At 37.9% G+C, this 144,179-nt stretch overlaps 1 protein-coding gene across 3 annotated transcripts; it reads left to right on the forward strand.

The window, feature by feature from the left end:
* The first annotated feature begins 40,544 nt into the window (after positions 1–40,544).
* Positions 40,545–106,588, forward strand: TXNRD1 (thioredoxin reductase 1). 3 transcript variants are annotated; one of them, XM_051961290.1, is made up of 14 exons: positions 40,545–40,658; positions 66,851–66,973; positions 70,222–70,294; positions 74,830–74,949; positions 82,285–82,427; positions 82,574–82,689; positions 85,220–85,445; positions 88,844–88,936; positions 89,598–89,674; positions 90,468–90,624; positions 93,059–93,166; positions 94,456–94,551; positions 99,636–99,770; positions 104,558–106,588. In XM_051961290.1, exons 1-14 carry the CDS (start codon positions 40,632–40,634, stop codon positions 104,618–104,620), a joined length of 1,557 nt encoding a protein of 518 aa, XP_051817250.1. In that variant the 5' UTR covers positions 40,545–40,631; the 3' UTR covers positions 104,621–106,588. The 3 variants fall into 3 exon arrangements, with proteins under 3 accessions (XP_051817250.1, XP_051817251.1, XP_051817252.1); XM_051961291.1 differs by lacking the exon at positions 40,545–40,658 and adding an exon at positions 42,414–42,595; XM_051961292.1 differs by lacking the exon at positions 40,545–40,658 and adding an exon at positions 43,107–43,323.
* Positions 106,589–144,179: the final 37,591 nt, after the last annotated feature.

Below are 144,179 nucleotides of genomic sequence, written 5' to 3' on the forward strand. Positions count from 1 at the left end.
GTTATTTCCTGGTAGGCTAAATCATAAGTTGAAAATTTAATTGTCCTGTGAGTTAACAAAAACACTAAAAAATAATGCTAATTTTAAAAAAATTAAGTATTTTACTGGAAATTTAACATGTTGAGTCAGTACCAACAACCAAACTCATCGGATAATGATTTGCATTCAAGTTAATTTTAACCCAAAAGTTTAACCCATTTCTCATCTCTCCCTCTGAACCTCAATTGTGGTTCTTAGTTCTTTATTCTTTCATCTCATTCCCTTTTGCTCCTGTGATCATAGTTATTGAATCCCTCATTCTTCTGAATCAGCTTTAAAAAATTTGAATTTTTTCATGATATTTGCATACTTTACCCATGCCCATTTTAAAGGCATTTTAAAATTCTATTACATGAGTATACCACAATGGATTTAATTACATTTTCCTGTTGTATGTGTGTATATATATATTTTTTACCCCCAAAATATGATGCTAATTTAAAAAAGAAATCTTGAGTGTGACTACATTTTCCATTTACCTGTGGGTAGCATCAACTTTGACTCTCAACATTTCACCTAACAACAATTTTCATAGTTCTTTCAGAGACCACTTAAAATCTTAACTCCTCAAGGGGTCTATGGATAGATTTCAAGGCGTCCATGCCTTTGGATGGGAAAACAACATCTTTATTTTTATTTGCCTATAGCTGAGATTTAGCATTTTCCTCCATTAGTTACGAAAATGATTCTGAAAATTATATTAAAGTGATTGTTGGGGAGAGGGTCGTAGACCCCTTTCAAAAGTGAAGATCCTCCAAGTTGTCGATTTACTTTGAACTCCTGACCTCTTGTCTTTCGGACACTTTTAATCTTAGCTATTCCTTTTCATTTTTGAGCTGTTCTGTTGAGGTAAGGCATTCACATGACTGGCCTATAAATAGAAGAAGCAATGACAGGTCTGAGTGCAGTCTAAGTGCTAGACATTTTTTTAATAATCCCATTTGGAATGACCCACGCTACTTAGGAACTGCAAAATGTCAGGTCCCAACTAGTGGCATTTAAATTTTTTATAGGGATGTTTGGGGACCACACCCACTAGGATCAACATTCACCATTTTGGTTTTTTTGGGTGACGTTGGAGTTTCAGTCTCTGAATTAATTGAATTTGAATTTTTTATCCATGTCTCTTTCAGGCAGAGGATCTGGAAACCCTCTGATATCTGCAAAGTGTAGACAAGTGAACTCCTATAATTATTGGATGCTGGTTGAGTGATGGTTTCTCTTGCCATGTGACTTTGGCTTGGATGTGATCATAGCTACTGGCCAGGCAGCTCCATTTAGTGCTGAATGTCCTAGAAAGAAAATGCCAAACTGAATGAACCCATTTCTGGGAGTCACAGATTGGAGAGAGAACTTTTGGCAACTGTTTGCCTGGGTGGAGTGGGTGAACCTGTCATTTAAATTTCTATTGCCTAGCACATATTTATCCTATATCAGATTACTTGCTGTTTTAGAGAGGGAGAAAGTAAGAGAGAGAAGGAGAAAAAATTGGAACACAAAGTTTTATGAAAACGAATGTTGAAAGCTATCTTTATATATATTTGGAAAAATAAAGCACCATTGAGAAAAAATAAATAAATTTCTATCTCTTCAATAAATGTGTTACAATATAAATTCCTTGAGGGTAGAGACTGCCTTTTTCTTTTTTATCCAAGTCTACAATAATAAATATTTTAATATATTTGGCATAACATAAAATATAATTTGTAATAGTCATAATAATTATTATTTCATCACATTTGGAGTATAAGGACCTATATTCAAATGCTATTTCAGTCAGTTACTACTTATATGACTGGGGAAAGGTCAACTTAAAACTCTCTGGGTCTCAGTTTCTTCATCTATAACATGGAGATAATACACTTACCTCACAGGGCTTCTGTGAGGCTAAAAGGAAATAATATATGCAAAGCACTTTGTAAACATTTAAAGGTGGCCCAACAGATAAAGTGTCAGGCCTAAAGTTAGGAAGATTTGTTAAAATACAGCCTCAGGTGCTTACTAGTTTCTCTATACCAATGAAATAGCAATCCTGGCACTATCCCTATTAATATTATAGTGAATTAGTTTTACAAATCATAATATCATCAGGTTTGGAAGTCTTCAAGACTTTGTTTATCTCCTGAAGATTTCCCCCCTTCCCCCTAGGAACTTACCTTTGCATAAAGATTACTGGGTCTTGGAGCAGCTAGGTAGAAATGGGACAGCTGGGTGGTGCAGTTGAAGTCAGGAGCACCTCAGATACTTAACACATGCTAGCTGTGTGTCCCTGGGCAAATCACTTAACTCCAATTCCTCAGGGGGGAAAAAAGATTACTGGGTCTCTCAGGAAATTTCTGCAATCTCTATGGGCATCCTACCCATTTTGGCCATGTGGGTGGGTTCACTACTTTGCTTTCAGAAATCTGTCTGGTGAAAAGGAAATAGCAACAGCATCTCAAAAATTTCCTTCCCTCTGTGGTTGGTTGATCATGAAACCTTAGGGTTAGTCAGTGACTTTATAGATTTCTGAGATTGAGGAATATTTCTAATCTGGAACCCATACCCCAGGTTCTAGGTCAGTTGTTAGAATAAACAGAATTTGTATTGTTAGAATAAATAAACAGAATTTGTGTTGTCAGACTAAACACAAATAAAACATGGTAGCTGAAATCACCCTTTATTATTAAGAATTCTAAAGAATGCTTTGTAAAAACCTCAGTCAGGATTCCCTTCCTGTTGTCTCATTCCATTATCCCTGTTCCAACCACTGACCTTCATATCTCAAGAGCCTTGACCTCCTTGGTTCCCTCTGCCATTAGTTAGCTATTTCAACAATTCTTTCACATTTATCTTGAATTCTTAAGAGCACTTACTAGTCATGAGGACATAGGATTTAGAACCGCCCCTTTACAGATGAAGAAGCTGATACCTAAAGAGATTATGACTTGTTCAAGTTCACTCATGTAGTAATGGCGAAACTGGGTTTGGAACCTAACCTTTCTTGACTCCAAAGACAGAATTCTTTCTTTTGCACTCAAGCTTTATTCCAGTTGATAGAAAACCCAATTGTTTCCTCATTCCACTTTTGGCAGCACTTATTAGCAAGGTTTTTGTTTTTTTCAAGCCTGAGTCTGCCTCTGTGTATCTTCCAACCAGCTGATTGTTTTGGCCTCTTGGGCCAAACAAAAGGAAGGATGATTTCCTTCATCCCAGACTTCCCAGACTAGCATTCATGAGTGCTGTTAACCTGTTTCAAGTCCAGATTAATTTAGAGAATGCTCATGATCCCAACCCACTGGTTCCGCAACTGAGCAAAGTTCAGAGGGGCCATTCATGTCTATATTAGAAGGCCAGATAATCCCCAAGGACATACTGAGGATGTTTTAGACCTCTGGGCATATGGGGTACTCCATTATTTACCTTTGATTTTATTTACCTGACTCAATCTCATTTCAACATCTGCTTCTCTGTTTCCTGGTTCCCCAGGAAGTGTCAGCTGGGAAATATTCAAGATAGATCCTACTTCCCTAGTTACACCCTGATAATGATTTTTCTAGGGTGCCAATTGGGGATTTTTCTGCAGATACCTAATAGGGACTGATCTAACTTCTCCCTGATGAGATAAAGACCATTTGCATGGTTCTGTAAACAATGTAGAGAGAGAGATGTAATCTATCATTGAGTAATAGTTTTAATATGTAAGTCTATTGAATGCTTATGGAATGGATAAACAGAAAAGTATATTTTTTTGTTGATTTTTTAAAAAAAATGCTCTCATTGCTTAACACTTATTCATAAAATAAGAAAAATAGTTAAACCAAAGCAGCTAAATATGTAACTCTAGTGTAGATAATACTCTACATCCCTGGTTCCCCACTTTTCCCCTACACTGAGAGAATGGATGTTTGATTCCAGATTTCTGGAACCAGTTTCTTCATAGTTGGGTTCTTGCTATTTCATTTTTATATAAAACAGTTTATTTCATTTGAACAAGTATCTATTAAGTACCTATTGTGTGCTAGGGACTGGGCTAGGTGCTGGGGATAGGCTAAAGATTAACAATCTGACCTATACTTCACTGTCTGGTGAAAAGGAAATAGCAACAGCATTGTTCCATGAACTCCCAATTGAGGAAAATCCCTTTACCAATACATGTTGACATCTTCTGTATAACTGAGTATTAGAGAATTGTCTAGGATACCGAATAGAAAATCTTTCCTCAAGTCATATGTAGTCAGGAACTTAGGCTCCAATTGTGGAGCAGGGTTGGACCAGGAATAGATACCTGTAGGTAGATAAGTAAATATTAACAGAAGAAAGATAAAGAGTTTTGATGAAAGGGGAAAGCATTATTGTTTGTTGTTCAGCCTTGATTCCTTAAGAGGAAGGGTGACCATCACAATGGAAAGGTATTGACTTGGATTTAAGTGGAGCCAGCTGAGAAAATCATCAGCTTCACTTTCTCCTCCAGAGCCATTAAAGTCCAAAGGCAAGACATAAGTCAAAATGGCTGGTGATAGGAGCCATTAAGAATCAGGTAGAAGAACTGAATCTTGCAGGCAGAGTACAAATTAGGCAAAGGAGTATAAGAGCACTTGAGCCTAGACCATAGACCTAGAAATCTCTTTGTGTTCCAAATTTTACTCCCTCCCTTCCTTATATTTCCCCTCCCCAAGACCACAAGCAATCTGATATAGGTTAAATATGTGTAATTCTTTAAATACATTTCCATATTTGTCACATTGTGCAAAAAAAAAAAAAATCATACCAAAAGGGAAAAAAACCATGAGAAAAAAAAGCAAATAAGCAAATGACAACCAAAAAAAGGCAGCTAGGTGGTGCAGTGGATAGAGCACCAACCCTGAAATCAGAAAGACTTGAGTTCAAATCTTATCTCAGACACTTAACACTTCCTAGCTGTGTGACCCTGGGCAAATCACTTAATCCCAATTGCCTCAGCAAAAAAAAAAAAAAAAAAAATGGTGAAAATACTATGCTTCAATCCACAGTCTCCATAATTCTCTCTTTGGATGTCAATGACATTTTCCATCCCAATTGCTTTGGATCCCCTCATTGCTGAAAAGAGCCAAGTCTATCACAGCTGACCATCACCTAATCTAGTTGTTGTGTATAATGTTCTCTTGGTTCTATTCATTTCATTCAGCATCAATTCGTGTAAGTCTTTTTTCAAATCAGCCTGAATTTTGAGCTTTTGTTGAAGTATCAACTCCTTTGAGTGTTAATTTAAAGCAGGTGCTATAAACTTGAAGCAAATCCCAAATAATTAAGGACCATGGCCTAGTGTATGGGATGCTGGTCAGGAAGTGCTGGGTCAAATTCCACCTTTGACACTGATTAACTATGGGAGCCTGGGTAGGTAATTTCATCTAATCAGAGAACCTTCAATTTTTCCATCTGTAAAAAAGGTGATACTAATAGTATCACTATTATAGTATACTAATAGTAATAGTTCTTACCTCCTGAGATCAAAAGATACTCTTTATATAAAGTACCTTGTCAACTTTAAAGCATTGTCTGAACTTTTGTTATTACTATTATTACTAGAGAATCTCAACCCACTTGAATATATCTTTCTGCCATGAGGAGCAGACTGGAAACAGGGGCCATAATCGCTTCCCAAGCCTGAAGGCTTCCAAGGAAGTACATGAATCAGCTTCCTTGCTATTAATCTCTTTCTCCTTGGAATGACATTCTGATTAGTTGAGAGTTCTAATTAGTTGGGTACTGGTCAGCTGGAATATTGTCCTAGGTTGGTGTGTCCTGGACTATAAAATTGTGAGCCTCTTGAGTTAGAGGCTATATCTTGGGGATTATTCCTTGTTGATTATAACAGTCTTTTCTGATTTGAGGTTATTCTGGTGTGACTTTGCTGACCTTTGAGAAGATAAAAGGAGTGTGTGTGTGTGTGTGTGTGTGTGTGTGTGTGTGTGTGTGTGTGTATTGCTTATTGGAACTTTCAAAAGCTGTTCTGCAAGATTCTAGAGATTCTCCAGTTCAGGTCAAGGAAGATCAAGGCAATCACAAAAGGGAAAATAGGATTTCCAGTCACATGAGATTGAAAAGCTTTTCCATGAACACAATCCGTATGAAATCTATAGAATATGGATATGGGAGAGAGGTTTGCATTCACTTTATTCAGACTCTGAAGAAGTGCTCACTAAATCATGAGTTTTGAGCTGGAAGGGAGCTAAAAGGTCCCCCAGTCCAGTCCCTTCATTTTACAAATAAGGAAACTGAGGCTCGGAGAAATTAATCGACATTTCCACAGTCAGACAGGCACTAAAGAATAGAATTAGTATTTGAATCCAAGCCCTTGCAAATCCTAGAGCTGACATCAGGGATTTTACCTTCTACCAACCAGAGATTATAGTATCACAGAACATCATGGCAATCTGATGAAATCTATGGACTCCTTCACAAAAGTGTGATTTTTAAAATACGTAGCACAAAATACATGAGATTAGAGGAAATGAATTTACTAGAAGTAGAGTTATTCAGTGTTTTATTTTTTCCCCAGTTACATGTTAAACAATTTTTAACATTCTTTTTAAAATTTTGATTTCCAGATTCTCTCCCTTCCTCCCTCCCCATCCTCATCCCTCTCATCGAGAAGGCACACGCAAAGTAGAGTTATAAATATATTTTTGAACGTTTATGGTGGATAGAGCATCAATCTGGCCTCAGATACTTAATACTCATTAGCTGTGTGTCTTAAGTCACTTAACCCCAATTGCCTCACTAAACAAACAACAAAAAAAGAAAGTTTATGAATCCTAGGTTGAAAATCCTTTTTGTAACAAATACTATTTACTGAAATGCAGAACAAAAAAAATAAAAATAACTGTAAATCTTTTTATGATTGAGGTGTATGTGTGTGTTTTTTGTACATAATAATATCTATACTCTTTTGTGATTTTATTGGTATAGGCACTTTCCAGTAAAGAATTTCCCTTTGCCAATTCAGATCAGCACCTGTTTGGTTTTGCAACTTATTATTTTAAAGTATTGACTGGAAATATCCAAGATCAAATAATTTGCCTAAAGTCACTCAGGCAATATGGATTAGCAAGAGAATTTGAACCCAGGACTTCCTGAGTTTGAGTGCAGCTCTTTATTTTGCAAAATAGACTCTTGTAAAGACTATAATTGCTGTGTAGAGTATATGCTATATGTAGTATGTAATATAATATTTTATAGTTTGAAAAAAAAACTTTATGTAAGCAATCTCATTTGAAACTCACATTAACTCAACTACTAAACAGGTAATATACCCATTTTATAGATGAGGCATTGAGATTCAAAGAGGTCAAGTGTCTAGACATAGTCATATGACTAGGATCAAAGGTGTCCACTCCAAAAGTCAACTGGATTACCTTGAGAAATGATGGGTTTCCCCTTCTTGGAGATTTTTCAAGAAGAAGAGGGATGACCATTTGTTGAATATGTTAGCCTTTCATATTACACAGGCCAGAGGGCTGCTTGGGTCCCTTCCCACTTGCAAATTTTTCTATTCTAACTCTGAGAATTCACCTCTGCCTGACTCTCAGGCCTGTTCCTGTCTAAGAATGAAGAAGAATAAAGGACATGGGTGTGTCGTGTAATATTAAAGCCAGTTTGTGAAGGGTGGGGGCTATTAGGCCCTTCTGAGCAGTCACTTACACCTCATGACAGCTGCCCGGCTCAACAGATCAACATCTTTGCAATTTTGAGGTCTTTTGATGAGTCTGCTGACCAGAGGAGGTCTCAGAGATGAAGTGACTTCCTTGTGCCTCATCACCCTTATTCTCTGCTGCTGACTATATCTCATTGTCCCTCGTGTCAACTGTTTACTTGAATGGATCTTTATTCTCTCATAAGTGCTTTTTCCATTACCTCTTTCCCCCTTTTCTTATCCTGTGCAATTCCTTAACATGTGCTTCTAGAAATCTTCCAAAGGGGATCTTCCCAACTCACTGTCTAGCTAGCTCTTCTCTTTGCCACTGTGGTTATCAGTGTGACACTTGGGTCATTCATCAGCTGCCTCCTGTATGACTAGCCTACTTCCTTTTTAAAGCATTGATATTCCTGATAATGTCATTTCTTGCATGCAAATCAGCTTTAGAAATATGTTGTAGTCTGTTTACACCCACCATGCCTCTCTTCATTGCTCTTGGGGCTTTCAATGGCCCTGCCCTTCAATTGCTTATTCTTTTATTTTAGTCTCATCCTAGAGTGTGGAAACAATTTCTAGTAGTTTTCTGATGGCCATATCCAGTTGGGTGACATTTAGACAACCAGTAAATTGGCATAGTGTTTGAAAGTTCTCAAAAGGATAACTAAAACAGTTTAATTCTTGGGAAATTTCTCCTCTCCTCTCCTCCTGTACTGTCCTATTCTGTCCTGGTCCTGTCTTTTTCTTCAGGTGGCTGAATAGGAACAAAGCAGGTACTTAATGTACATTGGTAGGGGAGGTTTTTTCAAAAATGATGAAGACCACCAGTCTGGTCTCTCCCAAAGTTCTATATAGCACCTACATCAATCCTTTTTTTTTTTTTTATAAAAAATTTTAATTAAAGTTTTTTTAATTTTTCAAAACATATGCATGGATAATTCTTCAACATTAACCCTTACAAAATCTTGTGTTCCAATTTTTTCCCCTTCTTCCATCCCCTCCCCTAGATGGCAAGTAGTCCAATAGATGTTAAACATGGTAGAAATATATGTTAAATCTAATATATATATGTATACATATTTATATAATTATCTTGCTGCACAAGAAAAATCAAATCAAACCAGAAGAAAAAATGAGAAAGAAAATAAAATGCAAACAAACAACAACAAAAAGAGTAAAAATGTTATGTTGTGATACATCATCCATCTTTAGTAAGTTTATCCATCTTTTGTTTGAAGACCTCCAGTTAGTAGGGACCCATTGCCTTCCAAAGCATCTCATTCTATTTAGGGGCAGATCTGCTAGTCACGAAACTTATTCCTTACATTTGGGGTATGTTGGAGCCAGCTTAAACCAGCTTGCAAGCCCTTTGTTACATTTCCATTGTGAACATTTCCACCTTGCAAAATCAGCAAACCCTACCTATCAGGACTTTGTTGTTGCACCAATTTTTAAATTCCAGAAAGTGATGGAGAAAAGGGTCACAAATGTGTCTATGTACAGTTTTTCCCTTCTGGAGAACTAATTGTTAACCATTTGCCAGCACATCTCTGCTTATATCCTACACTATATAGACAGGAGGGAAGTTAGTGTGATATACTGGAAAGAACACTGACTTTGAATTCAAAGGATTAGGATTCAAATCATATCTCTGCTTTTTATCGCCTATGTGACCTTTGAAACATCTCCATCTCTCAGGGCTTCAGTTTTCTCATCTGTATAATGAGATGATTGGACTAGACCAGGGTTCTTAACCATTTTTATGTCTTCTTTGGCAGTCCTGTCTCAGAATCATGTTCTTAAATAAATAATATAAAATGTAAAAGATTATTGAGGAAACCAATTATATATCAGAATATTTTTTAAAAAATAAGTTCATGGATCGCAGATTAAGATGACGCCCAAGATGGTACCCTGATTGAACTTTGAAGAAAGCTGGCATTCTGAGACATACAACCAACCCTTTCCTGCTGTCCCAATCTGAGCCTTGGCTGCTAAGTTATGGCACACCATTTTCAAGGTTATAAAGTGAATCACCAGCGATGAGTAGCATCCAGTCAGTTTTTAGAGCTAAATATAAAACGAAGATAATCCATCTTTATAGATCTTCCATGCTATCCTATTTATGTCTCCTTCCCTTTCTAATAAACCCCTTTGGGGCTAAAATGACAGGGTTTTTTTTTTTTTTTATTCCCAGGGAAACCTAATATTAGCACCCTACTCATCCTGTATTTTCCTTTCACATAATTACCTTCTTTGCTTCCTTTTCTCTCAGTAAAGGCTCATCACCACAATGGCACTCAGGCAGAAAACAAGAACACAGCAGTGATTACCAGCAACACGAGGGATTCCTCAGAGCCCCTTCCTAATACTGTCAACACAAAGCTGAAGAGTGAGGTTCAGGCCTTCATCAAAGCCATCATCTTCCCCAGGGCTTTGGATCCTTTCTCAGCCAAGGTAAAGTTAAATCTTCCAGGGGGGTAGGAATGATGGGGGTGGGGATGCTCCTTGGATTGGATTGGGTTTGAGGATGGGTTTCAAAGCCAAGTTTCCATCTTGGGCAAAATCACTTCAAGGGTCTCAGTTTCTTTATCAGTAAAATGCACAGATTGAACTATTTAACAGCCGAGTTCCCTTCCCTCTCCAGATCTAGAAATCCATGATACTAGGTCTGTTTTCTCAAGGATAAATAATTGGATTTCTCTGTAGGCTGGGGTGTATGTGAGTGTGATTTGTTTATGTTCATTAATCCAGTGAATGACCATCTGCAGAAACAGAATATTGCTTGAGTAACCTTGGAATTTGCTGATATTGGGGGGGGGGGGAAGAGAGGGGAATGGTCATTATCTTAGAAGATCAATTGATTTTTTTTCTTTTGCCTTTCCATATAGAAAGAGCCCCTTCAGGGAAGCAGCTGTTTGACCAAACTAATTAGGAAACTGATTGCTTTATCTTAGAGAAGAGACTGTACTTCCTTTTGGGTCCTAAACCCTAACCTCAAGTCCCAGCTATAGAAAATGTGGGCTGTGGGGAGGAGGGTATTTATAACTGATTAGCTCCATAGAATGAAATATCCTAGCTAGTTCTGCGGAACAAAATTAGAGAATCTATCTCAGCGATCAGGGTATAGGAAAACCACTTAGAAAAACCATTTGTTATCACTGTACTTCTGTTTGGCCTTAACCCAATCCCCCAAAAAGAAGTCAAGTAAGAGAAAACAACATATTAGCTTTGTCTATTGGAGGTTCTGTACATTACATTTTACCTGTAATCCATCACCTCTGTATTGAAAGGAGAGAGATTTATTTTGCCTCTGGAATTAAGATCTGATAGTCTTGTATTCTCAGGTACAAATAGTGAGATTTCTCTGTAGGCTGAGGAATGGGTGGTGTGAATGGGAGTGAATGGGAGCTGGAAGGAAATTTTAGAAACAATTTAGTCCAATAGCTTGTACTGATGAGGAAACTAAGGCCTGAATAAGAACCATCTCCATTGCTCTAAAAACCAATATGTAGACCATTATCTTGACTATTGGGACCATTATACCAAAGAGGACCCTACTAAGTTACCATCAAGGAAGTCATCTAGAATAAAAGATGGATTGGGTTTTTTGGTTGTTATTGTTCTTTCTGTGGAAGGGACCCTTCAGAAAACAACTTCACAGTAAGAAAATGGCCTACCTAGTGAGGAGCTTGGCAATCCCAAGATCACACAGGACCCAGTGAGCTTTACTATAAAATGAAGGAGTTATGTGATTCACAGAGACTGGAGTACAAGCACTGGGCAAAAGCCATTGCCTCTGGTGAAATGGAAGTCACTGGGGAGCAGGTAGCTCTAGCAGAGTGATAGCCATTTCAAGATAGCAAAAAAAGAAAGCTCTGATAGTGTAGCTCATTCTTGCTATGATGTATCAACAAGTAACAGTGTAGCTTGTTCTTGTTGTGAGGTATCAACAAGTTATAGTGTAGCTTGTTCTTTCTGTGAGGTATCAACAAGTAATAGTGTAGCTCCTTGTTCTTGCTATGAGGTATCAACAAAAAATAGTGTAGCTTGTTCTTGCTGTGAGGTATCAACAAGTAAGAGTGTAGCTCCTTCTTGCTGTGAAGTGTCAACAGTAATAGTGTAGCTCCTTGTTCTTGCTATGAGGTATCAACAAGTAAGGGTACAGCCATAAGAATGGCTCTTATCTTGGTAAATGGGCACTTCAGCTTCTTAGAGCGCACCCATTTCTCATATTCTCACCTTGGGAACATGAAAAAGCCTGAGGGTTAAGCATTACCCTCGAGAGGAAGTTCAAAGTCTTGGGTTCTTGGGTAGTGTCTGTCCCTCCAACATTGCTGTTCACTTCTTTTCAGTTGTTTTGAAATCTAATCTCTCCTCTCTATTTTTCCTTCATTTTAATCTTATCGACTCATTTAATAATTATAATTTTATCTAATTTAGCCTGTGAGAAAAGCAGAGTGGAATGACTTTGTTTCTCCTGTTTATACTGGTGTTAATTAATGGAGGTTTTCTTTTTGGAATGAGTAATATGACTTGCATCAGTTCAAGTTGGGAAATACTCAGGAATAAGTGAACTTTTATTCTAATTTTTATCCATTCTCACACCACAATCCCTCACAGAGGGATTGATTATATAATCCCTCTAAAGGGATGGGGTCAATTTTTTGGCATAGTACCCCTTCTTCCTTTTGAAATATAATTAGATCTGGTAACAGATTTTGTCATCCAGTGCTTAGCTGGACAAACTATTGTCAATGTTATGATTTTTTCTATCAAAACAACTTTTGGATCATAGGATATAGCTATGTGACCCAGGGCAAGTTATTAAGCTCTGCTTACCTCAGTTTCCTAATCTGTAAAATGGTCATAAGAATAGCCCCTACCTCCCAGAGTTGTTGTGATAAATGAGATCTTATTTGTCAAATGCTTATGCTACATAAATATGGCTGATATTATTATTGTCATCATCATCATCACTAAGTTGAGCTGGTGAGCTCCTTAGAGGTATTGAATTCAGCTCCCCGGTTTTACAGATAAAGTACTGTGGCCCAGAGATTAAGTAACTTAGCCAAGTTTTGGCAGAGTTTGTAACTGAACCTGAGTCTTTTGTCCCCAAATCTGGTACTCTTTCTAAAGTACCATAATATCACAAAATTTCAGATTGTTTGAAATTTAGGCTCAGGAAATCCTAATATCTTGTTGGAACAAACAAAATTTTATTCTTGTTGATTTATCAAAGTTCAATTATATAAAACTGTCGCGAGCAAACACAGTTGATCTTATCTAATGACATTGAGCATGTATTAAAAGAAAGCAATTTAAAGTCACATAGCATGATGGTGTAGTGGTGACCTGGGTGTTTTCCAAGTTTTGAGAGACACTCATATACAATTTCTGGAATTGTAAATTGGGTCAAGTCAAATCAGTAAGCATTTATTAAGCATCTTCTATATTATAGACGTTGTGCTGAATGTTTAGGAGACAGTGAAAAGCAAAATCACTCCCTGCTCTCAAGGAGCTTCTCATCTAAACAGAGATAAACATACAAACATCTTACAGTCAAAGTATCATTCTGGATAATGATTTGGAATGATTGTGGAAAAACTATTTGTGCGGGGCAGCACCACCCCTGAAGTCAGGAGAACCTGAGTTCAAATTTGATCTCGGACACTTAACACTTCCTAGCTGTGTGACCCTGGGCAAGTCACAACCCCAATTGTTAAAACCAAAACCAAAAAAAAAAAAAAAAAAAAACCCAACAGCAACAACCCAAAAAACAAATCTATCTGTGCTCTGACCTAACAATCTCTTTTATATACCAAGGAGGTCAGCTTCAGAGAAAGGGCCCACACATACCAGACTATTCATTGTAGCACCAGATTGTTTTTAGAGTTTTTTATTTGTTTGTTTGCAATAATAAAATACCCATGAATTAACAGAGAGCTACACAAACCATTACAGGAACAGAATGGAATCTTATTAAATCATAAGAAATGAAATAAAAGAATTTGAGAGAGCCAGGAGGAGGATAGTGGAGGAGGCTAACTACATTCAAAGGCTGCTGAACTTGGGTGGATCATGGATCAGTAGTTAGAGGGCTCCTTAATGGAGCCATATTCCTTCCACTGGAGGAAATCAGAGCTTGGCACCGAGAACAAAAAGAATAATTCAAAGTCATAGTCTTCAAGGAATTTTTATTTTTCTGAGATTGTCACAGACCGTTTGAAGCACATGCTTGTATATTTGGCCGACAGGAAAGCCAGCATCTCTAATATCTCAGATAGAGATCTTTGATCTCATAATGAAAATAAATGTCAAATCAGTCTACCTTAAAATACTTCTAAAGATTGGAATATCTCAGTTCTGGAAACTAAGAAAACTGATTTATCTCATTCCTAAATTTAATCACTACCTTTTGAGATTTTAATAAGCAACTTAAGATGCTTTTATGAAATGAGATAAGAGATAAAGAACTTAGAGATAATTATTATTACTCTGCAATTTCTTACTCAACAACCTCAGAATCAGTTAGAGTGGAGGAGACTTTAGGAAATATCTTATCCAATTATTTCATTTTGCCAATGAAGAAATTAAGGTCCGAAGAAGTTCCAGCAGTTGGAAGAGCTGGAATCCAAACCTTTTCCAATGCATTGTTGTTTATTCGATCTTTTTTACTTTTTTTTTTTCTCAGTATAGCAATAAAACTCCCTATTATTTCATAAGGATTCATTCCTTCTGTTTATTTGGAAATGAATATATTCCATTTATCTTATCTTTTTGAGGGCTCATTCTTTCTGTTCACTTAGAACAGTATATATTTTACTCATTTATATATAATATATGTAATATGTATACTATATATATAATATTATATATTCAACTAATTAATTGAAAGTCAATCATAGTTAAGTCTCCAAGAATCGTGGGTAGGGAATATAGATGTAAGTTTGATGTTCTAACTATTGGTGCCATCCCAAAGAAGAATGGCATTCCCCTGTATTGGGGGCAAAGTAGCTGGATAACCACTTGTGGGTTATGTGACCAAGGGGATTTTTATTCAGTTATGGCTTTGACTACATGGCTTCCAAGGTCCTTTCTAACTCTGGAATCTTAAGGGGTCATCCCCTTTACTCATCTTACTTTGGCATTTAACTTTTGGCTACTCTGAGTCATAAATTTTTTAAGGTATAGGAATGTGGATCCAAACTTCCATGAAGTCTGATGATAGACTTGTGTAAAAAGGTTGAAGATATATTCAACTAATTAATTGAAAGGCAATGATGGTTAAGTCTCCAAGAATAGTGGGAAGGGAATATAGATGTAAGTTTGATGTTCTAACCATTGGTGCCATCCCAAAGAAAAATGGCGTTCCCCTGTATTGGGGGCAAAATAACTGGATAACCACTTGTGGGTTATGTGACCAAGGGGATTTTTGTTCAGTTATGGCTTTGACTACATGGCTTCCGAGGTCCTTTCCAACTCTGGAATCTTAAGGATCATCCCCTTTACTCATCTTGCCTTGGCATTTAACTTTTGGCTACTCCGAGTCATAAATTTTTTAAGGTATAGGAATGGGGATCCAAACTTCCATGAAGTCTGATGATAGACTTATGTAAAAAGGTTGAAGATATGAAAAGCATCTGAATTCATCTTTTTATAGTCATTGAGCATAAGACTTTGTCTATAATAGATTAATCAGTCAACCAACAATTATTTGTTAAAGGCTTACTTTGTGCCAAGCCCAAGGAATATAAAGACAAAAACAGAACATCCTTGACCCTTAACATTGTTTGCCTTCCATAGGAAGAAATAACAATTGTGACTGAATAGATATATGTAGGTACCATAGCATATCATCTCTAGAGAGCAATCCTTGTAGTTAGGAAGCCCTGAGTTCCAGTTCTAGTCTTTCAGACAAAAAAATTACCAAAGTGACAACCTCTACTGGAGGAGGGAGTGTTCATATCTGGAAGTTCCTCCATACCAGTGAAATCACAGATTCAGTATCTATCCCAATCTCTATAGTCTAGAATGAAAGCTGTAATAAAAAAAAAGCTTTAAACTTTTTAAATAGTTGAGTCATACTCTATGAATAACTGGTGAGAATTAATGGGCTGGAGAATCTTAATTCGCTTGCCTCTAAGAGACAACGAATTCCATGCTTTACTGTCTGTCTGATTATTTGCTGGAATTGAATTTATATTTGGGCATATGATTTACCAAACTAATGCTGAATAGGCTGGTAATAGTTTCTTGCACTCCATAGATTGGGAGTTTCTTTCCAGGTCTCATAATGTTTGTAAATACTAATTACATCAACCATGGTTAGAAAGGTGCCAGTAAACATGATGCCCATTTTACAGAAGGGGCATACTGAGTCACTTAAGTTTGCCATAGATTATAGGAAGCCACCCAAGTGAGTCATTAGGATAGAAGAGGGGAAGGGGAAAGGAATTCTAGAAATCTTGTATTACTTAGAAAAGATTCTGACTATCTAGAGAATCTTGGGGATCAAATAAAGATGAATGAGAAAACTTTCAAGTGAGAAGTTAGGGAAGAGCATTTACTGAAGGTAAAGCTGCAGGACCAAGGGAGGAAGAAGGACTTTGACATCATCAATGGGAGTATCTGTTGAGAATTCTTAGTAGGTGGATTTTTAAAAAAATTTGCTGTGAGTAACTACTTGGCTTGCTCTAAATCTTCCTTATTTTCTCTTTGAACCTGACCAAACAGAAACAATTGTAATACACAAATGAGAACTGGTGACGCAAATAGTCTGCACTGGTTCTGCTTGGCACAAGGCCAAGGCACTCCCTCAGAAGTTAAATACTAATTTTTGCTGGTATCTTCTGCTTTTCAGCCTTTGTTTTAATCTGAAGGGGTTTGGATTTTGAAAATTCAATTTCTTCTGTCACTCCTACATTTAGAGTCTGGGGACTTTAGTGACTAAATCATTGTGGGACTGAATCCTTCCTCCCAAGTGGTCTCCTTACTTTAGGTGAGTCTTGAAATAGCTTTGGTGGTGTATTTAAGAGACGTATGGATAAATAAAGCATTTATTAAATTCTTACTGTGTGCTTGATACTATACTTACAAATAAAAAGTAAGCAAGATAATCCCTGCTTTCAAGGAGTTTCATTTTTGTGTGCATATGTGCATACACATACATATATGTGCATATATACATATACATATATGTGTATATATAAGCAAGATAGTCCCTGCTTTTGAGGAGTTTCATATGTGTGTGTGTGTTTGTATATGTATGTGTATATGTGCATATACATCATATTGTACATATGCATATACACACATGTGTATATATGTATATATATAATGTATATTTGTCTTTTAGTTATCAGCTTTTTTCTTCTTCTTCACCTCCTTAAAAAAAAGAAAACCCTTGTAACAAATACACATTTTAAAGCAAAACATCATCATATTGCCCATGTTCAAAAATGTTTGTCTCATTCTGCATATTTGATCCATCCTTTCTCCCTCATAAGTCAAATTTTCATCAATGGTCTACCTGAATCATTGGTCCTTTGGAATCATGGTTGATCTGATATTCCAGTGGCTGAAAGTTCAGAAAAGGATGAAGTGTATGTGAGAGGGTGGCACTGGGGGCAGTGTGGAAGATGTATGGATACCTGAAGCCCTGGGAGTTTTCAGGAATGGAGTCGAACTTTTTTTGGGGGGATGAGGTAGGGACTGGTTGCTAAAAAGGAAATGAAAGTTTCAGTTTTTCTTGGTATATGTAAAGGAGAAAGGTTAAAGGGGCTTTTTATCTAAAACCCAACTATTTTGAGAGTGGTTTTCTGGGGTTATACACAAAGAGAGTGGTTGGTGGGCCTGTAGTGAGCAACATGTTAATATAGACTTCAGCTTTTCGGTTATGGGGCAGACAACCACATGAGCCAATCATGGGTAAGTATTTTTTAAGTATCTACTGAGTTGACATCAATTATTTCTTTTATACATGATGTAAACAAGAATAACTCACATTTACATAGTACTTTAAGGTTTGAATAACACTTTAATGGAGAAAATAAAATACATATATGTACAAAAACCACTTTATGTCCATTGGGCAGTCATGTTATTGACTTGGGTAGTATTATTTGTCAGCTAATTTAGTTCAGTTTGTATATTAAACACCTACCATTTGCAAAGGACAGTGCTGAACAATGGAGGAAAAATTACATGCTCCCTGCTCTCAAGCTGCTGACTCTTAACTAGAAAGAGATACATCATGGTACAGTGGCAAGAGCACTGACTCTGGGGTCAGAGGGCTTAAGTTCAAATCCTACTAATTCTCTGGGCTTGAGTTTATTCAGTTGTAAAATGAGTGGGTTGAACTTGAGTTCTAAGCTTCTTACTAACTCTGGAATTATGATTCACAGACATAGGCCCAGGGTTCTCCATTCCAGAGTATTGAAAAGATACAAACAGGTAGTTTATAGGAAATACTGCTCAGCACTGTCTTAAACATCCCAGAGAATACAAAAGAAATATGAGACACTGTCTATACCTTGAGAATTCTAGTTGAATGCTAGGACAGCTGTCCCTGCCTGGTTTTATTTGCCATGAAAACTCCAATGTTGGGACAAAGGCTTTTTTTTTTTTTTTTTTTTTTTTTTGGTGAATCTTAGCTAACTTGAAACAAAAATTTTGTGCTATGACCCATTTGAATAAGATAGGTAAGTTCTAGAGAACAAAGGGAATGAGACAGAAAAGTTTAATATTGTATTTAGTGAGGCTTATCCTTTCATAGATTCTTTCTTCTAACTTCTGGGGATGGTTTCTCCTTAGGAAACTAGTGTTGATTCCAGCCTTAATGGAAAGAACAGGCTCCTCAGGACTTTCAAGGAATTGCCTAGTGATTTATTTGCTATGAATTCAGATGAAAGGATTTCTTCTCTTTACTTTTCATACTGCCTGAAAATTCCAACTTGATATCAGCATATCCTTGTCTGCTCTTTCCTTGCAAAGCCTCCTTGGAGTATATTCAGGACCTGATTATAAATAAAGTTCACAATTAAAGAACATGTACAGAGTTAACCTCAGCCCTTTCTCTGTTTTTTTTCCCCCTGAAGCAATTGGGGTTAAGTGACTTGCCCAGGCTCACACAGCTAGGAAGTGTTAAGTGTCTGAGACCAGATTTGAACTGGTAGTTAGTGGAGTTTATTATTTATATTATTAATATAATTGTACTACTATAAGAGTCCTGACTTCAGGGCTGGTGCTGTGTCTACTGAGCCACTAGCTACTCCTAGACCTTTCTCTTGAACCTGGCAAAGGTTATTGTAGTCAGTGTATTACATAGCATGGTGAGAATATTTGTTATGATAAATAGCGAATGTTATAACATTTAATTTATTTAATTAATTTGTCATAACAATTTTGGGGGGAGGGAGTAGGATGTTGGACTTGAGGTTTAATCTGTACCAGCAGTTTGAGGGAAAAGAAATTCTTCTCATTAATATAAATTAGTGACTGGTGTATTAATTATAGTCTTAAAGGGTTGTCTGTGGTCTTGGGATTTACCCATATTAATATAGTGTATATCTGACATATACTCTTTTTGACTCCTAGATCAGCCTCTTATCCACTACTCCATCCTGCTTATCAATAACAATAGTAATAATGATACCAATTTTAATCAGTTACTTCATACAAAGACAAAAGTAAGAGTTCTTGCCCTCAAGGGCCTTCCATTTTACTGGAGGAGACACCACCATATTATACAAGACAGTTTTGAGGGGGAGGAAGAACGCATTATCAGTTGAAGGAATCAAGAAAATCTTCTATAGAAAATAGGATGTGAGGCGAGTTTTAAGTATTTTATTTGTGATTTCCTTTCATCCTCAGTGACAAGGTGACAGCTAGCAAATGACAAAGCTGGAATTCCAAATTAGATTTTCTCCGATTCAAACCTGGTGCTCATTCTATGATATCATACTAGTTCCCAATTACTGGATGAGGCAGCAGCCCCATGAAAAGGATAGAAGGAAGAAGGACATTGCTGGGGGGCTAGTAATGTTGATTTCTTTTTCCTCCTCTGCCTTGAGGCACCTCCTTGGAAGCTTTATGTGACTCACTTAATGCTTCCTCTTGGACATACCATAGTATGCTTGGAATTGCTATTCTCATGAGGTGACTCTCCAGGTAGGCGTCCTTCAGAGAGGGGAGTAGCTGTTGTAATCAGGAGTTATGCAATGCATTACTATACTGATGACATCTTCAGCCATCCTTCTGGATAAGCTGTCTGGATAATGATGGAGAAAGCTTTGCCTTTTTGCCTTCTCTGTAGATGTTGCCCACTTTAGCCTGTGCTGATATCTGCTACTCCTTTGGGTTAATTCAGTAAGAAACATCTATTATGTGGCAAATACATAGTTTTATATGATATTCACTGTCAGGTGTACTGGGGAAACAGAGACTGACATGTAATAGCTTCTTCCCTTAAGGAGTTTATGGTCTTTTGGCAAAGAAACATAGTTAAGACAAAATGGATACAATTTTTTGGATTATACAGGTTAAGCTAGGTAGCATTTGAGTGGAAACTGGACTTTGGTAGGATTTGAGTGGAAATTGTATTTCAAAAGTTAGAGATTCTATAAAGTGAAATCAGACAGTTACTAACCATTAATTAAGCACCTACTATGTGCCAGGCCCTAGGGTAAGCATTGAGGATACCAAAAAAAGCAAAGTATAGCCCCTCTTGTCAAGGAACTCACAAATTCATGGTGACATATGTATGAATAAGCTATAGATGGGATAAATGCAAAATCATCAAGATTGGGAAAGCATGGAATTAAGAGGTATAAAGGTATTGGACAAGGAAGGGGGGTTGGGATTCACATCTCAGGTGCTGCAGTGATATAAGGTGTAAGAAGAATGGAAAGCTGGGGTGGAGAAGATTATGAAGATGGAGAGGAAGTACATTCCAGTCATGGGGAATAACAGGTGCTGTTGTTATAAACTGGATGCTTGAAAACCAAGTTAGCTGAAATACAAAGTGTGTGGGAAAACAAAGTCCTGTAAGCCTTTTAAAGGTAAATTTGAGGCAGATAACTTAAAATGCCAAACTGAGATTTTGTGTGAAGAGTTCTAGGGATTTGAGGGAACCTCAAAACTTCTTCAATGGTGGAATAAAAGAAAAGGTCATACTTGTATTTTAGGAATACCAATATGGCAGCCATGTAGATTGAGTTTGGGGAGAGGAAAGACTTGTATTTTAGTTACACCAATATTCCTAGAGCAGTCGTGTAGATTGGGTATGGGAAGACTAAATAGGAGACTTTAATAGGCCAGAGAGAAATGATGATTCCTTCAATTAGTGAAGCTACTATGTAATTAATTGATGGCAACTCTTGAAACAAAGTAAACAGGGGATGGCCCCAAGGCCTTTTCAGTCTGCTTTCATTGCTTTTGAAAAGAGAGTCACCCAGGTTTTAAATCTGTTAACTTCAATTAGGTTGTGAGTGTGAAATACTGCAGAGGATGGCAGACTTTTGAGATGTGTGTTTAATTTTCCTGAACTCTTTCCCCCTCTCTTTAGAGGGGTGGTGAAGTGGCCCAGTGGATAGAGCACTAGTCAGGAGTTTAAATCTGCCCTCAGATACTTACCAGCTATATGAACCCGGGCAATTTACTTAACTCTCACATAATTCCTTTGTCTCAGTTTCCTCATCTGTAAAATGAGTTGGAGAAGGAAATGGAGAACCACTATAGTATTTTTGCCAGGAAAACTCAAAAAAGGATCTTGAAAAGTCAGATGAACAACCATAAGCAAGATAATTTGTGTGTTCCAGATTGGGAATATGTTTGTAAATCAGAGGCTTAGATGCCAGAGGGTCTACAGCACTGAGAAAAGGGATTTGCGTAGGGTCCCATGGCCAGGATGTGTCAGAAGTGAGACTTTGACCTTGAGACTGGTCCCCTATTTAATTCTATTCTGGCTCTCATGATGCATGTTGTCAATTATAAATGTGTATTGGGACTAGGTCCCTATCTACTTCTACCTAGCATATAAACACACACACACACACACACGTGCCCATGCATGTCAGGTTTGCCCAAATAAAACAAGAGTGCACCTGAGCAAAACACACATTTCTAAATCCAAATGGAGTAAATTTTTGATTTCCATTTTGTATACGGTAGTTTGTATCCCATTAATATTAGCAGCAATCAGATATCTGGCAAGATTTGGTGGGAAGTAAGTGCTTCCAAGGGCACTGGGTAAAAAGAAGATCCAGAAGTATTGGAGTCCAGCTCCTTTAGTGATGAAGGATATGACATATGGGGACCAGGCAGAGAAGTCCTGGTTATAGACTCTTCAAAGTTTAATGATCAGAGACACAAATATATATACCTCAGATGCTCATAGGTTTGATACAAAGTACACTCTTAAAATTCCTATAGCCTCACAAAATTCTGCTATGATGTAAATGATTAAACTCTTAAGCCCCGGATCTTGGTTACTTAGACAGAGACAGAAATCATTGAGATATACATCAGAGTAAAGTTTATTATACCATTATCTCATGTATCTTTCTCCCAAATACCTTTGGTCTCCTTTTGGGCATTCTTTCCTGTCCTAAATTCAAAGGTTTAACTTTTAATCCAAAGAATATGTAAGACTCAAAACCTGGAATGGAGTCTTACCTCCTGGCCCTCTACAATTCTTCCCTTTTTAAATTAAAAATGATGTCTATGGACTTCGGTTCTCATAGTTAAGAATGATTGCAGAACATACTTGACAGCACAAGGGGCTAAGGCAATCAGTAACAAAATAAAACATATGAGAAGAACAAAATGCAAAAGCATAGAGGTCAGATTATGTACAGGATTTATCTTTTTTAACCACTCAAATATTTGGTTAGCTACACTATCAGGATCAATTCCATGGACATTGCTTCTTGCCATGTTTTTTGCTAAAAAGTTAGCTTAATCGAGATTCTAAATTGTTCACATGATTCCCTAACTATATTAATGATTGTTCCACTAAGTTTAATTCTTGTTTTAACTCTTAATCTATATTGGTTTGTTTTAAAAAGCTTATGATATACTTTTTTTTGATTTATCTGCGAATAGAGCAGACTGAACAGTTTTTGTAAGAGCTGTAGCTGAAACAGCAAGTGTTGTAATAGTTGATATATCTGCTAGAATTCTATCTGTGAGTAATCCCACAAATCTCTTCTACTACTACTATTTTCTAATTTTCTTTGTTGTTGTCTCAAACCTGTTCACCTGCTGATTTATACCAATTGTGATTAATCTTATTAGATTCTATGTGATGGATATTTCATAATAACAACCATAAGTATGGAATTTGACAAACATTTGAATAGAATTAAGACATTGGAATAAAAAACAATTGTAATATTTTAAAGGATCTATATATCCTTCTAACACATTCATGATCTGGATTCTAATGCCATTCCTTAAAACAGTATCTACAGTTAGGAATATCTGTGGTTATTTTAAAATGCATTGTACAGTATATCTCTGAGGGGTTTGAAAAACATCATGGAATCCCATATCTGAAATGTGAAAATGTGTGCCTTTCTAAGTCCCAAATACATTGTAATAGGAGACTCATCCAAAGGCTGGATAATTTGGGGTCCATTCACCAATCAGTTCCAATTCCCCCCTTTAAACAAATGGGGCTCAAAGTCCTCTGGATGCCAAGGGGTGATCTCATCTTCTGAAACTGTTTCCTGCTGAGAATGGGCATAGATTTGAGTCACTTGTAGGAGCCCATCTTTTCATGGAGGGGGTGGCAAGTTGGAGCTGATTGAAGTGTCCAAAGGTTGATTTAATTCCATGAAGCTGGCCAATGCATCTGTAACTGACCAAAATCTAGAAATAAAACAATTCTAACAAATATGGGTTAAGATGATCTGAGATAAAAAAAGACAAGGGTCTTTTTAGCTAAGCAAAAAAGTTTTCGTATTGCTGGGTCATCTTAAGTTTTGGGCTTTTTTCGAGCCTCTCCTCTCAAATCCATTTTTCCAGGAGATTTAAGGCACAATCTACAGTCCAGATAGATGGAATACACATACAAAGAGGCTATCTTTTGTTAGTTAGTTATGGAAATATCCGTTGATGTTTAGTCACTAATTGTAAAATTAGTAGCTAAAAATATTATCAATTGGACCTTAGTACCTATTCAATAGAACTTGCCAATCATTAAAGCTCCTTGAATCCATATCACCACCATCGGAGGGCAAATAGAAAAGCCCTTCTGAGCCTGGTTAGCAAATATACCCATGTTGTCCAAGTAACAAGAATTTATTGCTCCTCCCACTGCTTGCAACTGATCCCAGTTTACTTGGTAAGATTTCTTTTAGAATTTGGATTAAGATATCTTTGTAAAATTTGAAATAATTTTGTCAATTCATGTGTTTTCAATTTCAAATACAGTTTTATTCAATTAATATCTCTCACTAATTCCTGATAATAATTCAGAGTAACCAAATTATCCCTTCCAGTTTCCCTTCTAAAATTAGCCTAAAATCAGTGATAGCTTGCATCCAAAATAACTCCTTTCCTGTGCTCCCCAAACCCTTCACCACCCCAATTTTTTATTTTTATATATATATTTTAAAATTTTTATTTTTGTGCTTTTCCTATTTTAATAAGATATTAATAATACTGTGCTATTTTCCTCCCCCTATGTATTTAAGAAAAATCACCATGATGAGAAGTGGTACAGCAAAGAATACATATTTTCTTTAAAATTGAAAATAACCTTAAATCTTGGCAATGCTTGTAAACTGCATCCCCTAAAATAAGACCTAACATATCAGAAGTGGACTCGAGTGGTTCTCTACTGGGAAGAAAATATATTTCATGTTAAATTTTTCTGATTTTTAAGCAGTCCTTGAAAGCTGGAAGTATTTTGATTTTCCCACAGTTAATGCCCCCTTAAATTAGAATTAGCATTCTTTAAAGGGTAGATTGTTTCAATGAAGTTTTAAATTGCTTCCCTTTACTGATAAAAAACTGACTAGGGTCTTTTAAATTGGATTATTTAGATCAGGAACTAGAAAGACTATTTGTATTTCAAAATTTCTTTTAGCTTTCTCTTTCTCTTTCTTTTAGCTCTTTTAAAGTGTTTCCTGAACTAGTTCCTTAGGTATAAGAATTTGACTTTTCTTCGGGTCTGTGAGAGAGATTGGAATAGGAAGCCTGGGGGATGGGGAAAGGTGCTACTTCTTCCCCTCTTCCAGCAGATTTCACAGTCTCTGCCCTCCTATCTTCCTCCAAGGTACTAATAAAAGAATTTACTTTAAGGATTTAAGAGAACTGTCTCTGAGGGTTGGAGAAATACACCAAAATAGAGAATACAAAAATTGCAAAATTTCTCAGTCCTTTTCCTTTTAATTAATTAATACTTTCAGCTACTAGTATCAGTCCCTACTATCTGATTGATTTTGCCTTATTCCAAATTCATTGTATACTGTATTGTATACATCTGGACAATAACCAATCTTATAAATTTTATCTTATTATATATATTCTTATTTGATATCTGATATCTGATATCTTTCCCCTGTGACAGCCTGGTGATAAACTATTTCTAATGCCAAATTATTTCCAGTGATAAAGCACCTGTTGATCACCTTTTTTCCCACTTTATCCTCACTTTTTGTTATTTAATTCCCCACTTACCTGAATTGTACACACGTGTCTAAGTGGGCATTCTTCCACGGAAGCTCTGTCCATGTTCCTTCGCTAGTTCAGCTGCCACTGTTGGAGTCCAGCTTCTGTAGTGATGAAGGATGTGACATACCGGGGCCAGGCGGAGAAGTCCTGGTTATAGACTCTTCGAAGTTTATTGATCAGAGACACAAATTTATATATACCCCAAATGCTCATAGGTTTGATACAAAGTACACTCTTTTAAAATTCCTATAGCCTAACAAAATTTTGCTATAATATAAATGATTAAACCCCTTAGGCCCTGGATCTTGGTTACTTAGTCAGAGATGGAAATAGTTGAGATACACATCAGAGTAAAGTTTATTATACCATTATCTCAGATATCTTTCTCCCAAATACCTTTAGTCTCCTTGTGGACATTCTTTCCTGTCCTAAATTTAAAGGTTTAGCTTTTAAACCCAAAGAGCAGTGTTTGCATTTTGCTTCAGTCATTAGATTTTTAATTCATTATATTTACAAGCAGTCTATTCTATTTCAATAAGGGAGTTTTGGTGAGCCAAGTTACTGTAAGACTCAAAAACTGGAATGGAGTCTTACCACCTGACCCTCTACACAGACGGGAACTAATCATCTCTAAAGACAACTGAGGAACCTCTTCTTACCTTGAGGGAGCTAGGTGTCCAGGTAGACAGAGTTTTGACTGACTTAAAAAAACCCAAATGTGAATTTTCCTTTGAAAGCTATGTATCCCTGGGCTATTTAACTTTTATCATCCTCAATTTCTTCATCTTTAAAATGGGGATGATACAACAACTTCCTCACAGAGTTATTGGAAGGTTCAGATGGAAGACTACAGATTTCAAAGTACTATATAGTTATTTGCTATTATTGTGATAGTGGTGGTTTTAATCATTCACTTACTTAGGCTAGACATCATAGAGTCCTTTGCTTTTTCCTCTCCCTACCTCTATAGCAGTGTTTCTCAAAGTGTGGTTCAGAGAATCCAGGGGGTCTCTGAAACACTTTCAGAGGGTCTACAATTTCAAAATTAGTTTTTATTTACAATATCATAAATATTATATGTATACATATATAAACATTATATTTATAGTTTTAAATAACCCATATACACATATAATATAAACACATAAACATATTTATAAATTGATATAAACAATCAAAATAATATATAGCTATTACATTAATATAAATATATAAGCATTATATTTATAAATAGATTTAAACAATACATAATATATTATAAATACACATTATATTAATATTTATTAATCAATCAAATTTAATTATTATCAATATGAAACCATTTATTTAAATATTAATAATTATACAATAAATCAATATTAAATTAATCATAATTTATTATATAGATATTTATATTTATAGATAGAAATAACACATATAAACACATATAACTATTACATAAATATTATATTTATATAAATACACAAATATTTATAAATAGAAACAAGCCATATAAACCTATAATATAAATACATGCACATTATATTAATATAAATATGTATATTTATAAATAGAAACAACCCATATAAATACATAATATAAAGATGAGAATATCATAAATATATAAACATGTGTTATAATAGAAAGATATAAATATCATAAACCTATACATATGTAAGTATACTAAATATAATATAAATATACAAATCAATTTATGAATAAACAACCCATATAAACATAGTGCTATAACTATTATATTTAATATTTTAATACTATTAATAACATTGAATAGTCTAAATAACTATTATATGTGTAAGTATATTAAATATACTATAAATGTTATATTTACATAAATATAGACACCTATTTATAAATATAAATGAAAAACTCACACAAACATAATATAAATATTATAAATGTAAACATTATATTACAAATATGTAAACATTATATTAATATAAACATTTATAAATAGATATAAACATAATATAAATATTATATAAATATGTAAACATATTTATATAAATATGTATTATATATGTTATATCTATAAATAAATATTTATATTTACATAAATATCTAAACATTATGCTTATAGATATAAATTACCCACTTAAACATATGAATATTATATTATGAATATGAAAATATATTTATATTTAAAATATATAAGTCACATAAATAAAGGCTCTTTGGACAGCTCAATAATTTTTAATAGTAAAAAGATACAGAGAATAAAAGTTTGAGAAGCACGGCTTTGGATAACTGAGGCAAGGAATCCTGCTGATTCTTCCCATCTGGGATCTGACCTTCTCTTTTCCCCCCTCCCCAATCTTCCTCAGGGCCCATCTTAGCCAAGGATCTTAGCACTGCTGCATGAACTACTTAATGAGGTCTCTGGCTTCATATCCTTCCCTGTAATTCAGACTGCTGATCTCAAACATTTTCTTATCCCCCTATTTTCCACTCAGAAAAATTCAGAGGTTCCCATGGCTGTGAGGGAGAGCTACAGACTCCATGAGTTGGTGTTCAAGGCTGATGGGCCCATTTGCTGTCCAAGGCGCTTACTATTCCCCTGTTTTGTAGTCCTGTTTTGGCCAGGCCAATTTATTCAAGCTTAATGTACCCCCACATCTCCAGACTTTTGCTCCTAAGCCTGCATTGTGGACAATGGCTCCCCCTACCAATTACCTACAAATTAATTCAGTAGATGTGCCCTGTATGGAAGGCACTGCAAAAAAATACTGGAAATACAGGGAGGGAAAAGTTAAATATTTGAACTTCTACCTTTAAAGGATTTCCCTTGGGGTGGGGCAGGTATGAGATGTTATTGTTCATTCACTTCAATTGTGTCCAACTCTTCCTGACCCTTTGTGGGATTTTCTTGGTTCATCATTTCCTTTTCCAGCTCATTTGACCAATGAAAAAACCGAGGCAGACGGGGTTAAGTGTCTTGCCCAGGGTCATAAAGCTAGTGTCTGAGGCTATTCCTGACTCCAGGCCCATTGCTCTATCCACTGTACCCCAAACATAATAAATAATAGGGAGTGATGGGAGCAAAGAAAAAATACAGAAAATCTGGTTTCAGATCTTGAGCCTGCTATTTACTTCCTTTGTGATTTGGGGCAAATCCCCGGGCCTCAGTTTCTCATCTGTAAATTGTGGGTGTTGGATGAGGTCTCCTCCGAACACCTTCTAGCCTGAAATCTGCTTATGTTGTCTGGAGCAATCACTTAACCTTAAGCCTGTATAACCTGGAACAGATTTAACATCACTTTTGTGAATCTCAGTTTCCTCTTCTGTAAAATGAAGGGGTTAGGCTATATGGTCAGATGTTTGGACTGAGATCCCTTCCAGCTATAACCCAATGGTCCACTGAGTGATCTATCAGAATTCTCTAGAAGTGTGTGTGTGTGTGTGTGTGTGTGTGTGTGTGTAAATTATATATACAGAGAGAGGAGAAATAGAGACAGAGAAAGAGATAGACACAGATAGAGAGACAGAGACAGAGAGAAAAAGTCAGAGACAAAGAACACAGAATGAGAAGGAGAGAAAGTGAGAGAGGGACAAAGAGAGAGAAACAGAAATACACAGAGAAACAGAGAAACAGGGAGAGAGGCAGAGAGAGAGGAATAAGAGAGACAGACAGACAGACACACATGTAGCTAGAGACAGACAGAGAAACGAGGGGAAGAAGGGGAGTAGTTGCTCAAAAGTAGAAGGATGAGGGAAGTCCCAGGGAGGAGGTCTGCTTTATGGATGGTACAGGGGAGAGACTCTTGGCAGAGACGACTGCAGTTGAACAAGGTAAGGAATGATGAGGAACCTGAGTTGGGGGAGTAATTGGGAGGAGGTAGAGAAAAAGGGACAGAACTTTGCAATGTTTGTGGTGAAATGAGAGGGAAAAGACAAAGAAAATGTTGATGCTTTGAATTGAATAATGGGAAGGATGGGGAAGTCTTCTCTTTGCTAATTATTTCCTATTTATCTAAGGGATGTCTTTTTTGGCAAAGGCAGATGGAAAAGATTCATGGGAATATGTACAAGAAGTAAAAATAAAATATTAAAAAAATTTTTTTTCCCTCCTTAATAGTCTTTTTTCCAATTACATGTAAAAACGGTTTGTGACATTAGTGTTCCAAATTTTTCTCCCTCCCTCCCTTTTCCCTTCTCAAAGACAGCAAACAATGAGATATATGTTATACATATATAATCACGTTAAACATATTTCTTTTCTTTTCTTTCTTCTTCTTTTTTTTTTTTTTTGCAAGCAATTGGACTTAGTGACTTGCCCAGGCTCATACAGCTAAGAAGTGTTAAAGTCTGCATTTGAACTCAGGTCCTCCTGACTCCAGGGCCAATGTTCTATCCACTGTGCCATCTAGCTGCCCCAGGTTAAACATTTCTGCATAAAATATATTATTTTAAAATGTAATAACCAAATTGGGAAGAGAGGTAGGTTTAAGGGGAATGACGATTTCAGTTTTGGACATGTCCAGTTTGCTGTACCAGGAGTGGGTCATTTACGATTGAGGATAGAGAATGGGAGACAGATAGAATGAGGCCTGTTATATAGTGGATGGAGTAAAGGTTGACTTGGTATCCAACATCCTTGAGGTCCAAACTGGTTTTATACACTTGTGTGACCCAATGTTTTACACATTCCTGGCACCAAGTAGGGGCTTAATAAATGTTTATTGATTCAATTCACTTAACCTCCTCCTCCACATCCTCCAATACATGGAATGTGTAGGAAGTGCTTTGTAAATCTCAGAACCTGACTTAGAAAATATTTGGATTACTGTGCCCCAATCTAATTGATTTCTTTTGGTAATCCGAATTAATATATATATATATGTGTGTGTGTATATATATATATATATATATATGTGTGTGTGTGTGTGTGTGTGTGTGTGTGTATATATATATATATATATATATATATATATATACATTTAATCTTTATGCATTTTAGAATAAGATTCTTAGAAGGGGTCTCTATTCATCAGACTGACTATTCAATGGATTCATGATGTACAGAAAGGTTAAGGCTGTCTGAATATCTTAGGGTCTTCTAAAGTGATGAGCATTTTATTAGTAACAAAAACATTAACATAGAGCACTCTTGCAAGAACTTTAATCTTTGGGATCTGAAAGAATTCACCACCATTAATTAATCCCCTCTAAACTGCTCTGGGGCTGATAAAGGGAGGTGTTGGACGCTTGAGAGGTGCTTGGCAGCCAACTGAGTTCCCGCTATGCTTTTGGACTGTGAGAGCCAACATGTCTTCCATTTATTCCAAGGCAATTAAGAGAATTAAAACAAATGGAGACACGAAGGGGCAAAATTCTGCCAAAAGCAAAGTCGTCCACTCTTTGAAATATGCATTTATAGTTTATCTCTCCTCCTACTCCTTTTGGATTCCATATGTTTTAGGAAAAGACAGAGTTGGAGTTAATAATGGGCAATTAAAGAAAGTCAGTTCAATTCACAAATGTTTATTAAGCCCATATTTTGGGCAAAGAGTGTCCTTGGCACTGGGGAATAAATCCCCATTAATATGTTAAAGTTTGTCAAGTTGTATTATCTCATATGAGACTTGGAATGGTTTTAGAAGGTTGAATATCACATCCCCATTTTACAGATGAGGAAAATGAGGCAGAGGAAGACCAAGTGACTTTTCTATAGTCCAACAGTGATTAAGTGTAAGAGATAAATTTTAGTATGTCTCAGCTATAAACTGCTAGTTTATTGATTTATTAAATTTATTTTAAATATTTAAAAAATTAAATTAAATTAAATTAATTAAACCTAGAGGCCAAATAGGTGTTACAGTAGTTACACTGTACAGTATTAGAGCTCTAGACCTGGAATTACAAGACCTGAGTGATTTCAAAACACTAAGGATAGCTAAATGGTGCAGTGAATGGTACACTGGTCTTGAGTTCAAATGTGGCCTTAGACACTTAATAAGCATTAGCTATGAGAAGCTGGGCAAGTCACTTAATGTAAAGGGGCTGAAAATCTGAGTTGATGCACTGAGATCAGACAACAAAGCACTTAAGGCTAATTACCGATGGGCAATACTCTATTAGCATATGCTTGGAAAATGGCCTTCCCACTTTTCTGTGCTGGTTCAGTCTTTTGGTGTACACAGAGAATTGTGGGAAGGATTAAGGGATGGAGTAAGATAAGCCAGAGTCACTTTGGCAGTAGAAGAGGAAAAAGGAAGGTCGTGCAGATCCTGTGTCCATTCAATTCACTTCTATCCCTAAAGAGCAAAAATAAAGATCAAGGACTTTTGCTTATCCTGACAACGGCTGATTCTAAGGTATCCAGAGTACTAACTCGGTCTTCACAACTTAACAAACAAACGAATTAAAAAAAAAATTATTGATTGTGTCAACGTGGGTCTGTCTCAGTTTCCTCATCTGTGAAATGGGGATAAAAATATACATCCACGTGTTGTTATAAAAATCTAATGAGATAACATATGTACAATACTTGGTTATTTATTTATTTTTTTGAGAGGGAATCAAGAGTTACTGACTTGTTTAAGATCATATACTTCAAAGTCTGAAGTTACATTGAACTCATCTCTTCCTGAGTTCAGACCAGATATTCTATCCACTGTGTCATCTCTCGGCCCACAGCACTTTGCCAGTCTTAAAGTGTTATATAAATACTAGCTATTATTATTATTATTAAATACCAATTATGTGGCTAATATTAATACTACTACAGTAATAGCAACAATAATCGCTTTGGCAATAAGAGTTGAGAAAGAGATTAAGGGAATAAGAATAGGCAATGAGGAAACCAAATTATCACTCTTTGCTGATGATATGATGGTATACTTAGAGAACCCCAGAGACTCTACTAAAAAGTTATTAGAAACAATCCACACCTTCAGCAAAGTTGCAGGATACAAAATAAACCCACATAAGTCATCAGCATTCTTATATATCACTAACAAAACCCAACAGTTAGAGTTACAAAAAGAAATTCCATTTAAAGTAACTACTAATTGTATAAAATATTTAGGAATCTATCTGCCAAGGGAAAATCAGAAACTTTATGTGCAAAACTACAAAACACTTTCCACACAAATTAAGTCTGATCTAGCCAACTGGAAAAATATTAAATGCTCTTGGATTGGGCGAGCAAATATAATAAAGATGACAATACTACCTAAATTAATCTATTTATTTAGCGCTATACCAATCAGACTCCCAAAAAACTACTTTGATGACCCAGAAAAAATAATAACAAAGTTCATATGGAAAAACAAAAGGTCAAGAATTTCAAGGGAATTAATGAAAAAAAAAAATCAAATGAAGGTGGCCTAGCTGTACCAGATCTAAAATTATATTATAAAGCAGCAGTTACTAAAACCATCTGGTATTGGCTAAGAAATAGACTAGTTGATCAATGGAATAGGTTAGGTTCAAAGGACAAAACAGCCAATAACTTTAATAATCTAGTGTTTGACAAACCCAAAGACCCCAGTTTTTGGGATAAGAACACAGTATTTGACAAGAATTGTTGGGAAAATTGGAAATTAGTATGGCAGAAACTAGGCATTGCCCCATACTTAACACCATACACCAACATAAGGTCAAAATGGGTTCATGACCTAGGCATAAAGAATGAGATTATAAATAAATTGGAAGAGCATAGGATAGTTTATCTCTCAGACCTGTGGAAGAGGGAGGAATTTATGACCAAAGAAGAACTAGAGATCACTATTGACCACAAAATAGAAAATTTTGATTATATCAAATTGAAAAGTTTTTTTTTTTCATTTCATTTCATTTATTTATTTATTTTATAACTTTTTATTGATAGAACCCACGCCAGGATAATTTTTTACAGCATTATCCCTTGCAAAAAGTTTTTGTACAAACAAAACAAATGCAGACAAGATTAGAAGGGAAACAAACTGGGAAAACATTTTTACAGTCAAAATAAAGGCCTCATTTCCAAAATATATAGAGTATTGACTCTAATTTATAAGAAATCAAGCCATTCTCCAATTGATAAATGGTCAAAGGATATGAACAGACAATCCTCAGACAAAGAAATTAAAACTATTTATAGCCATTTAAAAATATGCTCCAAATCATTATAAATCAGAAAAATGCAAATTAAGACAACTCTGAGATACCACTACACACCTGTCAGATTGGCTAGAATCACAGGGAAAGATAATGCGGAATGTTGGAGGGGATGTGGGAAAACAGGGACACTGATCCATTGTTGGTGGAATTGTAACACATCCAGCCATTCTGGAGAGCCATTTGGAACTATGCTCAAAAAGTTATCAAACTGTGCATCCCCTTTGATCCAGCAGTGTTTCTACTGGGCTTATACCCCAAAGAGATACTAAAGAAGGGAAAGGGACCTGTATGTGCCAAAATGTTTGGGGCAGCCCTGTTTGTAGTGGCTAGAAGCTGGAAAATGAATGGATGCCCATCCATTGGAGAATGATTGAGTAAATTGTGGTATATGAACGTTATGGAATATTATTGTTCTGTAAGGAATGACCAGCAGGATGAATACAGAGAGGACTGGCGAGACTTACATGAACTGATGCTAAGTGAAATGAGTAGAACCAGGAGATCATTATATACCTCAACAATGATACTGTTTGAGGATGTATTCTGATGGAAGTGGATCTCTTCGATAAAGAGAGCTAATTCAGTTTCAATGGATCAAGGATGGACAGAAGCAGCTACACCCAAAGAAAGAATACTGGGAAATGAATATAAGCTGCTTGCATTTTTGTTTTTCTTCCCGGGTTATTTCTACCTTCTGAATTCAATTCTCCCTGTGCAACAAGAAAACTGTTTAATTCTGCACACATATATTGTATCTAGGATATACTGTAACCTGCTCAACATGTAAAGGACTGCTTGCCATCTGGGGGAGGGGGTGGAGGGAAGGAGGGGAAAAATCGGAACAGAAGTGAGTGCAAGGGATAATGCTGTAAAAAATTACCCTGGCATGCGTTCTATCAATAAAAAGTTAAAATAAATAAATAAAAAAATAGCAACAATAATCAACTACAGCATTATAAACAGAAAGATCAAAGAGACTTTTACATTATGTAGTTATAGTGATTGATTTTGTCCCAGAAGAAAAGTTGAGAAAATATATTTTGCATCCTTTCTAGAGGTGGGGACTGTAGGAGTGGAACATGACACACAATGTCAGATGTGGCTGATGAGTTGATTAGTTTTACTGAACTCTCTTTTTCTTTTTATTCTATTATAGGGGATGACTTGGATAGGCTGTGTGTATGTTGTGTGTGTGTATGTGTGTGTGCGTGAGTGTATAAGGGTTCTGAATTGCAGGAGAGATATTGTCAGAAATGAAAGTGATGTAAAAACAAAAGACATTGATAACATTTTTAAAAAATACTGATTGTGTATAGAATGCTGGATGTTCAGATAAATATGGTTATAGATGAATCAACCATGATACTTGTTCTCACGGGATTTGCAGTCAAGTAGGGAGATCAGTCACATGCACACAACTAAAATACAGATTATTACATGATAGTAGCATAGAGGGTTCTTAACTTGGGGATCATTTACTTGTTTTTAAAAATATTTGGTAACTATTTCAACATAATTAGCTTCCCATGGAATCCTTTATATTTTATTTCCAACATCTCAACACATAATTCTAGGAAGGGCCACATTTTTGCTATCCAGTTGTTACAGTGATATTTAAGTCTTCATGACTCCATTTGAGCTTTTCTCAGCAAAGATGCTAGAGTCGTTTGCTATTTCCTTCAGAAAATTTTACAGATGAGGAAACTGAGACAAATAGGGTTAAATGACTTGCTCAGAGTCACATAGCTAGGAAGTGTCTGAAATCAGATTTGAATCCAAATCCTTCTAATTCTATACCATTTAGCTGCCTCATAGACATCAACTTCCTTCTTAAGAATTAAATGCCATCTTGTCTTTAAGAACTTCTGTAAATCTTAAAGCATCATCTATCAGCTGTTGTTAACTCCTTTAGGATTATTTCATTTTCACCTTTGAATCTAGGAGTTACCCAGTATATAGTTTAAGAAAAGCTTGTTGATTTATTAATGGCTTATTCAAATTCATAGAGTAGTTTCTGTGGTAGGATTTGAATCCAAAACTTCTGATGCCTCATCCCATGATCTCTCCTCACTACATCATTCCACATAGTCCTTTCTAAATCGATTTTCGAATCTTTCTCTTTTGCCTCGGAGGATTATGGGAGTTGGGAAGGTGAGGATGTTATCATGGTGGTCAAATGACCTCTAGAGTCAGGTATCTTGGAGCCCCAGGCTCACCCTGAATGATTTCCCCGTGATCAGGTTAAATCAGATCGAGTCAGTAAGCATTTATTAAGCAACTTCTACATGCCAGGCACTGTGCTATGGGCTAGATATACAAAGAAAGGCAGACAAACAGCAATCTTTGCTTTCAAGATCTTATAGTCTAATGGAAGGGACGATATTTCAACAATTCTGTAAAAACAAGATTTATGTGGGGTAAATTGGAGAAATAACTTCCAACCATTCTGGAAACAAATTAGTTGTGTGTGTGTGTGTGTGTGTGTGTGTGTGTGTGTGTGTGTGTGTGCATGTACGCGTGTGCACACACATATATGCACAGGATAATTGAAGATAATTAACAGAGAGAAGGGGAAAGGTTCTAGAAGGCAGGAGTTGACACTTGAAGGAAAACAGGGAAACTGGGAGGTGGAGATGAAGAAGTCAAAGGTAGTGTTAGCCTGTGAAATCTCTCGGTTATCCACAGTGGTTGACAGCCTCAAGGCTGTCACAGAAGATGACCAGTTAGGTGGCACAGTGGATGGAGCACCAGCCATGAAATCAGGAGGATTTGAGTTTAAATTTGATCCCAGACACTCATAGGCTGTGTGACCCTAGACAAGTCACTTAATGCCAGCTCTCAGTCCTCTCCCTTTCCCCATCAAAATACGCAGAAGAAAAAAGAATTTCAGGAGGGGATATAAGGAGAACGATCTTGTTGCTTTCTAGTTGAATTCAGATTTACAAACCAGTTACATCTTCCCTTTTAAGGTTATTTGAAGGTTTTATGGTAGAAGAGACCTTGGAATATTTGAAAGGAAGGGGAATAGTAGAAATGGAAAAATGAAAAGACAATATGTTTTGATGTGATAATAGTATAGTGTAATATAACATAATACAACAAATATAATGCATATGTATATAATACTATTACATTATATGTATACTATACATTATATTATATAGGGTATATACCATATATAATACATATACTATGCATTATATATAATATAGCATAACAATGTAATGTAATATATAATATACTATAATTGACAATGTAATATAATGTAGTTTAAAATAATAAATAGCATATAAGATGATATAATTTAATTTAATTTAAAATATTTGACACATATAACATTTGGAAGTTTTCCAAGCTCTAGAAGATCCTAGACAGGAACATAACTTTCTGGGAATTTGGAAGGGAGGCCATAGAGATCCTAGGTGAAAGGATTAGCTTCCCAAGCTTCTTGTAGATAGATCCAGAATGGGCAACATTTGAAAGGCCACCCAAGTCTATATCCCTCACACAGATGTACATGTCCCTTACACACAAGGTCCAGAGAAGTGAATTGGATTGTCCAGAGCCTTCCAGCTGTCCAGTAGCAGAAGTTTTATTTGGGAAAAAAATTCTCTGAAGGGAAGTTGATTAAAAGCTGTGATCAAGATATGAGGGATAACTAGTACAAAGCCACCAAGGTAGGAGATATATATAATTTGTGAGAAATAGTAAGCATTTGGGGAAGGATTTATATCCAAGACTTTCTGATTCCCAGTGCTCTATCCACCATTCCTGGATACTGTTTCTTAAGGTTTGCAAAATGCTGTATTAATATTTTCTTTTAATGCATTGGGCAGATTTGGTTTTTTTTTTTCCTTTCTTTTTAAAAAATTTTATTGTTTTTTTTTCTGGTTGTACATGTACATTAATTTTTAAAAATACACATTTCTTTATGAATCATGTTGGGAGAGAAAAATCAGAACAAAAGGGAAAAACCATGAGAGAAAAGAAAAACAGAAGAAAAAAAAAGTTAACATAATATGTTGATTTACATTCAGTCTCCATAGTTCTCTTTCTGAATGTGGATGGTGTTTTCTATCCAAAGTTTATTGTGATTTCCTTGGATCATTGAACTGTTGAAAAGAACTAAGTGTTTTATAGTTAATCATCACATGATCCTACTGTTACTATGTACAATGTATTCCTGGTTCTGCCTGTTTCACTCAGCATCAGTTCATGTACATATTTCTAGGCCTTTCTAAAAATCAGCTTGTTCATCATTTTTTATAGAACAATAATATTCCATTTCTTTCATATGTTATGATTTATTCAGCCATTCCCCACTTGATGGGCATCTATTCCTTTTCTAATTCTTTGCCCATTGGGCAGATTTGTGATCTAATTCGCATGCTATTCTCTTCATCAATGTAGATTCTTTTCTAACTGTAGCTCTTGTTTACCCCCTCCCATCCATCATTTTGGAGGATCAACCTAGAATCCTACATGCATCTTAGAATTTTTCTAGAATTCTTTTGGTATTGTTACAAAAGAAATATCTTCTCTCTATGTTCATGTGATGGGCAATTGCTTCACAAACATATTTATCACAGTGTAGAGGTAAAAATCTGGGTTTTATTATTATTTTTGGTCCTCAGAGAAAACCCAAACCATCATTAGTAACCTAACAAAGTTTCTTACAGGAAAAAAAAAATTATCAGCGACAGAGACATAATTGTTACATATTACAATCCTGTACATTTTCACTTAGGATAATCCTATAGCACCTTCAGTATCATAAAAATTGAACAAAACTCAGTTAAGTGGTCATGATCTCATGCATCCCTTAAGGAAACAAACCTCATCAAACAAACTCTAAAGGTAAACTAAGTCAGATTACAGATTAAGCTGCATTTGAGGATTCATAGTAGGCTGATGAAGTAGAATTTACACTTTGCCAAATATTTAGAAATAGCTGAGATTCTTCTGGTAGCTTCAGAAGCTCTTGAGTAAGTTTTTTTTTTTTTTTTTTTTTTTACATGCTATGAGATAGATTTCTATATTGTTTATCTCAGTGAGTTCCTTGAGAACAGGGGACTGTCTTATTCTTTCTGTTAGCATAAAGTAAAAACTTCATGGTGGTTTTAAAAAAAAATTCTTTCTCTGATCCTCCATTGCATATAATATACCTTAAAATGTTATATATAATTGTGAACAATTACTATTCTTGAGTCCTATATGGCAGTATTCGATAGTTTTATTTCTAAAGGTGGATGGGATTGCAGAGGCCATTTTAGGCCAATCCCTTCCTCTCCTCCCATTTTATAGAAGAGGAAACTGAGGCACACACAGGTTAAAGTGATTTGCTCCAGATCACACAGCTAGTAAGAACTAAAAGTAACATTTGAACCCAAACCCTTAGTTTCCAGAGCTCTTTTTTATTGGGTCATTGCTCTATCACTTGCCATTTTAAATTCTGAGATCCAGAATTCTTCCCTCTTCTACACAGGCTATCCATCTCTTTCTCATTGATGCTGTTAGGGTTCAGGAGACCCCATAACATTGGGACCACAGACCGGTATTGAGAGGTGTCTCAAAAGCTTGAACCCATTTCCAAATCAAGGGGCAAAGTTTATTGTAATTGTAACGCCAATTGAAGCCGGCTAAGTTCCAAAAGGATTTACAAAGAACCAGTAACAAGAAGACAAATTTATAGGAAAAAAACAGAGATCTACTGCTTCATGTCTCTGATAAGTTAATTTTATTATGCCCCCAATATTGAATTTTATGGTTTAGACATGGAGATGGAAAAGGACCCCACCATTTGTTTCAGAAATCCTGTTATCACAGACCATTGGTATCTGGCAGCCAGCTGTATCTGTGCAACAATAACACTGTCAAAGCCCGGTGGCTTTAGGGCTACTGGCACATTTCTCCTAGAAACTCTATCCCATCAATGTCATTCATGCTATTTCTCAAACATAAGTAAACCTTTTAAAAATATATTTTTAATTTATTTTGTTAAATATTTCCCAGTTACATTCCAAAACATTTTAACATTCATTTTACAAATGTTTTTTTTTTTTTTCTTCTTCTGGATACACATGTATATTCTTTTAAAAAAATTATCATTAATTTTTAAAACTTCTGAGTTCCAAATTCTCTCCTTCCTGCTTTTCTACGACCCTTCAAGAAGGCAAACAATACACTCTCTGATTATATATGTGAAATCAAAGGATCATAAGATAGTGAACAGTTATTTCTGAAACTTCCTGGAGTTTACCCAGAGCCCCTCCATAGTCCTTTGGAACACTTAGTAATTTTTTTTTCTTTTATTCTGAGGTTTTAGATCCTTGTCCCTTGTGATAGGTATTTAACCTTGCTAGACAAATTTAAATGACTCCTGCTCCTTTATCCTCGGGGTTACAATCTACTTGTCAAGTCCAGGCTGGGCACCTCCGGGGAATAGTAAGCTCCCCTGCCCTCTGGCTCATGTTCCTGGTTTTTATTTCTTTTTCTTTCTCTGTCTCAGTCTGTCTTTTTCTCTCTCCTCTTTCCCTTCCCCCCCCCAAAAAAAATGATCTTGGGATGGATTCCCACCCTCCTCCTGCAGTCAGAATTAGGAATCAAGGGATCTCAGAAGTAGCAATTAAGTGTTAGGGTAGGAGGAGAAAGGAAAGTTGGAAGTTGGGAAGAGGTAGGCAGTTTATATTCCTCTTTCCAGCTCTTCCTCCATTCCCCACTCCTTCCCTTCAGGGAGAACCCCTAAATTACCTAAAAAGACAGGTTAGAAGTAGGGGAATTACCTGGGAACCTGCCTAAGGGCATGATCTAGCTCTGATTTTGAAAACCCCTGATTGGTGCCTTTTTCCAGGTTCTAGGTCCAGTTCTTTCCTCTCTCCTATTCTGGGGATGAGGACGTTGGGTGGGTGGGAGGCAGGTGCCACGGGGGGCACCGCGGGGTGCCGATTTCTCCACTTTGCAGCCACCTAACGAGATTCCAGTTTGCTAAGCTAAGCAGCCTGCTTTGTATATGAGAAAGCTAAATTTTTTGCTTTGTCATTCTGACTCTGGCTCCCTGCCCACCTTTCGTAGAGAAAAGGAGGGAGTGGCTTCTGGTGGCTTAAAGTAACACGGGGAAACTGTTGTCAGACAGAGCTAGGGAGAGAGGAAGCCCAACATGAAGAGACGGGCCGATCCCCACGACGTGAGTGAGACCCCAGCCCCCCCCACCTCTTTTTCTCTCCCTCTCCCCCCTCCCCGCTCGCTCCAAGCCTCGTTCTGGCTCCGGATCTGCCCTTCTCTCCTTCCAACTCAGCCGGCACTTGCAGGGGCTGCTTCAGACTGGTTCGAGCCTTTGCTGGGTTACCCGGGAGGGGAGGGGACCCGGGCTGGCCAGTCCAGGAAGGGTTGGGATGCGGTTAATGCAGGGAGGTTGCTGGTCGCTGTTCGGGCCCATCTCTATGGGGATTAGGAATCAAGGGATCTTAGAAGCAGCAATCAAGTGTTAGGGTGGGGAGGAGAAAGGAAAGTTGGGAGTTGGGAAGAGGTAGGAGGGAAGGATGCGCCATATGGCACCGGGCTGGAGGATGTTGGATGGAACAATCTGACTGTGGCCGCGTCCTTCTCTGGGGAGAGTTTCTGAGGTGGGAGTCTGCCCCTTTCCCCCCGGCTGTAAAACCCGGGCTGGAAACCGACGGCGTAGTGGACTGAGGGCTGATCTTGGAATCCTGGGTTTTGAAAATTGGCGCTGTGTGACTCCGGGCTTCGTGTTTGGAAAGCGGGGAGAATGTCATCATCTCCTTCCTGGGATCATTGTGGGAGTGGGGGGTGGTGGTGAGATCGAGCGTTAAGGGGTTTTTGAACTTTATATAAAATCATCTCATATTGTTAAGCCTACTAAAGACAGATCCTAGTCTTCACTGACTAGCTTAAGAGTTTGGCAACCTTGATATTAAGGTTTTCCTTGGAGTGATTTGTCATTTGCTTTGAATCACAGTGGTGGAGTTTACCCATCTGTGAAATAGGCTTATTAGTTGCTGCTCGAAGTGGCAGTGTGGTGAGAGGATTTGAACAGATAACTTTGGGCTTCTCTCTATTTATGAAAGAGTTGTTTTGTATTTTCATTCTCATCTGAAAGGAGGCAGAATGGTAAAGGATAAAGAGTACTGAGTCTGGAACTGGAGGTTATGGGTTCTAATCCTAGTTCTGTCCCTTGCCCACTGCCCTCAGCCTCAGTTTCCACATCTGTAAAAGGAGGGGGATTGGATTAGATGACCTTCCAGCTCTAAATTCCGGACCTTCCATTTCTGGGCACTTAGGACAATTGCTTACCGATCAGCCTCAGCTTTCTCATCTGTAGAATGGGGTTCATGCTGCTTGTAAGGAAAGTGTTTAATCACTGTATAAATACTATTAATAATACTAATAAGTTCTTGAGATGGAAGTGCCCTGAAGTTATAAGATATTCTTTACCCTACTTAGGGTTTGACCTTTCAAAAGAACATCACCCATTCATATAATCAGATTTCTTTTTTTGCTATAAAATCCAAAGGATGACCCCTAGGCTATTTCAGGAAAACTATCATAGAGGATCTTCAAGTTTTTTTATTCTAGACTTTCTTGAATTGTGTTTGCTGGATGGGATGGAACCTAGAAAGGAAAGTTCATTTCTTCCCTTATTAAAACTTTGGATGGTTTCAGTCCATGGTCAAAACTTTGGCCTCTCTGTTGCCTTTTGACACTTAACTTAATGTTTAACTGGGTCCATTCTCATACTGAGAAATCCTGGTCTGCTTTTGAAGGTTTTATTAGGGGGAAGAGTTAGCCAACTTTTGGCACAAAGGTTGAAATTTTTGCTTACTTGAAGCCTGAGTCACCGGTACTCTATAGCTCAGGGCAACGTTGTGTTTTAAATCCTAGGGTTAAATTACAGAAGGTCACTCTCTGGGGAAGTCCCTCCCCCTGATGACTGGCATTCCCGGGCTCTTGTTCTTAAAGGAAGGAGCCACGGACTTTGGGCTCTCTAACTTTGTGTGCTAGACTAGCACACCAGATCCCTACGGAGCTGGGTTTAATCTCATCCAGAAACGGCCCTCCGGGCTAGCTGACCTGGAACCCCTAGCAGGCTATGAGCAACTAAAGGTAGAGTATCGGGGACGGTTCTTGGGCAACCTAAACCCAGCAACCCGGCCTTGCCCGCTTTGTCAATTGTGCCTGGATCAGACTTGAATTAATTTCATTCTGGAACCGAAGCAGGTGCCCTTGATGCTTGGAGCCAGAAATAGGTGCCTTAAAATTCTGTTGATTGGGTTGCTGGGCTTCCTTCTTTTGAAATGGTGTTGTAAGAAGTTTTTCATTTAAAAAAAAAAAAAAAGCTTTACTTCTCCCCCCCTTTCCCCCCCAATTGCCTTCCTGCTAAATACTGTAATCATTTTGCTACTTAAATATGTTAACTTCCAGTTTAATTCAGCCAATGTTACTTTGGATCAAGGATTATGGGGATAGGGGTAATAGAAAGAAAGTAATAAAAACAATCGGGAAACATGAATTCATTTACACAATCATATCCTCAGTGGTCTGTAACCAATCTGTTAAAAACTAAGGATAACAATCCTTAGTTTTCTTTCTTTCTTTTTTTTTTTAATTGTTAAAAATATTTGCCTCAAGGCCCTGGGTTGGATGGGGGAGGGATTAGCCGCACTGAACCGGGTGTTGGGGGAAAAGTGCAAAGCTCTTTGAAGAAATCAGTTTCCCATCAGGCCCCTCGGTAGCCCGGAGCCTGTCGGGAGGGAGATGGTGGTAGCCGAAAAGGAAGAAATAACTACGTGGGGTTTTAGCAGATAACAATCCCTCTGCTAACAGAAAGAGAGGTGAGTCAGGCCTGGGAAAGAGATGCTTGTATGGGGATGCTGGTGCACCTGGTGAGGGAAGGGGAGGAAGAAGAGGAAATCTGGGAGGAAGATTAGCCTAAAGTCTTTTCCCGCCTCATCTGGCCAGGACTCGGCACCCCTCCCCCATTTCTGCATTTAAAGAATTAAACTCTGCACCCAGATCGAGGATCGTGGGGACTGAGTGTGGATCACAACATAGTATTTTCACTTTTGTTGTTTGCTCGCATTTTGCTCTCATTTTGTTCCTTTTTGAGCTGATTGTTCTCGTGCAGCGTGATAATTGTGGAAGTATGTATGGAAACATTGCACATGTTTTACCTGTATTGGATTACTTGCTGCCTAAGGGAGGGGTTGGGGAGAAGGAAGGGAGGGGAAAAAAAAGGAACACAAGGTTTTGTAAGGGTAAATGTTGAAAACTATCTATGCTTATGTTTTGAAAATAAAAAGCTTTAAAATTAAAAAAAAAGAATTAAACTCATTCTTTTTGGATCCCTTGCAGCGTCCAGTTTTTAGGGAGTTTTTAACCCAGCCTTTTCTAAGGTTTAGATTTCCCCAGGATATGACTGCTCATTTCCTACTGCTCAGAGGTGGGGTGGGGAAAGGGGAGACAGATTTGATCCCAGTATTTAAGTCTTCTCACTCGGGGCTCCTGATCTTTGACTAAATCTTGAAGGTTCTAACCTGGACTTCTCCCAGGCAGAGCCGCTTTTAAGAGAAACCAGTTTTGTAAGGGAAGAAGCAACCCTATATTCCTAGTAGGTAGCTTTAACTACTAAAATTTCACGTGGCCAGACTGGCCCCTCTTCCGGTGGGGCTGATCTCTTTGTTTAAGTGTGTGAACACTCAGGTTAAACCTCTCAGCTGCCAGGTACAGGCATTTTGCAGCTTAAGACCTCTCTGGGTTTAGAAAAAAAGGGGAGGGGGAACTAAAAGAGACTCATACTTTTTTTTTTTTTTTTAAAGAGACACAGCAAAGAAATGTGACTTGAATTAAGACACGGGGGTAGGTGAGTGAGGAAAGAGTTAAGGCATCTGGAAAAATCCTGGTTTCAGAGATAGGGGGCCATGTTCAGAATACCCCTTCAATAAATTACTATCTATGACTTAATACAAGCTATTCAAGTTTTCTGGGTCTCAGCTCAACTGCCTATAAAATCAGAAAAGTGAGAAGATTGGACCCAATCAGAAGTGTTTCGGTTTTTTTAACCTTTTGTTGTTTATTGGCATGGACCCCTTCTCAGAAAAATGATTTTTAAAAAAATACATAAAATAAATGCATAGAATTACAAATGAAAACTAATCATTGTCTATCTGAGTGTCTAGGTCTCTTCCCATTTGTCTGTCCTCTCCTCTCTCTGTCTCTCTGTCTGTCTCTGCCTGCTCATACACTTCAGGTTAATAATACCTAAGCTAAATGAGCTAATAAGCTAAAATAAGCTAAAAAGGTTTTATTAATCCCCAAAATCACAAGTATAACATGGGATTAAAAGGAAGGAAGCATGATATAATAGAGGATTTGGATTCAAATTCCTCTTGGAGCCTCATCTGTAAAATGAAGGTCTTGAACATAATGGTCTCTGAGGTCCCTTCGTGCTTTGTCTATGAGCATATGACCCTTTTTATAAGTTATTTCCTTTTGTCTTAAGTGTATGAACATGAGCCCCTTTATAAGTTATTTCCTTCTAAATATATGAGCTCCTTTTTAGTTACTTCCTTCTATCTAAATCTATGAGCCTGCTGTCACACAGCTAGGAAGTGTTAAGTGTCTGAGAACAGATTTGAACTCGGGTCCTCCTGACTTCAGGGCTGGTGCTCTATCCCACTGAGCCACCTAGTTGTCCCAGTATGAGAGCCCCTTTCTAAGTTACTTCCCTCTATCTAGATCTATAAGCATATGAGCCCCTCTCACTTACTTCCTTTTATCTAAGTCTGTGAGCATATGAGCCCCTTTCTGTTATTTCCTTCTAATTCTATGAGCATATGAGCCCTTTTCTGTTACTTCCTTCTATCTAGGTTCTAGATACCTAGGTCCTATGAGCATATGAGCCATTTTATAAGCTACTTCCTTTTTTAACAAGTTATTTCTGTCTAAGTTTATGAGCATATGACCTCCTTTACAAGTTATTTCCTTTGTGCCTCAGTTACCTCATTTGTAAAATGAGAGTTGGACCAGATGATCTCTGAGGTCCCTTCATGGTTTTGTCTATGAACTGATGAGCTGAGTTTACATTCCAGGAGAATATAATTGCCCGAGGGCAGGGTCTGCTTACTGTACTTGTATAATATTATGTATTTAGCATTCAGTAAGTGAGACCTCTCTTTGTGTCCCTGTTGCTCAGTATAGTACCTGGTGCATTGTAAGGGCATCATAAATGCTTGTTGCCTTCCTGTATAATGGCTCCTTATTGGTTGAAATTGTTGGACATCATGATCTTTCTTCCCTGAACCTCACAGAATACCCCCTCTACCTATTTAAAATGTGTATTCTCTTTTAACACTGTTACTTGTGTAACTGTTGTGAAAGACAAGAAGTATGTAGTACAGTGGAAATAGCTGGTTTGGCGCATGAATTCCACCTGTGTCACTCTGTGTGTGACCCTGGGCAGTTTTTTAACTTATATGGGTCCTTTTCCTAAATGAAGAATGAATAACAATGAACTTTACTTTCCTGATCTTGTAAAATAAGAAGCTCTAAAAGAACTAGCTGATTTCTCTGCGTCCTTCCAGCTTTAACTAAACCCTTTGTCTTTTTAACCCTTTTTATTTCAACCGTAGGAGCTTGTATCACAAACACTGGATATTTCCTTCCCTTTTGAGGCTACATCAGATAGTGGATAGTGCCCAGAAGGCTTGTGACTTGTGGATCTCACTTTTTTCTCCTGTGAAATTTTCAGTGCTCTGATTAATAGAATAATAATCCCCAGCTCGATCATAAATGTTTGTGTATGAAGTCAATACATGCTTTTGATCTGCCTAGAATTCCACTCATCTGTTTGATTCAGAGCATCAATGAGAAGTCACACTGACTTAAGAGCGTGGGAACCAGGGTTATTTGTGCCATTTAAACCACCTGGGATCTCAGATCATAGAATTAAAATCTGGAAGAAGGACTTGGACCTAGGTCACCTGCTCCAGTGCCCACCTTGGGCAGATCTGGAAGGCTGAGACACAAATGAAGTGATGGGGTCCTAAACCACACCAGCAATAAATTACTATCAAGGCAGCGTAGCAGGAATGTAGCCCACAGTCCTATGCCTGCAATTCAGTGATATTTTTAGGATGACTTGTGCTAGGCACAGTGCTAGGCACATAGGAAGCCTGACTCTCCCACTAATTCATTAAACCTCAGTGAAAAGGTTCTCCCATCCCAACTAGGTATAGTTTTTGCTTCTGTTTTCTTCAGATAAAAAGAATAAATTAGAGTTGCTAATTTTAAAATCAAAAGTGAATCCCTCCCCCTCCAAAAAAAAAAAAAAATCAAAGGAGAAGTAAGATTGAGATTAAGAGAATTGGTTTTGTTGTCCTTAGGGGCTTTTTCATCAACCCACTCATTTAACAGATGAGTAAACTCAGGACTAGAGAGTTAAAAGGACTTGCCTACAGTGAAATAGAATATTCTAGAGCTGGAAGGAATCTTTTGTTCATTCGTGACTCCATTTGGCATTTTCTTGGCAGGTAAGCTGTAGTCATTTGCCATTTCTTTCCCCTGTCCAATTTACAGATGAGGCAAACAAGGTTAAGTGACTTGTCTAGAGTCGCACTGTGTCTGAAGTTAGAATTAAATTCAGGTCTTCCTGGTCCCATGCCTTTGGACCCACTGGGCCAATTTGGCTTTACAGAGGAGTTGTGAGTGGATCCTTAAAGGCTTCTAGCTCTTCAGGATACTTTTTGGCCATACTTAGAAAATGAGTGGTGGCTTAGAAAGTTTTTTTGAGGAAAAGTGGGCTTTAAGAAGTAGGATAGGAAAAAGGATAGCCACTGAACACCACTGTGATTTCCTTGGTAGAAGGAACTCTTTTTTTTTTAAACGACTATAAATTGGTGATACCTTTTGTATAATTTAATTCTATGAGTTGCCAGGGGGCAGCTTACAAGTGAAGTGACTTGCTCAGGGTTTCATGGGCAGCAGGTATCAAAGGCAAGACTATAGAACACAAGACTTCTTGGTTCTGAAAGCATATCACAGTGCCTTTCTTAAGAGATTATGTGATATAAAGTAGACTATCAAGTAGATTGGCTGGAGTATAATGGAAAGACTTAAGGTCTCAAGGGGGAGAATTGTCAGACCACAAGTTTTAAAGCTGGAAGGAGTTTTATTTTATTCAATTTACTCATACATTGATTTATTCATTCATTCATTTATTTGGAAGATGATTTAGAGATGACTCAGGCCAACTATTTCATTTTATAGGTGAGGAAACTGGATCTAATTTGCAAAACAGCTATTTGAATACAGCTTCTCAAAGGAGGGGTTTGGATTCCATAGTCCTGGGATTCCAAATTGTTGTTTGTTTGATTCCTTCTCCCCCCCCCCCCCTTTTTTTTTTTTTTTTTTTTTAACTGTGTGATTAGTGTTGAAATTGAAAGGGACCTTCTTTGCCTGGACAGGATTCATCTCAACAAATCACCTAGAACCTGTGTTGGATAGTTCTCATAATGGATAGGTCATTCCCAGGCCACCTTTCTTGATTTTGGACAGCTCCAGTGGGTAGGAAATATTTTTAAAAATTTTTTTCTTCTTCTTTTTTGTGTGTGCAAAGCAATTAGGGTTAAGTAACTTGCCCAGAGTAACACAGCTAATCTTAAGTGTCTGAGGCTAGATTTGAACTCGGGTCCTCCTAACTTCAGGTGGTGCTCTATGCACTGCACCGTCCAGCTAGCAGAAATATTTCTTAATGTGAGATTGCAATTTGCCCCAGGACAACTAGATGGTGCAGTGTTTTCATCAGCAGGAATCGGGAAGCCTCATCTTTGTGAGTTCAAATCTGACCTAGCTGTGTGACCCTGGACAAGATACTTAACTGGTTTGCCTCAGTTGCCTCATCTATCAAATGAATTAGAGAAGGATACTGGCAAACCACTCAAGTATCTGCCAAGAAAACCCCAGATGGGATCACAGAAACAGATGAACAACAAGAGAAATGTTCCATGCATGGGGCTAAGTGTATGAGGAAATAAAAAAAGGCAGGATCAGGCTTATCTTTACATGTTGATCCAAAGACTTTCCTGCCCTGTTGAGGAAAATTTTCTCCTTGTTCACCCCAATTCACTCCCCTGCCAATTATTGGGCCTTTCATCTCTGCTGGGCACTTGGATATAGAAACCCATCGAGACAAGTCCCTTTCTATCTCTTTGTGTGATGATGTTTCCACATTGAATTAAGACACTGTGGCAAAAGCCAGAAAAGATTTAAAAAAGAGACAGGTGTGAACCACTCACTCCACCTGCATGTTCTCTTCTAGCTCCTGAGCATCCTCCAACTTAATTAGCATGTTCCCAAATCTGGGATTCTCCAGGCTTTAGTTTGAGCTTCACCTCCTTCTGTTCCCTGTATTATATTGTATTTATCCATCTACATTACACCCCACCTTCCTCAAATGCTTATTGGATGATTGATTCTTTTTTTTCCCTTTTATTTCCTCTCCCCTCTCCTCCTCTCCCTCCCTCCCCCCGCTCCCCCCCAACCGCATTGTGGTGCACTATGTGCACATAATGCCCTGGGTCATCCAATCTAATCTCTTCACTTTACGGAGGAGACAACTGAGACTCTTTTAGATAGAAGGAAGGACTTTGCCAAGGTCTCACAGCCGGTACTTGGCAGAGGAAGGGATTGAACTCGGGTTCGCTCTTTGCCAATCCTGCCCTCCTCATTGAATTCCTCAGCCTCCCTCATTACTGTGCAATAGTTGAGGGCACCAGATTACAAAATAGCTTCCTGTTCTTATTTTAAAATGAATTTTTGATCTTTTCATCTCATATTGGAAGAAAGCCCTTTTGTTGCTTTTTTTTCCCCCCTCTTTGTCAATTAAGACAAGATGCCTGTTGATCTTGAGGTAAAAAATGTGGCAGTAGGCGTTTATGGATGGGGCGATGGAGCCCGAGAGAGATTACAAGATTCTCAGGAATGGCAATCCATACTTGAAATGATCAAAGTCACGTGGTCCATTAGTAAACCTGACACTGAATTAATCTGGCTTCTCTGTGGATTCCAAGTGGCAGGTTAATAAAAAGGGAGGGGGAGGGCAGCTCCATTTCCTGCTTTTTATTGAGTCCTGACTCATAGGGTCCTTTAGATACCTTCTGTCTACTGGGGGTAGATGAAGTCCCATGGTGCAGTGGAAGGATCTCTGAATTTGGAGTCTGGAGTGTGGTACAGCAAAAAACACCTCCCAAACTCGCAAAGTCATAGAACCCGAGTTCAGATCATGACACCAAGTTCTGAACCTGGAGTCAGGAAGACCCAAGTTTGAATGCTGCCTCAGAAACTTAACTAGCTTCTGACCTTTAGCAAGTCTGTTCTCTTAGCATCACTTTTCCCATCTCTAAAACGGGGTGATGTTTGTAAAGATCAAATGAGAAACTCTATGGAAAATATTTTCCAAACCTGGGTTGTGAGAATTTCCAGAGTCCTTAATTAGCTGTTGCCAAATAAACCAGCTTAGGAGACAAACAGAGAGGTGAGCAAAGTACAGTTTATTCATTTAAGAGGGTGAAACAACACATCAATGGTGATGGGCATATAGGCTTTAACTGGGGAGATCTGTCTCTCCCCCCTCTCTTTCTCCTTCCTCCCTCGCCCCCATCTCTGTTTTTCGCTGCCTCTCTGTCTCTATCTTTCTCTGTCTCTCTCTGTCTCTCTGTTTCTCTATCTCTGTTGCCTCTCTTTTTTCTCTCTCTGTTTCCATCATCTGTTTCTCTGTCTCCTCTTTTTTCTCTCTCTGTCTCTGTTTCTCTGTCTCTGCCTCTCTATTCCCCTTTCCCCCATCAGAGTAGATGGTTTTGACTCCAGAAACACCATGGCTCCTAAACGGTTGACCTCTGCAGACATTTCTACTCTCTCCCTTTTTAGCTTCCTTAGAGAGGAAGCTCCTTGAGGACAGGGATTAACTTCCTTTTTTTTTTCTTTGTATCCCTAGCGTTTGCTACCTGTGATGTTGTAGTTAAGGGTCCTTTTGAGGGCAGCTAAGTGGCACCCAAGTGGATAGAATACCCAGGCCTGGCATCAGGAGGATTCCTTTTTGTGAGTTCAAATCTGGCCTCAGACACCTACTAACTGTAACTCTGAGCAAGTCACTTAACTCTGTTTGCCTCAGTTTCCTCATCTATAAAATGAGCTGGAGAAGAAAACCATTCTAGTATCTTTGCCAAGAAAACCCCGAAGGCATCATGAAGAGTCAGATATAACTGAAAAAAAAAAAAAAGAATGAACAATAACCAAAAAAGGACCTTTCAAACTTTAAATAGGTGATTGGGGTTTGTGAATGTCATTTCTTCCCTGCTTAGTATCTGTGTATCCTTAGGCCCATTCTGAGTCTGGTTCGTTATCTATTTGTGCTAGATGACTTACTTCTAGGATTCCTTGAGACTCTGAAGCTAGAATCCTGTGATCTTCTGTGTTTGCCACTTAGTGCTTACTTGGCACAGTGTTTTGTCATCCAGTAGGTGCTTAATAAATGTTTATTGATTGATTTTTTTCCCCACCATTTGCTTACCACTATACTTTGGATGAAATGACGAACAATCCCTATCCTAAACCTTCTGCAGGGGGAGGCTACAGCACAGATAAGCAAACTATAGGAGTTCTGAAACCTGGGGAGGGGATAATGGAGAAGACTTTGGGGAGAAGGTGGTCCCTGAAGTGAGTCTCAGAGAAGGCTAAGGATTGGAAGCAGTGCTGAGGACAGTGAAACTATAGGCTTAAGTTTGAGGAGAAACTCTCACCTCCTCTGGGATAGTAAGGGGAAGATCAAAGCAATGTCCCCAGCTGGGTGAAGGCAGTTTGTATATGCCTTTAATATTACTTCCATTGCACTTTTAGGTTTCCCAAATGCTTTCCTCATAAGTTATAAAGTACTGTCATTGTTAATTTCCATTTTATTGATAAGGGAACTGAATCCAGGAAAGGTTTCACAACTTGAGAGCTCCCTGCTTCTATCTGAAGTGGGATTTATATCTTCATCTTTTGATCCCAAGTCCAACACTCCTTCTATGTATCGGGATGTTGGAAGGTCCTGCCAGCTAGATAGAACTAGCCTCTTAATTGTTGTTGTTGTTGTTTTTTAAGGGAACAAGGAGCAGGGTGTGGGTATTTACCCCATCTTATCATCTCAAGTGTACTTGATTTCAAGGGATTTTTCCCTCTTTTTTTTTTCCATTAATAGAATTTTATTTTTCCAAATACATGCAAAGATAGTTTTCAACCTCTTCAAAACCTTGAGTTCCAAATTTTTCTCCCTCCTTCCTTCCCCAAGAACAATCCAATATAAGTTAAACATGTGCACTCCTTCTAAACATTCCCATATTCATGCTGCACAAGAAAAATCATCAAAAAAGAAAAAAAGAGAAAGAATAAAAAACAAATAAACAATAACAACAAAAAAGATGAAAATGCTATGCTTTGATCCACATTCAGTCTCCATAGTGCTCTTTCCATCGCTAGTCTGTTATTCCTTCTTTTTAAGGTTGTCTCCAAATGATTCTCACTAGTTAGGGCTACTGTGGACAAGAACAAAAATGTGGACTGCCTAAGGCAGAATTTAGGTTTAGAATCAGGATGGGTCCTGGCTAGTTCAATAGCTTTGGGTTAAATGAGGAGGCACCTGGTTTCCTGAGAACCCCCTGTAAAATGAGATTGCTAATAAGTAGGTAGCCAGGATTAATTGATTTCCTAGGGAGCTTGGAGATCTTCAGGTGAAATACTCTATTTGGAGCAAATTAGTATTATTCCTGGCCTCCATTCTCAAGGAAAATATATGCCATGGAAAATATTATATACAGGAATGTTGGCTTATCTTTCTCAAGTTTTTCTGATATGGAGTGCCATTTTGGAAATTTGAAGAATTCAGATCTTAGTAGCTGTGGGGGTTGATCAAGTCATTTCACCTCTGTCTGCCTTAGTTTCTTCATCTGTAAAATGGGGTTAATAGCACCTGCCTCCCAGAGTTGTTCTAACTGTCAAATTAGATAATAATTATAAAGCGCTTAACACAAAGGCTGGAATGTATGAAGCGTTATTTAGAGGTGGACTAATTATCATGATTACTTCTTACACATATGAAATACTACATAGATGTTAACTAATTATTATTACTTGTCTTATCAGTCAACTAGTAAGTACTTATATGCCAGGTACTGTACTAAAGTCATAATACAGACATATACAAACAAGACAGTCCTTGATCATCTAATGATGGAAAGCCCCATATGTAAAGGAGTTGAAAATTGGATATGTGGGTATGAAGTGATTACTTGCTTAGTCAACAAGCTTTTATCTATAAGCATTTATCAAGTGCTTACTTGTGTGCTAGGGGATACAAAGATGACACAAAACTATTCTTACTCAAAATAAGTTGGCTGAGGATGCATTGAGATTGATATAGAATACAAATCTGGCCTCAGACACTTAACACTTCCTGGCAGTGTGACCCTGGGCAAGTCACTTAACCCCAGTTGTCTCAGCAAAAAATAAAAAAAAGAATAGTTAGGAGTAGAAAAATTGGGAACATCATATTAAGCCTGGTAACTGGTACTAGTAACCTTGTGACCAAATCATTTAACCTCTTTGTGCCTCCAGGTATCTTTCTTTTGAAAAGTAGACTTATTAGAGAATGGCTAATCTGTTCCAATGGATGGAGATTCCACACTGGGACTTTATATCTAGACTAAAAATCTCAGATCTTCTCTCTCCCACCCTTCTATTGTTTTCTCCAATAGAGAAAACACCAGCTATGGAGGCCTTTTTCATACATTTTCATACACATTCAGTCAATTGAAGATCATTTATTAAGTACCTAGGCTGTGGATCAGGCACGTAATTACTGTTCTAGCAAGTATCCCCTCCCTCTATCTCGTACTTAATGGAGATGTAATCATAATTCTTATCTAAACATTTAAAAGGTGGAGTAGTCCAAACCCTATCACTTGTAGAGGCATGGGGAACCAGGGGAGGAAGCAGAGCATTGGACTCCATGACCTCCGAGATCCCTCCCAACTCAAATTATTTATGAATCATTAACCCTATTTTATAATTCATGTGACCTTTTGAAAGATAGTCCTAGAATGGAATAGAACTGGATGACGCATACATTTTCCCAAAGGTTTTTTCTTCTTTTTGGTTAATGTTCTTTCCCTTTCGAAATAAACGTAACTTGTGTATATGTTTCACTACCATAGAGTATAAGCTTCTTGAGGGTGGGGATTGTCTGCTTTTTTTTCCTTCTAGCACTGATTGTTCTTTCTTTGATCTTATGTTATAATGAGAGCAGGGACTGCCTCATTTATCTTGGATTTCCCCAACATTCAACAGTATTTGCACATAGTAGGCACTCCGTATGCTCTTGGAATTGCTCATGTTGTCCCCTCTCATGACATGTCAAGCCATCTCAAGATGGTTATCTTGAGGTTAGGGATTATTTTATTTTTCATCCTTATCTTCCCAGCACTTGGAAGTACTTCATCCTTGTCTTCCTGGCACTTGTCTGTTGAGCTTATGAACTGATGATAGAACCTTCCCATTTGGAGTTCAGTATTATCTTTGTACCATAGCTAGCCTAAAAATTAAAAAATTAAAATTGAGAATTTCTTGGTCTTTTGCCTAAGATCAGTTATAGCCGTGTAACATCATTTAAGAAAAATTTTAACCAGTGAAATTGAATTTTTCTTTGGAGAATTCTTTTTAGAATTAAATAGCTCCCTCTTTTAGGTTAATGGGAGCTAACCTGTAACTTAGCACAGGAGAGCGAGGCTGCTGGGAATCGGAGGAACAATAACTTCCATTTAAAGAGTTGTTTACAATTTCAAAGTTAGTTTCTTGTTATCTCATTTTGTTCTTTAGAACAAGGGTATTATTAGGTAGGGTGAATATTACTTTGCTGCCTCTGTGGGTGTGGGAACAGGAATGCCCCATAGAATACTTTTGTTACATAGCTCAACTATTTCTTTGGTTAAAAAAGGTTTCCTTGGGCTAGCCTGGGACTAGAGACCATTTGTTACATTATTTCTATGGGAAAATACAACCTGACCATAACCTCCTTAAGGGTTACCTTTTATCCTCCCTTTAAGTGGTTTACCATTGATTTGAAATTGCAGTTCATGTTTTTTGGAAGATAATCACTTTTTCTGGATAGAACCTAAAAGGGAATGAAACATTCTGTATCAACATTACTGAGAATAGATGGAGGAGAACATTTTAAGGCAACAAAATGAACCTTGGTTTTCCTTGCGATTTAGAAACCGACATGATCATTAAAGCTTCTAAAACAAATTCTGCAATGTTTTAAACTTGCCCCTCTTGCTATAGTCCTTTGCCTGGAGATTGTTATAGTAAAGTGCTGAGTTTGGAGGCAGGAAGTCCTGGGTTCAAATTCTGCTCCTACCAGTTAATGGTTCAAGATCATGGGGTCATAATGTCATGCCCCCAGGCAGCTACCAATGTCCTTCATGGACTGGATTACTTGACCAAACTTTCATGTTTCTATTCTATATTATGCTTGGCCCATATGGAGCAGCTTAGACTTCCATAGTATCTAGTCATTGCTTCAAGTTTTGAGTCACTCAAATTTCTAAGAGCCTACAATAAAAATCATAATAGTAATGATGACGCGTTTAGTACTTTTAAGATTTACAGAGAAATTTATGCACGTGAGTCCCTCTAAGCCTTGTGATCACACACTATTAAAAAAATGGTTCTGTGTCTCACGCCCATTTTACAGATGAAGAATAAATATGAAATTCAGAAAGGTGATGACAATTAATAACGATAGGACACTAGGTTTAAAGTTGTAAGGCACTTTAGAGCCGTTTACTGAGGCTCCCAGACTTAGAATTTGGAAAGGATCTCAGAGGCTATCTCATCTATACTTCTGCTCTCCCCCGTTTTTACAATTGAGGAAACTGAGCCCAGGGAGGCCAAATGTTTTAAGATTAGAGTTGGAAAGAACCTTGGAAGACAATCTGGTCTAATCCTCCCTCTTCTATTTTATAGATGACAAAATTGAGGCTCAAGGAGATGAATGGATTCATTCAAGACCATTCTGGTAGTCAGTTGCAGAAACTACATTTTGCATCTAGGTCTTTTGACAACAAATTCAGCCCTCTTTTTGGTGGTATTAAGTTATTCTCTTGAATTCATCGACAAATGTCGATGTCTTCTGGTTAAATTTGTCATAGAGTCAAAAATTAGTTGAGCTTTAAGGGACCTTAGATTTCCGAGTTCATTGGTTCACACAGGGTGGTCACAGGATCCTCAAGAACCTGAAATGGGATCTATTTTCACAATAATGCTAAGGCCTTATTTCCAATGTGGTGAATCTCAATAGATACCCACATAAACAAAGGCTTTTTGGGGGCATTCTCGATTTTTTAAAAGAGTGTAAAGAGGTTCTGAGATTTTAAAAGCTTATTTAATCTAGTATTTTCCCTTTAGGAGAATAGATTGAGAGTGTATATATATATATAAATGTCAACCAACCATTGCTCTTGTTTTCTGATTCAACCCATTTTTTTTAAGAGATGAGAAAATTGAGACTTAGACCTGTTTAAGGTCACAGAGCTAGTTTGTGGCCATTGGGACTTGAACTCAAGTTCTTCTGATGTCTGATGCTGCTATTTCCACTCTGCTTCTGCAGATTTTCTTATTGCTACTGCATTTTGAGATTCATAATTGTCCTAGGGGTGTTTCCTTCTGTCCAAGATCATTCACCCTCTGGCTCTGGCTCAGATGCAGACACCTCTCCTGGGCTGACTGAGAACTGTTCCACCACAATGTTGTATCACAATATTGGTGTGGTCTTAAATAAGATCACAAGGTAAACCATTGCTGGGCTGGTACTTTGGATGGAAGCCATGGGAAGACTAGAACATGCTAGTACTTGTAATTGTCTAGCATGTGGTTGAATTACCTGCTTTGTTTGGGGAAATACCGCCAAGAGTGTGGGTCATTAAGAGAGCAAGAATCTTCAAGATTTTCTTTCTTTTTTTTTTTTTAATTGTTTTAGATATTTCTAAAGAAATTTTCACTTCTATATATTTTCATCTCCGCTCCAGAGAACCATTCTTGGAGGAGAGAGGCTGATGACTGTGTGGCTCTTGAATTCCCTCACTTATATCCAACACCCCTGTGGTATCTTTGGGTTTCTTTTAAAAACGAAGGATGGACAACAACAACAAAGAATGAAGGGGTAGCTAGGTGGCGCAGTGGATAGAGCGGCAGTCCTGAAGTCAGGAGGACCTGAGTTCAAATTTCACCTCAGACACTTAACACCTCTAGCTGTGTGACCCTGGGCAAGTCACTTAAATCTAATTGCCTTAGCCAAAAAACAGAGAGAGAGAGAGAGAAGAAAGAGAGGGTTGAGATGACCTACACATTTATTTGATGACCAATTCCATAGTGTTTTAGGATCCATAGTTATCTTTTGGACTAAGTAGTTGCATCAATCAACATTTATTAAGGTCCTATACTATGTTCAAGGCACTGGAGATGCACTAACAAAGAATAAAACAATCCTTACTTGCAAAGAACTTTTTGTTCTAATGGGGAGGTGACAAGTTTAGATGTAAAAACATTCTTAGTCAGTGAACGTATTATTATTATTATCATTTTATTTTGATAATTTATTCAATATTGACCTTTGAAAAACTCTGTGTTCCAATTTTCCCTTCCTTTCTCCCCACCCCCTTCCCTAAATAGTATGTAGTCCAATATAGTGAACATATGAAAAAATATATATATATTAAGTTTTTATATTTCAATATAATTGTGCAGCTTGTTGGTGCAGTGTATAGTGAGTCAAGCCTGGAGCCAGGAAGACCCAAGTTCAAATGTGGCCCCAGACATTTCCTAGCCGTATGTTCCTGGTCAAGTTACTTAACCCTATTTGCCTCAATTTCCTCATCTGTAAAATGAGCTGGAGAAGAAAATGGCAAACTGAGACACTTACTAGCTGTATGATCCTAGGCATGTCACTTAATCCTGTTTACATCAGTTTCCTCCTCTTCAAAATAAACCGGAGAAGGAAATGGCCAATCACTTTAGTATCTCTGCCAAGAAATGGGGTCATCATGATTGAAACGACTCCACAACACTAAAAATCAATCTGTCAACAAACATATATTGACCAGATACCCAGGCTAAGCTATGTACTGTTTTAGTTGCTAAAGATACAAAAACTCCCTGCCCTCAGGGAGCGTATATTCTTTTGAAGGTTTAAAAAAAAATTAGTAATCAGATAAAAAAGAGAATCGAGAATTTTGTCCTTTCCTATTCAATCCAGAGCTTAGTACAAATGCCTGGCACAAATGTTGATTGATTTTTAATTCTGAATTTCTATAATACACATTTCTACATTTCCAATATAATTTCTACAATAAATAGAGAAAATCATTTAATAAGTCTTTCTTAAATGTCAAGCGCTGATCCCGGAAAAGGAAGGAGGAATAGATACAAGAGGTAGCTGAAATTCTGTAAATACCACAGCTCTTGGTGACTTCTCCTTTGGACGTCATTCTTTGTAGAGGTCTCAGACACCATTCTAGGTGACACATCCAGGAAGTTGGGAAATGAATACTCACCTGTGGGGAAATGACCTAGTTTATAAACATGCAGCAGAGGGTGACTTTTAAGAATGGATGGACTGCTGTTAAGGCAGTTATGATTCCTAGGCATTGTTCTAGTGGCCCGGCTACATACACTCCAGCCATGTCATTTATTTGGATTTCTCTTTGTGTGAAATCTCTTCTTCCACTTCTTATTTATTTGGTAAATAACCTGGCTGCCTTTGAATTACACGCCCTATTTTCTGAGGCTTCCTGATACCCAGGAGCTGTCAGCCTGCTATTTAGAGTTTATGTAAACAGTTGGTTATCTATCTTCTCCCACACCTGGTGAACCTGTTATTTTCTCCAGAGTCCCTGGGTCTTCTTCCTCCTAGTCCAGCTTGGAAATCGGACAGGATTGAGGCTGGATACCCCAGGGAATAATGTAGAAAGGAGCAGAGATCTGTCCCTTTGTTGCAGGTTTCCTATTTCCAAATAGTTCTTCCTGTCCAATGATTGCTTACTAAAGATGAATGACTAGTTATAAGTGGAAGTGATTGACTAATTGGGCCATACTGATGCAGTTTCTCTGTGATGACAGGGTGAGTGTGTGTGTCTGAGAGCCTCCACCCTTTGAAAAGACTAGATATCTACTTCCTAGGGGTGATTATCAGTCAATGACTGGTCGTATAGTCAAGGATGGGAACTTTTTTCTTTTCAAAACACTTATTTTGTTTGTATGTGAATGACATTATTACTATTATTATTAGCTCCCATGATAATAGTGTTGAGTTTTGAGTCAGGGTATCTCTGTCAAAATCCAGGTATTGCTATTTGCTATGTTTGTGACTCTTTGGCAAGTCAACTTCTTATTGGGCCTCAGTTTCCTTATTAGTACAGCTGGGGGGATTGGACTTAGATGACTTCAAGAGATCTATTTGTCATCGCTTAAATTTTTGATCCTGTGATTTAGATTAGGTTCCTTCTGGGTACAGAGCATACAATTTTGTTAATTGTATGTTAATGTTAATGTTCTTTCCTGGGCCTGTATCTTCCTTCCCTCATTTCTGCCCCTCAGAACGACCGTTCTCTTAAGATCCCTTGCTATCTCTGCGTATTTTGTATATATTTAGTCATAGGCTGCTGCAGGGAGGGGAGGGGTGCACAAAGTGCTAGTTTGGAGTCGTTTCCTCTTTATAAAGTGAACCGGAGAAAGAAATGGCCAACTACTCCAGTATCTGCTTCCTGAGTTCAAATCTGGCCTTAGATACTTCCTAGCTGTGTGACCTTGGGCAAGTCATGTCACCCTGTCTGCCTCAGTTTCCTTATGTGGAAAATGAACTGGAGAAGGAAATGGCAAACCACTCCAGTATCCTGCTTAGAAAACCCCAAATGAGGATCAAGGAGAGTTAGACACGACTAAAAATGAACAACAGCAACAACATTCCTAGTTATTTTCATCTTTGCCTTTTCCATTCAAATCTATACCTCTAGAAGTTAGGGTTACAGATTTTTGCCTTTTTTTCTATCTCCAACACTTACTTGACTCCGTGCCTGGTATAGAGAAAGTGTTCAATAAATGCTTGTTGACTGACTCATTTGGTATGCTATTAGAACATTTCAAGGAATGGTCATTGGATAACTCTAGAGTTACAAGGGACTTCAGAGGCCCACTAGTTCATTGTTCACTCATTTTGGTCATATCGACTCTTCGGGACCCCATTTGGGATTTTTTTGTCAAAGATAATGGAGTGGTTTACCTTTTCCTCCTTACCCAGGATCACACAGTTAGGAAGTGTCTGAGGGCAGATTTGTACCTAGGAAGGAAGAGCAATCTTCTTGATTCTACTGTGCCCCCTCGATGCCCTCAGGAAGTTTACTTTCTAATAGAAACAATGAAATCCCAAAGAAGAAGTCAGTTTATTGAATCATAGATTTAGAGCTAAAAGAAATGTAGAAGTTATGTGGTTCAGTGTCACTACATGTACAGATTAAAAATATCACTTCCTAATGTCACAGGGCAATAATAGGAGCAATAGGATTCTGCCTCTTCTGACTTTAGATTCAAGTTTCTTTTCATTCTACTAGCAACCTATTCCTGTCCTCTTATAAACTTCCTACACTTTGGGACTAGGTAGTTGTCCATCATGGTATCCTTGGTCCTTTATTTATTTTTTTCTTAATATGTTCCTTGAATTCATTTGAACTTGCCATCTGGAAGTGGGTCAGAGGGGTAGAAGTCCACTTTGTGGCCAGCACTTTGCGTGGTACCTTACACACAGTAGGTGTTCGATATTAGTTGGATTGGATGGAAGTTGAAATTTGACAGTGGGCTAAAGGAGGAAGTGATGGTGTAATTTTTTTGGAAGAGAATTAAACATTTGGAAGTTTTCAAACCAGACCAAGACTTGAGGAAGTCATTGCCTGTTATGAGTAAATTCTCTTTTAGGGCAAAGGTAGAACCAGATTAGACTAAGTTGGTGAAGAGGAAATGCAAGAAATTTGCATATTGGAGTTTTGCTGGGAACCAGAAGACGTAATGTAGCTGGAAAGGGGAAGTTGGTTGTTTGGGTGTGTGTAGGGCATTGGGGTGGTTAAATGGGGAACTTGGACCCACTTAAAGGAAGATGGGTTTAAGTTTCAGATGCGTCCCATTAAGGCACCCATCTGGATTCTTGAGATATGGACTTAGGCACATGTTAATGTTATCAATGTTCCATTTTTATTTTTGCTAAATATTTTTTTGGGGATGATAGTAGGGAAATATGGGGGAACAGCTGTTGGAGGAAGAATGAAAATGATTTTTTTTTATTTTAATAGTATTTGAAAGTGAATCTTGAAAAGAGTGACAGTGAGTCCTTAGCAAAAATCCACAGGAAGCAGAAAAGGAAAGAAGTTCAGAAGGGGCCACAGACAACAGCAGAGAAATATTGGAGTTCTTGCCTTCAATAAGAAATATACAAAATTCCAAGCTCTATTGTCTCACAATCAATCTCTCTGTGGGGAAATGTCCTATTTATTGATGTTTGTCAAGTTTGGATTAAAAAAAAAAAGGAAAATTTTAAGAAATGAAGCTAGAGAAGGAGAGAACAATAATGTTTTGATGCAGTGTCTACTTTTTAAAAAATAACTTTTTCTTGTCAGTATTTATTTGAACTTCTTTAATCTATCCAACCATTCAAATCATGGAACAGGAATCACAAAGATAATGTCGACAAGATTCTAAGCTAAAATAGAAACTTCAAATCGCAAAGAAAGTACAAACTTTGTTTAACCAGCTTTTTTTTTTTTTTTAATTTAAACAGTGATCCTTCCTTTTTTATCCTGCTGAACACGCCCAAGAGATGATTATTTTTTAGCCAGATTCAGGTGATGGAAGGTGTGCTCCCACTTGGTAGAAGGGAATATGACTTGGAAATAGAATATGACTGAGTGGTAACAGATGAGCTGTCTCTGGGCTGGGGCAGTGATTTACATAGGTCTGATGTGGGTCAATTTGCATGGATAGAGAAGAATTTTGATTTGTCAAGCCTCCATGAGTCTCTCTCCGAGGAAGGTGATGTATCAGCTCTTGGTTATTGAGCATGAAACATGGTCATCAATCAGTATAGCAAATATTTCTTTCGTGCCAGCTAGAATAGCTTCCCAATGTTTATTTGCTTTAGTAGATTGCCACCCTTGTGTATCCCTTGTAGACAGGACTTCCTGAGTCACTAGTGATGTCAAACTCATATAGATCTAACCCAGAGCTTCTTGAACCTTTTCTACCCATGACCCCTTTTTGCCCAAGAAATTTAACACATGAATAGGTATATAAAATGGGTTATAGAAATCAACATTTACTGATAATAAACCATAATTTCACAACTCCCACATTTAGTGATAAGACCCCATATGGGGTCTTGAACCCTAGTTTAAGATGGGTGCCATTAAGGCACTCCTCAGGATTCCTGAGATATTGATTTAGGCACATATTAATGTTATCAATGTTCCTTTTTTATTTATTTTGCTAAATATTTCTCAATTAAATTTTAATCTGTTTCAGCAACACTTGACGCTTTGGACAGACACTCCCTCCCTCTCCCTATGGGCCCTGTTTTCCTCATTGATGAAATGAAAGGGGTGGGTAGGAGGAATAGCAGCTCTTGACCTGGAGTCTTTGAACATAAGAATAATTTCTGATAACTTACCTTAATATAATCGATTTCCTTTGTAGTCTTATAGATCTTGTTTTTATTTTGCATGTGTATTAAACATTTAAAAATGCGATTTTGAGAGGAGTATGTAGGCTTCCCTGAACTGCCGGAGGGGAGTTTTCCAAGATCTCCTAGTCCCTGTATTATATTTCCAGGCAAGCACAGGAATCTTCCTACCTTCTGCCATCGGCACTGGTCATGTTCTTAGAAGTGTTGTACTTGGGTCCTAGTACCACTTAGTAAAGCTCTGAGTTTTGTTGTTTTTTAAACTGGTTCTTTGGTTGGGCGCCTTTAGTTCATCCCTTCAGAAAACATTTTATTAAGCACCTACTATGTGCCAGGCTCTGTGCTGAGGAACCAAAGAAAAATATTCTGCCTGATCTGTCTTTCTCGTTACTCAGATCCTATGGTTTTCTACATCCCTTTTTATTTTCCTCAAGCCTCTTCCCAAGGAAGAAGCTTTGAGTTCTCCATTCCTTGTTGTAAATTGGCTGCTGTTTGGCAGCCTTGAGAACCCATGTTAAATCCTGACTTTGTGGGGCTTCCTAGTTAGAAGTAGTCAGCATGACAAGGCATTTTCCTAAGAAGTGTTTTATTGCCATCCTGAGGGGAGGTTTCACACTATGGGGTGGTGGTTTTTAGTTTTTCCCCCTGATAACAGCCTTCCACAATTGCTTTGTCAGAATGACTGGGCTTCTGTCCATAAATGACTTTATGATCATACTTAAAATCTTTCCTTGTTCAGGAATGGGAAGGAGGGAGGAGGGTGTACAACATCCTGAACAGAGCTTTGTTGGTGTGTCTGTGTTGGCCAGACACAGGCTGTCTTTTAGTTTTCCTGAGCTGTGCATCTGAAAACTACTATTTCCCCTTCGCGCCCATGGGGATAATTAAAAAAAAAAGATCAGACACGTTGACTTGCTGTGCTAAATTCAGATTCCTATTGGCCATCACAGTGAGTGATAAGTGATGAGAAGTTCCTTGAGCTAGGGTTAGCAGACCACCTAGTCCAAACCTCTTATACAAACGAGTAAACTGAGCTTCAGGAAGATCATTGGGTCATTAAAAAGGCCTTAGAGGGCAGATCAGTGTTAGCCTTTTATTTTACAGATACTGAAACTGAGACCCAGAGAGGATGTGATTTGCCCATATCACAAAGGGACTGTTTGCCCGAGGTGGGATCTGACTCCAAAGTGCAGAGCTTTTTCCACTGTACCCCACTTTTTTCCATGTTTCCAGTCTTCGATATTGAATTTCTTTTCCTCCCACAGTGCCTTGTGTTGAAGGTGGAGTCATAATGCCCTTTGGATATTGGTTCTGCTTACCCACCTTTGATTTGAGGCGCTCCAGGGTTTCCTGTGTCTGGTATCACTGGGTCCCTGGTGCTGTCACGTTGTCCCCCGAACAACCCCCACCGATGCCCTCCAACTGGGAACAGAGGCGCTGCTTCAGTGCGGTCCCTCCTCCCCGAACTGCTCCCTTGCTGCTGTCCACACCCCAACCCCCTCCTGCTGTTCCCAACTCCTGCCTCCCACCCCCTCCAGCTGGTAGCAGGAATACTATTCAGTCTGAGCCGGTAAGTGGAGGGGCTGACTCTTCCAGGTTCTTAAACCTCCTGTATTTCTTGTCCATCTTCCCTCTGGTGCCCTTTCTCTTTCCATAGGTCTATGGACTTAGTACTACAAAGGATCTTACAGATCATCCTATTCAACTTCCTATTTTTTACACAGGAAGAAACTTGAATTCCTCAGAGCCATAATTTGAACCTTCTGACTTCAGTCCCCATTGTTCTTGTTGCTTTTTACAGTAAGATCATCCAGTTTTTCGTGATGCTACAACATTTTCCTTTACAAGGAGGAGACGCAGATGAAAAATTTTACATGACCCAATGTTACCCAGCATTCTTCTAGAAAGGGCAGGCTCTTAAATTAGATTACTTCCCCAAAGTCGTTTTCACCAGCGAGGGTGAAATGGGGCCAAATGCGGATAAGAATAATGGAGTGATTTCTTTTTAGCTCCCCATTTAATTAAAACGGTAATTCCTTAGGACTGGAGACCTTAATAGGCAAAAAATATGGATTTGCCCATCCTCAATCTAATACAAAGGACTTAATGGGCACAGAAGCAAAAGAAACCCACTTTGCAAATTACCTTTGTCAAAATAGATTGCAGCAGCTTCTGTCTAGAATATTAACCTATGGGAAAGGTGAAATGGAAATGTTTTGTGTCGATTTTTCAGCCTTTTTTTTTTGTTTGTTTGTTTCACCATAAAAGACTTATAGTGAATCCTAAAAATAGCCTCTGAAAATGTGACAATCATAATACTGTCTTTATTCTGGCCCAGCCCTTCCATTTGGTATTGCCTCTGCCCATCCTTGGCTGTTCTCTGCGATATGGTTCTTTTGACAACCTATCAAAGTAAAAGGGCTCTCTGAAGAAAGCATTTTTTTTTTTTTTTTTTTTTTTTTTTTTTGCTGGCTACTGTGATATTTCCAGATACCCAGCTTAAACATTTTTTAAATGCAAATAAATGTTTAATAGAATTTTTTTTTAACATCAATGTCAGTTTCCAGTAATTGCCCCATTCCCCACATTAGTGTCTTCTGATGTAACAAAGATGTTCATTTATATGGTTAGGCTATGTCTCACTGTGTATGTCTCATTCCATCTCTGTGTTCCACCACCTCTGTATTGAGAGGAAGAAGATGTGTTTCAGGAAAATATCTTGGAGGTAATTCAATATAACTTTCCTAATTTTACAGGTGAGAAAACTGAGTCCTAGAGAGGTTATTTGAATAACTCAGTAGCATGCACGTAGTAAGTTCAAGTTTAAAGTCTATGATTCAAAGCCGAGTCCTGTTTTTGTAATCCTTTCAGACCAACTTTACTTTTTAAACCATCAGCACCTGATTGATTAGACAGCTGACATTTTAGTGTTTTAAGGTCTACCTAATGCTTTTATAGTATGTCACTTAAATCTTTGCTCTTGTCTTTATATTACGAATGAGGCAATCTGGGCTCAGATTATTGCTCATTGACTTACCCATGCTCACATGGTCTGGAGGGGTCAGCAGACATTTAAAAGTCTTTCATTACTCTGCCAAACCTTTCGTTATTTCTCTCACCTTTTTGGACCTTTGGGTTCAGGGGCCGTTGGTCTGGGGAGTGCTTGGTATAAATAAAGTCCATCCACCAATGCTGATTGGCCTGAAAAAAAAAAAAAACACACACACCCAAATGTATTGGCTCATATTTTACATCTTTTTTGTTATTATATATCCCTTTCCTCTGCCCTGCCTAGAGAGTCATACTTTTGTAACACTGAAGTACTGGAAAATGTTTAACAACAGGCTTTCTGGGGAGGAAATGCACACTTGATTCTTTTTTAGGTTTAATTTTCTTTAATACTTCCTTTCATAATTCATAATTCTAAAAAGCAATGAAAATGATGAATTAAGCCCTAATTTATAACATTTGTAAATTTCTTTTTTTTGTTGTTTTTTAAAAGTTAATGCTTTTTATTAAACTATATACATGGATAATTTTTGATATTCACCCCTACAAAACCCTGTGTTCTAATTTTTTTCTTTTTCTTCCATTCATTCCCTCCCCCAATTGAAAGTGATCCAATATATGTTAAACATGTGCAATTCTTCTAAACATATTTATTTCCACAATTATACTGCTACACAAGAAAAATTAGATCAAAAAGGAAAAAAAAATGAGAGAAAACCATGCAAGCAAATAACAATACAAAGAGTGAAAATACTATATTGTGGTCCACATTCAGTTCCCATAGTCCTCTTTCTGGGTGGGCATCTGTCAATTTCAAGGAGATAAATGAAAATTTCAACAATTGGCTTTCCTCTCATTAGTTGACTTGCAAACAGGTTGGAGTTGGCCCTTCCCTGTAAGACAGAATTTTAAAAAACGAGACAGAAAAACCATTTAAACTATCTATCCACCAAGTCTGACAGTGTATGACTTATTGCACATTCATAGACCTCCACAGAACACAGGGAAGTACATTTTCTCCTCTAGTTTTTGGGAATGGGCTTGGTGATGGGAATTATACAGTGGAATGGTGTTTCTATTGTCTTCTGGTCTTTTCTCTTTCTTTGCTGTATATTCCCAAATCTCCTTATTTTATATTCTACAAATTCATCTCAACTATCGTTTTGGACAACTGTTGTGAAGATTATAATCTTAGAAAACCGTCTGGGGCACAGAGTCACACAGCCGGTATGGATTGGGGGCAGGATTTTGAACTCGGGTCTTTATGAAACCAAGCCCACCTCTCTGTCCACTGTACAATATTGCCTTTCCACTGAAGGTCAGTGAAATACTAGGGAGACATAAGAGAACTCTTCTCCTAAATCCAGAAACATCTGTTTATGATCTTTATGCAAGTTTATACTTGTGGTCTGGTATTGGGAGCCAAGAAGAAAATGCAGTAATTTGGGTCATTTGTGATGTTTTCTTCCAAATGGTGGGTTTTCTGTAGTGCCTGGTGAGGGCTGCTTTGGACTGAACCATTTTTGCCTTTTGTTTTCCTTCAGGCCAGTAAGGAAGATATATCTCAAACTCTCTTAAAAATGAATGGGTCAAATGAGACCCCCGAATCCTATGATTATGACCTAATTATCATCGGAGGAGGTTCTGGAGGCCTGGCTGCTGCCAAGGTATGTGCCTTTGGAGTGGAATGGGTCATTTGTTGGTGAAGGGATTTTGGGAGGAATCTTAGAGTTCCAGGAAATTAGAAAAACCCAACCCAAAATTCATCCAATATTATAGGATCAAAACTTTTGAGTTCAAAGGGACCTTGAAAGTCTTCTTGTTTATTCACCTCCTGAGGAAACTGAGGCAGGTTCTGTCTATTACACCAGGTAGATTTCGACTAGTAGGCAATCAAAAATGTAAAATTGCTGGGGACTAGGAAGAGAGAAATATCCATCTATGTATCAATTTGAAAGCAATATTTCCAATTTAGGGGCAATGTGGCTGGCCCTACTCTCTTACTATCAGGTAGGTAGGAGGGGTGGGCACTAGCAATTGGGAGAATGAGACCATCTGTAGTTATAGTCATTCAGTAAACATTCATTAATTGCCTCCCGTGTGTTGTACCTTGAAGGAAATCAGCACTAGAAAGAGGTGGAAGTGATGAAGGGATGGCTTTTGTTTGTCTTAGGTGAGAGAGGAAAGCTCCATGGTCTCAAGGCTACACACTGTCCTTTAAATCATTCATTAGAAAGATATTTTTCATCCCAGTTCGTCCCATTTGAGCAGCCGGAGGCTCAGGGCAATTTACATCCACCAGCTGTGATCCAATGAGTCTCCCATGAGGTGATGGAAAAGGAAATGAGATAATTCAGGGGAGTTTAGAATTGGAGCTCCGTAGGGCTCGGCTCTGAGAGACAGGAGCTGAATGTACTACTGATGCTTCATCTAAGGACCCAAGTGAAGGTGAGTTTCTGCTTTTGAGGAGGGCTTGAGGATCACAGTCTCAGACCATCTGCTGTAACATCTGCCAAAGGCAAATTAAATGATGATCAAGGAGGGATGATCAAAACGAAGCTAAGAAAGGCAAAAAAAAAAAAAATTGTCTTTTGCTTTAAAGTTAAGATTTAGGTGCTTATTGCCCTGCTAACACTAGAATTTGAATTTAGATCAGGGATTAAATTGGATTAATATTTATTATAAAAAAAATAAATATTATTCCTGCTCTCTGCCAGGAACTGTGCTGCATGCTGGGTATACAGAGGCAAAAATGAATGAAAAAGTATTTTAGGTACCTACCATTCCTCTTGGATACAGAGTAGATAATTGTTTCCCCTATAACTTTATATTTTTAAGCAGCTGACTCAATCATTGAGAAGGTAAGAAGAGATTTGCCCAGGAGTCACATTCAGAGTTTAGATTACTTTCAGCATGGAGATAACATGTTCCACAGAAGAATTAAAAAAATCAAGAAACATCAAATTCTTCCCCCCCTTTTTAATATTTCATTTTTTCCCAATTACATGTAAAGATAGTTTTCAGTATTCATTTTTGTAATATTTTGAGTTCCAAATTTTTCTCCCTCTTTCCCTTCTCTGCTTTCTCCCCAAAACAGTCATCTTATCTAGGTTGTACATGTACAATCATGTTAAACATATTTCCGTATTAGTCTTGTAACATCAACGTCTTTTTATTTTTTATTTTTATTTTTTTAAATTTAATTTTATTTAATAATAACTTTGTATTGACAGAATCCATGCCAGGATAATTTTTACACAACATTATCCCTTGCAATCACTTATGTTTCGTTTTTTCCCCTCCCTCCCTCCTCCCCCCCCCCCCCCCCCAAGATGGCAAGCAGTCCTATATATGTTAAATATATCAACGTCTTTTTAAAAAAAATTAATTTACTTATTTAGTATTTTCCCTCAATTACATTTACAATGATTTTTAAAAATTTGTTTTTGAAGCTTTTTGAGTCCCAGTTCTCTCCCTTATCCTTAGTCCCCATTACAAAACCACAAGTTATTCAAAACATTTCCATAAAAGTCATTTTGTGAATGAAAACATAGATCCTAAAGGAAAAAAAAAACCCTCTCAAGAAAAATAAAAAAGAGAGCGAGAGTATGCTTCAATGCTTTTTTCGTATTTAGACACAATCAGTTCTTTCTCTTGAGTGTGGATAGAATTTTCCATCATAAGCCCTTCAGAGTAATTGTGGATCATTGTACTGCTGAGAACACAAGCTCATTTGCAGCTGATCATCCCCAAACATTGCTATTACTTTATGTACAGTCCATTTCACTTTGCTTGAGTTCATGGTGGACTTTCCAGGTATTTTCTGAAAGCATCTTGCTCGTCACTTACCATAAAAAATAATATTCTTGGGGCAGTTAGGAGGAACAGAGGATAAAGCACCAGCCCTGAAAGTCAGGAGCACCTGAGTTCAAATGTGATCTCAGACACTCTAACACTTCCTGACTGTGTGACCCTGGGCAAGTCACTTAAGCTCAATTGCCTCAGTCAAAAAATAAAAATAATAATACTCCATTATAACCATATCACAATTTATTCAGCCATTCCTCAATTGATGGGCATCCCCTCAATTGTCAATTTTTTTTATCTTGAGAAGAGAGCTGTTATAAATATTTTTGTGCATATAGATCATTTTCCTTTTTAAAAAAACTACTACTGGGATTCATCCCTTGTATCGTATTCATGTTATATTGTAACATCAAGTTCTTGAGGTTTATTGGAAAGGACCTTGCTTTTGGAGACAGCCTCCAGGTTCAAATCCAGAGGCAGGATGTTACTGTTAGAATGTTACCGATATCAGTTAGTGGTGTGATCTTGAGCAAGCCATCCCCTTCCTGTGCCTGAGAAAATCGGACTCTGTGACTTTGGAGATCCCTTTCCTTTTCCCTGATGATGCTTTGAGTGGAGACACTGCAGACAAGACAGACCACCTTTACAGCAAGGATAGAAGAATCTCTCCCATTCAGCCTTAACTAAATGCGGCAAAGACTTTTTTTTGGAATATGGTCAATTCAATTTCTGATCTCTTTATAAAGAACACAGAGAGACAAGGGCTCCTGGAAATTATATATCTTGTTGTTCACTTAAATTTCTTAGGAAAGGTCTGACCTTTTCCCGTTATTGCTTAATTATTTAATGGAGAGCCCAGGATGTCTGACTTAGGCACTAATTTTCCGGGGTGAAACTTCATTGCCCATTTAAGACTGCCCCCGAGTATCTCTGTCTTCTCATTTTCATTGCAGTTATGGTAATGACCTTGGCATATGAAGTTTTGCTGGGATTAATAACTGGCCATGCTTCAGTCATTATTGCTTAATGAAAAACAACATGGCCCTTTAACTACCAGACGTTTTCCAGGCTCATTTTTGATATTAATTTTATTAAATTTGTTCCCCAGGAGGCGGCCCAATATGGCAAGAAGATCATGGTGCTGGATTTTGTTACTCCAACTCCTCTTGGAAATAGATGGGGTAAGTGGTTCTGAAAGTCTCAGATGCAGATCAATGGGAATTGAAGCTTCTTTTTCTTTTTTTTTTTTTTTGGTAGCTATGAAGTCATTTGCTTATGAAACCCATTAATGAAATTAGCCAGATTCTGGTGACTTTAGCAATTGGGCCAAGTGGAATCAAGTTGGAGTTTTTCATTGGCATTCAGCTCATTAAGTGCTGCCAACTTGGGTTTTGCCGGCTTGGAATATCAAGTAATGAATGTGTCGCAGTGTGACCGCAGGTCAGGCCGTTGGGGCAACTTGGTTTGCCCGAGAGCTGAGTGAGATCTCCGTGGTCTTGCTTCAAGTCTCTCTCCCCTATTTCACAGTTATAAAAGCAGAAACCTGAATTAGCATCCTTACTTCATATGGTTCCATAAAAGCGATGTCTTCATTGCCAAGGTCACAACAGCTCATTGACTGCTGGAGTTCTCAGCAAAGAGACTATTTACTGTCTCTTGGCATTTGAAGAAAAGGTTTTATTCACGCATTGGTTTTTGCCTTGTAGTCAGCTCTGGCTATAATTAAAAGAGTTTCTTTCTCTTTTTAGCTCTTTATGAATACTACACATATGCTTGCTTATGTAGTTGTTCACATATATAATATATATTATATATAATAATAGTTATATTATGTATTATATGTAACAACATATCACATTATTATATTTTTATATATATATATATATATTTTTTTTTTTTTTTTTGCTGAGGGAATGGGGTTAAGTGACTTACCCAGAGTCACACAGCTAGGAAGTATTAAGTGTCTTGAGGTCAGATTTGAACTCGGGTCTTCCTGACTTCGGGGCTGGTGCTCTATCCACTGCGCCATCCAGCTGCCTCCTCACATATGTCATGTATATGTAAAGATATAAATGTGTTATATGTAAAATTATATATTTTTTTCAGATACACATATACACAGATATCAACTTCCTATTTGCATGTAAATAAGAGTTCTGAATATTTTATGCATTGTGTGGGTTATTTTGAACATTTCTTTTTTGGAAAAAATGTTTTTATATTCTTTTAAAAAAAATTTTGAGTTCCAAATTCTCTTTCTTTCTCAACCTCTTCCCTACCCACTGAGAAGACAAACAACATAATATCAACTTTACATGTGTAATCATGCAGAACATATTTCCATATTGGTCATGTCACCAAAAAAGCAAGAAAAATATAGAAAGTGAGAAAATTATACTTCAGTTTTTGCATTCAGAGTTCATCACTTCTCTCTCTGGGAGGGCGAATAAAACATTTTTCATTTTCATTATGAGCCCTTTGGGAAAGGTTTTCTTTAACAAAGAAAAACTGTTAAATAATACCAACATCATTTGCCACTGTAGATGACATTGTGCTCTCTGCCTTTCTATCAGTAGGAAGGTAACGCTTGAGCATCTCTTCTCCAAAGACAAGATAAATCATTATAATAATTTAACATTCAGTCTAACATCCTTTTGACCTCACTCTGATCCTTCCTGTTAAGAAAGCTTATGCAGAGCGATAATTAAGGGTCCTTTTCATCAGAGTAACCAGCAAAGTAGCAAATAATGGTGTTCTGTACAGCTTAACCCCAGATTTGCAGTCAGAGGAACTAGATTCAAATCCCTATTCTTCCAGTTACTACCCATGTGATCTGGGACTCGTCTGTCTGTGCTTTAATTTCCTTATTTATTAAATGATAGGTTAAATTCAATGACTTCTGAGACTGGTTTTAACTCTTTTGCTATAATCCAAGGTTCAAAATTTGTTTAAAAATCCTAAATAAATAGGACATCTAAGTCTGTGGTATCCATCTCTCATACTAAATTAACCTGGAGGTTCCGGGACAACTTCATGAGGAAGTTGGGGAATAAGGACATTTGTCCCTTAATCTCTCAGTCTGTTCCATTTTCCTAATCTGCTAAATGGGAATAATAATTCCCAGGGGTGAGGATCAAATGGACTACTTATAAAGCCTTATGTCAACCTTAAAGCACCATTTAAGTATCACTTATCATTATTTAAATATTTTAATAAATCATTAATTAATTAATTATTAGAGAAATTAGAGAAAATAATGTAAATGAATACTGAAAGCCATCCACAATTAAAGCATGGAGAGAAACATCCCACATCCCCTCCAACGTTTATCATTCTTTTTTCTGTCATCTGCGTCAATCTGAGAGGGATGATGTTTCATTACAAATTTTAGGTGTATAAAGTTCAACAAATTTTAAGTACATAAAGTTTAAGTTATAATAGTTTCCTAACCTATGTATCTTATGCATTTGAAAGCATGATTCTGAGAAGGGTTCTTGTCTTCTCCCCTCTGACAAAGGGGTCCAGAACCCCAAACAGGTTAAGAACTCCTGCTTTGGATAGAGTGGTGAAGAGTTACGGGTTAGAATGTTGCGTAGGCTCCGACGTGGAATATCAGTTAATTTTGTTGGGCTGTTTTATTAGTTTCTTACAAGGGGAAGTTCGTTATGTGGGGTAGAAAAGATCTTGTGTATGGTATTAATGGAAATAACTGATGTAAAAATAAGAGGCATTAACTAAAAAAACTTCAAAAAAAATTAACCAAAGAAATGGCAGGCAAAGGTGAAGGCTCTCTAATCCTAGTGATTTCATCCATAAAAATGGAGATATTATTTCTTGCCCTGCCTTAAAAGTTTATTATAAGGATCAAATAAGATTATGTTCATGAAAGCCTTTTCAGAACTCTAAAACATGTTATTAGTACCTCTTAAGACTGGGAGGGATTAAAAGCTCTGCCCAGGGTGATGTGGCAGGTGAGCAGTGGAGATGGGGCTGAACTGCGGATGCTTATCACCACTCCCCAACCTAGTCCATTGTTCCCTCTGGCGTAGATTCTTTACTAGATTGGCTGGTAGATGAAAAGGGGTCAGTGTTAAGGAATGGAATGATGGATTTGGCCAATGGGCTTTCTTGGACCACCCTGGCTCACAGAATAAACGTTTAATCATAACACACTTCATTCTCGATGGGGAAATAGACTAGCTTAATTAGCTTTCAGCCTGCTGCGGTAGATAGGGGTTTTATATCTTTAATCATGAACAACACTTACGGGGAGGAAGCCAATTCCATTTTTCGTGCTTCCATAATTGCAAATGTGGGGAAACTAAATGATTCTCCTCCCTTGGGGTAGCTCCTTCTCTTGGCTTCTTGCTTCATACCAGGTGGTTTGCTTAACTCTAGGGGTATTGAGGGGGCAAGATGTCCGGGCTTGGGTTTTCCCTTCTCAGGAAAATGACTTTTTGTTTTATTGGAAAGTTCCTGGGAGGGTCACATTCCCATCTCTGCTTGTTTATTAATTGGTTGACTTTGGGCCAATCAAATGAAGGGATGAGACTAGATGACTTCTGAGGTCTCTTTTAGCTCTCATTCTAGAACCTTATGGTTGTAAAAAAAAAAAAAAATTGCCCATTGAGCAGAACTAGAGAGAATTCATTGTTCTAGGTGAGGGCTTCTTAAACTTTTCCCACTCATGACTCATTTTTACCTGAGAAATTTTTACATATGCATATAGGTATTTTACATACAGGTATATGCCTATTTACATCATACATTATAGGTATTTACATTTTACACATAGGTATATATATTAAAATAGTATACAAATGATAAATCACAATTTTGCACTCCCTCCCCCATTCAATAATGAAACCCTCGTATGGGGTCACGATCCACAGTTTAAAAAAAAAGCTGGCTTCTAGGTCTTCATTGACCAATTACAATGTGAATTCTCTCCCCAGATCTCCCATCTATCTGATGGCAACTTTCATTTCTTTTCTCAGCTTGTTTTTCTTTCTGGAAAACAAGGGTCACCAGGCAAGGATTAATAGGTAGCAGCCTATAGATTAGACAGAGAAAAGGATAGATCAATCAAATGAGCCCTTTAGCAAATCCCTCCCCAGTTCTAGATAAACTCTTCTGGCCATAAATTACAGTCTACTTCGATGAAGGAAATTTACAAACTGGGAGGTCCCTACAGTGATAAAGTCATTGTCAGAAAAATGTTGTTTAAAAAAATTAAAATATTAGGCACTTGAGCTATAGATTCAAATAAGACCGATCCTGCCCTTAAGAGTTTACATTTTACAAAGATCAGCTTTTTGATTTCCATTGTCTTTAAATTGTCACAGATGTAATTCTAGAACTAAATAAATATAATAATGTAAAATAAATAGAACATAAACTTATTGAGGACAGGAACTTGCATTTTTATCTTTATTTCCAATGTTTGGCACATGGCACGTGCTTATTATTCTTGTTGAGGGATGAATTCATTATTAATAAGTAATTATTAAATCAAATATTACTAATAATTAATAAGCCAATTCTTGATTTAGACACATGAGATAAATCAATTTTTAGATAAAATAGAACAATGTCAATGATGCTGGCCAACACCATTTCTAAAAATTTGTGAATTAGAATCGTAATAATTCTTGCCATTGAATTTGTTGGGCCATTAACTGTGCTAAAAACATTTCTTTCTGAAACCTTCTTGAAGGTCTTGGAGGAACATGTGTGAATGTCGGCTGTATACCTAAGAAACTTATGCACCAGGCAGCTCTGTTAGGGCAGGCCTTGCAAGACTCCCGCAAATATGGATGGCAGATCGAAGAGGAAGGTATGGAGATAAAATCTATTGATACCATTTGTCTTTTGTACTATCGTTCTTGTGATGGATGCCTTAGCCATTGTCAGTACCTTGAAAAAAATGAAGAATGCATATGAAGGTGATTTTTGTAGTATTCTCTCTCTTGTCTCTTTTCCTTTCTGCTTTCTTCTTTTTCTTTCTCTTCTGTCTTTTTTCTCTGCTTCCTTTTCTTCTTTTTTCTTTTTTCTCATCTTTTTCTTCTTTTCTCTCTTTTTTGCTTTTTTTTTTGGTCTCTTTTCTCTTTTTCTTTCCCCTCCTGTTCTCCTGCTCCCCACTCCTTCCCTTACTGTCCTTTTTTTCAAGTAGCTCTGAGTTATAAAACCTTAGTAATGACTGCATGGGCAGTGGAATCTTGCAGTAATGAAGAGTTGGAGAGTCTTCCAATTTCAAAGATTTGGAGGCAGTTGCAAATGAGTGCTTCCCATTTTATGGGGCTGTATTAAATGCCCCCAGCCTTTGGGTTCCTCTGAAGGGATGCTTGTTATTGACTTTTCAGGGCTAGTGTGCACTATGGCTGAGAACTGGTGTGAGAGTTAGCATTTCCCCTTTCCCATCGTCCAGCAAATGGGCAGCTCTTTTGAGAGAAGACTGGGCTGTCCTGACAAGCATTTGAGGCCGTGTCATGTCACTGGGATTGGAGAATTGGATTTAGAACCAGGGGACCTGAAGTTGCCTCCCATTTCCACCATTTACCTTGGATCTGATCATGGGCAAATCTTTAATCCCAGTTGGACCCAGGCTTCTTCTCTGAAAAGGGAGAGATGATCTTGTGGATGGCCCCTGAGGGTCCCTCATAATTGTAAACCAAAGATTCGGTCACCCCGTTCAAATCCTTCCTCTTCCATTTACTCCCTGTAAAAGAGGCCATTCTTTGCCTCATTTCTCACCTAGCCTTAATCACTAAAGTGGGTGTTGCCTCAATCAAACTAAGACTTGTTTAAGTGCTTAGCTTAAAAAGGCTAAGTTCTGCCACTGCATCCAGAGCCATCTCTTGATCTGTATCTGGCCACTGGACCCAGATGGCTTTAAAGGGGAAAGTGAGACAGGTATAGAAGTCCTTAGGACAGGCATGGAATTTTATTTTATTTATTTATTTTAAAGCTTTTTATTTTCAAAACTTCTGCATAGATAGTTTTCAACATTTACTCTTGCAAAACCTGTGTTGCAAATTTTTTTCTCCCTCCCTTTCTCCCACCCCATCCTCTAGTCACCAGTTCATTTATACATATTTCCACAATTATGCTGTACAAGAAAAATCAGATCAAAAAGAAAAAAAAAAAAACCAAGCAAGCAAAGAACAAAAAGAATGAAAATACTCTCTTGTGATCCACACTCAGTCCCCCACAATTCTATCTCTGGGTGCAGATGGCTCTCTCCATCACAAGACCATTGGATCTACAGGCGTAGAATTTTAAAATGAGAAGAAATATTTATATTTAGACATCATGTAGTTCAAATCTTTGTTTTTGTAGTTGAGAAAAATTTTCCTCCTTCCTAGATTTGGGGTGAAATTTGCCCAGCATCACATAGCAAGTTAAGAGTGCAGGGGGAGTCAAGAATTAGATCTTCTGATTTTTAGTCTTTGGCTTTCCACTTGAGTTAAGCCATAGTCTTGTAAAAAGGACAAGGAATAGAGCACTCTCTCTGTCTCTCTGTCTCTCTGTCTCTCTGTCTCTCTCTCTTTCTTTCTCTTTCTCTATTTCACTCTGGCTTTCTGTCTATCTCTCTGTTTTACTCTGTCTCTGTTTCTCTGTCTCTCTCTCTCCTCCCTCCTTCCCTCCCTCCCTCCTGCTTTCTCTCTCTTTCTCTCTTTCTCCCCATCTCTGTGTATGTGAAACTCCTCAGTTCCCTGTATTGTCTGCTTCCCAGTATATGTCATGGATTCTTTTGTCTGAGTGCTGACGGTGTTGCAGAGAGAGCACCCAGCCTTGTAAGCTGTTTATTTAGCAACACTGCGAGCTAAGACTCCAGTTTACATTCATCCTCATTTGATCTCAGCTCTAAATTTCCTATCCATATAAAAAATCTTCTCAAGCTGAGGATTTGCTTGATTAATCCCAGACTTTTTTGGGAAGCTGGTTTTAAAATCTTTAAAAGATCTCTCTCTCTCTCTGTCTTTTTAAAGGTGAAAGAGCCACATAAGTACATATGGGATAAATAGAGGGATTGAATAGAATGTGGCTAAAGGCAGTGCATGTCTGCTTGGCAAGGAGAGGGCCTTAGCCTTGGCTGTGTGTCCTGATTCTTGAAGGAGCAGAGAGATTCTGAGGCAGATGAGATGAGAGCCTTCCGGGAATGAGGTCTGGGCAGTGGCAGGGCCCGCTGTGTGTGAGGAGGCAGATTAGCTAGACTGTTGTACCAGAAAGGTGGTTTGGGAACAGGCAGAGAAGGACTTTGAAAACCAAAAGGAGGTTGTTTCTTTTTTGTTTGTTGAGGCGATAGGGAAATTAGAGAGAGAAAGGAGGGGGTCAGATCTGCTCTATAGGAAAATTACATTGGCAGCCCCTTTAGACTGAGGGGAGGCAGGGAGGCCGGTTAGGAAGCCAGCGTAGCAGTGCCGAGGAGAGATGGTGAGGGGATCATAACTCCAGATGGAGGGGAAAGGCCAGATGGCTAATTCTATGACATAAAGCAGGAGTTATTGCTCTTGTAAAAGCAGTTGGGCAGACCTTTGTGCACAGGAAGAGACTTGTTGAATTCCTTTGCGTTATTCTATGGAGGGGAAAAAAATGGAAGGTAGTGTGGCTCGGTGGATAGAGATCCCTGAACAGAACAGAAAGTTGCCCATGCTGATAAAATCACAGGCTGAATCCTAGTCACAGAATTTGGAGCTTAAAGGGAGCTTTGGTGAGATCAAGATGAAGTTTCTCACTTTACAGCTAAGGAAGCAGACCCCAAATCACACAGCCTTGCCTCTTAGTCACTCCCCTTCCCCTCCTCTTAGATTTTGAGGTGGAGTAGAATATATATATATATACATATATATATATATATTTTTTTTTTTACTTGTAAGCAGAAGCAGTTATGCCCCTCTGGCACTTTCCTCATTTGTAAAGTGACCCGTGCAGTAGCTCCCAACTCTAAATCAATGATTTGACCCTTGGTCTGAGTTGCCTTATCTGGACAATTAAGAAACTCTAGATAGTTTGGGATAGAAACTAGAAGGATTTGTTTTCTTGTTAAAAAATGTTTTTTAATAGAAATTTTTATACAAAGAGCATTTCTGTTTTTGATTATTTTAGATAAGGCTGGAGAAATGGATGTTTGGGAAAGGGAGTGCAGTCAGCTCTTAGTTCTAGTGTTTGCTAACCTTTCATATTTGTGTGTGTGAGAGAGAGATAGAGAGACAAAGAGAGAGATGGAACAACAGATGGAGAGAGACACAGATGGAAGGAGATAGAGAAAGAGAGAGAGAGACAGGGAGGCAGAAAAGGGGAAAGACACAGAGAGGGAAATAGGGAGGCAGACAAATGGAAAGAGAGAGAGAGAGATTGGGAGAGAGACAGAGACAAGGAGAGGGAGAGAGACAAATGGAGAGGGAGAGAAAAATAGGGAAAGGGAGACCGAGAGGAGACACAAAGAGAGGGAGAAAGACAGAAACAGAGATGGAGAGGTGGAAAGAGAGAGAGAGAGAGAGAGATTTGGAGAGAGACAGAGACAAGGAGAGGGAGAGAGACAAATGGAGAGGGAGAGAAAAATAGGGAAAGGGAGACCGAGAGGAGAGATAGACACAAAGAGAGGGAGAAAGACAGAAACAGAGATGGAGAGGTGGAAAGAGAGAGAGAGAGAGAGAGAGAGAGAGAGAGAGAGAGAGAGAGAGAGAGAGAGCATGAAGCACACTAAAAACAGAGTTTAAATCTCACATGCAGTCTTATGTCCTTTGGTTCACCCCATAAACCCTTCCCCACCACCCACACATTTTCCTCCTAAAGAAAGATAGCTAATTTATCTAAATTTTTTAAAAATAAAGATTCAAATCGACAGCATTTAAAGTCTGAAGATCTTTTAAGCCATTTACAGTTTCCTTACATAAATTGGTTGAAATTGATCCGTCTGCAGATGAGGACATTTAATCTGATTGCTGTGAATGATTTCTTCCATGTAATTTTGAGTCTGCTTCAGAGCTAGCAGATACTTATAACCCAAATCAGTTCACCTTTCATTTTAAACTCCAGATTTGAAAGAGGTTTGGGGGTCATATGACACAGTTGCTCCTTTCTCTGCCAGATCTGACAGTCCACATTAAAAGTATTGCCCATTTATGTAACAGTTTCAGGTGCTCTGGATACTTTTCTTATGACCCCGTGTGAATTGGATTAGTGTACAGAATACCATGCTCATTTCATAGCTGAGAAACCTGCAGAATTCAAGACACCAAGTGAATCATTGGGGCAGACTTCCTGTTCTTGCTCTGATAAGTCTCTAAGTTTTCTGAGAGATATTTTGAAGATTTTTTTGAAAAATAATTGCTTTTATAATCTTAATCAGTCCAGATGTTTTTTTTAATAATATTTTATTTTTTTCCCTTCAGTTATATGTCAAGAAGATTTTTAGCATTTATTTTTTAAATTATAGCTTTTTATTTTCAAAATATATACATGGATAATTTTTGACATTCACCCCCTACAAAACCCTGTGTTCTCATTTTTTCCTTTTCTTCTCCCCCTTTGCAATTGGCAAGTGATACCCAATATATGTTAAACACGTGCAATTCCTCTATATGTATTTCCCCAAATACCATGCTGCACAAGAAAAATCAGATCGAAAAGAAACAAAATGAGAGAAAACAAAATGCAAACAAACAACAACAAAAAAAGTGAAAATACTATATTGTGGTCCACATTCAGTTCCCACAGTCCTCTCTCTGGGAGCAGATGGCTCTCTCCATCACCAGACCATTGGAAGTGGTCTCGATCACTTCGTTCTGTTCATCAGAATTGATCATCCTCTAATCTTACTGTTTTAACATTCATTTTTACAAGATTTTGAGTTCCACATTTTTCTCTCTCCCTCCCCTCCCCTCTTTTGAAGATGGTAGGCCGTTTGATACTGAGTTTTGAGTTTTTAAAAAATATATATAATATCCCAGATCGCTGGACTAAGCTTAGAAAAAGAAGATGATGGCTGGTTGGGTTGTATATTTAACATTTTCTATAAGTAGGAAATAGAGAATTTGTTTAAAAAAAAAAACTCAGTTTGTCAGGTGTTATTCCTTTTTGAATGATAACTTTTGGTAGTTAGGTCTTTTTAAGCTAAATAATTAGCCTTGGTGAGAGACTCGGAACAGTGCCATCTGCTGTTAAAAGTTGTAAGCTGAAGGGTCAGCTGGGTATATTTCAAGTAGTTATCCATTCGACCTATTAAAGCCAAAAAAAAAAGAGATCAGTTTCTCCCACTGCATCCAGGACCATCTCCAATCATCCTGATCTATATCTGGCCACTGGACCAGATGACTCTGGAGGGAAAGTGAGGCAAGTGAGCTCGCACAGCCCTCCCTCCTCAAATCCAGTTCACTTGCATGTCATGATATCGCCTTTCTGATGACATGGTCCTCTTTGAGAATGAAGGATAAACAGCAATAATAATAATAGCTACCAAGGATTTGTCTTAGAATGACAAATTATGACTAAAATGATAAATTTAAGCACAACTGAGTGGATAAATGATCAAGGACTCTAGATTATCGTATAAAAAAATGTAAGCCTGATTTGTTTTAATGAAATGACTCCGTTTCCCCATTTTTAAAAAACAAATTTCTTCAATAAATATTTGGTTAGTTATCAGTCAATTCAGCCTCTGAGCTAGAGACAGCATAGCATAGTGGCTAGAGTCTTAGATCGGAAGTAAGATTGAACTGGGTTCAAATTTCATCTCTGACTCTTACTAGCCAATCTACTTTAAATGAGTTACTTTCCCTGTGATCCTTAATTTCCGCTTCTATAAAATGGGGATAGTTGCTAAAGAGTTGAAAATTGCTCAGAGTTTTATTATAAGAAAAATTGGCCCTGAGGATTTCTCCTTAGAAAATAAATGTCATCATTGTACATGGCAACAATATTATATGGTGATCAATTCTGATAGACATGACTCTTTCCAACAATGACATGATTGAAGCCAGTTCCAAAGATCTTGTGATGAAGAGAGCCATCTACACCCAGAGAGTGGACTGTGGGGACTGAGTGTGGATCACAACAAAACTCACTCTTTTTGTTGTTGATCGTTTGCATTTTGTTTTCTTATTCATTTTCTTTCCTTTTTGATCTGATTTTTCTTGTGCAGCAAGATAACTGTATAAATATGTTGACACATATTGGATTTAATGTATTTTAACATGTATAAAATACATTGGATTGCTTGCCATCTCGGGGAGGGGGTAGAAGGAAAGAGGGGAAAATTTGGAACACAAGGCTACATAATGGGTCAGTGTTGAAAAATTATCAGTGTGTGTTTTGAAAATAAAAAGCTTTAATTAAAAAAAAAATTTCCTTGATCAAAAAAAAAGAAATATAACTTATCATTAAAGCATTCTTTCATTTGCTTCTTTTTAATTTGACAACTTCCTTGTGGGGAGAAAGTACCATATTGGCAGTCAGGGAGAAAGCAAGCTAGAAAATTCAGAATTGGTCCTTGTCTTCAAGGAGCTTACACTTAAATGTAGCTTATCATCTTCTACAGCCAGATTTACTTGTCACCATGGCATTGTAGAAAGGGACAGGGCTAGAGACTGGACCATGATTTTATTGCCACTGGAACCTCCCAAATGAGGCAATTACTTCCATCCATTTGGGTCAACACTGTTTCTGCTAGAGCACTGAGGACTTGCCTAGGATTACAGCGCCAGTATATGTCAGAGGGGAGATTTAGATCCAGATCTTTGAGGCTAGCTGAAAAGGAAAAACTTGTGAAGATAATGAGCTTCCAAATCCAAATGATCAAAATACCCATCTAGGGGAAAATAATTATCTTAGTTCAAAGATAGGTAAAGTCTTAGTACCCTTTTATTTTAAACTAGAAAACCTCTTAGTCTTGGAGTCACTAAGGGACACAATGGATAAAAGGTGGGGCTTGGAGTCAAGAAAATCCAAATTCTCAAACACTTAGCCTCAGGCTCCTCATCTGTAAAATGGGGATGATAATAATACCTACCTCTCAAGATTGTTGTGAGGGTTGAATGGGATGTTATACATAAAGCACTTTTGCAAATTGCAAATTGTTATATAAATGCTAGTGATTCTTTTTATTTCAGATAAATCTAGAGTCGCTGAATTAAAAAGCCAACTATTCTATGTCTTATTTCATCCATAGTCAAACATAATTGGGAAAGAATGACAGAAGCGGTCCAGAATTACATCGGCTCTCTGAACTGGGGTTACCGAGTAGCCTTACGGGAGAACAAGGTCACCTACGAGAATGCTTATGGAGAATTTGTGGGGCCCCACAAGATTAAGGTAAAAATCAGCTTGGTTAGCGGGAGCTGCCTCTGCCTTTATAAAATCTGTGGGAGGATAGAATAAAATTTATTTATGTTTGTGTGGTGGCTTATGGGATCTATCTCATGAGTTAAACCATCTTTAAATGGTTGATTTCTCCACAGGCAACCAATAACAAGGGCAAAGAAAAGTTTTATACAGCGGAAAGGTTCCTCATCGCCACAGGTGAAAGACCACGTTACCTGGGCATCCCAGGAGACAAGGAATATTGTATTAGCAGGTAGGGCCAAAGTCATGATTTCTTGAGTTTTCTTGGACTCTTTTTTAGGTCACATCTTTCCTCTTTTGCTCACTTGTTTACAACTTTTCAATTTAATTAAGACCAGACATGTTTTGTGCTAAGGCTGTAATTCTGTTTCTAAGGCCATAGGCTTCCTTTTGCCTTGTGTTCAAGGGGGCTGATTGTCGTTGCAAGGATAGAGTTAAAGTAAGGCTTGGTATTGCTACAGACATCACTGATACTGGTGCTCTCTGAGCTGTATTTTAATGTGTTAGCAATTAGTAAACTACTAAATGTGACTCAGTATGACTCATGTAAGGCATCATGGGGCCATGAAAATCCTTTCTAATGGCATTAAAAATATTCTTTAGATCTTCTGGTAAAAAGAAAAAAAATGAAAACATAAATAAAGCATTGTATTTTGAGTGAGGCATTTTTCCATTTAGAACTTCCCTAACACTAATTTTAATTATTATCTTTTGTTTTTACATAGATTGCTCCCTCTCTCCTTATGGGCTCACTCTCCCATCCAAGAGCCATCTTTTGCATATTTTTTTTGTTTAATGTGGTGCTGCATGTCTAATTATAGTGATCAAATAAAATAATAACAACAGTCCCTGGCAATAAGAAGCATTGTATTAATGTTAACTAATTATCATCATTGTCATTAGCTATTCTTTTTATTGTGATTATCATTTCTGTTCCTACTATTATTACTGGGAAGAATGAGATTAACAAATCTTGGAGCTAAGGATTTTTGAGCTGTAGTAGCTCTAAAGTGAATTATATGTCCATATTGAGTACAGCATCAGTATGGTGAGCTTCCTGGAGTGTGAAGTCCTCAGACTGCCTAAGAAGGGTCAAAATGGCCAAGACTGATAATGGAGCAGGTCAAAGCTTCTGTGCCAATCAGTTTTGGGATCAGGATCCTGAATGGCCACTTTATAACCAACCCTCGGTGAGAGAGAGAGAGAGGGAGACCAAGTTTTTAAAATAATAATAATATTAAATTTTGATTTAATTAAAATAATAAATTTAGATTAAATTTAATTTGATTTAATTTTAATATAATTTTTCAATTAATTAAGAAATATTTCTTCCTTCTCTCCCTCCAACTGAACAAGAAAGCCCTTGTAACAAATACACATAGTTGGACAAAACAAATTCCCTTATTGGCCGTGTCCAAAAACAAGTCTCATACTTTACTCTGAGTAGTTAATCTCTTTGGCAGGAGGTAGATAGTCTACTTTATCACTGATCCTCTGGAATGGGAATTGGACATTGCATTAATTAGAGCTCTTAAGTCTGGTACAATAAAATTCTCTTGAAAGAAGAAGACATATCAGCAAAAAAAATCAGCAAAACTGATCAAATCATGGGAAAAAAATCATTCTATATGTAATAGAATCTTTGTGGCATTTTATCATTTTGTGGCCTCTTGGGGAGTCAGGACAACTTAGCATCTAAACTCCCTCAGTATTATAAAAATGAAGAAGTTCTCACTTATGGAGGTTATGGCTGCCCAAGGTTGCAGTATAAGCTGGGAAATTAACCCCAATGCATTGTCTCAAACACCTTAGTGGAAGCTAGAAATTAACCCCAGTGCATGATTTCAGATACTCCAGTGGCAATCTGGCTGCAAGACTAGGCCCAAATCCTTAATTTCCTTGTAAGGACTTCCTTAAGATTCTACCTGTACTAGTTATATGATATTGGGGAAATTAGCCAGTTATATGATATTGGGAAATTAACCTCTCTGAGCTGGAGTTTCCATATTTGTGGAATGATGGGGTTCAAGTAGATGACCTGGAAAACCCCTTCCAATTCTAAATGTGCTCAAAAAAAATACTATTTGGAAAGCACTTTGCAAATCGTACAGCACTCTGTAACTGTTAGTTATTATTGTTGTAATTGTTTGATGTGGTTGCATTCTGCTTTGGTGGAGCCAGTTTCCATGCTGGGAATGCATTCATGTACAGAAATGAAATTGGAGATATTTGGCATAATGAAAAGTAATATGGATGGTCCAAAATACATGTATTTTAGCATTTCTCTTTGGCTTTAGAATGTTTCCTAATTCTATTTTTATAAAATCTGATTTTAGCTTCAAAGCTATATTTTATAAATAGAGGGTTTTTTTTTTTTTTTTTTGGCAACAGCTTTTTATTTTTCCAAATAAGAGTGAAGATCGTTTTCAACATTCACCTTTGCAAAGCCTTGTGTTCCAAAGTTTTTTTTTCCTTCCCTTCCCTCATTCCCCCTCCCCAGATGGCAAGCGGTCCATTATATAGAGTTTGTTTGTGTCCTGGTCATTCACCACTTGATTATGATGGAAATCGTTGGGGATGGGGATAGTACAGAGAAAGCTTTCCATTTAATTTGATAAAACTGCCATGTGTGGTTAACATTGTAATTAGTAACTAAGAATTCCTCAGTCCTAAAAACCCACTAAAACAAAGTAATTGCCTTATTTAGTCATCTCTTGGTGGATCTAACTCTTTTTTTTTCTCATTTGAAAACTTGTTTCCAGTGATGACCTTTTCTCCTTACCTTACTGCCCGGGAAAGACGCTGGTGGTTGGGGCGTCCTACGTAGCCCTTGAATGTGCTGGGTTTCTGGCGGGCATTGGTTTGGATGTCACTGTGATGGTTCGGTCCATTCTCCTGAGAGGGTTTGACCAAGACATGGCCAACAAAATTGGGGACCACATGGAGGGACATGGCATCAAATTCATCAGGCAGTTTGTGCCTATTAAAGTAAGTAACGAGGGTTTCCTTTATGTTCCTGGGTTTGCAGTTGGTGGTGGAGGCAAGCTTAGGGGCAGCTAAATGGCTCTACAGTCGATAGAGTCAGGAGTCAGGAGGATCAGAGTTCATGCTAGGCCTTTACTAGCTGTGTGACTTTGGTTAAGTCACTTAACCCCGATTGCAGGTTGGGGGAAAAAACCCAAACTAAAGAAAGCTCCTTCAACAGGAGCTAGAATTAGGGAGATGGCCTCAGACTCTCATAATCTACTTCCCTTCACCTTGTTCAAAACTCCCTTCCTGAGTGATTAACTCCTTGTTTGCTCCTGGGTCTAGACTGCCTCTCTTTGAAGTTCCTTTTTCGGGATGTGTAGTATAGAGGAGAAGAAAGAGAAAGAGGAAGGGAAGAAGGAAAGAGAGAAGGAAGGAAGAAGGAAAGGAGGAGGGAGGAAGAAAGGAAAGAGAGAGGAAGGAAAGAGGAAATGAAGAAAAGAAGAAAAAGTGAGGAAAAAGAGGGTAAGAGGAGGGAGAGAGGAAGGAAGGAAAGTGGGAAGGAAGGAATCTGAGAAGGAAAGAAAGGAAGGAAAATGGGAGAAAGAAAGCAAGAAAGGAGAAGGAAGGAAACAGGGAAGAAGGAGGGAGGTAGGAAGAGAAGAATGGAGAGGAAAGAAAAGGGAGGAAAGAAGGGAGAAAAAGCAGGAAGAAAATAAAAAAGAGAAGAGGGAGGAAGGATGGATGGGAAGTGGGAGCTATTATTTTGTTTTACAGTTGAGGAAACTGAGGCAGGCAGGAAGGAAGGTGCCTTGCCCAGGATCTCAGAGCTAGGAGGCTTGGATTTGAACTCTGGACATCCTGTTTCCAGATCCAAAGCTCTGTCCACTATTTGAAATCAGAGGACATAGGTTTGAAATCCAGACTCTGATGTTTATAACCTATGGGAATGTGATAGGTTACTTCATCACTCCTGGGCCACCTCTGAGGTCTCTTCTGCCTTTCCATCTGTCCTCCGTGATCCTAGAGGGAGGTAACTTCCTTTTTTTTTTCATCTGTGAGTCTCCCCCCCCTTAACCAAGACTGAAATACCCATGCAGGTGTGGGCTGATGGCTTTTGGAGACTGCCTTCAGTATAATCTGATTAATTAGAAAGAACTAGCTGTTGCTTTCCTGTAAGCCATCATTTACTTTTATGATTACTTAAAAGTTGGGCTGATGGAATTTTACTCTTGCAGCCTTTAAAAAAAAGAACTTTAAAAATAACATCTAAAGTGATCATTTTCTGTCGGAGGCAGGGAGTTCACATTGCCTGAAGGAAATCGAACCAACCAAGTGGAATTTTTCAAACTCACTCCTACCAAGTTGGAGAAAGGCTCATTTGGAAAAGGATCCTGGGCTTATAACTAGCAGGGACCTCACCTTCCTCACCTGTAAAAATGGGTGGATTAACCTTAATGACCCCGGGAATCCCTTTTAGCCCCTAATTCAGGTCCCTGATCAAGCACTTTGCTCTCCCCAGAATGCTGTCTGAATGTTGGCTGGGACTAAGCATGCTCTAGGCAACTGAGCACAAGTCCCGGCAGGTCCTACACCCACCAGCCCAGAGGCTAATTTACTCAGCCCTGGTCTGTTAGTTTTTTTTTTTTTTAATGATGAAACTAAGGGCCCCTGGAGGTCAAGCTTTCATTCATGCAGACCGGATCAGAGCTTCAGAGTGGACAGTTAGCTAAGGTCCAGAAGTGGTCCAGTCTCTCCCCCGCTCACTTTGGGAAATTGAGTCCCAGAAAGGTTCATGGCAACCAGGATTACAGAAACAGGGAAGGATCATAAACTTATAGGTTTAGAGCTAAAGGATAATCAGAAGTTATCTGACCCAACTGCCCATATGATGGATGAAAAAGCCCTCAACCCTTAGGGGATTTAAGAGGCTACCCTTCCCTGTCTCCCCCAAAATTGAGATTTGAACATTGGCTCTTTGATTTCCAACACAACCTTATAATAATACAATATCAGTTAAGATTTTGCTCTCGAAGTCATGCAAAAGAGAAGGAATAAATTTGGAACTTTATTTTAAGTTTAAAAATTTTTTATATTTAATTGAGAAAAATTTAACAAAATAATTAATTTTTTAAAATTATGTTTGCTGCCCATGTGGGCTGGCAAGCATAAGTTTTCTTTCAGGACTATAACCCTGAGCTCTGGCTACAATCTTTGCATAAATTAACCTCTGTTTGTCTTAAGCTACTGGGGAACGAAATGGCAAACCACTCCAGTGTCTTTGCCAAAAAACCTATGGACAACATTGGTGTATTCTGGTCCATGAAGAGTCAGACACAGCTGAACAGCATGATATAGATAATGGAGGTAGGACAGCAGAACTAAGCAGAGTAGGGATCAGTGAGAGAGGGCTTGAGGTCTTGGGTCCCTCTCACAGCATCGTTCCCTCGCAACATTATCCAAAGGCTTTTCTTTGATTCAGTGATTCCTTTGAACACTTCTTCTCACCCTCTCCTGCTTCCCCTTTCATGGAAAAAAGACAACAAAACTCAATCAGGGAAGTGACTCTCAGAGTTTTAGGATGAAGAGAATTTAAGGATGTGAGATTTCAAGTGTCTCTTCTTGATCAAGTCCATGAATTTGATTAAGAGAACTTCTCCAATTGAGAAGTTGTTGGGATAATCAGCTAAGATATGAAGGCTTGGCAGAATCTTGCCCTTAGTTTACTTAATCAGGACTCCTGAACTTCAGCTGTTGCCTAATCATAGAACATAGCTGATAACTCTACAGTGCGTGGGAGAAGTAATAGGAGAGCATCTTTGGGAGACAGCTAATGATGGAAATGGGTGTTTTGGGGGATGGAAGCTAGTCGTGGTGTGGTTGTGTCTTTGATTTATGATTCTAAACCCCTCTTAATAGTATTTTATTTTTTCCAATTACTCGTAAAGATAGTTTTCAATATTTATTTTTATAAAACTTTGAATTCCATGTTTTTTCTCTCCTTTTTCCTCAAGATAGCAAACAATCTCATATAGAAAACCAAGGATTCTTAACCTCGGGTGCCTGAATAGATTTTTAGAAATTGGAGAACTTGGATGGGGGGAAATTACATCTAGATTTTTGCTTCTAATTGAAATATATTTCCTTTCATTATAAATTTTTAAAAAATTATTTTGAGGATTTTGAAGAGTTTTACAAGCTGGGTGACTGTGGTCTAATCACTTAACCCTGATTGCCTCCAAAATAGCAATAGCAATAATAATAATATTATTAAATAGCCCATTATGGGGCATTGTCAGAGAGTAGGTAGAATGCTAGACTTGGAGTGAAGAATATCCAGATTTAGACCCAATCTATTGATTGATTAATTTTGCATCATAAAATATCTGCTATTATTATTGTTGTTGTTATCATTTTAGATTGAACAGATTGAAGAAGGCATGCCTGGTAGACTCAGGGTGATCGCTCAGTCCACCGATGGCAAGGAGACCATTGAGGGAGAATACAATACGGTAAGTCAACCCCCCAAGTTGTCTTTGCACACATGAACAGCATTCACTCCTTGAAAAATAATTAATTTAAATAATAACAATAATGACATATTAATACTTAATTAATAGTAATAATTAAAATATTTTTATTTTATTAAAGCTTTTTATTTTCAAAACATGCATGGATAATTTTTTAACATTGACTCTTGTAAAACCTTGTGTTCCAAATTTCTTCCCCTTCCCCTCATCCCCTCCCTAGATGGCAAGTAATCCAATATATGTTAAACATGTGCAATTCTTTTATACTTATTTCTACAATTGTCTTGCTGCACAAGAAAAATCAGATTAAAAAGGAAAAGAAAGGAGAAAAAACAAAATGCAAACAAACAACAAAAAGAATGAAAAGAGTGTGTGTGATTCACACTCAATTCCCACAGTCTCTCTCTGGGTGTAGATGGCTCTCTTCACAAGATTATTGAAACTGGCCTGAATCACCTCATTGTTGAAAAGAGCCACATCCATCAGAATTGATTATTGTATAATATTGTTGATGAACGGTATTCTTATCTGATGGTTTACGGAGTTCTTGGAATAACCCAGAGAGTTTGAATTTTTGGTGCTTGACATAGTGTCTGATATACAGTAAATGCTTAATAAATGCTGATTCCTCAATGGATTTCAGGTGCTGCTGGCGATAGGACGAGATTCATGCACAAGAAAAATTGGCTTGGAAGCAGTTGGGGTGAAGATCAATGAAAAGTAAGGAAAAAACTCTTATTATTGCTTCCCTCTGTAGCATTGCTCCCATAATGCAGTTCTTTAAAGTTCACTTTTATCTTCCAGAGTCACGGTTGCTCATTTTTTAATGGTCCCCTGATTGCAGGACACCCTCCTGGCCTCTGTATATGCATTCAGGAAAGAGCCTGAGGGGAGAGTTTTCCCAATCAGAAAAGGAGTTAGTGCAAGTGGGAAGCTTGGGTTCCATTTGTTTAGTAACCTGGTTTTCATATTTTAATATGAAATATTTTATATTTTTCATATACCTAATATTGACGTATTAAGGTACATGGAGACTCTTGGACCAAGTGGCTGGAGCCGAGCTGGGGTGGGGCTGGACATTGGACTGGTTTTTCACCACAGACGGGGTTAGATGTTGCCATTTTATCATTCCAGTAATAACAAGTGTGAGATAAATTGTCCTTGCCTTCTTATTCAAGAGGCGAGGGCTTTGGAGTGTTTTTTCTTTTTCCTTCTTCCTGTCCACCATTGTCCTTTTTTTGGGGAGACCAGTTCCTGCTCTTTTGGGACTTTGGCTTCCTTCTCTGAGAATTGGTCCTTTTTACTTCTCTCGAGCTATGATCCTACAATGATTAAAGCGTCCATTGAAGCAGCCTATCTAGCGTGTCCTTCAAATCAGGTTACAAATAAAATTTCCGCTCACCTGATATAATTTTATTCTCTCAATTTCTACTGGAAATTTTTTGTGATTTCATCGCTTTATTTTTATTTTCTCTTTTCTTTTTTTTTCCTTTTTTTCTCTTTGAATTTGTAGGACAGGGAAAATACCTGTCAATGATGAGGAACAGACCAACGTACCTTACATCTATGCCATTGGGGATATCTTAGAAGACAAACTGGAACTGACACCAGTAGCCATCCAGGCAGGCAGACTGTTAGCTCGGCGACTTTATGCTGGTTCTAATGTAAAGGTAAGCATTTGACCATCATCTACTGGGATTCTGTTTCACAAAATCAAACAGCCCCCCATCTTGGTGGGACAACTTTTTTCCCTCCCCATCCTAGAAGGGTCTAGCAGGTGAACTACCTTCAGAGCTGGGCAGAATTAGAGATGCTGTAAATTTGTGATTTTATCTACTATGAAATGTTTTTTTTTTCCTTCTTGAGATTTCAAAAACAATAAGATGAACTCAATTCAGTTAACTAAGCCTTAGCACTATTTCATTCCACATAAATCTTCATAATAGCTGCATTACATCAGTTTCATTATCTCCAATTTACATGTAATTTTCTAAATCCTTTTATGGCCTCTAAATAAGCTATAAAAGGACCTAGTGATCTAGGAGGTGATGTTAATAATGCAGATGGCTTTTTCAAACTTTCTTTTGCTCTTACTTTTTCTCCTTTTGGAATATATTGACATTGTCTTCAGTGTTATTCACTGCAGGTTTCCTTTCTATATTGGCAGGGATTGGAAACCCAAAAGAATAATGCCAGTATTCAACATGACAATAGCCAGTCTTTATAAATTGGTGTCCAGAGGTTGTTTTGATTTGCAATCTAGTCTATTAAAACCTCCCCAAATTGGAATTCACACAAATGGGGAAGTAGAATTGTCATGAACTTGGTTGAGATAATCAGATACTTTCACATTATAACCATGTTATAATCAGGTTTCCTAAGAAATCATAGCTCCAAATTATGATTTTGTCTGAGCCACAAAGTTTTTTTGGTTTTAATGATTTGTGGCGTTAGATTAGTGGTTTTTTTTTTTTTTTTTGGTAATGAGTAAGTAATAAGAAAGAACAGATATTCAGGGGAGACTAGAACCCAAGTTATGGGCTTTATTCACTACTGTAGACTTGAGCTCCATTGATGATACTGTGACTGAGAGGCAGTATGGCATCATGGAAAGACAATTGAATTTGAACTGGAACGTTCATGGGCCAGTCTCCCTTTTTTTTTTTTTTTTTGAGAGGAATCTAAAGAGATGGGCTAATTTTACACAAGTAGTACACAGAAGAGCTACCATTTGAATTTGGGTCATCCATTGTTCTTTCCTTGGTTCAGATCTTGTCTTCCTATGTAACTTTGGGTAAGCCCCTCAACCTCTGTGGGTCTCAGTTTCCTTATCTGTAAAATGATAGAGTTGGAGTTGATCTATAGTCCCTTTGAGCTCTATGATCTAAAAATCTAAAGTTATCCCTGCTCACTGTTATCTCCAGTCCCTGAATTTTAAATTTCTTAAAGTTCAGATTCTTCCATCTCTTCTATTCCCTTCTTCCATGGGTTAAAAATACCAAATTTGAGTCTGCCAGGCCATCCTCACTCTCTCCTGAACCACCCTATATCACGATTTTATATTCAACAAAATCGAAGCTGTCGAGATGGACTGTGTGATTTTTTTTTTCCTCATCATATTTCTTTCCCCAGATCTTTGCGGGGAGCTTCTCTGTGCTTTCTTCCTGTCCCCAAACCATTCCATGTAACTTTCCCCCCATTATTTGGGTGTAGACAATAAAGATGAAGATGCAAGCTTGTGTCTGTGTTGTAGCTGCCAGGCTGGAATTGGTCCAGTCTTCCTGGAGGGCCTTAATCCTTTAATTTGCCAGGCAGGTGTTGGTGAAAACACTTTCACTCATGATTTGTTGTAGGCCAGGTCCCAGCTTGCCCTTAATGTAGCTTAACTTTTGTGGAGGCACTCCCTAAGTCAGGACTCTTGGGTTTGTGCCTTAGCTGAAAGTTAAGATCTTAGAGGTTGCCTAAAATGCTTTATTTGATTTATTCCATTGTACCTGGAAGATAATTATGACCAGATACTGTTGTCTCCATCTTACAGATGAGGAAGTTGACCCTCAGAGAAGTCATGTAATTATAATAACAGAGACTTCAAATTCCATATAGTTCATCCCTCTCTCTTTAAAAACGCTGAGTTTAGTGTTTTTTTTTTTTTTTTTTTCTTTTCCTTTTTTTCATTGTCTTTTTCTTTTTAGCTGAGGCAATTGGAATTAAATGACTTGGCCCAGGTTCACACAGCCAGGAAATGTTATGTGTCTGAGGTCAGATTTGAACTCAAGTCCTCCTGACTTCATGGCTGATGCTAAATTTTTTTTTCAACAAACAAAAATGAATTTTTTCCCTTCTATCCTTCACTCTAATAAAAAAAGAAGAAAAAAACCAGCCTTTGTGCCAAATATGTATAGTCAAGCTAAACAAATGCCCCCATTGGCCATGTCTAAAATGTATATCTTATTCAGCACCCTGACTCTATCCACCATCTTTCTTGTAAGAGGCAGGGAGTATACTTCATCTGGGAGGGGAAACTCCAAAGTTTTTGGAAATCTTTACACATCCTTTTAACTTGACCAACCCTGAAGGATTTGTCCTCCCTCTCTCTTTGCACAGTGTGACTATGACAATGTCCCCACCACTGTATTTACCCCTATGGAATATGGGTCTTGTGGTCTCTCTGAAGAGAAAGCCATCGAGAAGTTTGGAGAAGAAAACATAGAGGTAAGGGGCTTTGGGCCTTCCTACCCTCCTCTCCCTCATTTTAGACAGTGGGTGCTGGGGAAAGAGCCGGTACTCCTGACTGGGATTTGAATTTCAGTTCTGCTTTCCCCATCCTTTTGAAAATCCTTCAGTTTTCCTATATGTAAAAATGAGGGTGGATGGGGGGAGGAGTGGGGTATTCCCTCAGGCCCTTTCCAGTAGTAAATCTGTATTCCCGGGTCAATTCCACTTATCTGGATTTCTTCAAATAAGCAGGGTGGGTTCCATGATGAACAAGGTCCCTTCCAACTCTTGTCTCTCATCTGGTGATTTCTCACGCTTACTCCAGAATTTCTAGGACCCTGCAGAGAGCTGACCCAGCTTCCTGCCTCCCCCACTCCACAACACAGAGTTAGTGAGTTTTGGGCCCAAAATGCAAACATCAGCAGATGTTGCACAGTGAGCAGAGATTATTACCCTCCCACAAATCCTTTGAAGAAAATGGCAAGATTTAAAGTGGGCCCATTGGCAATGATGTGAGAGACCCAAACATGTGGACAAAAGATTTAAATCATATGTAAACTCTCTTTGAAGCAATGATTATTGATTTTCTTCTTTTTCCCCCACCCCCGGCCATATTTTTCTGCCACCGTAGTCCGTTTGCAAGTACATTCTTTGGCTCTGTTGCTAGACATTTTGAAAATTACAGTAGAATTTAAAATTCGAAGCCCAAACTTGGCAATGTTATCCAATGATTGATCGTCTTTGGGCATCCTGTCCTGACATTTACAAAGCATTAGGAAGATTGTCATTTTTTTTCCCTTTCTTTTATTTTCTTTTAAAATTTTTGGCCTGGATGCCAGTAATTACAAGCTAACACTTGTGGTGAATTCCAATAAACAAAGAAATGCCTTTTGGAAGCATCCAAACCACAGAGCTAGGTAATGACTAGAATGGTTCCCGTCTATACTTTCTCCCCTTGTCATTCCTAAGAGATGACAAGACGGGAATGTATTTTTAAAAAATGTGAGATTGAGGTGATTCATCATGTGGCTTTCCCTTTCTTTGAGCCTCAGGGGTAGTAAAGACCTGAGTATAAAGCTTGACCTCAAAAAAAGTAATACTTTTTAAAGGGATTAGTTGATACCTGCCAGACTCTGGCTGGGAGTTCAATGTCGTTTGCTTCGTGGCTAAATTTCCACTTAATAAAGTTAAGCTCTGGCCAGTCCATATTGTGGGCTGTCTCGTGCTGTGAGTGTCGTAGTGGAAAGCGGTAGGGATCAGTTTTACATGGTTTGTTCGCTTCTCAGGTCTACCATAGCTACTTTTGGCCCCTGGAATGGACCATCCCATCAAGAGATAATAATAAATGCTACGCCAAGGTCATCTGCCATGTCAAAGACAACGTAAGTATTACCAAAATCTCAATTCCCTTTCATTGTTGCATCCCTTTACTTTGACACAAAAAATATGATTTTAGATTAATTAAATACATCCTGTCTCCCTAACTCTGTTTTACAATTAGTGAAAGGGCAGGGTGCTCAATAAAGATTTCCCAAGCTCTTCAAGAGCCCCCAGGAATGGGTCACATCCTGTGATATTAAGTTCTTTATGCCTCATTTTTAGGAAAGTCATCCAAAAGTACATGTGGATATCATAGTGGACAGAGCCCTAGCTTTGAGTCTAGCAGGCCTTCCTTCAGCAGCTTTGAAAAGCAGAGCTTAGCAACTCCCAGGCAATGCGGATCATCTTATCTTAGAAAACTGTCTGGGAACAGGGGGCAGTAAAATGACTTATCGAGAGTCCCACATCTGGGATGGACCAAGTTAGAGCTGGAGCTCCAGTTCTCCCAATTCTGAAGCCAGCTCTCTGTGAGCCTCTCCTCTCAAGTTAGATGTGCCATTTTAATATTCAAGCAAGAACAGGTGTGAAGAAAATGATGATCTATGCCGAGAGTGTGAGGTCGTATGTGCTTCCCAACAAAATACTGCATTATATCTCTTTCACTGACTCTCTCTTTCTCTTTTACTTCTTCTTTCTTCTCTCTCTTTTTCTTTTATTTCTCTCCTTTCTCCTCTATTTCCCTCTCCTTCCCCTCCCATCTCTCTTCCACTCTTCCTTTCTCTCATTCTTTTTTCCTCTCCCCTCGGTCTCATTTCTTCTCTCTTTTTCCTTCCTTTTACTTTTCCTTTCCATCTCCTTCTCTCTCTTCCCACCCTCCCTCTTCCTCATTTCCTCTCTTTCTTTGCCCTTCTTTCTCCATCTCTCTTTCTCCCCTCCTCTCCTTCTCTCTTCCCTCTTTCTTTCTCTTGCCACTTCTTTCCCTCTGACTCTCATTTTGTGTTCAGTTACTGCTTCATTTTCATTTTTGTCCCTCGAGGGGCTACTGCAGTGTTTGGCACGCAATAAATGCTTCATAAATGTATGTCGCATTAAGGCTGAATGGAGCCCCCCTTGTGGGAGATCTCCAGGCAGTGGATTGACCTGCATTGCCAATAGTCTCCAAGGATCCTTATAATTTTGAAATTCTATGTCTGTGTATGTGCCATAGCCCCGAGCCTGTATAGTACAAAGCCCGTAGCAGGCCATCAGCAATGTGATTACGCCCATGGAGTGAGCCCCTGCTGGAAGTTCCAACCACCAGTGTCAATCACCTTAAATTAGTCTGAGAATGTTAGGGGGAGAACTGAGGGGTTAAGATACTTTTCAAAGCTATCAGGTCTCTAAATCTCCCTGATTCCAAGGTTGCTCTCCACCCGTTGTTTACCCATTGCCTCTCTTTGGAAATGAACACTTTAACTCTTTATTTCCCCCCCCCCCCTTTTCTACAAGTATGTAAATAACAATAAAGGAATCAACCTTTGTGCTAAGAAATAACCAAGAATAAGCATAAAAGTGGTAATGAAGGAAAACACCAGTGATTTTTCACTATGTTGATGTGTTCTTCTGTGGCATCCAAATTTGCATTTCCCCATCAGAATTCTTCTTTCTAAAATCATCCCTTAGCATCTTAATGCTAATTTGTTTCTCATGTTCTCCCGAGCCTTTAAAATTAAATAGGAGAGAGGAGGGGAGAAGGGAGCAGGCATTAAGCACCTACTGTGTGCCAACCGCTGCGCTAAACATTTTACAAACAGCATGTTGTCTAAAAAGACAGAATCTATGACTTTACCAGAGATACAAATTATTTTGAAGAATGTACACATTAATCCCCTGGAGACTGTGATTGTTCTTTCGTACTTGAGGGAATGAGCTATATTGATTGGGAATTACAATATAATCTCCTGTGAACTATAGACAGTACAGGCTTTGGATGGCGGACTCTCAGACGATCAGGGGACAGGAAGTCTGCTCTGTGACAGCTTGTACTCTGTTGACTGAGCCTTCTGAATTCCCAAATGCTCTAAATACCAAGAAAGAGTAGGATGGAGCTTCAGTAGAAAAAAGGGATGTGTGCACAGTAAATGAATCTAGGTATTTTTATAGCAAGAATGGGACTGAACCTGGGAGTAGGAAAAAAGGAGATCTGGGTTCAAATCCCCCTTTTTGTACTTAACTTACCTGTGACCCCACAGGTTATATTGAGGTCAGCCATGTTGGCTACCTGGACTTGGTTCCCAGTATGGAGGTCAGCCATATTGAAGACGGCCATGTTAGTTACCTGGATTTGGTTCCCAATATTGAGGTCAGCCATGTTGGCTACCTGGATTTGGTTCCCATTATGGAGGTCAGCCATATTGAAGTCAGCCATGTTGGTTACCTGGACTTGGTTCCCATTATGGAGGTCAGCCATATTGAAGTCAGCCATGTTGGCTACCTGGATTTGGTTCCCATTATGGAGGTCAGCCATATTGAAGTCAGCCATGTTGGTTACCTGGACTTGGTTCCCATTATGGAGGTCAGCCATATTGAAGTCAGCCATGTTGGCTACCTGGATTTGGTTCCCAGTATATGATTTAAATTAATCCTCTGAACCCTCACTTTTTTTCATTTCTAAACCTATTTCTTAGGCACCTCCCAAGGACTTACCTGCTAAGTCATATAAGGATTTCTTTAGTATAAGAAGTTTCAATCATTGGGAATTTCTATGTTGACAAATCTCAGATTCCAGTCTGCCTTGGGGAAGGGGAAGACAGGAAGAGAATGTATTGGTTCTCAGAGCATCAGAGAATCTTAGTGCTGGGATCAAGATCATAGACTTTACAATTGGAAGGGATCCTTGAGATAATCTAATCCATTTCATACTCTTCACTTCTCATTTTACATATGAGAAAACTGAGGCTGAGTGGTAGATGGAGTGAGTTACCCGTCATCTTAGTTCAGTAATTTTTCAGGCCTGTCTGCCTTTCCGTGAAGACCCCCATTTGGATTTTCTTGGCAGAGATATTAAAGTGGTTTGCCATTATCCTTCTCTTCTGGATTTTAAAGATGAAGGAATTGAGTGAACAGGGCGAAGAGTCACACAGCTAGTAAATAAGAGAGAGGAATTCTGTCTCCAGGCCCAGCACTCTGTGTACTATGGTTTTGCCTTTTCTCCCTTCCCCTCTACTCCCCACCCTCAATCACATGGGTAGTAAGTAACAAGTCTGAGATTTGCACCCAGACTCTCTGATTCTAAAGCACTCTTGCCTACTACACCAGGGATGTGTCTTGCTTCTAATCCAACCCCCAAATTGAAGCAGAATGGAAAGTTGCCTTATTAAATGAAAACCATGGCTCAGTAGATGACTTATATTATATGGCACCCAGGATTATAGGAATAGTGTTTTTCTAATTCTTTATTAAGAAATTCATGGTAGGAATGTTTTATTTACTAAGAGCCCTGGTGCCACATGAGCTGTTGAATTCAAATTAAATTTATTGCTCAGAATTCCCTTAGAAGCAAGGTTAGCCAGTGTAGATATTTATCATATTCTTTTTAAAAAATTTAATATATCTTGCTTTAATATTCATTTTCCACCTGTTCTTAATTCCAGTGCCCTCCCTCTGTTAATTATTTCCTATTTATCCTCTGTATATAATTTGCTTTGTATATATTTGTTTGCATGTTGTTTCCTACTTAGATTATAATCTCTTTAAGGACAGGAACTCTTTCTGCATCCTTGGGCCTAGGACAGTGTTTAGTACAGTAGGCACTTAATAAATGTTTATTGATTGATTGATGTTTCCCTCATTGACTGTGAGCTCTTTGACAACAAGGATTGTCTTTTGCCTCTTTTTACATACCCATCACTGAGTACAATGCCTGACACAAAATGATTGGTTATATTTAATTTGAAGTAAGCTTCTTGCTGATCGTTCTCTCTCTTCTCCTGGGAGAGTAACCCAAGCATTCATTTATTTATTTTTCTGAAGAGAATTCACTTTTAGTTGTGTGTTCTGTTGGATATTGAAAAATGGCTCAGAAATGTCAGAAAAATGGATGGCCCCTAAACCCTTTTGATTTTTTTCTTTGAGGATGCATTGTACCTTTTTGTAGCAGATTTATCTTCCTGCCAATTTGGTTTAGCCTGAAAGATGTTTGCTGAATTTCCTTCCAGACTGAGCATTGTGTACATGTGATGGTAAAATTAGCCAGGTTTCCTCAGTTCTTCCCTCCCAACTTCTGCAAATGGCAGCCATTGGAGCCATCAAAGGGAAAAGTCTGCCATGTTTCTTACCCGTTTTTGGTTCCAGTATATTATCTAAAGCAAATCACTTCAAGGATCCAGGCCTTGTTTCCTCATCTTTACCATGGGGGAAATGTTATGTTAAAATTTAAAAAGAGAAGCAGTTGATGTAATGGATAGAAAACCATCCTTGGAGTAAGAAAGCTCTGGGTTCGAGTGTCCTTTCTTACATATACTGGCTGCGTGATCTTGGATCTTGAATCTTAACCTTAGCTTCCTCAAGTATAAAATGGGAATAATAACACCTATTTCCTCAGGTTGTTGTGAGGATCAGATAAAATAATATATGTGAAGCTCTTAGCACAGTGCCTAGCACATAGTAGACCTTTAATAAATTCTTTCTTCTTCCTCCTTTTCTCCCTTATTCCATTTTCTCTTTTTTCCTCCCTCCTTTCCTTTCTCCCTTCCTCCCTTCTTCCCTCTTCCTTCTCTTCTCCCTCCCTCTCCTTCTCTCTCCTTCCTCCTTCCTCCCTTTTTCTTTCTCTCTCCTTCCCTCCCCCTCTTCCTTCCTCCCTTCTTCCCTTTTTCCCTCTTCTCCCTCCCTCTTTCCCTTCTCTCTCTCCCTTCTCTCTCCTTCCCCCTTCCTCCCTTTTTCTCTCCTTCTCCTTCTCTCCCCCTCTTCCTTCCTCCCTTCCTTCCTTTCTTCTTCCGTCCCTCCCTCCTTCCCTTTTCTTCCCCCCTTTCTCCTTCCCTTCCTTTCCTTTTTTTCTTTCTTCTAGTCCATGCCTTCAGAGAGGCTTTCAGAATAAACTGGGGAAACTTAGCAAGCTAGGTAAAATAAACCAAAGACACTTAATCACTGTGTTCTGTTTGTTCTTTAGGAACGTGTTGTGGGTTTCCACGTCCTGGGTCCAAATGCAGGCGAAGTGACTCAGGGCTTTGCTGCAGCCCTCAAGTGTGGACTGACCAAAGAGCAGCTGGACAGCACAATTGGAATCCACCCAGTGTGTGCAGAGGTAGGTCCCTGTTATGAAGAGACAAAAAAAAAAAATGGTACCTTCCAGAAGCTTTGCTTGATTGATTCGTCTTAACAGTCCCTGTCCCAAGGGACTCAGTCAGGCAGTTCTTTCATGACATAAGATGTCGGGCCAATGAGGCTTTAATTTATGAAGCCCTTCTGACTTAGTCTCTGTTGCTTTTCCCAATTAAGCATTTCCCACCCAAAGTTTCAAGTACAATATGTACAGCGGAATGATCTCCAAATGGGTATTCCCTTGGAAATATTGGCCAATGCTACTGGCTTTCCCTAAGATCTCTGACCTTGCCACCGACTGTGCGACTTCGCCCTTTTCCATTTGCAGATCAACTTCCTTTTTGGGGGGTTGTTCCTTCTCATTAGAGTGTGAGCTCTTTGGAAGAAAGAAATGTGTAATTTTTTTTTCTTGCTTTCATCCCCAATACTTTTACAGAGCTTGGCACGTAATATGTATTTGAGAAATGTTTTTCATTTAATCATAGAAAGAAAGATACTCATAGCCAAGGTTTTAGCCCTCATCCCTACATGTTAAGCAGTGTTGTTTTGCTTCTTTGCTTGGAAGTATATGAATAACTTTTGGCCAACGTGATTTGAAAAAACAGATGAAAAGAGTTGATGTCGACACAGGGACCATCAATTTGTGGGCATTTAGTTATCTCTAGACTGGTGGTTTGGACTGGGCTAAATTGGCCATGATACGTCTTTAACAAATGCCCAACCCACAGTGGAGTAATTGAATGGGAAAGAAATAGATCTCACTTGGCACTGCATGGATGGAAAAACCAAAGAACCCATCCCTGGCCACCATAGAGTCTGTGCATTTTAGGGGAGATTGTACCTTGTGTAAAGTGAGGGGGTGAGGATGTTGTAGCAAATCCTAATGCTACTTTTTCTGCCATTAAAATGGGAAGCCTTTATGACATTTCTTTTTTATCAAATACTTGAGACTTAATGAGATTCCCTGAATTGGAGTCTGGGAACCTGTATTCAAATACTGACTTTGTCACTTAATACCTATAGGATTTAAGCCAGGATGGCGGCCCTTTTATTTCTGTTGAGAGGTAGCATGATGTAGTGGATGGGGTGCTTTATTTGGAGTACAAAGAACTGGATTAAAATACCACCTCAGATCTTTATTAGCCATACGATGCTGGACAAGTTATCATTTTCTTCCTCCCTAAAACTAGTGGATTAGACTGAAGTGGAAGGGAAGGGGTTTCAATTCCCATTTTACAGATAAGCAAACTGAAGCTCAAGGAGTTTTTAGGTCCATACTGGAAATATATATATATATTTCCTGAGGCAATTGGGCTTAAGTGACTTGCCCAGGGTCACACAGCCAGGAAGTATTAAGTGTCTGAGACCAGATTTGAACTCGGGTCCTCCTGACTTCAAGGCTGGTTCCCTATCCACTGTACAACCTAGCTGCCCTCCATTCTGGAAATATTCTTAACCATTTCAGAGGTGCTGTTATCCATTCTTTAGGGCAATTGGGGCAGCTAGAGGCAGTCTCTGTCCATGGTAAAAGTAGCCCGGCCATAGAGTTTTGAGCTCCCCCCACCCAGAAGCTGAGTCGGGGCCAGAACAGCCCACAGACACTAACTGCTTCAAGAGGGGAGGAAGAAAGGAAGCTCTCTTAGGTCTGAGGGGCTCCTTGCAAAAGTTCAAGTAGGTCTCTTCACACCTGGGACTTTAGCAAGCCCCATTAGCATCATCCTTTGTGAAGACAGAAGACTAATAATTTATTCTGGACTTTGGAGCTGAGGGAGCTGAATAGAGGCCTGATTAGCTTTAATTCAGCCTGCTAATTTCAGCTAATCATGTTTGTTTGGGGGCCGAGGGAGGAGGCAAGTTCTTTTGGAGAGCTCTTGTGATACATTTTTAGAATCTGATTTCAAAAGCGTTTTCCCCTTCTGCTTCTTCGGCTGTTTGTTTGCATTTGGTGTCATCTGAGGGGAAGGGAAGGCAAGGCGATGTGAGGCTGGGGGTAGGGGCTGGGGTTGGCAGCTTGCACAGGTAGGGATTCTGCTGGGAGGAAGGAGGGGCTCATGTTGATTTAATATCCTGTTTCTACGGATGCAGCTGTATGTAAATTCGAGCTTTCTGGGCAATCGCCCGTCCCATCAAAGCTTTTATTTAGATTTAATTAAGGTTGGCAGCATGCCTTATTGATTTTCATTTTTAGTAGAAGAGGTCTTTAAAAAAGAAAAAAAGGATCAAGTAACTTTAATATCCCCTCTTCCTTCCCCTCATCCCCTTTCCTGGGTTTGAATGAAGCGTTCTTGGCCAAGAGTGCCTGTCCTGAATGGCCTGAGAGATCTAACCAAGTAGCCTCCAGAAAGCCTGGTAGCAAGTGCTGAATCACAGCATCTTAGAACCAGAGGGACCCTCCAAGACCATCCTGGTCTTAATTTACAGCAGAGGAAACCGAGGATCAGTGCTTAAATGCTTAAACTGTGGGTCTCGACCTCATCTAGAGTCATATAACTGAATGTGGGGGTCATGAAATCACGATTTATTATCAGTAAATGTTTGATTTTGTATATTTAAATTTCTTGCCCAAAGTTAAAAAAGAGCCAGAATTTAAATACGAGTCTCCCGATACCCCAGTCCAGAGTTTTTCCATTGTATCATGTTGAGTTTGGGGAGCTCGATTAAATTGTAACATATCTCTGTTAACTATATTTTAATGTATTTTCCTCGGTGAATGATAATGGCTGTTTACATGATGCTTTCAGATTTGTGAAGCAGTTTTGTCCCAGCTGCCTTCTGAGATAGGGAAATTGAAATATTCTGATAGACACTTACTTAGTTCTCGTTTCTTTTCCTCCTTTTTCAAAAGTGACTTTGAGACCAATTAATTACGGTAGCTTTGAACAGCATAACCTAAGTGGTTTTGATTTCCTGTAATATTTTCTTGTGCTAGGTGTTAAAAGCCAGCCTGTACATCAAGGCTGGAACTTCAGACCTGCTTTCATTCAGCAGATGTTAATTGAGCATTTATTCTGCTGAAGCATAATAACAGACATTGGATTTGAGCTCTTAATTCTAATGTGACCTTGAACAAGGCAGTTCTCCTTACCTGACTCAGTTTCCCCATCTGTATAAGGAGAGTGGAGGATTAGATTCCTTACAAGGGCACTTCCAACTCTGAATCTCTGATCCTAGTTATGATGAAGCTACATCCCAAGCCCTCAATAAGCTTTACAATCTGCAAGAAAAGGGGAAAGAAGAGAAAAGGAATAAATATTTATTAAGTACCAGCTGTATACCCCACACTAGTCTGAGGACTTTGCAAATAATCTTAATCAATCCTCACAACTTCCTTGGCAGAGAAGTGGTATTATCCCAGTTTTGTATTTGAGGTGGCCTTTCAACTGGGCTTTTAAGGATAACTAGGCTGCTTGAAAAGCTATTCCAGGCAGAGGAAACAGTGTGTGCTAAGACATGAAGGCAAAATATGGAGCATTATGAACCATGAGTATTGTAAGACCTCATATTTAGAAGGGAACTCTAAGGTTGTCTAGTCCAAAGCTTCTTAAACTGTGGGTGTGACCCCATCTGAGTTATATAATTGAATGTGGGGATCATGAAATCATGATTTATTATCAGTCAGTGTTTTATTTTGTATACCTATTTTGTGTTCCTATGGACCCAGGGTTGCAAAAAATTTCCTGGGCAAAAAGGGCTTGCAAGTGGAAAAAGTTTAAGAAGCTCTGGTCTAGTCTAATCCTGGACACCATCTTTTCCACCCAGAGTAGGGACCAAATGATCAGAACTCTCTTTACTGTGGATCACTGGTTCTCAAAGTATGATCTGGAGACCTCTGAGAACATTTTAGGGAGTCCAAGAGATCAAAACTAATTTTATAGTAAAACTATGATGTTTAAGTCTTTGATAGGGCAAATATCAGTAGAGATAGTCCATTTAAGTAAAAACTTTTTGAGGAGGAGGAGAAGGGATTCCTCAGAAAATTTTAAAAGTATTAAAGGGGTCTTAGGACCAAAAAGATTGAGAACCACTGCTCTAAATTATTTACACAGACTCCTGAATCAGTAGAAAAATCAGTCTCTTAGAAAGGTCTTCAAAGATTGTCTGGTCTAATATTTTTCTCAGCAAACATCTTATTTTCTTTACTGTAATTATAGCTCTTATTTTTTTATTAAAGCTTTTTATTTTCAAATCATATGCATGGATAATTTTCAACATTCACCCCTGCAAAACCCCGTGTTCCAAATGTTTTCCCTTTCTTCCCCATCCCCTCCCCTTAGCTCTTAAATTAAAAAAAATAAATCCTTAATACTGTCTTTTGCTTGTATGCTCTTGTCATTTTTTTCTCTTGGTCCCTAATCCTACTAAACAACTTCTTAGTGGTCACCCAGCTCTTGCCTAGTAAATTCGCTACCTACCCCTGCCAAGATAACCCTCTGACTTTTAGACAGCTCCCATTGGTCCAAAGTTTCCTCTCTTGGACTTCCACTCATTACTCTTGAATTTTGCTTTCTGGGCCAAGCAGGACATTTATCTGATCCTCCTCTGTGATGGGTCTTGAAGTATTTGAAGACATTGATCATTCCTAGATTCTTAACTGGAATCCAGTTAAAAATAGATAATTATGTTATAATTAGTTCTTTGTAATTCTGTTTTTTATTTTATACATTTATTATATTTTATACTTTAAAATTTTTATTTTATATATTTTATTTTATTTTATACATTTAACTACCTTGTTCCAGGTTTCCTAAAAGTCTGTCTCCTTCTTTACAGATCTTTACGACGCTGTCTGTGACTAAACGCTCAGGGGGAAGCATCCTCCAGGCGGGTTGCTGAGGTTAAGCCCCAGTGTTGCTGCTGCTGCCTGTGGCGACTCTGGGGTCACGTTATTTTCTCGGGTAGAAAAAAGCCTTAAGAGAATCCACCATCCAGTCTCTGCATCTTTCCTGATGGTAGAAAGGCGAGACTACTCGAACCTTTGGGATTCATCCATGTATCGTGGTTCCCGGAGAAGGCAGTCAGCAAAACACTGGAATAATCGCAGCGTACCTGAAACTGAGGTCCAGGGTGCATCCGCAGATGCGTTAATGAAGTCTCCGCCTAAAGCCCGTAGCTTGTGGTGGGTGGTGACCGAAGAACCCACGTCTTCAGTTTTATCAAAGACTTTATTTTGTTGTGTTTTCAATGAAGAATGTTCTCGTGGATTTCTCTGCAGAAACCAGAGAATCGAGGCTGCTGCCTCTGATAACATTTGCTTTTGAAGCATAGATTATCTAGGAGCCTCCCAAAGACCCCCTTCTCTCTTTGTCGGAGGGGCGTGCATGCATTGGCAAACTAATAGCAGCAAGAGGAGACTAGCGAGTTTGCTCCTTTTTCTATCTAAGAATTCAAATGACCTTTTTAGCCTCTGCTTTTTCATAAATTCCCTGATCCAGTTGAGAGCACATGTATCCCCGTTAATTCTCTCTCCTCTTCCTCCCCTCAAACACATTTTACCACTTTGCAAGATGGTACCATTGGTTGCTTAAGTCCTGTTTGAGGAGTCGAGCTGATCTCCTGGAGCTGATCTGAACTACAGTTTCTACGCAGGTTTTAGATTTTGGTCTTAATTCAGTAAAACAGAGTGATTTCTGGGAATAATCACAATACCCCACTTCTTACAGGCAGTCTGTAACTGATGATAAGGTGAAAAATTCAAAATAACTTGTCTTGACTTATTCTTTGATCCTTTGGGTGAGAATGATTGGTAGCCTAAAAACTCAATTTTCTCATCAAGGACCCATTTATGGGTCCCCTCTGGAGAGGTCTCAGTTACAGGGAGATGAGATAGTCCATCTACACTTGTGTTCTCCATCTTTTTGGGGAGTTGAGAGGAGCGGACCCATTTTCCTTTTGGTTTCTTCTTTGTCATTTACTTTTTTTTTTAAAGGTATTATTCATATCATAAATTATTTAATTATTTTTTTTAAGCCCACGGACAGATCTGAAGGATTTTTCTATTTCATAAACACCAAATGGTTTCGGCTTCTTTGTTTAGGGGGGAGGAATGAGGAAGGAGAATGTTATCAGGTAGAATCTTGTACAGAATTGTTTTCTCCTAGATCTCCAGCTTAGAACAACTGTTGTTGGGAGACTGGATTGTATTTAAGGTACTTGTCTCATTGAAGAAGTTTTAATGGAGAGTGAACACTGGAAGTTTTCCATGTCCTGACATATATATTTATATATATGGGGAAGGGCATAGATCTATCTATCTACACACATACACACACATATATATATATATAGCTCTATGCTCATTTCCCTACTATAGCTTATAATTTGTCTTAGCTGGTGCATTGAGTAATTGTTTCAAAGCCCCCCTCCAAGGAGCCTCAGGACCCAACAGGGTTCCCACTTGTCTGCCTCTCTCTACTCACCCTGGGGTCTCACATCCTGTTGGTTTCTACATGGACCACTGGGTGGGATAATACATAGGTTGCTATGAAAGAATCGGGAGAGAGCAGTTCTCCTGTTTGGGATTAGATTTCTCTAACTCTTCCTGTCTCTGAATTTGGAAAGGGAGATGGGCGAAATGGAGGTCATTGTGTTTTGAATTTAATCATGTTCCCCTTCAACAAAAACAAAAACATTTTGTATCTAGATCCCTAGTGAAAAAAAGGAATCTGATCTGAAAAATTGGTCTCACTTGGTGTCTTCCCAATTGGACCCCTTATCAAACTAATTTTTTTGTTGTTTATGATCATTTTGGAAGAAAAAAACTTGATAATGTGAAACATTAAATAATATTTATATTCCTCTTTATATGTGTGTGTGTCTTTTGTGGGAGAACTTCATCAGAGTCGTGTCATTTATTATCTGGTGCCCCTGGCAAGTTTCCTTTGTGCTTCAATTTCTTCATCTTTAAAATGATGAGAGCAAATGATCTCTGAGATCCCATCTGGTTCTAGATGTAAGCCCATATAAATATGAATCAAGTTTTCAGAAAGAAACACCTATATTTCACAATAGATCGTTCCCTCTCCTCTTCTCTCCAGAAAGCATTTTTAAATTGTTAAATTTAATTAATTTATTTTTATAATAGCTTTTTATTTTTCCCAACACATGCAAAGATAGTTTTCCTTCTTAATTTATCATTATCATTATTATTATTTTTGCTGAGGCAATTGGGGTTAAATGACTTGCAGGGTCACACATCTAGGAAGTGTTAAATATCTGAGGCTGGATTTGAACTCGGATCCTCTGTGCCACCTAGCTGCCCCCAAAGATAGTTTTCAACATTCATTTTTGCGACACTTATATTTGTTGTTTTTCCTCCCTCTCTCGTTCCTCCTTCCTTCAGCGCATTTCTTTCTTTCTTTATTTTAAAAGAGTCTATGTGGACATCTTCAGGCAAAGGCTGGATGGCCACTCATTGCGTTTACTGTAGAAGGGATTCTCATTTAGGTCAGACTGATAGTCGCTGAGATCCTGTAGCCCCACTTAGTCTTGGATCCTGGGTTTAGCACAGTTCCTGGCACACAGTAGGCGCTTAATAAATGCTTACCGACTCATTTTGTAAACAAAACGCTTGGATTTTCTTGGTCGGAACTCTCCACTCTTACTGCCAAGGTTCATCAGAGTACACTGATTCAGAGAGCCTTTGATTGGGTGGGGGAAGGGCAGGGGAAACGCCCACTCGGCAGACTTGGCTTGTAGCCCCACTTCTGCCATTGAACCTGATCTGACTTTGCACCCGAAGACCACCTGATGTCTGCTTTCAGGGGTTGGTTTCCTCATCCACAAAACAAAGGGGTTGGACTAGATGCCTTCTGCCTCAATCTTAATTAGTGAGATTTGTTATAATCTACTGGTATTTACATTTTAAAATATTTAATTGTTTTTTCAAGTCAGAACTTTTAAGTGTGGTCCTGATTTGACTCCTTACCATCTTGGCGGGGACCTAGTGTTCCCAGGATGGCTCCCTGAAAGCAGAATTTACCACAGCTATGTTACTCTTGTACGGAGGCTCAATGGTGGGGATTAGTGCCTTCATTGAAGAAATAATGCTTTTAATTGAGGTTTTATTTCAGCAGCACCTTTATTTCCAAAAATATCTCCTTTCTCTGCTTCCCTATCCAGAGAGCGTTGGTTGTAGCAAAATTGGAACAATAAACAGTTCAGCTCAACTAACCAGCATCCTCCTTGGATCCTGCAGCATATGCACTATCCTCCACCCGTAAATCTCTCCAGGGATTTCTGAAACAAAAGAAGAGACACCTTTTCTCTTCATTTTCTTATATGGTTAGCCACATGGGGAAGTGGATAGAGCTCTGGATCTGGAATTGGGAAGACCTGAATTAAGATCCAGCCTCAGACCCGGCTTAGCTGTATGGCAAATTACCCTTGATTTCAGTTTCCTCATCTGTAAAATGGGAGTAATAATAGCACTTGACAAACTTTAAGGTTTAAATGCTAGCTGTTACTACTATTATTAAATATCATTGTAACTACCACTACTACTACCACCACTATTACTATTACTATTATTACCACCACCACTACTACTACTATTGCCTTATCTACTACTCCTGTTACTTCTACTACCACCACCACTGCTAGTACTACTACTACTACATATTCCCTACTACTATTCCCTATTACTGCTACTACTATTACTTTGTCTACCTTACTCCCTCTATTACTACTACTATTGCTACCACTACCACCACCACCACTATTACTATTACTACTACTACTGTTACTATCACTACTACTACAACTACTATTAGTACTACTACTACTAATAATAATAATTATTACTACTAATAACTACTAGTACTACTACCTACTATTACTATTATAGTACTAATTACTATTACTATTACTACTACTACTGTTACTATCACTACTACTACTATTACTGTTACTAATACTATTACTACTACTACTAATTATTATTACTACTATTACTACTACTACTACAGCTAACTATTGCTACTTTCTACTACTACTACTACTAATTTACTACTATTACTACTACTACTACAACTACTACTATTACTACTTTCTACTACTACTATTACTACTACTACCACTAATTATTACTGCTACTACTACTATTACTACTACTACATCTATGACCACCACCACCATTACTACCACCACCATCATTACTACTATTACTACCAGCACTACTACCAACAGAGAAAGTGATATATCTGTAATTTAATTGATTTGTTCTTTGGGAGTAGAATTTGGCATCTTGGGGATGATCTCCTTGTCCCGACCCTCAAACAATCAACAGAAAGTACAACCTTGAGCTAGATTGCTTGTGGGCACTGAGGTGTTTGGATGAATGGAATTTTCTGATTCATGAAGGATTTACTCTTTTAATTCTTTCTTCTGTCACATAAAATGGGCAGTTTTGGAGGGGGAGGTGGAGGAGGAGATCCTCAGCACCCAGTAAGGCAGAGAGATGCTATCCAGCCCAGCTGAGAAAGCACCTGGGTGGGCTGCTCCTATAAACACCTTTCTTGGGCTAACTCCAAAGACTCACAGAGGAACCTTCTGTTCATAATTTCACTCTGAGGTTTCTCATCATAAATCATCAGATTGGTTTTCAGTTATAAACCAGGGGTGGGTGGCAGGAATCTGTTTGCTCCACATCCACTAGTTTTTGGAGAAGCTCAGTTCCTGAGTTCTTGCAAAAGCTGGAGGATATTACATTATTAATAATATAATTAGTATCATATTGATGCATAAAATAATACATAATTACTGCTACTATATTAACAATTAGCCATGTGACAATATATTTGTACATTATAAATTGTTATAATTATATGCTTATATATGTAATTATAAAAATATTACTAATATTTACACATATTAGTAATCTCACAGCCCTCATGCAGGATTATTATAATCCTAACTTTTCACTGGAAGTGGAAAGAAAGAAACAATCAAGCAAACAATAGCAACAACAAATAAATACTATGCTGTGATCCACACTCGACTCCCACCGTCCTCTCTAGATGCAGATGGGTCTGTCCATCACAAGTCTATTGAAATCGACCTGTTCCTTAAGAACAAGGATTGTCTTTTGCTTTTCTTTGTATTCCTAGAACTTAGTACATTGCTGGCAAATAGTAGGTGCTTAATAAATGCTTATTGATAGGCTGACCATACCTATAACCTATAAACCTCTCTGGGTCTCAGTTTCCTCATCTTTAAAATGGAGGTGTTGACATTCTGAAGAGCAGTTGAAAACTATACCCAAAAGCTATAAAAATGTGCATACCAAAGACATTAAAAAAATGGAAAAGAATCTATGTATACAAAAATATTTAAAGCAGCTCTTTTTGTGGTGGCTAAGAATTGGAAACAAAAGGGATGCCCATCAGTTGGGGAATGACTAAACAAGCTGTGGTATATGATTGTAGTGATTGTTATTGTGCTGTAAGAAATGACCAGCAGGATGATTTCAGAAAAACTGGAAAGACTTGCATGAACTGATGCAAGGTGAAGTGAACAGAACCAAGAGAACTTTGCACACAGTAAATGATGAATATGGAAATGTTTTACATGATTGCATGCATATAACCTGTATCTGATTGCTTACTGTCTCAGAGGGGGGGAGGAAGGGATAGAATTTAAAACTCAAAACTTTAATAAAAATATTAAATATATATATATACATATATATGTGTGTATATATATACATATACATATATGTGTGTGTATATATATATATTTAAATGGAGGGACTGGACTAAATGCCCCTTACACATTTAAATTTATGAATTCATCAGTGTTCGGATGATCGATTCTGACATGGGAGTTTTTGTCTTATAACTGCCTGTTTAAACCCAGGATCAAAGTGAAGCTTTCTTACTCCAGAGCCTGATTGTTTGAGAGCTTCTCCCAAGCTGTCTAAAATGTCATTGTTGGACAGCCATCATCACTTTTGTTATATTGTTCATTGGATACAATGACCATGCATTGATTGCTTTCCAAATTGGCTGTTTAGGGACTAAAGCCCAGGAAAAGGAAGCAGTTTTCTGACCTATCAAAATGGTCTGCTAGTTCTTGTTATTTCATCTCCTAATTATGTACATTCACTCATATAACTCCTCTCTGCCTGGAGCTTCTACCCCAAGTCTGCCTCATTATCTTTTCTTATTGATTTTTAATTTTGAACCTCAATACATTGTCCATGTCAGAGGCAAGGTGCCTGTTTTTATATTTCCACGTTAAAATATGCATACTTATATATAACAAATAATATATCAATATAATATATTCATAGCATATAAAATATAGTATAGATTTCATGTAATACATTTTATAATGTATAATATTTCATAGCATACAAAGTGTTTCATATATTTTATAATATAGCAACGTATAATTTAATGTATCAGTTTGTTTTATATTATTTATAATTATTTGACATATAACAATATATAATTTCTATATAATGTGATATGCCATCATTATCATGTTTTATTTACTATGTTAATTTATATTTTTGAATTATGATTTCATTGACATTGACAAATCCCTACGAGGGAAATTCTTTCCCTGCACAGTTAAGCATCTTCTCTTCAACTTAGAGTCTCAGAATAACATAGTATATATTAGAGAAAGGACTTGAACCTCAACTTTTTCTGGGTCCGAGCCCAACTTTCTATCCTCTGTTCCCTGTTATTTCTTATGTGCTGTAATATTCAATCCTCATGATTCAGATTGATGAGGAGCTGAATGGTGGGTATGTTGGGCAGAGAGAAAGTGAAGAATTGATCCCTGAGCAGGCAGAGAGAAAACACTAATAGGGATCAGTTTAACTCTGTGGTCCCACTCTCTGGGGAGGTGATCCAGTCTGAAATTAAAGTTATGTCAAATCCCTGGAGCCCACCCTCTGCAGGGTCTTGGGCAGCCTCGTTCATGTCTTGCCAGAAATCCCAGTCATGTCCTTGAGGTTAAATTTTCCCTATAAAACCTAGTTATGGTCCAGGCCATATTCACACCCTCCTTTGGGTCAGTTTACCAGGGAACTCTGCTTCATGGTGTCTTTCCCCTTACCCCTCCCCAATGCCATGTGCTCCCTCAACCCCACCATACCTTGTGCTGTCTCTCCTAGCCCTACAATGCTTTTTACCTCCATGTCTCCTTCTTGTAGCTGGCTAACTCTTATGTTATCCCTTTCAGGTTTTGGCCTGATAGCCAAGGACATACCCCAACCTTGGGGAACCTAGTTCCATTAGGGAACTTGCCCTTTCCATCACTAATTGTTAAACCCCCTTTTTATGCTCTCCCATCTCTATTTCATTTTTTGCTGTTCCTGGTGTCTATTATATCCCTTCATTTTGTCTGTAACTTTTCCCTAAATAAACCTTTGCCTTTTGCCAAAGAGAATGTCTTTTTTTGTGTGTGAAGTCTTCCGGGAATGACCAGGCCCCAACATTTGGTACCTGCCTTACCATCATTTGGTGTCTACCTCAGCCACATCAATATCATTAAAAGTCTTCAAAGTTTACAAAGTACATCGACAATGTTAAACCTCTATTATGCGAGAACATCCAACATTGATCCATTTGATGGGTGATTAAAAATTTATTTTATGGATTTCAGATAACCCTGCATCCAGACATTTAATTCTCCTTGCTGATTTATACCTTTAATGGCTAAAATCAATGCGGGGATTATACAAAGGATGAATATAACTGTGATCGAGCCAGGGAATTTAGGGAGGGATCTGACACTGAAAAACCGAGGAAAAAAATTGAAAAATCAAGGAAAGGGAGACTTAAATGATGCATATGGAAGGGTGGGTTTAGCTTCTATCTGATTAAAACTTCACTCTTGCTTATAACTGCTAATAATAATGATAATAACAATAGCCAGAACCTATCCCGTATGTACCACATGCCATTACTATTTCATTTGATCCTCACAGCCCTGTGAGTAGATTCTATTGTTATCCCCATTTTTCAGAAAGCTAATAACTAACTGAAGCGGAATTTGAATCCAGGACTCCTGGACTCCAGATTTAGTGCTCTATTCACTGTCACCCAATAGTTGGCTGTTGGCAAAGTTGATTTAGATCCTGTAAGTGGTCAGTCCTATTACTGAAACGGGATCTGGCCAGAGTGGAGAAAAACCTTTTTCCTTGTAGCCACTTAGGCTAAGGAAGAGGACCATGATATTAGGAGGAGGATGTCTTGACTTGCAAGTGAGGTAGATTAAAGTGAGGGAGATCTGTGCAGAGTTACTATTCTCACCTTCTCCTCTGGATCCAACTGGGTCCAATAGAGATCAGGATGATTGGAGATGGCTCTGGGTGCAATGGGTGATCTTCTTAAACTTTAAAGTCTTTCCCAGATCTCAGTTTGACTGAGACAAAAAATTAGCAGATTCAGAATTCACAAGAAGGGACTTAGGGCTTATCTGAATGGTGATTAGCACTGCCACAAGTGGTGATCCAGCATCAGCTTGGAGACCTCCAACTGTACACTCTCACACAACTCTCATTGCTAAGAAGTTGCTCTTGACATTGAGCCTTAATATTCCTCTACTCCCCCCCCCCCACCTTTTTTTTTTTTTTTTAAAGATTTTTCCTCTAGGGGCAAGATAAACTCCAATTAAATATTACCTTCAATCTATTCTAAGTATATCTTCTATAATCTATATGTGTACAGATTCCCTCCCTCATTAGAATGTAAGTTCCTTATACGTAGTTTTTGTCTTTTTTTATATCTTTAATTATTTAAATTAAAAAAATACACATTGCTTTATGAATCATGTTGAGAGAGAAAAATCAAAGCAAAAGGAAAAAGACTATGGAATAGAAAAAACAAAAAACAAAAAAAGAAGTGAATATAGCATATGTTGATTTACATTTAGTTTCCATAGTTCTTTTTCTGGATGCAGACGGCATTTTCTGTCCAAAGTCTATTGGAATTGGCCTGGATGACTGAACCACTGAGAAGAACCGAGTCTTTCATAGTTGATCATTGTACATTCTTCCTGTTATAGTGTACACAGTATTCCTGGTTCTGCTCCCTCAGCATATCTTCAATTCTTAGCACAGTTTCTGGCACCTGGTAAATTCTTAGTGCTTGTTGATGGATGATTGAGTCTCCTTATAACAACAGCCTTTCAAATACTTGAAAACAGAGATGATTCTCTCACTCCTCCACAAGTCTATGCTTTTACAGGCAAAATATCACCAATTCCTTCTATTGATCCTTATAGAGTATAGCTTCTAGTCACTGCAGGGATCCTCAAACTTTTTAACTAGGGGGCCAGTTCACTGTCCCTCAGACTTTTGGAGGGCTGGACTATAGTAAAAAAAAAAAACAAAACAAAACAAAAAAAACCAACTTTGTTTTGTGGGCCTTTAAATAAAGAAACTTCATAGCCCTGGGTGAGGGGGATAAACGTCCTCAGCTGCCACATCTGGCCCGGAACCGTAGTTTGAGGACTCCTGTTAGTGTCTCACCATCTTGATTGTTCATATATGGATGGGAAGGTGTCCTTTCTAAAATGTCAAAGCTAGATCTGAGCACAATACCTCTGATGTGGTCTCATAAGATATGGGGAAAAGCCTCTCTTGAAGTTGCCCTTCATCAAATTAAAGTTTTGGGCTGCCATATCATATTTTTGGCTCATATTGAGAGTCGAGTAAGATCCTCATCTCCTTTTCATTTCAATAAATAAATCTACCAGACCCTTCTGACCAAGATAATTTATTTTCAAAATATATAAATAGAAAGTCTTCAACATTCACCCTTGCAAAATCTTGTGCTCAAAATTTTTTCTCCCTCCCTTCCCTCACCCCTTCCCTTAGACAGCGAGCAATCCAATATATGTTAAAGATATGCAATTTTTCTATACATATTTCCACAACTGTCATGCTGCACAAGGAAAAGAGAATGATTTATTGAATGAAATCAGACTGTCAGCCCAGCTCCCACATCGCTACTCCCCCAAAACTTGGAAATTCATACTAGAACCACTAATAATGAAAAAATTCAATGAAAAGTTATGGCAAATGACTTCTTTCACCTCAGAATTGCACTAAAGGTCAACCTGTAGTCCTCAGCCAATAGTAAAGGGAGCCACTAACAAAACCAGCAAGTGCCAACATAGTCAGATAAGCTGATAGCCTCCAAGCAGTACCAGAGACAGGAAAGAAATGCATAAAACAGTCTTTTCCCTCAAGAAACTTCAATAAGAGAACTAAATGTAAATAAATAAATAAATAAATAGATGCATACAAGATACATAAAGATCAGTGGGCAACTGAATCAACACCTTTTTCTTTGAAGAGAGTGATCTCTAACTTGTTTTGCTCAGAGCCATAAAGAGAGGTCTGCAAAACACTGGACCATAATGATTTTTAAATCTTCCCTTAGACCTACATGGGCAAAAATGTTTATAGTTGCCCTTTTTGTTGTGTAAGGAAACTGGAAATTGAGTGGATGCCCATCAGCTGGAGATTGGCTGAATAAATGATGGTCTATGAAAGTAATGGAATATTATTGTTCTGTAAAAAATGACCAGCAGGATGGTTTCCGAGAGGCCTGGAAAGATTTACATGAACTGACGCTGAGTGAAATGAGCAGGACCAGGAGATCATTATATACTTCAACAACAATACTATATGATGATCAATTCTGATAGACGTGGCCCTCTTCAACAATGAGATGATTCAGGCCAGTTTCAATGATCTTGTGATGGAGAGAGCCATTTATACCCAGAGAGGGCTGTGGGAACTGAGGGTGGATCACAACATGGCATTTTCACCCTTTTTGTTTTTGTTTGCTTACATTTTGTTTTCTTTCTCATTTTTTTTCCTTTTTGATCTGATTTTTCTTGTATAGCAAGAGAATTGTATAAATATGTATGCCCATATTGGATTTAACATATATATTTTTAATATGTTTAACATATATTGGATTACTTGCAATTTAGGAAAGAGGGTGGGGAGAAGGGGGAAAAATTTGGAACACAAGGTTTTGCAAGGGTCGGTGGTGAAAAATTACCCATGCATATATGTTTTGAAAATTAAAAAAAAACTTTAATAAAAAAATCTTCCCTTAGTGGAAGTGGTGAACTTCAGTCTCTTTTAGCCTCTAGACCCAAATTCTTTACCCTGATCATTACGATTCCCATTCCTTTATCTATTTACATTTTTACTGGCTGCTTTCCCCTTCTTCTCACTAAGTTTCCTCTATGTCTTCTTTGCACATCACAGCCCAGCATTGCTTGATTTCCTTTGCAGCTAGTTCACTGTGGAAGTAGGAACCCAAGCAATTAGAGATCTAGGCCACCATATGTCTGGCACTTCATGATAGTGATTCTGTCTATTCAGCATCCGAACCCAAAGGAAGAAATATTTCAAGTGTTTCACCAATATAATCAGTATTTAAAAAGTAGGAGAAGCCAGAGGAGGTGATTTTGAGTAGTATTTCTCATGGCTCCTCACTCCTGCACTGCTGTTCCTATGTGTACTGTTTTTCTTGATTCTACTTATATTAGGGTTATAGAATCTTTGAACCACATTCATCTAGTCAACAAGCATTAGTTAAGCACCTACTATGTAGTAAGTCCTGGATATTGAGGGTACAAAGACAAAGAATAAAATGATCTTTGTCCTTAAGGGGCTTACATTATCCTGGGGAAAACAATATATACATATATTATATATAATACAGATTTTCTTTGGCTGTTCCCCATGCCGAAATGCTCTCTTTTTTCATCTCTATATTTGGCATCTCCAGCTTAGCTCAAAATCCAATAAGAGGTCTTGCCTCTTCCCTTTATTTTCATCATTATAATTTAATATTTTATTAAACAATCCCAATCCCCCTTAATGGGAATGCCTTCCTTCTGAGATTACCTCTAATTTCCTCTCTCTCTCTCTCTCTCTCTCTCTCTCTCTCTCCCTCTTTCTCTGTTTTTCTCTTTCCCTCCCTCCCTGTATTCCCCCTCCTTCCCTTCCTCCCTCCCCTCTCTCTCCCTCCCCTTTCTCTCTGTCTCTCTGTCTCTCTCTTTCCTTCCCCTCTCATTGTATCTATCTCCTTGCACTTTGATCTAAACCCCCAGTTACAAAATACATAAAGCTTAGGTAGATCTCATTTTTAGAGTCTTCCTAAAATGATAATCCATCCTGGAAAGGTATTCAATATCCAAAGTAGATCAGATATAGGATAGTTCTTTTTAAAACACAAAGACTCATAGACCTGTATTTACAAAGACTTAACTCATGAAATTGTAACCCAGGGTTCCTATCATGCTGTTCCAGGAACTCACAGCATCCAGCACGAGACACTCTATGGCTCTGGTGATCTGGCATTTCTCCTTCATGTTGTTTCAGTTCTATCTAGTCAACTCTCTTAAAATCCATATCTTCTAGCAAGTTGGGACCTGGCTTGGACTCCTTTTGGATCAGTGGTCATAATCTCCAAGAAGTACTGTAGTAGCTTCTGAGAGCAACTCCTAGAGGGCAGCTGGCCCTGTCAAAGGAACCCAGGAGCCCCTAACTTCTCCAACTCAGGCTGTTCCTGTCAAAGATAGAAATGTCCTTGTTAGGATGAACAGTTCAATTTCCTGTGTTCAGGGGAAAAACTCACCAAGGAGGAGATGCAGCTAAGTCTTTGAGATCTGGTCTCAGATGGTTCTTATTAGGTGGAAGAAATCCAGCAAGTGCAAGAGAGACCCATCCACAAGTCCTGAAGCATATAATCAGAAGAGAAGAAAGGAAGGAGACTCAAAATATAATCTCCATTTAAAATTTACTAAATGGTACTTCTTTCTGCTTAATGACCAATTAATTTTTATTGATAAAATCTACTTCTGCTTCTTGAAACTCTTGGGTCAACCCTTGCAACTTCAAGGCTCAATATAAGTTGATTTTTCCTGTTTTGTAGAGACTTCTCCCACTGTAGTTGCTTAAATTTGTTTATTTATTTACAAAGTAGAATATTAAATTCTCTGAGGGCAGGAAATATTTCATAATTTCTACAGAAGAATTAAATTCCCACATAAAAAAGAAAAAAATTCCTACAAAATTTTTAAAAATGAATTTTAGAATTAGTTCCTTTTCTTGTTTTCAGTCATTTCTGACTCTTTGTGACCCCATTTGAGTTTTTTTTTTTGGGGGGGGCAAATATACTTGAAAGTTTCTTATTTCTTCAGCTTACTTTATAAATGAAGAAACTGAGGTGAATATTTTAATGTCACACAACTAGTAAGTAACTGATGTTGGATTTAAAGTCAGGTTTTCCTGATTCCAAGTCTGGTGTTCTATCCATTGCCCACTTAGCTGCCCAATTAGTTCTTGGTTTCTTCTCTATTTCCACCCTGTAGTTTAGTTTAAATGAGAGAATTAATAAGAAGTGGGATTTATATAATGCTAAAACAGATTGCTTTAAAATATTGTCTCATTTCATCTTTATAACAACCCTAGAAGTAAGTGCTATAATTATGCCCATTTTGAGGAGGTTGAGTTGAGCATACTGAGGCAGTCAGAGGTTAAGTGATCTTCTCAGAGTATTGTGGCTAGTAAATATTTCAATCTGGATTTGAACTCAGCTCTTCCTGATGTCAGGTTTAGCCTTCTGCCACAATATGACTGAGTTGTTAGTGTTAATATTCTCCTGGCTACCTTTGAACTGGGAGGGATCTAAGAAGCCTCTATTATTTAACCCTCTCTTTCTACAGATGAGGAAACTGAGGCACATAAGGGTTAAATGATGCAATCAAAATCTACTTCATGGGGCAGCTAAGTGGGACAGTGGAAAGAGCACCAGTCCTGATGTCAGAAAGACCTGAGTTCAAATCTGGCCTCAGACACTTAACACTTCTTAGCTGTGTGACCCTGGACAAGTCATTTAACCCCAATTGCTTCAACCAAAAAAAAATAATAAAAATAAAAAATAATTTACTTCACCCTTTCCCCTCCATCATCAAAGCCCCCAGCTCTTTTCTCCTGCTCCTGGAGCCAGACACTTTCCTTCCTCTAGTTTCATACAGTTCTTATAGAAAATGCCCAGGTGTCATTAAACCACATTTGAAAGCTTCAAGGTCTCCTGGTTTTGATTTTAATCCTCTTTTCCAGATCATAGCACCGTGTTTCCTGATGCTTTTCCTGGAGATAAAAGCCTTTAGCCTTTGAGCTGGGCAATACTTCTAAGGAATATATAAAATGACCTCTGAGATCCATTTCAGTTTTGAAGCTATGAATCTATGCTCTTTCTAAGTCTCACTTTCCTACCCTGTAAAATGAGATAATTGGTCTGGATGATCTCTAAGGCATCTTCCTTTTCTGGTGTCATTTACTTCCTTCTTCATCTCCCCTTAATATTTTAAAACTCTTTTATAACAAATAAATGTTATTGTTCAGTTACTTTCAATTGTGTCCAACTCTTCATGACCTAATTGGAGTTTTCTTGGCAGTTTCCTTCTCTAGCTCACTTCACAGAGGAAGAAACTGAGTTGAACGGGTTTAAGTGACTTGCCCAGGATCACACAGCTAGTAAACATCTGAAGCCAGATCTGAACACAGGAAGATGAGTTTTCCTGACTCCAGGTACTATCTCTAATCTACTGTACCTCTTAGCTATCCCAACAAATCAATGTATCAAGCAAGTCAAATTTACACATTGATCACTTCTAAACAATATGCATTTCATACTGCCCTTCTTTGTCAAGAGATAGAGAGTGAGCTCCATCATTAATCTTCTGCAACCATGGCTGGCTTTGGTGTTAATCCCTGTAAAAAAGGCCATTCTCTGCCTCATTTCTTACTTAACCTTAATCACTGAATGGGTATTGCCCCAGTCAAAGTGAGACTTAAAGACCTTAGCTCAAAAAGACCAACATCTCCCGCTGTGTCCAGGGCCATGTCCAGGCATCCTGATCTATATCTTGCCATTGGACCCAGAGGATTCTGGAGGAGAAAGTGAGTCTGGTGATCTTGCACACCCTCCAGATCTTTGATCCAATTCACTCACAATTCACAGCATCTCCTCCCTGATGTTCTGGTCATTTTTGAGAACAAAGGATAAACAACAACAACATGGCTCACTGCCATTATTCTTTGTAGTGCTGTATTCTTTAAATAATTTATTCATCTGGTTCTGCTTGCCTTACTCTGACATAAATGTTCCCGATTTCCCTTAGTTCTATCCCTTTCATCATTTCTTAATTTTTAATTACCGCAGTAATATTCCACTACATTCACATGCCATAATTTGTTCAGCCCTTCCCCAATTTTGGACACTTCCCTTAGTTTCCAGATCTTTGTCACAAACAAAAAAAACCCCTGCTATTTAGTGTTTTGTCCATATGCGTCTTTCTCCTTTTTTCTTTTCTTTTTCTTTTTCTTCCTTCCTCTTCCTTCTTTCTTTCTTCTTTCTTTCTTTCTTTCTTTCTTTCTTTCTTTCTTTCTTTCTTTCTTCTTCTTTCTTTCTTTCTTTCTTCTTCTTTCTTTCTTCCTTCCTTCCTTCCTCCTTCCTTCCTTCCTTCCTTCCTTCCTTCCTTTCTTTCTTTCTTTCTTTCTTTCTTTCTTTCTTCTTCTTTCTTTCTTTCTTTCTTTCTTTCTTTCTTCTTTCTTTCTTTTCTTTCTTTCTTTCTTTCTTATCCAGGCTTAGGAGAGATATACCTGAGTGAAAGAGTATATAACCAGTCAAGTGCCTGGATATATATTGACGACACTGCTGTCACAGCATTCTCTCTGGTTCCTCCTTTCTCTTTGTCATCCAGCATCCACGCAGCTGACAAAATAATCTTCTCGAAGGAGAGATCTCACCATATTCCTCTCCTGTTCAAACAGCTTCAGTGGCTCCCTATTTTAATCTTACTATCAAAATATATACTACTCAGCCTGACATGGCTCTCTACAATTTGATTCCAACCTACCTTTCCAGCATCATTTCAATTTATATTTCATTTATGTATGTATAATATATATGTATATATATATACTTTATATAGATACACACATACTTTCTATATACAATCATTTACAAATCTATCTATAGTTATATAGCCTCTCCCTTTTATTTACTTATTTATTTTTGCTGAGGCAATTGGGGTTAAGTGACTTGCCCAGGGTTATACAGCTAGGAAATGTTAAATGTCTGAGGCAAGATTTGAACTCAGGTCCTCCTAACTTCAGAGATGGTGCTCTATCCATTGCGCTACCTAGCTTTCCCTCTCCCTTTTATTTGTACTAAATCTTCTTAAACTAAATATGGGGATCACAAAATTGTGATTTATTATCAGTAAATGTTTGATTTGCATGCTCTTTTATTTTATTTTATATATCTATATATCTGGGGTCATGTAAGAATTTCTTGGGCAAAAAGGGGTCACTAGTGGCAAAAATTTAAGAAGCCCTGAAGTATATATTATTCTGTATACTTTTAAAAATGCTTATCATGGTATTTTGCACATAGTAGGCATTTAATAAATATTTATTGATTGATTATTTCCAATTAAAACTGTCAATTATCTCCAAACTGGTCATTCCATCTCCCATTTTCCTATACTTCTTCTTCAGCTCCATTTCTTAGAACCCTTAATTTCTATCACAGATTAGTTTGGCTTTTGCATGACTTCATATGTATATTGGATATCATGTTTCTTGCCTTCTCTGTCAGTAGGAAAGAGGCTAGAGAGGGGGAGAGAATTTGAAACAGAAAATAAATATTTAAAAAGTCAGCTCTTTCTTGTTCCATTCCTCCCCCATCTACCTCCCAATATTTTTTTTTCTGTTGTGACTTTGGGCAGATCACTTAATTTCCCTAAGGTCTTACTTTCCTCAGTTATAAAGGGAGAGGTAGTTGATAGTCTTTGGGACTCCTTCTTGTTCTAGAGCTGTGATTCTTTGAGTCTCCCCATCTATTTATCTGTGTTTGTGTTCTATCCTCCAGAACAAGATATGCTTCTTGAGGGCAGGCCCTGGTTTGACTTTGTACAGGAGTATCTCTCTCAGGGCCTTGTACATCTTAAGTGTTTAATAAATAGTTATTGAATGAATAAGCGAACAAAAAGAGAAGTGACACGGGGAATGCTAGGGGTCCAAAGATCATTCAGAAGAGAAATATTCCTGTAGGTCCTGGATATCTAAATGACTTCTTTTGTGAAAAACTAATGAATCGGTCACCTGGAAGGCCCTTTATCTACCTCCCAGGGTCAGGGCAGCTAGGAGCCAACTTCAGAGCAGTTCCACATATGGGCTGGTGTTATTTCTCCACGATTGGCCCACGTCCTTCTCCGGCCATAAATGTCTGGGTGATATCTTTGACACTACTTCTCACATGCAAGTCATAACTGGGAATACCCTGCAGCCTTCTAAAGCCCCACTTACACATCTTTCCATTACTGTTTAATCCACCTGCAGCATTTAATAGGCTTACCACTTAAAAAAAAAAAGTCCAACAGACTGGAAAAACCCGAAGAATATCCCTTGGGTCTCCTAATCCAGGAGGTGCTCAGATTGCCTGGAATATTCCAGGCAAAAATCCATTAATGTCAATTCAAGATAACATTTACCGTGACTATATGCATTATAAATCACAAGATGTCAGAGCTAGAAGAGGTTTCGGCTATTTTATAAGGGGGACTGAGGTCCATGGGAGGGTAAGATTAATATAGGCTCAGAATTTGAATTTCAACAGGTATAGTCTTAAAGAAAGTGGGTATAAGCTTATATTGCTCAGAATCTTGATTTAAATAAGTGTTAAGAGGAAACTCATAGCATAAAAATAATACACAATTAACAAATAATGAAAAAACAACATGCAATCTACATTGTCACCACTCCAAGGAAGCACCGACATCTGAATTCGTCGCTGGGAGGATTCATGGTCACAGCTATTGAGAGTCTGGAGTAGGGTCCATTGCAAGTTTCTACAAGATTTCCTAACCCCAATCCTCCCTTTCCACTAGGGGGTTTTTATAGGATGAGAACAAAGAAGGCACTACCCTAAGTATATTCATTTAATACGTGACTCTTGAGAGCAACCTCCCAGGTACAGGATGCTCCATCACCAGGCTCACCAAAGACAATATTTGTTCATTCCTTTAGGACAACTGTGTTTACTCAAGGAACTGGCCAGGTTTCCGGGGGTAAACACAGGTTGCAATAAAGGCAACTCATTGATTAATGAACAAGAAAGGATAGCCCTCCGTCCTTCTTTGTGCTTTCCTGGTATTCCATCAGATAATTGCAAGCACGTTCTCATGTTCTCAGCAAAAAGAAATTACACAAAAGACATGGCTGCAACTTACTTAAGATTCCTTACTCACTGGGATTCTTTATAGGGAATCACAGTTTAGAGCTAGCAGGAGAAATGAGTTCAACCTCATTTTATAGATGAGGAAACTGAGGTCCAGGAAAATGATGTTACCTGAAATGATTTAATCTGTCCCAAGGTACATAGAGCTAGGAAAGACATCAGAGAATATTTATTCCAACCCCCTCATTTTACAGAGGGGAGAAGGCAGAGAAAGAATGCAAAAACTTCTGGGGCTTGATGGTGGAGTGAGGAAGGAATCTTTTGAAACCTTCCCAAATTCCCCTCCAATGAACTAGAAAAATCACCTCAGAATTGATCTAGGAGCAGGAAAGCAGCTTAATAGGCTGTCTGGAAAGGTCTGTCTTATTGGGGTAGGAAGGGAGCAAGGTTCAAGAGCATCAGCAGCCTGCAGCAAAATTCTAAGCCTAAGGCCACCCCCCAGTGGTCTTCCTGCAAATCAACCATCCCTTAAGCAAGAGAAGTCTGTGCAGAACATCAGAGCTCTACTCCAATGACTCTATCACCAGTACAAGCCACCAATAAGTCCTTGACTCTATTAATGACCAGTAGTAAAGTACTGCCCCAGGACTGATCAAAAGAAACCCTGGGATCTAGAAGCAGAAAGACTCTGTTTCCATAGCAACCTAGCAGCAAGACCCCACCCTTGGAGCAAGCTAGTTCCTACACCCCACCCACATACAAGGTAGACCAATAGGGAGACCCCAAGTCGAAGTACAAGTCAGAAAGAAATCCTATCCTCCAGAAAAAGCAAGCAGTTGAGCCTTGAAGCTCAGTGATAGCTATCAGTAAGATCCAGAGCCCCAGCACAAAAAGCTTGGGATTCTGAGAGCTGAGCTCTCACATAAAAACATCAGATCACCAAAAAAAAAAAAAAAAAAAAAAAAAAAAAAAAGAGAAAAAAAGAAAGAAAAAAAGAAAATAGATCCAGGAGAGATAATACAAGAATTATTGGACTATCTGAAAATCATAATTAAAAAAGAAGGGAGAGAAGGAGGAAAAGGAAGAGGAGGAGGAGGAGGAGGATGACAAAAAGAAGCAGCCTTTCTTTTAAGAAATTATCAAAGAAAACTTACTGATATATTAGAAACAGAGGGCAAAATAGAAATTGAAAGAACCCAGCAATCCTCGTCTGAATGAGATCCTAAAATGAAAACCCCCAGGAATATCATAGCCAAATTCCAGAGCTCACAGAACAAGGAGAAAGTATTGAAAGCAGCCAAACAGAAACAATTCAATTATCTTGGAGCTACAATGAGGATTACATAGAATTTGACAGCTTCCACATTAAAGAATTGGAGGTTTAGAATATGATATAATGACAGGCAAAGGAGTTAGGGTTACAACCCAGAGTCACCTACCCAGCAAAATGGAATATAATCTTTCAGGGGAAAATGGATATTTAATGAAATAGAAGACTTTCAGCCATTTATAATTAAAAGACTAGAGTTGGATAAAAATTTTGTCCTCTGAATACCAGACACAAGGGAAACATAAAAAAGATTAAAAAGAAGCAAAAAAGAGAAAACGAAAGAAATTCTAAACTGTTTCTGTTTCTCTGTGGTAATATAATACTTATAATCCTTGATAACTATATTATTTTAAGAGTAATTTGGAATGCATGTAAACAGAAGAAGAGGGAGTGGTTATATAAGAAGACTTTGGTGGAATTATACTCCAAACACAAAATAAAAGATTTTGAAAGAAAATTGCATTGAAAGAATAAGGGGGAGGGAGATTGAACAGAATAAATTATTCCAAATAAAAGAACTGTTATAATAGAGGGAAAGAAGGGGAAGAGATGGGCCATGCTTAAACCTTTCTCTCATCAAAAATGATTCAAAGAGGGAATAACATACACATTCAGTTGAATATAGAAATCTATCTTACTCTATAAGGAAATAAAAACGGGATGAGGATATACAAGAAGGATGAAGGGGCTGACAAAAGGGAGGATATATTGGGGAAGGCAGTGATCAGAAGTGAGGAGGGAAAGGATAGAAGGTAAGAGAGAAGAGGCTAAATGAAAAATAGCACTGAGAGAAATACAGTTATCACAACTATGAATGGGATGAACTCATTCATAAAATGGAACATAGAATGGATTAAAACCCAGAATTCTACAATATGTTGGTTACAAGAAATACATTTGAAGAAGACAGATACACAAAGATAAAGGTAAGGGAATGGCAAAGAATCTATTATGCTTCAGTTAAAATAAAGTAGCAACCATGATCTCAGAAAAAGAAATCAAAAATAGATCTGATTAAAAAAAACTATTTTGCTGAAAGATACCATATTCAATGAAATCATATCAATATGAAATATATATGAACCAAGTGGTATAGCATCTAAATTTTTGAAGGAGAACTTAAATGAGTCATAGAAAGAAATAGATAATAAAATTATACTAGTGAGGGACTTCAAGTTTCCCCTTTTAGAACAAGACAAATCTAGCCAAAAAATAAACAAGAAAGAAGTTGAGGTGAATAAAATTCTGGGAAACTTACACATGAGCGATCTCTGAAGAAAAAAGAATGGAAATAGAAAGTAATATATGTTTTTTCTCAGCAAGGCTCCTACAAAAAAAACTGACCATGTATTAGTATAAAAACCTCACAACAAAATGCAGAAAAGCACAAATAGCAAATGCATCCTTTCTAGATCATAATGTGATAATTACATTCATAATGGACAATTGAAAGAGATATTAAAATTTGATTGGAAATTAAATAATATAATCCTAAAAAATAAGTGGGTCAAAGAACAAATCATAGAAGCAATAAATAATTTCATTTAAAAAATTACAAAAATGAGAAAACATACCAAAATTTATGAGGTGCAAAGTAGCATTTAGGGGGAAATTTAGCTCTAATTGCTTACATCAATAAAATAGAGGAAAAAACCAGATAAATGAATTGGGCATGCTAAAATAATTAGAAAAAATTTAAAATTGGAATTTTTTTAAAATTAATAAAACAAATTAACATACCCAATTAAACACAAACCTAGAAATCCTGAAAATCAAGGGGGAAATTAATAAAATTAAAAGTAAGAAAACCATTGGATTAATAGATAAAACTAGAAACTTGGTTTTTTTTTTAAATGAAAAAGTTAAACCATTGGTAATCTGATTTAAAAAAGGAAAAAACAAAGCTAAATTACTAGTATAAAAAAATGAAAGGCATATATTCACCATCAATGAAGAGGAAATTAAGGCAATTGTTAAGACCTATTTTGCCCAATTAGATGCCAATAAATTTGACCATTTAAATGAAATGTCTAATTATCTACAAAAATATAAATTATCCACATTACAGAAGAAAAAATAAATACTAAAATAACCCAATTTTAGAAAAAGAAATTGAACAAGCCACTAATCAACTTCTTAAAAAAATTCCCAGGACTATATGAATTCACAAAAGAATTCTACCAAACATTTAAAGAACAATTAATCCCAGTACCATATAAAGTATTTGAAAATATAGGTGAAGGAATCCTACCAAATTACTTTCATGACACAAATATGGTGCCGATACCCAGCTCAGAAAAAGTCAAATCACAAGAAAAATTATAGACTAATTTTCCTAATGAATATTGATGCAAATATTTTAAATAAAATACTAGCAAAAAGAATACTACAATATAACACAAGGATAATACACTATGAATAGATGGGATTTATACCAGGAAAGCAGGGCTGGTTCAAAATTAGGAAAACTATCAGCATAATCGAACATATCAATGACAAAACAGAAAACATATGATTATCCTAATAGATACAGAAAAAGCCTTTGAAAAAAATGCAGCATCAATGCCTATCAAAAACATTATGGAATTTAGGAATAAATGGAGCTTACTTAAAAATAATAATAGTTATCTAAAATCATTAGCAGGCATTATCTATCATAAGGATATGCTAGAAGTCTTCCCGATACAATCAGGGGTGAGGTTAGGATGTCCATTATCACATCTATTATTTAATATTATATTAGAAGTGTTAGCTATAGCAATAAGAAAAGAAAAATAAATTAAAGGAATTAGAATAGGCAGTAAGGAAATGAAATTATCATTCTTTGCAGATGATTTGATGTTATTAGAAAATCTTACATAATCAACTAGATACCTACGTGAAATTATTAACTTCAGCAAAGTTACCCACATAAATCATCATCATTTTTGTATATTACCAACAAAGTTCACAAAGTGAACCAGAGATAGAGAAATTCCATTTAAAATAAATGTAGCCACTATAAAATACTTGAGAGGCTACCTGCTAAGACAAACTCAACTATATGAACACAACTATAAAGCATTTTTAACACCAACAAAATCAAACCTGAACAATTGGAAAGATATTAATTGCTCATAAGTAGGATGAGTCAATATAAATAAAAAAGACAATTCTGCCTAAATTAATCTATTTATTTAGTGTCATACCAAACTATCAAAATATTATTTTGGAAAGCTAGGAAAAATAATGACAAAATTCATTTGGAAGAACAAAAGCTCATGGATAGCAATGGAATCAAAAGAAAAAATGTAAAAGAAGGTGGTCTAGCTGTATCAGATTTCAAACTATATAAAGTGATAATTATCAAAACGATTTGGAATTGGCTAAGAAATAAGAGTGGTGGATCAGTGGAAGAGACTGGGTACAAATTACATTATAGTAAATGACCACAATGATCTAGTATATGATAAACCTAAAGGTCCAAGCTTTTGGCCCCCAAACTCATTATTTGACAAAAACTACTGGGAAAACTGGAAAACAGTATGGATGAGGTATAGAGCAATATCTCACACAGTATACCAAGATAAGGTCAAAATGGGTACGTGATTTACACATAAAGGATGATGCCATTTGCAAATTAAGAGAACATGAAATAGTTTCTCTATCAGATTTATGAATAAAGAATTTCAGACCAAAGAAGATGTAATGAGAAATATAAAATATATAATTTTGAATATATAAAATTTTTTTTATTTATTCAATTTATTTTTAAGCCTTTCTAGCTCCATTTTATCTTATGGACCTCTTTTTTCTTTTTAATTTTTATTTAATAATTACTTTATATTGACACTCGTTTCTGTTCCGATTTTTTTTTCCCTCCCTCCCTCCACCCCCTCCCCTAGATGGCAAGCAGTCCGTTATATGTTGGATATGTTGCAGTATATCCTAGATACAATATATGTTTGCAGAACCGAACAGTTCTCTTGTTGCATAGGGAGAATTGGATTCAGAAGGTATAAATAACCCGGGAAGAAAAACAAAAATGCAGATAGTTCACATTCGTTTCCAGTGTTCTTTCTTTGGGTGTAGCTGCTTTTGTCCGTCATTTATCAATTGAAACTCAGGTCTCTTTGTCAAAGAAATCCACTTCCATCAAAATATGTCCTCATACAATATCGTTGTCGAAGTGTATAATGATCTCCTGGTTCTGCTCATTTCACTTAGCATCAGTTCATGTAAGTCTCGCCAGTCCTCTCTGTATTCATCCTGCTGGTCATTTCTTACAGAACAATAATTGAATATATAAAATTAAAAAGTTTTTACACAAACAAAACCAATGCAACCAAAATTATAAAGATTGCAGAAAACTGGGGGGAAATTTTTGTAACATATATCTCTGATAAAGGCCTCATTTCTCAAATGTATAGAGAACTGAGTAATATTTACAATAATACAAGACATTCCCCAATTAATAAAGTCAAAGGATATAAACAGGAATTTTTCAAAGAAATCAAAGTTATATATAGTCATATGGAAAAAAATGCTCTAAATCACCATTGATCAGAGAAATGCAAATTTAAACAACTCTGAGATATCACCATGTACTTATCAGAGTGACTAATGTGACAAAAAAGGAAAATGTTAGATATTGAAGGGGATGTGGGAAAACTGGGACACTAATGCTCTATTGGTGGAGTTGCGAACTTATCCAGACATTCTGAAAAGCAATTTGGAACTATGCCAAAAAAGGTTATGAAACTGTGCATACTTTTTGATACAGGAATACCACTGCTAAGTCTATATCTCCAAAAAAAAACTCTAATAAAGAAAAAAATAACTTATTTATACAAAAATATATTTATAGTTACTCTTTTTGTGGTGGCTAAGAACTGGAAGTGAGAGCCATGCCCTATCAATTATGGAATGGCTAAAAAAGCTGCGGTATGGGATTGTGATGGAATATTATTGTGCTATAAGAAATGACAAACAGGATAATTTCAGAAAAACTTGGAAAGATTTGCACGAACTGATCCATAGTGAAGTGAACAGAACCAGGAGAACATCAAATACAGTAACAACAATATTGTTTGATGAAGAATTATGAGTGACTTAGTTATTCTCATCAATACGATGATCCACGACAATCCCAAAGGATTAATGATGAAGATTATTAAATGCCTCTGGAGAAAGAACTGATGACTGAATACAGACTGAAGCATGCTATTTTTCACATTTTTTTCTTTTGTTTGAGTCTTGGACAAAATGACTAACATGACATGTTTTACATTATTGAACATGTATAACCTATGTGGGGAGGGAAGGGGAAGGAAAGAGGGATATTATTTGGAACTCAAAACTTTAAATAAAAATGTTTAAAAATGGGGGAGAGCAAAAAAACTTAAAATTAAACACCAATACAGATAATAAAATTTCTTGAATAACTATGGCAAAATGGACTAATGTTAGTACTTCTAGTATAAAATCTTTCAATGCTTCAGTTTTTCCAGAGCCTCTCACTATTATTACTGTACATAGAGTAAATTTTTATTTGCAATTTTATTTACTCTCACTATTATTACTGTACATAAGAGTAAATTTTGTGGTTTTTGAAGGACTGTCTTTTGTTCCTAATGTGGAAGTGGGGCATAAAAGATAGGAAGGTGAACTTGGAGTCAGAGGTCTTGGATGTTAATTCTATCTCTGAGATTTACTAGCTGTGTGACTCTGGAGAAGTTAATTCACTGCTCTGAGGGTTAGACAACAATCTGTATCTAAGACTAAAAGTTGTAGACAGGTGATGGTGGAGGAAGCTTCCAGATAAAGGGAATCACCTGTCCTAAACATCTGCAGCTCTAAAATCTTATGAAAAAGAAAATAAACTTCTTTGCTTCTCAGTTTTTAAGGAAAGAACTGAGAAACTCGCATGGAGGTAGATTTCATTTAATAATGCCAGACAATATTTTTAACTGTGGTATATTAGATAGACAGCTCTCCTTAGAATTAGGAAAACCTGGATTTAAGATTAGCTTCTGATTATTACAAGCTATGTGACTCTGGATAAATCACTTTACTAGGCACTGATCAAGATGATCCTTCACTTTACAGATAAGGAAACTGAGGCCCAGGATGGTTAAATGACTTGCCCAGTGTCACATGTCAGGATTTGAACTCATTTCCTTTGGGGCTAAATTCAGAGTTCTTTCCTCTCTCATGAACCATACCCCAGGGGCTGAGCTTTCTGCCAAAGGAAGATAAGGAAGAGATGAGGATCTCTGATGAAAATATCCCCCTACCTTCTCCTTCCCCTAGGGGATACATGACAGAGAGACCAAACATGCAGGGTCTCTGGCTCGGATTGTTTTAGAGTTGGCTTTATCTACTCCCACAAAATTCCTCCCTCAGTCTCTTAGACCAGCCCTTTGACAAGAATACTTGACTTTGAGGGAGCAGCTTGGGCATCTGGGATGGAACTGAAGCAGAGCAAAACTTATCAGAATCAGGAAGCTCATTCAATGCCTCTGTCACTGACTACCTGGGCGACCTCTTTGGCCCTCAGTTTCCTCAAATGTAAAATGAAAGTTTGGCCTTGTTGGTCTTAACAATCCATTTTAGCTCTGAATTTATCAGCCTATAATCAGTTAGTGTTTTCCGTTTTAGTTTTTTAATGTTGAGGATCCAGTCCAGGGAATTCCAGAGGACTGGTAGTGAGAGAGAGTGTGTGCATGCGTGTGTGTGTGTGTGTGTGTGTGTGTGTGTGACAGAAAGACAGAAGCTAGATTGACAGAGACAGACAGACAGACACACACACACAAAGATAGAAGGACAAAGATGAGGGAGAAGAAGAGGGAGAAAGATAAAGAGACAGACAGAGGAGGGGAAAATGGAAGGAAGAGAGAGATATAAAGAGGAGAGAGAAAGAGACAGACAGAGGAGGGGGGAAATGGAAGGAAGAGAGAGATATAAAGAGGAGAGAGGGAAAAGGGTAGAGATAAAGAGAGATGGGTGGAAAGAGAGGGAAGGAAAAGGGAAAGAGAGAAATGAAGGGAAAAAGAATGAGGAGAAATAGAAAAGATGGAGAGGGAAGGGGGGAGAAAGGGAGAAGGAGGAGAGAAGGGAAAGGAGAAAGGGCGGAAGAGAGTCAGATACACATACAAGGGTAAAGAGACAGGGGGATAAGAGAGAGAAAGAAGAAGAAGAAGAGAAGAAGAAGAAGAAGAAGAAGAAGAAGAAGAAGAGAAGAAGAAGAAGAGAAGAAGAAGAAGAAGAAGAAGAAGAAGAAGAAGAAGAAGAAGAAGAAGAGGAAGAAGAGGAGGAGGAGGAAGAGGAGGAGAAGGAGGAGGAGGAGGAGGAGGAGGAGGAGACAGAAATTCAGAGAGATGGCGACAGAGAGAGGAAGGAGATACACAGAGATACAGAAACAGAGAGAGAGAGACAGAGACAGAGAGATAGAGACAGAGAGAGATAAAATGAAGGGATAGAGAAGAGAATGAGAGAATGGAGAGAGAAAGAACGAATGGACAGAGAATGGAGAGAATGAGAAAGAGAGGGGGGAGAGAGAGAGAGAGAGAGAGAGAGAGAGAGAGAGAGAGAGAGAGAGAGAGAGAGAGAGAGAGAGAGAGAGAGAGAAAGGAAGAAAGGGGAGGGGGGAGGGAGAGAAAATGTTCATCCTGGCTTGACTTCCCAGTTTGGCCTCTGTCTGTCTGCAACCGGAAAGGCAAAACAAAAGAGAAACGGAAGGAAGAAAGCCAAGTGCCCTCCACTCTCGGACCCACCCCCGGCTCTCAAGAAACGAAGCAGGCCCGGCTCTCAGTGTCCGAGGGAATAAGGCCGATTCCAACCTATCTGCGGGCTTCCTCTCCGTCTGAGGCCCCCAGCTAAGTGATGTCACTGGGTAATAAGCCGTGCGATAACACAATCTCTCGGCGTAGAAACAGGCTCTGGGAGAGCGGAGCTCCTCGAATCGCTAACGTGTTTGAGTGTAATGATTTATCGGGGGTGATCACTCCCATTATGAATGCACTCTGGCTCCCCGGCTCTCTTCACGCTGCAATAGTTTTGCGCATTAAAGTCATTGAAATGCATTTCTCATGGCGAAATTAGGAGACAGCAAAGTGATTAGAGATGCAATTGCCTTACTGCTGGTGTGCTATATGCAATTGAATGATTGACTCGTTATGGTCTTTTTTTTTTTTCCCTTTCTCTTTTCCAGTGACTGTGTGTGTGTGTGTGTGTGTGTGTGTGTGTGTGTGTGTGTGTGTATAATTGGGGCCATTAAGGAAAATTAGACATTTTGCAAACAACCTGAATTAAATTCGTCTGGGTTGGTTTTCAGGTTTGCTGTGTTTGGAGGCAGACCTGGAAAAAGCGGAGGAGTCCTCTCCGCTTCTTCAGCCCTCATCTCCAATTTGGGGATTTCAGAGGAAGATGAGGGATCTTAATCCATCTCTATCCCATATTGGATCTGGGATTTGGGGGACCCTTTTAAGGTTCCATTTCCCCTATCCCAAAGGGAAGGGAGTCAGAAAACTAAAAGACACTATTTTGGTTGAAGATCATCCAATGACATGACTAGAGTTGAATTGGGGGGCGGGGAAGGGGACGGACACTGCAGTTCACCTAGTCCATCCTTTCCATTTTACAGATAAGGAAATTAAGGCACAGAGAAATTCATAGAACTAATGGATCATAAAACCAAATAGTTCAACCCCCTCATTTTAATAAATGCTAAAGCATGCCCAAAGGCATTATATGACTTGATCAAAGTCGGTAAATATTTATTGATTGATTTATAATAATAGCTAGCATTTCTAAAGCATCTGCAGGTCTTCACAGTGCTTTGCCAATATTAGGTCATTTGATCATCATAACAAACCTAGGAGGTAGGTGCTATTGTTTTATTTTATAGATGTTCCTATTTTATAGATAAGGAAACTGAGGCACAGGAAAAGCTCAATGACTTGCCCAGGGTCACCCAGATAGTAAATGCCTGAAGCAGGTTTGGAACTCAGGTCTTCTTAACTTCAAGTCTAGTGTCTTATCCACTGCACCACCCAAATGTATATAAATATACATTTAGAACATGACCATATATTGGTCAATCTGCCATGTGGGGGAGAGGGTGGGGGGAAGGAGGGGAAAAATTGGAATAAAAAGTTTGGCAATTGTCAATGCTGTAAAATTACCCATGTATATAATTTGTAAATAAAAAGCTGTTATTAAAAAAAAAGAAAAGAAAATGACCATATTTATACAATGCTCATTTTATTCCATAAATTAAATATGTGTATATATCTATATATTTATGTGTGTATATATTACACATACATGTATATATACAAATATGTGTGTATATAAATATAAATATGTATACATACATAAGAAAGGAAAATGTTTTGGAAGAGAATATAATAAAGGCATAAAAAAGGCATGATGTGCTCTTTGAGATCAAAAGAAGGAAAATATTATTACCCGCCCCCACTCCCATCCCCTTCTATTCCTCCCTCCAAGGGAATCAAGGGAAGCTTCTTTTAAAAAGGGGGATTTTTAATTTTGACCTAGAAAGACATCACATGGTTCACACATCCCAGTAATGGGTGAGAAAATATTAGAGTATGACCTGAGCATATAGAGAATTAGAATAGTAATAGAACCAGAAGATGGTATTTCTGAGCATGGCTCAGTTAGCAGTGTTAGCTCAGCTGGGCTGAATGGAGGGCAGGCCCATAGTTGTTATCAATGTCCCTGAAAAACCCACAAACCCATCTCCCACAGTGAGGCTGCATTGGACCCATAGATCAAAGCAAAAAGAAATATTGTTCGGAAAGGTTGGACCTGGAGGCTGTGGAGGAACTGATTGTCATGGAACGACCAAAAGAAAAAGTCAGGTGCTGGACAGTGTAGCTCCTGGGACCTGGGGGGCTTCCTCTTAGCTGTGTGTGTCCCCATGTTACAAGCTACTCAAAGTCTGAGGTCTATAGTACAGAGAAGAGCTTTAGAAGTAAGTAGTAGGGACTCTTAACATTACTATTTTTTAGAAAAAAATATCCCCCCATGATTTCTCTCCTTTTTACCTTTCTTCCATTAAGAAAAAAAAAATTCCTTCATTGCTCAGGCTCAAAAATATGTTTGATGTTTTTTCTCCTTAGTTAACACAATTTATTAACTTTTATTTTTTAAATTTAATTTATTTTATTTTTTAATTTTTATTTATTTATTAACACAAAATTAATTTATTTAATTTTTATTTATTTATTAACACAAAATTAACTTAAATTTATTAAGTGCCCACTGTGTGCCAGTCACTGTGCAGAGTGCTGGGAAAACAAAGACAGACAAAAATACTCTGTTCTGCCCTCAAGTAACTCACATTCTATTGGGAAAGACAATATACAAATAATTCCCTTTTTGTGGGGGGCTGGGAGAGGGAACCTAGATAATCCAGTGTCTGGGGTTCAACTCAAAGCCCCTCATCCCCATCCTCAGATAAAAATTCCCTTCCATGGCCACCACTCCCCCTATCAGAATATATGTTCCTTAGGACCAGGAGCTGTGAGGCAATATCTGGCACAATGCCTGGCACTTCGTGGACACTTAACTGCTTGTTTCTTCCGTCATTCATTGCCTGTGCCCCAGACGGAGGTCATGGGACCCGGCAGTCTGATGTAATGGGATACTCAATCCAACTTCCTTTAACTGAAAAGCTGAGTTGGAAAGAGGGAGAGAGAAAAGCCATTCTTGCTAGATCACCCAGCATCTGACAGGAGAGCTAAAAATACATCCTTGGACCTCCTAAATTCCCAGTATTGCTGTCTAGCTTTAGGATTATCATTTAAGTCCTTACCCTTTAATAGTAATTGAAATTCCCTAATTAATAGTTCTTGGAAAATGTTCATTATTTCCTTAAAAAAGAAAATATTGATCTTATCTATATATAAGACAGAAGATATCCATATATATAAGATATATATCCATATATATCTTATCCGCATAAACCTAAAAACAGGATAGACAAAGCGGGTCCAAAGTTAAAACAGAGGAGGAGAATAGACTGAATTATTTTAAAGAAATTGCATAATTACTTTATTGTGCCCACCTTTCTCAAGAAATTAAAAACTCATCTTTTCCAGCTATGGGATGCTATGGCTGCCTCTAAAAAACTAAAGATGATTATCAAATAGAAGGCAATAGAGAGGTGAATAATGGTAGGCTTGGGAAGAAGATGGGTTGGTAATGTGGTAAGAGTAGGGGATGACAGGTGGACAAAGTGCCCTTGAGGTCATGAGAAAACAAGAACTGTAGACTGTTGGGTGGCAAACTTTTGAAAGGACACAGAGAAAAGTCACATGGGAGGGATAGGAATGGATGGGTTACATTGTTAGAAGGAACTCTTGAATCAATGAGATCATGAATCTGCTTGAATAATAAGCCAGATCACTTTTTCTTTTTCAGTGAGCAGACATCTTCCTCCCTTCTGTGCAACACTGATAGCTTCAGCATGGTGATTGTTTTTCACACTGTTATTTCCATGATTAAAGAATGTCCCCTTGAGATTTCCATGAACTGATGCTAAGTGAAATGAGCAGAACCAGATCATTGTACACGGCAACAACAAGATTATATGATGATCAATTCTGATGAACGTGGTTCTTTTCAACAATGAGATGATTCAGGCCAGTTCCAATGGTTTTGGTGATAAAGAGAACCATCTACAACCGGAGAGAGTCCTGTGGGAACTGAGTGTGGACCATAACATAGTATTTTCACTTTTATTGTTTGCTTGCATTTTATTATCTTTCTCATTTTTTTCCTTTTTGATCTGAATTTTCTTGTGCAACATGATAATTGTAGAAATATGTATAGAAGAATTGCTCATGTATAACATATATTGGATTACTTGTCATCTAGGGGAAGAGGTGGGGGAAAATTTGGAACACAAGGTTTTGCAAGGGTCAGTGTTGAAAAATTATTCATGCATATATTGTGAAAATTTAAAAAAAGATTTAATAAAAATAAATGAACAAACGAAAGAAAGAAAAAAAAGAGTGAATGTCTCCTTGACACAAAACTTTTTCATATCTGTAGTGTGGCCATTTAACTTAAAAAAAAATACTAAGTAGTATTTTTTTTTCTAGTTACAAATATATTTTTCAACACTCATTTTTAATGAGATTTTGAGTTTCAAAGTTTTTTCTCTCTCCTCCTCTCCCCCTCCTCAAGATGGCAAGTAGTCTGATATAGATTTATATATGCAATCACATGAAGCTATTTTCACATTACTGTGGTCATTCTAACTTGTAGAACCTTGCTTGGCTTGTAAATACTTAGAGTGATATATCTATCCTTCTAGACCTAGCCAGTGATGAACCTTTCTAAAGTCATCTAGGTTGAGTCTTGGACAACAGACAAGTAGTGTCCTTGAACCTCCTAGACTGGTGTTCTGCCTTCAAGGACTCATGGTAGCTTCTATACCACGAGAAGCCACCAGAGTAGGACTCTGTCAAACAAATATGAGAAAGAATCAGACAACTAGTTTATTCTTTTGCTGCCCCCTTGTGGTACTCCACCTTCTAAGTGGACTAAACCGGATTTTCATGGCACCTGGAGTAAAATCTATCTGTAAAAGGCATATTTCTGGGGAATGAGGGAAGGAGTTTTCTTGGTACAATGGGTATGAATAGTTGAAAACAGCTGGACCTTTTAATTTAAGGACCCACCTGGTCCTTATTTTTCTATCCTTAATAGTCCTTTAATAGTAGAAAAAAGTACAATCTCTGAACTTTCAAAAGACTTTGATAGGTTTATTAGAACAACTCACATTGAGATTGATTTACAAAGTGAATAGCATCTCTTGCTCTCCACTGTAACCCTGCGAGATAAGTGCAATATTATTGCCCCATCTCTCAGATGAAGAAACTAAGACTCAGAGAGACTGATTTATTCAGGTTATATAATTATAATAGCTAATCTTTATATAGCCCTTTAAGAGTTTCAAAGGGTATTTCTATACATAGTCCCAACTGTGACAGAGAAATTCTATTATCCCCATTTTGCAGATGAAGAAATTAAAGTTCAGAGATGATAAGTCATTTGTTCAGTTCCACCACTAGGAGATATGTGAGGTGGATGTTGAACCTAGAGGTCTCCTTGACTCCAAGTTCATGACTTATGTACATCATCATGTCAGATTCCAACTGAGATCTTAAGACTTTTATGATCTTGCCACTTAATTATCATGATTATATTATATATTAACAACGCATGATTATTGCAGTATGTCACTGAATCTATGGCTGTTTGTTATGCTTATAACTCTTTCCCTTTTCATCTTTACTTTCTGGTTTCCTTGGCTTCCTTCAAGTAATACCTAAAATCCCATTTTTAATAAAAGAAGTCTTTCCTTATTCCTTTTTAATTCTAGTGCCTTCCTTCCATTAATTTTCTTCACTTCATCCTGTATATATATTGTTTGTATATAATTGTCTCCATGTTGTTTTCCCATTAGACCATACGCTCCTTGAAAGCAGGGGCTATTTTTGCCTTTCTTTGTATCCCTGGTGGTTAGACACATGGTGATGCTTATTAACTTACTGGTCTCCTTGATACGGCTCATTCATTCTTGTCCAGCCAATGGGACTCTTGTCCATATCTTTACAGATTCTCAAGAAGGGGAGGGACAGGAATGAGCTGGGGAATAGGTATTCCTCTAGTTCTTTTGATGTTGTATGGATCCCAGTATAGCATGTGGACTGTCTATTGGATTTCCTTCACTCTTGCAATGTGATAAGGGATTTTTTTTTGGTTTTTGTATAGCCATACTTCAAAAAAATTGATTTCCCCTCAACTCTTCTCTATCACTGAATCCATCTTGATAACAACCAGTGACATTTCTGTATTGACATCCTTTGCACTACTTTCAATTGCTTTCTTTCTTTCTTTGGATGTATTGCTCACTGCTCATACCCACTATGAGCTTTCCTTTTGCCTTTGGCTGACCCTTAATTTGAATTCTCCAGACTCCACAATATTGCTATGCAAAATCTGTACAAAAAAGAGAAAAATATTAAAAGATTGTCTTTGGTTCATGGAAAAACTTGGAGCCATTAAAAAGAATTATAGTTTCCCAAAAGCTTCTTTCTTTCTCATTTTCACTTCCAAGTCTAGCTCTGTTGATTTGTATTGCCTGTTAAAGTTATAGATGCTAATGAATAAATTCTATAGGTTGACCATCCAACTCGTTTTTCATGGCACCCGAAGTAAAATCTATTGAACCTCTGAAAAAGGCATATTTCTGGAGGATGGGGGAGGGAGTTTTCCTGGTACAATAGGTATGAATATTGATGCATATCGGTTATAACTGCAGATAGGTTGTAATGTGGATACTAGACAATACTCATCCACTTGTTTTTCCTTGTGTGAATAGCTAGACTATGCTCTTTTGCATATAATTTTGCATTTAATTTAGGAGGCTCTGAAGTGTTCAGGACTTACTGACACGCTGCCACCTCCAGACAGGATCAATAGTCTGTCTACATAGTAATAAAATAATTGAAATGAGGCAGTGTTATATTGTGGACAGAGAGAAGACATTGAAGTGAAGGGGACATGGATTCCAGTCTCATTTCTAACACATACCAGCTGTGAGACTTTGGGAAAGTCATTTAATCTCTTTGTATCCCAAGCAGCCATCTAAGATTATAAATTCGGTGAGAGTTCCTGACCTGCATCGGTAGAGGGAATTTCCTCACTGAAAGATCAATGGAATCATAGATCCAGACCAATACAAAACAAAATGACAACAAAAACCATTTATGTACTGCTTTATAGGTAGGAAAGATTTTTTGCTTCATTAGAATGTAAACTCCTTGAGGGCAGGAACTGTTTGTGCCTTTTCTTTGTATCCTCAGCACTCGGCACAGTATAAGAAACACATAACATATGTTTGTTGATTTAAGAAAGTTTTTAGCAAAATTTCCCTTACACATGTTTTTGAAACATATCTAAGAAGTCCTCATGACCTTGGCTATAGCCAACTTGCTGGATATTAATTAACAAAAACAAAATCACTTATCTTTGAGCTTCTAGCTGTGTGAGTCCCAAGGAAGTTCTTAATCCCAAGTCCTCTGTGTGTCCCTTTAAGAATTTATCCAATGAATAGGATCATTTCATTTCACGCCTCCCAGCCCCCTCTTGGGATGACTTTTGAACGGTATGTGATCAGACTCTTAAAAATGGCTAAGAGTTGAGTCCAAGACTCAACAAATCAAAGGATGGATCCCCTCCCCCCTCCAGAAACCCAATGCATAATTGACAAGATACAAAGCAGTGGATTTGTGTCCCCAAACATCATCTCAGAGTTCCAATTTTCTACAGGCATGCTGGTTTAAAAAAATTAAAAGAAGGAAAAAAAAGCATGAGCTAACGGAAAATGGTTGCATGTCGGGCTGCTTAAATGATCATCAAACTTAGCAACAGCAAAACCCAGACGTTTTCATTTTTATTTGGGCTCCTGCTGGAAAGGAACCTTGGAGGATCCTGTCAAACTATCTTGTTACACAGCCTGATCCTGGGAAGTTAGGTTATATAAGAAACTTACATTTGCCCAATTTGGGAGCTGCTCCTCACCTCCAGATATTCACTTGATTTGATTTGAGCACTGTATTAATTACCCCCTGCAAAATTCTCCCCCGCTTTCCTCCCCTCTGGACCTTAAGTGCCACATCTGTAAAATGAAAATAATAAAGGCAAGATGGGAGACTAGGTGATCTGTGTAGGTCATGTCTCTTGCTAAGAGTTCTGATTTTAGTCATAGCTCTTATTTCTAAGTAATATGCTGTGCTAGAACCTTTTAAGGCTTGCAACAATCGTGGGAAGTAGGTGGTATAGCTGTCAGACTCATCTTACAGATGGAAAATCTGGGGCCCCAGAGACCAACTAACTTGCTGAAGCTTATATAGATAATGGATGGAGAGAATAAAGAAAGAGAATAAGCATGTAGATAGAGCCTACTATGCATCAGGCACCGTGTTGAGTGCTTTTTAGAAATATGATCTCATTTAGTCCTTACAGCAACCCTAGGAGGGAGGTGCCATTAATATCCTCACGTTACAATTGAGGAAACTGAGACAAACAGAGTTAAATGACTTGCCCAAGATTACTCCGTTAGTGTCTGAAGCTGCGTTTAAATTCAGCTCTCTTGGCTCAGAATTCTATCCATTTTAGCAGCAGCTGCTTCAAGTAGGTATCAGTCAGGATTTGAACCCAAATTTCCTATCTCCAAATCCTGCAAACATGGCAATGCTTTTCATTCAACCATTTATGAATTAAACAAATGTTTACAAAGTACTTAATATATTCCAGGCACAATGGTAGAGACAAAACCAGAACAGCTGCTGTTCTAAAAAAACTTCCACCTTATTAGAGAAAATAGCACGTACACATTAAATGGTATAGTAGATTAGACATCCTGGGTTTGAGTCTCAGGCCTGTTATTTCTTACATGTGTGATTTTGAAGAATTTGCTGAATCTCATTGAATCTCAGTTTCCTCATCTGTAATATAAAGGGGTTGGTCTAAGTGACCCCTAAAGTCCCTGCTAGCTTTAAATCTAGGTAAATGAAGTATATGCAAAATACTTTGGAGGAGACACTAGTAACTGGAAGTGGGCAAAGGGGAGGAGATAAGGAAAGATCCTATACAGCTCTGGATTCCATGAGAAACAGTGTGAAAAGGGAAAGGACCTACTTGTGCAGCTCTTTTTGTGATGGCAAAGAATTAGAAATTGAGGGAATGCCATTCATTGGAGAATGGCTGAACAAGGTGTGGTATAATAATGAAATACTATTGTGCAGTAAGAAATAATGAGCAAGTAGATTTCAGAAAAACCTGGAAAGATTTACATGAACTGATGCTGAGTGAAATGATCAGAACCAGGAGAATATTGTACAGAGTAACAGAAACATTGTGACTCAGGTCTTCTCAGCAGTGTAATGAGCCAAGACAATTCCAAAGGACTTATGATGAAAAATACTGTCCATCTCCAGAGAAAAAACTGATGGAGTCTGAATGCAGTTTGAAACAGACTATTTTCCACTTTTTTTAGTCATTTATTTCTTTTTTATTCTGTGTTTTCTTTCACAATTTCATAAAAAAGAGAGATAGATAGAATAATAGCTGATCAACATTTCTTAGGCATCTACCTCATGTACCAGACACTGGGCTTAGTAAGCACATAGGAGGTAGAGTGCTGGAAGACCTGTCTTTAGATCCAGCTTGACATTTAATAGTTATGTGATCATAGCTAAGCCCTTTAACTCCTTTGAACCAATTTCTCCTTGTGAGGAGTAGAGCCCATCACTTCTACAGTAGGTCATTTCATTTGAGACAGCTCCAATGATTAGGAAGTTTCCTTGACAGTAAGACTAAATCTGCTGCTTTGAAAAAAGCAGCCTTTATTCATTGCCTTTATTTCTGTTCTCTAGAGATAAACTGAACAAGTTCAATTAAATCTTTGATAGCATTGTCCTTCCTTGGAAGGTTTTAAGCAGATACCAGGGATTACTTGTTGGGATGTTAGAGAAAAAAATCTCTTTTGTGTATGGGTAGGAGAGTGGCTTCAGAGGCCACTTCCTGCTCTCAAATTCTATGATAGCTGGCATGTTTTCCCCCTCTTTCCACCACCAAGTTTTATCTTTTCCACACTGAACCTCTCTAGTTCTATTAGACTGTAAGCACCTTGAGGGAAGAGACTATTTCATTTTTGTCTTTATTTTCCCACCACCTGGACTATTGACAGTGTTTATAAATGCTCACTGAATTGAACTGATTGAGGACCTTGATCATTTTGGTGACCTTCCTATGGATACCTTCTAACCTATGGATGTCCTTTTGTATCACTCTCCTTTCTCTTTCCAATTTTTCCTCTATCTCTGTTACTTGATTTTCAAAATCCCTTTTGAATTTTTCCATAGTCTGAAACCAATTCTTATCTTTCTTGAGGCTTTGGATGTAAGAGTTTTGATTTTGTTATCTTCTGAGTATGTGTTTTGCTCTTCCTTATCACTATGGTAACTTTCTATGGCCAGAATCTTTTTCTGTTGTTTACCCATTTTCCCAGCCTATCACTCAGCTTTTAACTCTTTTTTAAAGTTGGACTCTATTTTCAGGATAGGATGTGATATCCCAAGCTTCAGGAGTTTTGTGAGCTGTTTTCAGAGAATATTCTAGAGACCTATAAATTTTCAGTTCTTCCAAGATGGAATGATCCAAGAAGAGGAGAGGAGATCCAAGTGTTTACTATTTCCCTAGTCTATGAATGTCTGTGAATGACCACAAACACTCTTTTATGTCCTACAATTGTGAAGAGAGTCCCCAACCCATTCCAGCTATAAGTTCTAGTGAGCTAGTGCTCTCCTCACCCTGTGACTGTGATCTGGATCTGATTATGAGCAAAGTGACAGAGCCCTGCCTCAGTGCTAGTAAAGAGACCCCCTTCTGATCAGCTGTTCCATCCCCTTAGTCCCAGAAGTGGACTGCTGGTGCTGTCCCTGATTCAGAGTTCCTCAAGGACTACTTCTCATTTGCTGGGGCCAGGATTGTGCTGGCACGTCCTGCTGGGACTGTATTGCTCTCCCACCCTGCTGCTGCAACAGAGCTTTCTTGCTGACCTTTCAAGTTATCTTCAGCTGGAAAATTGTTCCACTCCATCTAATGACTCTAAAATTTGTTTAGAATTGTTAAATATCTTATTTAAAGATATTTGGAGGGGTTTAGGGAGAGCCCAGGTGAGTCCACCATCTTGGCTCCAACCCCCTTATACTGAGCCTTCATAAAAATGTTGAGCAGAAAAATATTCATTCAACCACTGTCCACTGGACACTGGTGCCTCATTAGACCAATAACATAAACTTAAAATGATAATAATAATTATAACAACAATAACTAGCATTTATATTACTCTTTAAGGTTTGTGAAATACCTTATTTATGGTCTCTTATTTAATCCTCACAACCCTGTGAGGATTATTCCCATTTTACAAATGAGGAAATGGACACTGAGAAAGATGAAGAGCTTTGTTCAGGATCATACACCCAGCAAATATCTGAGGCAGGATTTGAACTTGAGTCTTTCTGAATTTAAATCTGACAGTCAACCAACTGGACTATACTACTACAAGATGCCGGATCTAGGGCAGAGATATAAACTCAGCCCAACATCCTTTTTTAATTTAGCAGGATATCTTTTGGATATTAAGTTTGTAGGTCCCCTTAGATAAAACAACGATCGCATGAATAAACAAATGAATAAATAAACAAATAAATGTCCCATGCTGATTTCAAACACCACTCAATTACCATCACAGAGTAGGAAAGCAGAGAAACTCACTGGGGTGCCACATGTGAAAATGATCAGATTTTGAAAATGCTTCAGTGAGATTAAAGGAGGTTCTGAGGAAGGAAAATTGAGAGTATAAATGGACTTTTCTCTCCTCTTTCCAGCATTTGTTATTATACCATTGGGTTCCCAGTTCTCATATTAGTCTCTGCTGCTCTGCCCTTCTCTGTCCTATGCTCACTCTGATATTCTACACTCTCCCCTCTCTTTTAGGCACCATCCTGTTCTCTACTCCCCATAGTCAAGGAAGAAAGGTCTGACATTTTCATTACATGAAAGTATGAATGGCTTAATATGTTATCCTTTCCAGGAACATCTATATTTTTTAGAGGATGTCTAAAGAGAAAAACATACAAAGAGAAAAATGGTGTATAGAAAGAAATCCCTAATGGTGGAATTTCAAGTATCAGTGACAGGTAAGATTTTTTTTTTAAAGTAGAAGTTCTTTATGTCATATTAA

Source organism: Antechinus flavipes, chromosome 5 (assembly GCF_016432865.1).
Source record: "Antechinus flavipes isolate AdamAnt ecotype Samford, QLD, Australia chromosome 5, AdamAnt_v2, whole genome shotgun sequence".
NCBI lineage: Eukaryota > Metazoa > Chordata > Mammalia > Dasyuromorphia > Dasyuridae > Antechinus > Antechinus flavipes.

Bases quoted from the DNA above. Each gene is read 5' to 3' on its own strand.
- TXNRD1 (XM_051961290.1), top strand. From the start codon at position 40,632: ATGAAGAGACGGGCCGATCCCCACGAC. The intron at 82,690-85,219 runs GTAGGGCCAAAG...ACTTGTTTCCAG, and splicing joins AAGGAATATTGTATTAGCAG to TGATGACCTTTTCTCCTTAC. The intron at 89,675-90,467 runs GTAAGGAAAAAA...TTGAATTTGTAG, and splicing joins GGGGTGAAGATCAATGAAAA to GACAGGGAAAATACCTGTCA.